Here is a 144,179-nt window from a genome sequence, read left to right on the forward strand (position 1 = left end):
CAGTTTTTGCAGTCACGCCATAGTGTTGGGGAATCACATCTGATGATGTTTCTTTATAGCCTGGGCACTTCAATCTAAAGGTGTAAGTCAGTTGCCTTCAAATGCTTAAAACTCCAAGGCTTCTTCTTGAAATAGAAGTCCAGAGCTAATATGTAGGCACTCCTATAATTCCGCCACTAGGAAAACTCATGCTAGCCTGTGTTCTGCAGTAAAAAAACATTGTACATAATTTTATGTAATAGAGTATAAATTCATTCAAGGTTCCAGAACTGTTATTTTTTAAAGAACCTCTTAGTTAACCATTTTCTCATCTCCCCAGCAAACTCAGTTATTATGTAAGTTAAAATCAGTATCAAAATGCATCCTTTATAAGTTAGTGGTCAAGCACACAAATCTAGTTTAAATCAGTGTACTGGCTAGTTTTGTGTCAACTTGACACAGCTGGAGTTATCACAGAAAAAGGAGCTTCAGTTGAGGAAATGCCTCCATGAGATCCAACTGTAAGGCATTTTCTCAATTAGTGATCAAGGGGGAAAGGCTCCTTGTGGGTGGGACCATCTCTGGACTGGTAGTCTTGGGTTCTATAAGAGAGCAGGCTGAGCAAGCCAGGAGAGGCAAGCCAGTAAAGAACATCCCTCCATGACCTCTGCATCAGCTCCTGCTCCCTGACCTGCTTGAGTTCCAGTCCTGACTTCTTTCAGTGATGAACAGCATTGTGAAAGTGTACGCTGAATAAACCCTTTCCTCCCCAGCTTGCTTCTTGGTCATGATGTTTGTGCAGGAATAGAAACCCTGACTAAGACAATCAGTAACATGAAAAAAAAATCCCATATTCAGTACAAGAATCATGGTGTGTTCACTGACGTCCTTTAAGGGAAGTAACTAATCCATGGTCGCTATATGAGTTAAACTGGACTATTGATTTTTAAGTAACAGAAACTCAACTAAAATTAGCCTAAGCCTTTTATGGTTGACACCAATGATTGAGAAGCCCCCAATAGATGGCTTTGATGTGCCTGTTATTTGTCTCCTTGTTCACTCGTTGTCTTTTCCTTAGTATATGTTCCCTTATGAACAGCAACATATGAAATGAAAGTTTTCAATCTGTGTGTCCATTAATAATTTTTTGAGATGGATATTTATTTGTTGTGGTTATGGATCTTTTGCCTTTGTACGTCTATGCATCAGTGGCATGCAGTGTCTGTGGAGAGCAGAAGAATGCACCAGATCCCCTGGGACCTGGAGTTACAGGTGGTCGTTAGCCACCATGTGGATCCTGGGAATCAAACCCTGGTCATGAGGCAGAGCAGTCAGTGCACGGAGCTGCCGAACCATTTAGTCTCTACCTCACCCTCAAATATTCCCTTTTGTTTTCCTTTCTACCTTCCTGAACAGCCAGACAGCTTATTTGTCACTGTCCACAATTCTGTATGTGCTTTCATATTGTGCTTCTTTCCCTCTGCACAAAGTTCAGCATAGGTGGTCTGCATAAGCTCTGCCTGCCTCCTGACATTTTTCTTCACTGTTGTCATGATGGCGCTTCAAGCATGGTGCTAAGGACCTACTGTCCGTTTTGAGCTCACAGTTACATATCTAGTTGAACTATGTTTAAGTATACTCAGATATTTTCCTCCTCCTTCTGGTGATTTATTGTACATGACCCACATAAAGCCATAGATGCAGACTGAGAAAAGTATACTGCTTCACTCATGGTAGATAACTTGATGTCTAATTTATCTGCTCATGTGGCTTACTCATACCCTCTGGGACTATTTAGGCTTGACTCTGGATGTATAATTTCCATCTTTTAATGTATTGTTCCTGAGTCCACCTAAGATTATAGTTTTGTGAATCTGACAGGAACCAACTCCTATTGGCAGTCCCTAGTGTCTTTGCAGCCTGTAATCAACCACTACATCCTAACCTACTAATAGTGCCTAGTAGCCTACTGCAGAATGACAGAGGCACATTATAATCCTTCCACTGAAAGTTAGCATAAACCCCATATATTTCTGACATCCCAACTCTAAGTCCTCTGGATCATTGGCTGCACTGTAGCTTGGATCTGTAGCAGAGTTCTCTATTTTTCTATACACATTTAACGTTGGCTGCACTTGTACCACCCAGTTATCTTCCCAGGTCAGTATTCCTAAATATGTAAAGTATTGCCTCCAAGAGAGATCAAGGGTAAGGTGGCTTCTATTCTTATGGGAGGTATATTAGATCACCAATTATATTTTAAATTGGAAAGGATATGCTGTCATGTCCCAAACTCTGGATATTTAACTGTTCTGCTGGCACTTAAGATTCCTATTGGCCATCCCCTTTCCTCTTTTCATCCTTTCAAAGCAGGTAGGGCCATAAAACAATAGAAACATGTTAGCTAAACTTTGGCTCTCATACATCTATACTGAAATAGGAGACCCCAGTAACATTCTGAATTTATGGAGTTCAATGATAGCTCAGGTGTTTATCTAATAGCCCTTCCATTGTCTTCATTTGTCTTTTCCCCAAATTAAACCATCACTTGATTACATCTGTCCCAGTTGATACTGTACTTACCATAGTATTTCAGGATGTATTCTCCAAGGGATGTGGAGGCCAGTCAATGGGTTCTAGTTTAAAAAACGTAGCTTGGATTTAGGAATGGGCATTGAGTAGGACTTTCTACTAGAGTAATACTGAGTTCTCTGTGTCTATACTTTTGCTTCCTTTTGATTAAGCATTATCCTGGTTGGATACCCATCAGTTTTGTCCCTAAAGAACTGTAGCTTTCAACCATCATCACAATTTGCTGCTGGTTAAGACTCCTTGGCAGCCACTCCAGTGATTTCTTGTCATAATGATAATTGCATGCCCCCATGGTTTCCGTTGATTAAGTACTACCACCTGTCCAGTTTTGAATCCACCATCCCTGTTGTTATGAACAAACCAAGCTTTATAGCAGCATCTGCATTACAACCCAGGCCAGCATGCAGCCAAAACACAGAACAAAATGCCTTAGTAATACTGATGGCCATCTCAATGTTGTTTTTCTGACAGCACTGGCGAATGTGTCTTCTGGGATTTTCCATGGGGCATAATCCACTAGTGACAGTGGTGACATTTGGACTTACATAATAAATGCACTGCTGTCTATACATTTGTCTCACACTCCTCATTTCTTGATGTATCATTTGTTATAAAAATGTATTTATTTGAGCTTAGTTAGGTTTGGGCTACCCCTTTAGGAATCACCAGGCAGTGAGTTTGCCCCATTCCCCTCAAGTCTTTGTCAAGGTGTCCCAGTACAGCAATGTGAAGTTAATAAGTTCTCCTGAGAACTTAGGAAGACATTGAGTTATTGTCCTCATTGATCAATAACAATGAAAATTTAGTCCACTGTTACCCCATGACTCTTGTAAGTTCAGGGTTAGTGGATCTTTCAGCTCACTTTGGATATGCCCCAACCTCATCAGACCCAGCACATCCCAATCTGAGTGGCATTGGCATATGCAAAACACATATCAGTTGTGCAGAGTACTACATTAACTCTTAATGGTCAGGAGTAGGCCACCTCTGAAGAGTCTTTGTTCAAAGAAGCTCAGAAAGCCAGTCTTCAGCATCACCTCTGTCCCGGTCTCATCTTTCAAAGCTTAAGATTTCCCCAGATCTCTGACCTTGGTAGAATACAGTGACTCAACTGAGCCTTTAACATCTTGGAAGGACAGTGAATATGACAACTGAATCATGAGTTTTTGTTCTCAAATTTATCTGCCCTCCCACTGAAGAAGATAAGTGCCTTTTTTTTTTTTTGTAAACTACCAAAGAGGCCTTCTGTCCTTCACATTTGGTTTTCAATTGTTCATGAACTACTCCTAGTTTTCATTATCTCTCTAGAGTGTCTTTGAAACATAATGTAACCAAGCAATTCCACTGCTTTTGTGCATTGTGATTATTCCACCAAAGCCTATCAAGTCCCTGCACCAGTCAGAACATCCCCCTCCAGCAGAACTTTCTCCTGAATCGCCACCAGTAGAAGCTTTATCCATGAGATTGGATCACTAGACCAGGAACCTTTCTGCAACCCAGGATAGGGTCCTCATTGCCAGTTAGGTGTTGATTAAAATAACCCCAGTTCTTCATCTTCCCCCCTGCTCCCTCAAACCACTTTCAGTATCGCTATATTATTTCAGATCTCCTGGGAAGCAAATGTCGAGACAGAATGCGTACTGCAAAAGAATTGAGTGGTTTACCACCTGTGAGAAAGGAGAGGGAGGAAGAATCAACAGAGAAGGCCTTCAAATAGTGCTGTGAACCTGATGGCTCAAGAAGCTTGGGGAGAAGTAGAATTTGTCAGAGAGCCCCTTCAGGCTCTGATGCATATCTCACAACTTCCGCTAAGCCCCTGGAGAAAGAATGTCTATTGATGAAGACTCACATCAGTCAGAAATTGGCCTGAAAGAAGAGCACTTCCTGGGGCCCTGATGCTATTACTGACGCTGAGAATGTAATTGTGGTGTAATTGCAGACAGGGGCCTAGCACGGCTGCTCTCTGAGAGGAGCAACAAGCAGCTGAAATAGACAGAGGCAGATACTAGCACCCAACCAAAATGGACAGAAGCCAGGGATCCCTGTGATTGAATTAGGGAAAGGCTGGAAGAAACTGAGGAGGAGGGCAACCTCATAGGAAGACCAGTGGTCTCAACTAACCCGGATCCTGAGATCTCTCAGACACTGAGTCCACCACTGAGGAGGCATACACCAGCTGATATGGGGCCCCTGACATATATACAGCAGAGGACTGCCTGGTCTGGCCTCAGTGAGAGAAGAAGCACTTAACCCTCAAGAGACTACGGCCCCAGAGTGGGAAGAGGTCTGGTGTGTGGGGGCCAGAGGGATAGGGACATCCATTTGGAGATGGTGGGGAGGGAGGAGGTATGGGATGGGGAGTGGTGGGGAGCATACTGAGAGGAGGGATGAAGTCTGAACTGTAAAAAAGGATTAAAGAATAAAGATTAATAAATTTAAAATAATAAGAAGAATGATATGCTGAGGCAGATCCTAAGGACACTGGAGTTGGGGGCTATTAAGCTAACTTGTATCTGTAGCTGATAAATAAGTTATTTCTGGAAGGAAAATTCGGGTAGCACTGTTGTCATGTTTCCCACAGCAGGCAAAAACAACAGCTGTCCATCTCATTTTCAATGGTAATATGAATAGGTTTTTATCATACATGTCATAGATTCTTTATTCTGACATGGTTCTTTTTTTTTTTTTAAAGAAAACTACCTTATCTATAATCTGCACTCAGAGAAAACAATATAAAAGTATAATCACTAGTATTCTATTAAGTACCTTCTTTTTTTAGATACTAAACAAAGGCCCAATGTAAATTATCTCTAGTCTTTCTGCTATTCGTTGCCCAGGGTAACCTCAGTCTTCAAGAATATGCCATCCCACAATATTGGCAAAGCTGAATAGCACAAAGGCTGTAGACCTTTTGTGTCTCAGATACGGAATTCAGGTCAGGATTCACTCTCATCTTCTTTTTGCCCCATTGCTTCATTTGAGGTCCAAATTCATGTAATCCTTCAGTTAAAACATGCTCCTGGATTTATTGCTGGGTTTCTTCTCCATTTGACTCTTGCTTAGATTTTTCTGCCTTTTATCACTTGGTTTTCCTTCTAGATTCCACATCCCCTAAGTACAATAACCAGGATGCAGTCCATTTTTTCAGCCACATCCCAACACTCTCAGGTCTCTAGGACTAGTCATGGGTGTTAGTTTTACTTAGCTCCATCTTCTACCAATTCAGGCATTATTTCTACTTTGTCTCCATTTGTTGAAGAGCTAATAATAATATTAATAATAACAATAGTCAATAAAAATAATCAGTCGAGGAATAACTTTTGACCCCTATTGACAAGTAAAGAAACAGAATGTGGAAAGCTAGTGTATAGCACAGTAAGGTGTCCTGTCTGTAGTTATTACACATTATTTAAAACATAGAAATGAGAGGTATGAGTTATATGTTTTCCAGTACTTCAATGGAATGATGGTAGGATCACCAAAGGATCATTTAATTATCTAAAGTAGTAGACAGTGTGCCACTGTATTGTAAACTATTAAGTACAGGCTCAAACTCTGCATAGTCATGTCATTTTTGTTTTTTGTCTAACAAAAAAATATAACTGAAAGTAATTTACAGTTTCACCACCTTTGGACATTAGCCAGTTTTGTTTCTTACATTGTAAGCTTATTTAAAACGCCTTTCTAGGAGTTTTATAAATGCACCACTGCTCAAAATTTAAGCCAGCTTTTCCTGATGATTGAAGTTTTTATTCTGTGGGACTTTCATACATGAGTATAAGGCACTCTGATCATATCCACCCTTCCTGACTACAACTCCCTCATGTCCCCCTTCTTCATACATGTATATATGCATACATAACCTATTAAATCCAGATGAAATTGCCCACATACACAAGGGTATAAAGCTTACCATTGAGGCATGGCTGACCAATCACTGAGCTAGTCCCAGTAGAAACTGAGTCTCTCTCAGCCAGCAGCTGCAGAGTGCCTGTAGCACTCCTCAGCTAGGGTTTGACGCCTTGTGAGCCCTTCCCCCATTCGTGCTGAAAGGTTGACTGATGTAATCTTGTAAAGAACTTATGCAGGCAATCATAATTGTTTTGAGCTCATGAGGGTACTACATCACTGTCATATCAGAAGACACTCTCAGAGTAGTCCTCCTGTCCTCATGTTTTTTACAGTCTTCCCGCTCCCTTTTCTTAGATGTTTCCTGAAATTTGGGTGTAGAAATGGTGTTATGGGTATCCCATTTGGGGATTGGTACACCACGAACACATAATCTTTGCACTTTGCCCATTTGTGGTTCTCTGCTGCTGAGAGAAAGAAGGTCTTTGATGAGGAGTAAGAGATGCATTAATCTGATACATGAAAGCCTCCTTCCTGATGACTAGGTCTTATTGTGTTAAAAAGTGCTATGCAGACTTCCAGGAGAGAAAAATAATCAACAACCCTATATAACTGTAAATCTTGCAAACTATAAAAATAACTACTGGCCTAACAACATATGCCCAATATTGCCCTAGTAATCTGCAGATAAACAACAGATGTCTGATTGAACTTAAGTCCTGACCAATAGGAAGGAACTCATGCCGGGTGCTGTAAACAGCCAAAAACCTGTGGCTGGAAACCATAGAGGAGCACCTATTACTACTGTTTTGCTACACTGACTTTTTCATATTGAACTATCTTCACATTATTTTCTCTTTCATGAATTGAATAATACATTTGATATGTGTCTATTCTATATGAGTATGAGAGTTGTATTTTTAAATTTAGAAAGTAATATTTTACCAATAGAGTCCCTGTTCTAAACTACCTTTCAAATTGGGAATGTCAATATATGGAACAGGAAAGTAATTATGCTACTGGACATTAATATTCATCTCCAGGGCTGATCTACTGGCCAAAAAAATCCCTGGGATTCAAGATGAAGAATAAAGTCAGTCAGAATAGTGGACATAGTCTCTTTATAGAAAGGTAGACACTAGGAAGGAGCTCCCTGTTCGTTTCCAAAAAATAAAGCTAGAATGCACAAAATTAGGTAACCACCAAGGACCATAGACAGAACTACCTACCTATAGTAATCTGGAACTCCTATGTCTTATCTTTGACTAGGGATTAAAAAAAAGTTGTTTTTAAGATGTTGAAATATGAGCATCTGTGAGGAAGAAATTTACTCAAAACTGATCTTAAATCTGAAATGTACAAGGCCATTTCAAAAGCAAATGTTAAACCATCTACTTTTAATATCTACTTAATCTGGGTTATACAGAAGAATCTTATAGAAGGTAATATTCACTAAAGATGAGCTCACAGAATGATAAATGAAGAAGCACATGAGGGCATTCTGTGCCTTGTGTGTTTGATACTATTAATGAAAGAATCCATTGCAAAGAATGATGGTGAGATTAAACAAGTATATAAGGAACCACCAGTACCCTTTCTCTTTGCCTTTTCCTTTCTCCTTCTTGAGCTTAACTAAAAAGATAAATATTTCCCCTTTATGTTTGATTTACTTTTTATTGTTTGAGAAATTCATGCATGTGTATGATGCATTATGATCAAACCCATCACCAATTTCCTCCCCTCCAATGCCTCTCCTATCTCCACCACCTTTTTCTCCCAATTTCATCTGCTCATCTGTCACATGCACAGAGTCCATTAAGTTATAAGTGCATGAGTGTAGGTTCATCTATATCGGTAGTCTCTCGGGGTCCATATTCCTGAAGGGAACTGCCTCTCCATCTGCCAGTAGCCATAAGTTGCCAATATCTCCTCAGCTGGGGATAGCATTTCACTATCCCCTCACCTACTCATGTTGGGAATTTTGTCTAGATTGATGGAGTTCAGGTGTCATGTGTGCAGTAACAATCACTGTGAGCTCATTCGAGCATTTCTCTTATGTCTAGATAACAGTTTCAGTGGACCTGTCCATTGCCTTTGGCTCTTACAATCATTTCACCACCTCATTGGCAATGATCCCTGAGCTTCATAGAGACATGGTGTGATATAAATGTCCCATTTGTAGTTAAGCATTTCATAGTGTCTTATTCTCTACATGTCCAGTTGTGGGTCTCTATATTAATCACCATTTACTACAAAAAGAAGTGTTTTTGATGAGGGTTGAGTGGTGACGTGCTTATTATCTGTGTGTATAAAGATAAGAATTTAGAGGGTAGTTAATTACTATATCCATTTAGTAGATTAATAGTATCAGGACCCCTCCTATGGCTTATGGCCTATCCACAGGTCTTTGTACCAGTAAACAGTACCATATATGAGGTCTGTCTTGTGGAGCAGGCCTTAAATTCAATCAGAAAGCAATTGGTTACTCCCATTACATTCATGCCATTTTTACATCCATGGGTGTATCTTGCCAAGCCAGTGGTTACTGTACAATGCAAAATCCACACTTGAGTAATACTGTTGATTACTTTTCTTCACCAATAACACGTCCATAAATGAAAAGTAGCTGGTGGTTATGAAGCTCCCAAGTCAATACCAGCTTAATTTCCTCAGGTTCTATAACTCAAGGATGTTCCTTCAGCAATAGAGTCTTGTCATCAAATTCTGAAGGGTAATCAAGAATAATGGAAATAGCCTATAAAACACCACTGGACAACTACTCAAAAAAGGGTAACCTATGTTTGAGTTTTTAAATGGATATAAAGTGGTGTCTGTGGGATATGGTCCCTTTGTTATGGAGTAACTTCTAAGTGATTTTTATGTAAATGCTTATATAAATGTTGCAAGATGTTTCTATGGCATGTTGAATGGTATTTAGTGTTAGTTACCCCTTCCTGTACTCCCTCCAACACCCACCTAATTTTAACTTTCTTGCTCAATTATTTCCCTAATCCCCTTTGTACTATAGTTTTCTATCTCCTTCCCTTTAACCTTTCCCTATGGCCCCTTACTAGTTTCCGTCCTTCTATAGGTACAAAAATGTAAACATATATATCTGAAGATTCAAATATAGTGTATACATATGAGAGAATATAAAGCATTTGTCTTTCTGGGTGAAGGACACCTTAATTATAATGATTACTTCCAGCTCCATCTATTTATCTACACATTTGATAATTTCACTTTTCTTTAATATGCATTGTGTATATGTACCACATTTTCATAATACATTGATCAGCTGATGGACAATATAAAAGTATCTTTTATTCACCAAATATAATTTTCATCTTGTAGGCTTACTGCTGTATAAGCTCACACTTTCTAGCTCTTTCTGAATTCTGACCAGTTGATTCAACTCACATATTCTGGCTCCATCTCCTCTCCAAGCTGACTGATTCAAACTGACTTCTCCCAGTTTTTGACCAAATTGCTCTGCTTGGCCTCAAACTAATATTAGCAATTTGTTTTTCCCTTCTGGCTCCTCGTTCTCTGGTTTCTTCTGTCTTCACCTGTGTCTTGCTTGCTGTCTCTGTAACCTGCCTCTGTAAAACTGTCCTGGTAAAAACTGCCTCTGAACCTCATGAACTGAACTCCAATAACTGAACTGCCACAAACTCAACTTTACTGCATTGTACTCACTGCACTGACTCCCAACTGAATGAGCAGAACTGACTCATTCTTTCTCCCTGAATTCCTCTTAAATAGCTTCTATTGCCTGTGCTGTTTTCTAATGAGTTGGGTGTATCCTACTTCTGACTCACTCTGTCAAATCTTTCTCTGACTTGTCACTTTGTCTGCCTCTCAAGTAGATGGCACTTCCAAACATGGCTGCTTCCTTCTACAAACTGATTTTTACCTTCATTTTTGGGGGGATTAAAGGTGTATACTATGGGTGTGTCTGTATTCCAACCAAAAGAATTAAGGTATGTGGTATATCTGTATTCCAAAAGATTATACAGACCTAGGTCTTTGGATGTGATCCCTTGCTAGAGCAGCCATGTTGAGGTATTAAAATTCCTCTGCAGACATTTAAGCTGTTTTCATTTCCTGGCTATTTTGAATAGATCAGCAATGGACATGGAGCAGGGAATATGGGAATATGCCCAAGAATCCTATGACTGGATGAAATAGATCTGTTTCTAGCTTTTTAGGGACATTTGCACTTCCACCAACAGTAAATAAATGTTCCTCTTGCCCCATATTCCCACTAGCATTTACTGTCATTTGATTTTGTGATCTTAGTCATTCTGACTAGGGTAAGATAAATCATTGGAAAGAGTTGTGCACTGGAAATAGAGAGATGTTTCAGGAGTTAAGAACACTTGTGGCTCATTCAGAAGACACAAGTTTATTTCCCAGCACCCATATTAGGTGGACCACAAACACATGCAACTCTAGCTCCAATGAATCTAATGCTCCATAGGTACCCAGACATACATGGCATGGCCGTTTGCACGCGCACGCGTGCACACACACACACACACACACACAAATAACTTAAAATCCCTTTAAAAAGTTATCCTTTGATTTAGGTGTTTAGAAAGCAGATTTGGACATAATGATGAAAGTATTAGTGTGACAGATATACAAAGCACTTGTATGAGGATGTGTGTTTGGTGGGTGTGATGCAAATTTAATTGTCATGAAATACGGCCATACAAACTCTCTGCATATCACTCTGACTACTTTTAAGTAAATCAGACAAGGTACATTATTTAGCTATCTATTACATGGATACTTGGAGCTTAACACCACAGGGCAGCTCTGGAGGAAAAGCATAAAACACATAACTCAGAATTATCCTACAAAAGATATAAGATCATACGGTTTTAGTAAATCCATATCATTTATAATAGGAAGTATAATTATAACCTCCTTTATAATTATATAAAGGTTGCTCTCAAATCTGATTCCTGGCACTTCTGATCTCTGCATCACACAGAATTATTAGTGGGACTGGGGAAGTGGCAAAACCTTAAAATTCATAGGTGAAGGTATAGGTCAGTGGAGAGAACACACTGAAATGATGAAGCTTAAAGGTCAAAGGATGTGGTACTGAGAGTCTACTATATAAACATTCTCAACTATGCCTTTTCCCTTTCATTCTCTTTGCTTATACAGGGGTAGCGAGAATGTGTTTGGGGAATAGAAATCCATCTCAGGAATATATTTCTATATTTTATTTTCCTTTCTGACCCTTTTCTTTGCTAGTCCCGGGGAGACTTTGCATAACTTCAGTCAGCACAGATTGATCTGGTTGTCTCCTAGATATTTCTCTGTGTAGGCTGAAACCTTCGGGGCCTTAATTTTTGATATCTAAATCACTGAGGCTCTTGAAGTCCCCCCCCCCACACACACACACAAAGAAAACATTTTCTTTCATAAACAACACCTCTGCAAAAGGCTTCAGAACCCTGTTTGTAGAACAAAATGATTATCATCTGTATTTCTGTTCATTTTAGTAAGAAAAGAGCCGCAGGGTAAAAAGGAGTCACTACTAATAAAATCACACTGATTTCTACTGCAAAATTTTGTCCCGCTGCTTCATATATTCAGGCATTATGTTCCACAAATCATTTTTAATTCGGTTTTGAGTCTCCATAGCCATTGAACAGATAATCTCAATCATTATTGCAATAAATCCCTTTTTAAAGTTATCAAAACAGGGGAAAAGGGCCCTATTGTAGTTAAGAATTTGACTTTTTCCTAAGGAGTACTCTGCTTTTGTCCTGACTCCTACAGGTAAACTAAATGCTTGGAATTTCAGGAGTGATGGGAGTTGTGTTTGTTACCCATGATGGGCCATATGGCTATAACTGATAACCTATGCTAAGGTGATAATTTCAGGATGTGGAATACCATATAGTCTTCCTATAGGGGCTGAACAAACAGAAATGGCCAACCTTTAATGGGGTGTATGTTCTAGGGATTTCATTCAATGTTACCAAGTCATGCTTGTACAATACAATCTCAATGGAAATTTTCATCACCAAAGTTCAAATAAGTCCTGAGTTGACAATTCACACATAATATTATTAGCATTACTCTGTGATTATTGTTTGACATCATTGTGTACTGACATCTATGGCAACTTCATGTTTGAAAGGATTTTATACATTTCCACATTGTCTTCTGTGTTTGGTTATACTTTGTCCATTTCTTATAACAAATGAGGCCAAGTATGATCTGTTTCAGTGAGTTCTGTGACTTTTTTGAAATTAGTGAATTAGAGAACCCAAGGGTGGCTTGGTAAAAAATCTTGAACTTTTAGTTGATACTAGAGCCTTGAGAAGATTTGGCAATCTGGAAGTGTGTGCCCTAAGCCTCACTATTTGAGTGACTGTTTGTAACCCTTAGCCTTCAATTATCTGTGGCTGATTGGTTTGTTATTAAAATATGCATTTTCTTTGATGTTCAACAATTCTTTGCTTTCATCCTTTGCCTGGGTCACAGAATTCAGAGGTGAAGCTATTCATAACTGGGGTTATTATTCCTATATATACTTTGTGCTGGCTCCCTTGAGTATTTCTGTGTCCTTTAGACTCTGCCAAATACCCACCCCTCTCTCCTTATCATCAAAAATTATTCATAGCATATGCATATTCAGTAGCATAGTTCACAATAGCCTCAAAGTGGAAACAATCCAAATGTCCATCAAAAATAGAATGGATAAATAAATTGTGGTATAGTTATACAATGGAGATATTATATAGCAACATGAATGAACAAACTAAATGACAGCAACAACACAGATGGATTTTTATTAAAATGATGGTAAATGAAAGAAACTAGAAATAAGAGTATGTTTCATACAAGCCATGCTAATCTGAAGTATTATAAGTAACCATTATACTAATGGTTACTCAAGAGGACAGAGTTTGAAAAACACATGCAAAGATATTTCTGAGAAACATTCGCTTTCTTGATCTGGATATGTTTTACCTGTATATGATCATTTTAACAAAATTAATAGAGCTGTAAATGTGATTTTTTTGTATGTGTGTCATACCCAAACAAATATACATAACCATAACACCCCTTTCTCATTTTGCCTTTAAGAATACTTGTTTTCAGTTATTTCATATTTTAGGAAAAAACTCAGGATAAGAAGTATCACACGTGACTTCTGTTTAAGGCGATCAGGCTTCCCAGGGGATTTTTTGATTTTTATCACCAAGAGTGCTGTGTGCTAGGAACTATTCCCCACAGTTAAAATACTAAGCAAAGTAGGACGTCTGGTGCTGTGGTTTGAATGTGCTCCTCAAATTCTTGGGCTAGCAATTTAATCAGCAGTTTTTTATATTAATGGCATTTGCAGGTGGGCCACTGGGAGGTAGTTGGGCTGAAAAGTCGTAGAGTTGGCTTCCTATTAAAAGATGAGTGGCCTTACAGAAAGAGGAAAAGAGACTTGAGCTTATCCAGTCCCTTTCGTCATGTGATACCATCTCCAATGCTACAAGACAGCAAGCAAAAAGACCCTCGCCAAATGCCAGATCTTGATACTGGATTGCTCAACCTCCAAAACTATGAAAAACAAGTTTCTTTTCAGTGTGAATTGTCCAGTCCACTGTATTTTATGATAACAGCAAAAAAAAAAAAAAAAGGTAAAGCATTTAGTCACCCTAGTTGTTTCCACAAATAAGCTCTAAGTTCTCTTCTGGGAAGGTATTCAAAACAACTGATTAACCTGAAATGAGGAAGGAAAAAATGGACTGGAAGAATATGTACTATGATCTCAGTATTAACAACTATTTGTAGTTTACTCATCACAGGCAGCAAAAGCTCACTCTGGGAAATTAGAGACTTGGTGTATCACTTTGAAGAGTCAGAATCCTCATTAATATAAAAGCTTGAGTCACATGTACACACACACCTACACGCATACAACCATCGTCTGAAGCTAGATCCAGAGGGAGATGCTGAGTTAGAAAGTTTACTTTTAAAAAGGTCAAGTTATTCTGCCTGAAGTTCTTACAGACAAGTGATTTTAGAGATAGAGTTCCCTTGAGCTCTAAAGGAAATGCTGTTATAATACAAATAAACCTTCATGCAACTCTGCTGTGACATTTGATACCAGAGAGAATATGACTGAAAATACATAGCACCATTCTGGCTTTTCTCAAATGAAAAGGGAACTGTCAATGACAACTATTATAACTTGCAAGGACAAAACCCAAATCATGTGAATTTCCACTTATAGTTAAAAGTAATTGAGGCTGCTTGGGGCGTGGTGGTAGCACTGAGCTGCAGAAGAGCTACCAGACAGAAATATTATGTTTAATGACCAAACATTTCCAAAATGGAAAGACAAAGACAAAAAGGAGAATGAGGACTCTGTTTAAATTAACTTTAGCTAATGTCTCTTAAAGTGCTCTTTCTTTAAAGTCTTCTATTACACAATGATTAAATGTGCTCCCACATAGCTCTGATTAAAAACACTTTGTGGGTCTCAGCTTTCCAATTCCAGTTCTATAGCACTTAATGTTCCCTCCAAAATTGCTTTGGGGAAAGCAATCTCATGTCAAGGAAATGAATTCAAAAGTGTTTCCCTATAAGGGCTGAGGGAAGTCTCACCTTCAGTCCACACCTTAGCAAATAGCAGGCTTCAGATTGCTTTGAAAAATTTGCAAAATAAATTCACAGATCTTGATATTGAATGAGGCAATCTATAGATATTTCACATAGACATGTGAGCTTTACTACTATTATTACTAATACCCCTTAGCAAAATACACTTGTAATCCAGGAAAACTCTCAGAATATAGTGCTTTATGTTTACTTTCTTTAAAAAAATAGTATTTCATTAATCCTTTGAGAATTTCGTACAACGCATTTCGATTATATTCACTGTCCTCCAAATCTTCCCAGATCCACCCCCAAATTTCTACTGACACAACTTTGGATTGTTTCTCTTTTCTTTTTTAAAAAGATGTATTTATTTTTATTTTATGTATGTGAGTACACTATTGCTCTCTTCAGACACACCAGAAGAGGGAACCCTATCCCATTACAGATGGTTCTGGGCCACCATATGGTTGCTGAGAATTTAACTCAGGACCTCTGGAAGAGCAGTCAGTGTTCTTAACTGCTGAGAGTGAGCCATCTAGACAGCCCCATTTCTCTTTTCTTAAGCCCACGGAGTTTGGTTTGTGTTGCCCAAATTCTCCTAGGTGTGGCTCCTTCCCTAAAAAGTGGTTGATCTGCCAGGGATCATACTCTTAAAGGAAACTGACTGTCCCTCTACTAACAGCTATCAAATGTCACTAGCTGTTTATCTCCCTCCATGGTAGGATTTTGTCTAGCTTGAGCTTGTATAGGTTTTCTGCATGCTGTCACAATCACTGTGAGTTCATATGTAAATCTGCTATCCTGTGTCTGCAGAACAGTTTCCTTGAAATCAGTTACCTCCTCTGACTCTTAAAATCTTTCTACCTCTCTTCCATTATGATCCCTGATCATCATTGGGTAAGGTGAGATATAAATGTCTGATTTAAGGTTGGGCACTACACAGTCTTACTCTCTGCATGTTGACCAGTTTGAAGCATTTGCTTTTATAAAAATAGCCCTTTCAAAGGTCGTACTTGAAAGTTCAGAACAGTTATGCATATTGTGCATCTAAATATTGAAATACATAACTTAGTTTTCAGCAACAGACTGAAAAAGATTTCTCTATAGTTTCCTGGATCTTTCCTAGCTTTTCTGCTCTCTTCTACCACTTTGCCCATTATGCATGCACAATACCATCCACTGGCCAATGTTTCTGGACTTATGGGCAATGATGTGTATTGGTGTAGCTTGCTTGGCTATGTGTCTGTTGAGTAATAGATGCCACATAACTTCTTTTACATGTGACTGTATTATTGTTTTCTCTAAATGAATTTTCTCACAAAACCCTTAGATCAACATAATTCCATGGAAAATTATTCATCTATATGACACAAGAGATGCTACTCGCTTGAATTTGTTTTGTGTCCAGGTCCTGTCTCACCTTCTATTCTGCTTGCTGAAAGAAAGAGCATCCACCTGTTCATATTTTCCTAAAACGATGGCATCTATGATTTCTTACATTTCCCCATCAATAAAAATATTTTGTTTTCATACCTTGAATTTATCTTTATTTATAAAATTCATTCATCTACATACACATATACCTCATACCCCTATGAGAAGGAAAAATAAAACCTAGTGGAATTGAAAGGTAAAATGTATAATTCCACTGTATGATTAGCAACTTAAATACCATTTTCTCAGTAACCAATAGACTAAGCATAAAACCATGTGTGTGTGTGTGTGTGTGTGTGTGTGTGTGTGTGTAAAATTTGAACACTACTAACATGATCATCAAGTATTGCTACTAAGAACAGAATACAGTAGAACATATAGTAACATATAGAACATTTATCAAGGTTGAACATATTCTGGGCCATAATCAAGTCTTAATATATTTAAAAGAGCAAAAATTACACACTATGTTGTATGACCAAAATGGAATTGAGTAAGAAAGCAATAAGAAAAAAAATCTCTGAAAAGTCAGCAAATAGCATAACTCCAACTAATGTATTATTAGATCAAAGAAGTCAAATGTTAAACTAGAAAGTATTTTGAACTCTAAAGTGAAAATATGTCAAATTAAATTTTATGTAATACTTCTAAAGTCATGCCTGGAAGAAAATAAGTTCCAATACAAAATCAGAAGAGATATCTCAAATCAGTGGCATGAGTTAGCTTCCATGGCAGGTTAGAAAGTTCTTGACAACATGCATGACATAGGGATTCTTCTTTGTGATCCCTTCTTGGAGATTCTTGCTCAGATTCTGACTACTTGCTTCTTTCTCTAAAAGGCTGGTAAGAGAAAATGAACCGTATTTCTTCATTCTTTACCCCCTCTCAACTAGAATATAAGCTCTGATGCCCAAGTAACTTCCCATTAGAGACTTGAGCAAAACCATGTTTAGACCTAGGAGGAAGGACACACAGAGAAAGTCACGCAGCTAGTCAAGCAAAACCAGTGTTCATTGTTTCGTATTGTGAGCTGTCTACTTTAAGGAGGCCAAAGAAGTTTAGAAGTACATCTTTATCAGTTTATGCTATCATAAAATTTTCATATATTGAGAGACTTAAACAACAGAAGTGTGTTTTTGTTTTTTTGCTGTTTGGGGGCTACAATGTCATAGATAAATGTGTCTACTGATTTGCTTCCTGGTCAGGACTTTCTCCATAGACTTTAGATATCCACCTTTTCACTATGTTCTCACACGGGCTTTTTATTCGGTGTGTGGGTAGAAAGTAATGATGTCCTCTTCACCTCATCTCCCCTCCCCTCTTCATTCTTCTCTTCATGCTCCCTCTTCATTCTCTTTTTCATTCTCTTCTTTCCTCTGATCTTCCTCCTCCTCCTTCTCTTAAATAATTTTTATTAAATGTGTTTATTCACTTTACAACCCAGTATCAGCTCTTCATCTCCTACTAGTACCCCCCTCATGTAAACCCTACCCCCATTTTCCTTAGAAGGGGAAGCCCCCTCTGAGAGTCAACCCCCATACTCATCTCACACTCACTCCCCATCCCCCCCCACCTACCCCCACTAGCTCTCCCCTCCCACCCTACAGATTAAGTTGCTGCTGAACTAGGCATATCCTCTCCCACTGAGGCCTGACAAGGATGTCCATTTAGGGGCATGGGATCTACAGGCAGGCAGGCAACAGGCTCAGGGATAGGTCCTGCTCTAGTTGTTTGGGAGACCAGCATGAAGACTTAGTTGCTTATTTGCTACATATATGTGTAGGGGGTCTAGGTCCAGGCCGTGCTCACAATTTGGTTGGTGATTCAGACCTTGAGAGCCCCAAGGGTCCAAGTTAGTTGACTGTGTTGTCTTCCTATAGATTCCCTGTCCTCTTTGAGTCCTTCAGTCTTTCTCCCAACTCTTCTGTATGACACCCCAAGCTCCTTCTACTCTGCGTGTGAGTCTCTGCATCTCTTTCCATTAGCTGCTGGGTGGAGCCTCTCAGAGGACAGTTATGCTAGGTTCCTATCTGCAAGTATAACAGAGTATCATTAATAGTTTCAGGGATTAGTTCTTGCCCATAAGATGGGTTTCAATTTGGGGCAGTCATTGGTTGGTCATTCCGTCAGACTCTGATCTATCATTTTTCCTGCATATCTTGTAGGCAGGACACATTTTGGGTCGAAGGCTTTGTGAGCGGGGTTATTTTTCTTTATTCTTCCACTAGAAAGAATAGGAAGTGGCCACTTACATGGTATTTATTATCTATCTATCTATCTATCTATCTATTCATTCATTCATTCACTTTACAACCCAGTGAATTTTAGGCATAAAGTACAGGATAACCATGTTATAGTCAACAGACCTAAAGAAGCCAAATAACAAGGAGAGCACAAGGGAGGATGCTTGAAGCTTTCTCAGAAGGGGAAACAAAATAGATATTGGAGGTCAATGAAAGGAGGGAACTGGGTGGAAAGGGGGATGGGAAGGGGAGCAGGGTAGAGGTTGGATCATATATTGAGAGAAGGGCAATCAGGTTGGAGGGGTGAGGACAATCTCTAGGAAGTTCCAGAGACCTGGATTGGGAGAGGCTCCAGAGGATGTAAGGGGGCAACTCTAGCTGAGACTCCTAGCAGTGGGGGAATATTCTCTTCCTCCTCTTAACACTGACACCATTATGCCCTCATTTTTATCCTCTCATCCAAAGCCCCATTACTAAATAGCATCACATTGGACACTGTGGCTTCAATGCATGCAATTACACTTACTAAATTACTCCCTTTGAAATCTGTAACATTATATACTGCTAGTGGACAATTCTGGGCTTTGTTAACAATAATAGTAAGGCAAATGCAACAAATCTGACTACAATTTTCTTTCTTTTTTTTTTTAATTCTTAGTGGTACTAATGAGCCAGTTCAGATATAGGAGGAGATAGAGGAGAAGTACAGAGGGACAGGAATTTAAAAGTAGGTGTGTAGCAGTGGATGGGGAACAGGGGCCGGTAGTGACTAGAAATCCCAGATGCCAGGGACCCAAGACCTTCCCAGCACCCAGCAGGGAAGACTTTAGCCGAAATACCCAAGGGAAGATAGAACCTGTATAGACCATATCCAGTGGATAGGCATGGCCCCCAATTGAAGGATAGGGCCACCCACCCATCTCAAAAATATTAATCCAGAATTCTTCCGGTCAAAAGGAAATGCAGTGACAAAGAGTGGAGCAGAAACTGAAGGAAAGACCATCCAGAGACTGTCCCACCTAGGGATCCATCTCATCTGCTGACACCAAACCCAGACACTATTGCTGATGCCAAGAATTGCTTACTGACAAGAGCCCAGTATAGCTGCCCCTTGGGCAGTTCTGCCAGAGCCGGACCAATACAGATGTGGATGTATACAGTCAAACATTGGACTGAGCATGGGGACCCCAAAGGGGAAGTTAGGGCAAGGACTGAAGGAGCTGAAGGGGTTTACAATCTCATAGGAAGAACAACAATATCAATCAACCAGACCCCCAAAACTCTCAGGGACTAAACCACCATCCAAAGAGTACACAGGGGGTATCCATGACCCCAACTGGATATGTAGTGAAGGAATGCCTTATCTGCATCACTGGGCAGGGAGCCCCTTGGTCCTGTGGAGGCTTGATGACCCAGGATAGGGGAATGCTAGGCCTCTGAGGCAGGAGTGGGTGGGCAGGTTGGGGAGCACCCTCACGGAGGCAGGGGAATGGAGAAGGGGATAGGGAGATTGTGGAGGGGAAACTGGAAAGGGAAATAACATTCGATATGTAAATAAATACAATAACCAATAAAAAAAACCCAAATCCTTGTGTACAGTAAGCACCAAGACCAAGAGCATGGCTTTCTAAAAACTAAATATGCCCTTATTGTTAAAATACGTTCAAATCTTGCTTTTACCAAGCAACAGCTACATGACTTTAGACAGGTTACACGTCTGAATCTCAATTTCTACACTGGCAAAACAGAAATTAACAACAGAATCCTGGTTAGTCTTTGTTGTCAACTTGAAACAGTTTAGAGTCATCCTAGAGAAGAGGCATCCTCAAGTAATCACAATTAAGCAGTTGCCTAAATCATTTTCATCTGTGGCCATATCTGCACAGAATTCTCTTGATTATTGATTCCTATAGGAGGATGCAACCAATGGTGGCCAGCACCATTCCGCCAACAGGTGGTCTTAAGCATTCTAAAAATAGCTAACTAAGCATGAGCGAGTTGGAAAGCGAGCCAGCAAGCAGCATTCCTCATGGGACCTGATTCAACTTTCTGCCTAAGTTCCTGCCTTGATGTCCCTCAGTGATGGATTGTGACCTGAAGCAGAAGCCAAATAAACACTTTCCTCCCCGAGTTACTTTTGGTCAGGTTATTTTATCACAGGGACAGAATGAAACTAGAACAAACAGAAACCACTTATCAACTTTGTGTGGAACTAAAAGACTCTGTATATGAAGAACACTTGAAAATGCTTATTTTGGTACTGTTTCTAGCCATTTGGATCCCTGTCTCCTTGATTATCTTCTATCAGAGACATCATATCACATAACTGTGTTCTCACAAGTTATGCCCTGGTATGAATATTTGGAGACATTAAATGTGGTTAAATGCCTTTTCATCAAGTATAGAGGCTTTCATGACACTAAAGTCCAAATTATATAATACGCTTATGCTTTCTTGTTAGCTTTGAAAAATATAATATTCTTTTAACTTCCTTTGCTAAATGTGTCCTAGAGCATTTAAGGATTATTAAAAAGAAAAACCAGGCATAAGGACTCATGGCCATAATCCTAGGCGGCAAGCATGTGCTTTGAGATCAGCTTGGAAATCACAGTGAGAATATGTCTTACAAAAGAAAGCCCACCAACCCACCAACCCACAGCAATAACAAAGCAAAACACAATCAAACAAACAAAAAGTGCTAGAGAAAATAAATTTTATTACCTCAATAAATATCTATTGAATCTCCACAACATGTGTTCTAGGTCCCAGGAATGTAACAGTGAGCAAAACAAACAACCCCTCCCTATGTTTCGTAATACTGCACATAACTATAATAACACATATTTCTTAAAAAGGCTGTTGCTTTTTCCCCATAACTTCTGCTTAGGTTGGTCACTGTTCTCCTTCTTAAATATAAATTGCTATTTAGTTCATATTTTGACAGTGTAGATTAATGAAAGTATCTTTAGCACTTAAATTAAATTAATATGGAGTACATTTATCAGAAGAAATGAACATCAAGGAAATTACATATAATAAAGCCGAGGAGCATGCTGAGAAGAGACGAGATAATATCTGTGACAATCATGAATTTTTTATGTTCTCTGAAGGATTTTCTTCTAATGTAATAGCAGAATAAACATCATGCAGTATTTGGAACATTATGATCTCCAAATATACATTAAATATATCTAATAGAAGATGAAATGTTTTTAGAAGTAACTTCAGTATCTGACAAGCACACTGACAAGTTATAATGGTGCATCGCTTTCATCATTTTTGTACATTTTAAAATAAGCATGTGTTTTGCTTGAATTTCAGAATCAAGTTCTTCATTTGGTTTTTGACAGGACCCATAAATTCAGTTCCATTGCTAGTTACAATATAATCTTTAGACATCCATATGAGTCATGAAAAACTAGCAAACACTTAGCTATCATTTTTTCATGTGGGGGAGGCTATCTGGATTTCCTTTTTACAGTGACTTCTTTCATACCATACAATATGGCAATCTGAGGATGCCGGTTTTCCATTTCACTGGCCCCGTGCCTTGTGCAAGTTGCTGACTCACTTGTTGGAGTAGAATAGAGAATCAGATGATTTGTCACAGGGACTGATAGTATTCCTTCAATACCCATTTTATCCTTGTCCCAGGGAATTAGAAATTTTCATTCTGCATAGCATCAAAAATGTCAACAATATCTTAAAAGAAAACTCACAAATTCTGGAAGCCACAACATTGGAGGAGAAAAATCGAGTACAAATGTGAGGGGAATATATACTTTATCATGCTAGCATTGGCAATATCCTATAGGGGGATGGACTCTGGTCGCAAATAGCCAGACAACCCCAAATAAAAGAGGATACAGCTCAGTTGGAGTACACCCTTTGCTTATGGCCTGCAATGTCAGAGTCCCCACGTAATTGAAAAAGCCAACTACTTTCTCTTAGTTACTAGGCCTCTACAGTGAACCAATTTATAAAGGCTTCACAAAAGGGAGGCCTTAGCAAGTGATAATGCTGGCTCCTCAAGCCACTTTCTTCCTTGACCAGTAAATGAGAGTAAGGGTTAGAAAAGGTCATAGTGGAGATTTTAACTTCTCAGCCAGACTCATTAAGGACGACCTTCAGGAAGCAGCAATTAAGTTGAAGAAGAGAAAATGAGTTAGCACAGAGATGGTGACAGAGGAAAAGATTTTGCCTGGAAGAGATCTTGGGCTGGGATTACTTCTATATGTAACTGACAAGTAGCAAACAGACCAGAATCCAATTATCTTAGAATGGATCCAAGAGGCAAAGAAACCAAAAGCTTCACTTACAATTTTTTGTGATGATTAGAGTGCCCCAAATAGTGTTGGCCCCCTACAAATGCTCAGCAGGAAATAACTTGTCAAAGCTGAGCAATTGCCAAGAAAAGCCCACTGCAGATGTGACCTTAGTAATCAATGGAAATGAACTATCTGGAGGGCAGAAAACAAAGCGAAGGACTGTCAGAAGGCATATTTAACTAAGGAACTTAATACAATGCTAGACAAGGGGCTTTTGTACTTCCTAGCCAATTAGGTCTTAATAATTATTATAAGTCAATGACTTCTGAGTCATTCTACTTCTTTCCTTTCAACATCAATTTGGTTCTTTTTTACTTTATTCTTACACCAACAGTACATTGTAGATGGGACACAGGCATGTATACGTCTACTTGCTTAAAAAAATAAATAAAACTCAGTATCACTAGGAAACACATGTGGCCATCATATAGGGAATCTTACCTTACTCAGAGGCCTTATATTGAGAAGTGTGTAGTAACAGCATTGTACTTTGGAGTTCTGTCCCTTGGTGACTCCATAGATTTTAGGTGTCGGAAGAAGGGTACACACAGCTGTTTGCATGACCATAATAGCAGAGGCCAATAATTCTTTCCACATGTATGTTTTAACTGTCTCCTGAAAGGCTTCATCCACCGGTGGATGGGGGCAGATGCAGAGACCCACAGCCAAACACCAGCCCAGAAAGTCTTGTGGAAGAGTGGGGGTAGAAATGAACAAGTCAGAGGGGTCAAGAAGACCCACATAGTCAACTAACCTGAGCCCATGTGGGCTCAAGAGCCTGACATCCAGATAGCATGCAGGAGCTGGACCTAGACCCCCTATACATTTGTAGCAAATGTGTACCTTGGTCTTCATATAGGTCTCCTAACAAGAGGAGCAGGGACTGTCTCAGTCTCTGTTGCCTGCCATTGGATCTCCTTCCTCTTTACTTGGACTGCCTGGTTGGGCCTCAGTGGGAGAGGATGTGCCTAGACTTGATGAGGCTAGATGTCTCAGGGTGGGATGGTACCCAAGGAGGCTTTCCCTTTTCTGAGGAGAAGGGGAGGGGTCAATAGGAAGAGGAATTTGTAAGGGTGGGCCTGGGAAGAGAGGAGGAAAGGGGGCCATGATCAGAATGTAAAGTGAATAAAAAAATAAATAAGAATTTAAAAAAGCAAAGTATATACTTGCTTCTTCCATACTCAGTGAATTTTGAGCTGCACATACATCTATCCAAACGAATACTTCTTTCCAAAGTCTGCTTTGCAACTATATTTGCTCATCAGACCAAATTCTAGTCAGGGGTATGTCACGAACTTACATATGTGCAACTTCACTTCTGTAATCCTAACTTTTGGCATAAAACCTCACAGTCACTTACTGAGTCACCTTATTTATTTTTTTGATTGAAGAAATGAGGAAAGATGGAAAGTAGTTATGGTACAATGGTATGACGATAGATAGTTTGATAAAAATTTTTAAATAATTATCAATCTAATTTTACTATAAATCAATGTTTTGGTTATAATTTTCTAACTTCTTATGCAGTTTTTATTTGTTTTGGAACAAGTTGTCCTTATGCAGCCCTGGTTGACCTAAAGCTTGCCTGTAGATCAGGCTAGCATGGAATTTGGGTCAGTGCTCTTGCCTTTGCCTCTGCTTCTGCCTCCCAGCATCATAGCTGCACATCAGAACTAAGTATGCTAAGGATTAGAAACAGTTTCATTGCACACCCCCCCTTACAGGATTGAAAGTTGCTTTAGCTTTTCAAGTTTCTTTAGCTGGAACTGTACCATGTAAAAGAAGAAAAAGAGAGATATGCTCTCTGACTCGGGTTGTTTGATTTTGTCTTGAAATTGTTTTTGCTCTATAGCTCAGGTTGGCCTAAACCTGGAGGTCTTCCTGCCTCAGTTTCCAAGCTATGGAATTACAAGTATGTGATATAATATCTGGCTTTGATACTGTTTCTAATAAACTGTATTGTGTTGCCTCTTCTCTTTTCATGTTTGTAATTCTGGCTTTGATACTGTTTCTAATAAACTGTATTGTGTTGCCTCTTCTCTTTTCATGTTTGTAATTCTAAATGAGGGTATAGAAAAGAAGTCACAGAAAAAAACTATTGATAAGCTTGTCACAATCTCAATCTATTTGTCTTGATTATTGTTTCCAATTAAAGTCCCAGTTTATTTAGGAAAGATAGTATATTTAAAATATTTGAGCCGGGCGTGGTGGCGCACGTCTTTAATCCCAGCACTTGGGAGGCAGAGGCAGGTGGATTTCTGAGTTCAAGGCCAGCCTGGTCTACAAAGTGAGTTCCAGGACAGCCAGGGCTATAGAGAAACCATGTCTCGAAAATAAAATAAAATAAAATATTTGAAAATTATCTACATTAAATTCAAATTGTTATGCACACTCCTCCAAATAAACTAAACATCCAAAGGATCACATGGCTATTGCTATAAAACTACAAGTATGTTAGCCCACAAGATAACCAGAAGTCATCTAAGGCAATTAAACCTATGAAGGTGTATGCCCATTAAATAGAAACTAGATCTCAGAGATTTGTCCAAGGTCACAGCGCTAGTCAAAGGATTGGAGAGAGGTTTAAGTTTCTGACTCCTCATGCAGAATGAAACCAGCACTTAACTCGTTCTTGTACAAAAGAACTATATGTGCAATTTCTTAGTTGTCCCCAAATTATACCCTGCCCAAGGAATATAGCTATTCTTCCACACAGGCTGGAATCACAACATAATGAACCCAATTTCAAGTGGAATATACTATGTCAAAGTATGTATAACAATATCAAATCGATTACAACACAGATCCTATAGAGCATCAGCTGCTTCCATCCTTCATGATATTGTGGCCGATGCAGAGCTTTATGGAGTTGCAGCTCAGCATTATTGGAAAATATAAGAACATATGTTTCTGGTATGGGGGGGGATCAAAATTCAAAAGTTAAAGTACACTTTATCCTGAATACATATTATATTCACAACATCAATACATTAAAAAAAATACCCTGTAAATTGAATGATCATTCATCATGAGTCAGGTAGTTTCTGTCCTCAAAAAGACCCATTGCTGTGCATGTGATGTACTTTCTCTTAGCTGTTCTTTCTCATCCCTGTGGCCTTGTAATCAATCCAAAGTCTGTGACGTTCAAAATAGTTCTTGTGCTGTCATCAGTTTCTGATCAGGAGGATAAGATCTAGGGATCAATAAAGGATCTTTTTATGTGATAAAGGGGAGTGCTATTTTGAATGCTTTATTTTGTCCTTGGTTAAACTGGAATATAATGATAAACCTTATGTTTAAGGAATAAACAGGTTAGTGCTGGTAATGGTTTAAGAAGGCAGAGTACTTATGCTAGGGAAGTCATAGTGGATTTATAGCAGGAGCAGAGCTGAGACCTCTTTCTCCTGTGCAGACCAAAAAGCAAAAAACAGGTCATTCTGGGAGTCAGCTCACTTTATCTTTGTTCAACCAGGATTTCCCCCCCCCCCATGGAGTGGTCTAAATTTATCTTTTTTTTTATTTGTATAAGTTATCTCATATATAGTGACTAGATTTGCTAGATTTACAATCCCTCTTTTTGCTTTAATCTTCTTTTGAGGCAAGGTCTTATGATGTGGCTCAACTGGCCTTAGACTCCCAATTCTCTTGGCTCCCCATCCATTTTTATCACAGGTTTCCATATAGCTTTCTTTGGGAAAAACTTCTCAGAGAACTCTACTCATAACTTGTTCCTAACCCTGCTCTCTCAAACACATGTAGACTCATAGCTTCTGCAACACCAAATGCTAGAACTCTGGCTTCATTTTCAACATCCTTTGTGCTTATTTGTTTATGTGACATTTTCTTCTAATAGACTGGAAATACCTTGAAGCCAGGGATTTTGTCCTATTTGTCTCTGTATCCTCAGAGCCTGGCTCTGTGAATGTTTGTTGAACAACGAATGAATCCCTAAGGCTGTGAGTAAATGATTCTCACTGTTTCACGTATTCCTGACAGAGAGCTCATTACATTGGGGAAAGAAAGAACCAAATTCCCTTCTATTCTGGACCAGTTACCTATTACCTTGGGCAATTCTCTTAACCTCAATTTTCATCTGTCAAACACCTCTTTGTACTATTACATGTTTACTATGAAAAGGAAACTGTGCTCCACAAAGACCTAAAGGCCATCTGGAAAAGAAAGCAGCAGCTAAAACCAGTTTTATACTTATTAAAGAGTTTAGCAGTAGTCTTGCCAAAACTAAAGAATCCAAGGCTGGGGAGATAGTTGAGTTGGTAGAGTGCTCACTTAGTATGTTTAGCTCCCTAGAACTAGTGTCCAAGCTGGGCCTGCGAATAGTGTGCACTCAAACTTGTGGGGATTTGTCAGAAACAATCAGATCCTAGGGCTCACTGGCCAGCCAGTCTAGTGAGACTTCAGTGAGAGGGCCTGTCTCAAATAAAGTGGAGTATAATAGGGTACAACACACACACACACACACACACACACACACACACACACACACACATGAGAGAGAGAGAGAGAGAGAGAGAGAGAGAGAGAGAGAGAGGGAGGGAGGGAACAGACACAGATACAGACAGACAAGACAGAGAGATACAGAGAGATAGAGACAGAAAGCTGTCAGCTACAATATTTGGAAAGCAATACTGATACTTAAACCATTGATCTAAGTTTTATTTGAGGGGATACGTTTCAATTTTACCTTTGTGCTAATTCCTTGTATCCTCTTAGGTTTGCCTAGATTGTTTCTTTTTGTAGAATTACAATGAATTTAAACAAGGCACCTACATCTTGAATGCTTGTTATATTAAATGCTGAGCCCTAAGCTCTAGGCACAAATTAGGTTCTTCTTAAATTTTTTTATGCAATGTTTCTCCAGACTCCTGGTTTCCAATGTTCAAATTATTCACTTCTATATTTATTATTCAGTCGTATATAAGTCTAGACTCCACTGTTTACAGTGGTAGAAGTGTATCCACATAAAAGGAGATTGTATTAGTTCATGAAACTGAATAGTGTTGGGGGGATAAAGGTGGTTTGAGGTGTTCCATCACTAGGAGTTCAAATGTTATCCTCCAAACCTAGTTGGTCTATCAGGCCTTTGATCCTCACCTTTTAGTTCACTTGCTTTGGGATGGAATTATTCTTTAGACAATGTCCCCATTGTGGTGCTGAAATGGTAGCAGTCAGTTACAACCTTTCAGGAAAACAAAAAACAAGTCCATATATATGTGTCTGTTTCTAAGTCCTGGGCTCACTCCTGAGCCACTTATGGTGGCCTGGAGGATTAGGAGGTTCTGACTAACCAGAACTACATTGGAGACTACTTTGTCAGAGATGCACATACACTTAAAGGTGGTGGCAGTCTTCTCCAACTCACTAATACAAATCTGGGGCAACTGTTAGAAGGGCTAGTATGTAATAGACACTAAAACATCTTAATCTCCAACACACCCTTCTTCTGGCTGTGTCTATCTCTGTACTACTAAAACAAAATATCTGGGAGTGGCTAATTTATAAAGAATAGAGATTGAAGGCCATTAGGGTGAGCTCTGAAGGGAAAAGAACTTGATATCGGTCCTGACAAGGTAACTTTGATCCCTGAGAACTATATAGTGAAAGAAAAGAACCAATTCCTGCAAGTTGGCCCCCAAATAAATAAATAAATGTAACATAAATATCTAAAACTAATAGAAATGTATTTATCATTCTAGATGTTAGGAATGCTAATAATAGGAAGAGCAAATATCCTGCGAGGAATTCTTGCTTTCTTATCTTGTAGAGGAAGGTGACAGCAGGTGAAAGGGGGAGAAACTAGGTCTCTGCCTTTTTGGAGACAGAGGCTATATATTCTGCCCAGGCTGTTAGTGCACTCAATATATAGAAAGACTGCCCTAAAATCGGGGTGATTCTCTTGCTTCTGCCTCCCAAGTACTAGGATTAAAGGCATGCTGCCACCATGCTCCATCTCCAGCTACCCCTTTCCAATGAACCATTCTCACACTAATGACATGAAGGTGGAGCACCAGGAGCTGTAGCTCTTAAGATCCAATCTCTTAATATTGTTAAAATGATAAAGCTCCACATGAGTTTGGTAGGGCATATTCAGATCATCACATTCTCTATAAGTATGCTTTAGATTAGATTCTCTGGGGCTTTATTTGAAATATATGAATGCACAGTGCTTGTTAAGACATTCTCTTGGGATATATAATTTTACAGTGGTAGGAAAGACAGGATTGGATAGAGGAAAAGACTAAATCATCATGTGGTTGCAACCAAGGACTATAGACTACTACATGGAACTTAAAGATGGGACTGGCATTTCAGAGCTATCCCACATTAAGGCAAAGGTTCTTGTGTTATTTTTATCTCCACATCAGCTGGGCATTGGCTATGGGCCACCCACTGTGACAGTGCATAACCATTGTGAGGCAGTTCCTTGAAGGTGAAAGCATTTCTTAGTGAGAGACAAAGATGTAAACTTTCAGGAACCAGTTGTTAACACAGTGACATTGCCCAGAGGCAGAGCTCTTAGAGGAGCAGCGCAGTACACACCATGCAGGTCATTTATTGTTAGATATAGATGTAGGAAGTTACTCCACAGGACCCCTTTGTAATTCACCTACCTATCATTAGGCGTTTCATGCCTCGCCAAACCAGTGTTTGTTCCAAAATCCTATTATCAACTCACCGTTTCTGTAGCAAATCTACCTTGCTCTCCCATTAGAGTAAAAATTGTCTTAACAAATTTGTGACTCTTCTTTTTTTTTTTTTTTTGCATCATTTTTCAATTTCTTTTTTTTTTTTTTTTTTTTTTTTTTTTTTTTGACTCTTCTTACAAGTTCAGGAAAGTGCGACACTGTTGGCCGATGAATGAAGATCAGGCTAGAACACTGTTGAGCATATGTAGCATTAAGGAAGGAAACAACACCTCAATGAATGAATTTAGAACAGATTGAGATGTGTTCTATCTGAAATGAATGTTTGGAAAAAAGAATTAGGAATTACTTTGTTCTGTTGAAGAGAACTGCTCCGAAAATGGTTTTGTTTCTAATACTAGTTAAACTTTGACTTCAAGCAAGAAAAAGAAGTTGAACTCTAATCAATTTTTTCCTGAGATATATTTCCCATCCTGATATGACCGCTTTGATTGGGACAAGCCAGGGAAGAATTGATCTTTACCCACTGAATGGATATGTAAACATCTAGTAGTAATAGGCTAGGATGGAAAGGAAAAGTTGGGACAGGTCCTATAGTTTCTAACTGGAATTGCCAAGATCCGTGTCTTTTATCAATTTACTTGAGGTAATCCCTGAAACCCAACCTCAAACTTTTGGCTTAGTCCAAAAAGAGCCATTGTACATATAAGTGGTTTCAGATATCAAGAACATCATAGGTGATTTCATATATTAAGAGGAACATCAATTTCCTGCCACCAGCTATATAAGTCCAAAGTCAGAGAACATCATGTGATATGTTTGTGGCCCACAAGTAAAACAGGGTGGAGTGATACAAAACTGCTGTTTCTTCCTTCTCTGTGACTTTTGCCTATTTACTAATAATATATTCTTTCTTTTAGTGTCTTGGGCAGCTCCACTTTCCTGATGACAGTCAGTTCAGTTGATAGAAAGTATTAGAGTAGGTGGTACTTAATTCTCTATCAAGCTGAAAAGAAATTGTGATTTTCTCTTTCTCTTCCCACTCTTTCATTAGTTTGTCTTTAGGGAGTTGTTTTTTATTTTATTGAAACCAAATTTATGTAACACAGGCTGGCCTTGATCTAATTATCCTCCTGCACCTGCCTGCCGAATTCTGTGGTTGTAGGTCTGTACCACCAGCTTTGGCTAGGAAGTTCTAAGTGAAGGTTGGGTGGGGAACAAGGTAGTTCATAGAATATGTGCAAAAGATTGTATTCTGGCGGACTCCTACTCCTTTGAACATTACTAAATTAAAGATTACAGTAAAGATTCATTAAAGCATCTGCATAATGTAAAATTAACATAATAAAACAGGATATGTTAACATAAAGAGATCTATCTGAATGAGAGCTTGAGAACTTAGGCTAGGTTGCAGGCAAAAAGATATAGACAGAAGATTTGGCCTTGCTCAGAAGGAAGAGTTACACACCCAAGTTCAACTTCCCATGGGGGATTTTTCCCTAACAGAGGATTACAGTGTCCCATGAACCTCAATGTTCAAGAGGAGAACAACTGGCCTCAGAAATTCAAATTGGCTAACACCAAACAGTCTGACAAGGACAGTTACCACTGACAAGATAACCATAAAATAAATGGTTAAGGAGCCAGTCATTCTGTGGGACCAGAAAGGGCTTACTCCCACCAAGGATCAACTAGGTGCTTAGCAGCATCTCAGACCAATACTGTGTCTACAACATAGCACCACTCTCAGGGAGAGAAGCCATCCAGTTTGTCAGAGTAATTACTTTGGATCCCTTCCACAGGGTGTGTATGTCTATCGGGCAGCAATTCGTTCTTTCTAGAACTGATTCATAATGTCAATAAGAGTTGTCCTTCCATATTCACAGTTCCCCCACCAACATATCAGTTCTAAGCCTCACAATATGGTCACATACTGACACGATATGCTGTATACTATTACCTGAAACTAATGAATTTATTAGACTGTTAAACTGAACATTAAAATGAGAACCACAACTCTTACCACATACCTCATCAGGAAGAAGCAGAAGGCTTAGTGAAATGGCCCATTTAAAAGCCACAGCTATATTTTTTAAGCTTTTATATTATATCCTATGGACTTGTTGGGAACACCAAATACTGTTAGTCTCATAAATAGCCTTTATTCATGTGACCATGTGAAATCCTGAGACCAGAAAGATTAAATGCTAAACTGAATGCACTTCAAGTTGCACCCACTGCGTAATCAGCAAATGAAATGAATGCTTTAAAAAGTATTATGTTTGAAGCAGTTTGTTGCATGAGAGAATAGGTTCTCCAGACAGCAGGTGTGGCCAACAATACCTAAAAATAAGATGTGTCCGATACAGGCAAAGGAAATACATCATAAATTCTTTCCTATTTTAAAGAGGGATTCTAGGCTCCTTTTCACAGGATCCAGGGAGAGGTAGCAAAACCGGTTGTGTGACTATCACTCATACATTTCCTGCAGCCTAAATAAGAGCTGGCTACAAGGGAAATATTTATTCACTATCACATTTGAAGGACTGTTACAGATTTTCTTGCTTTATAGGGAATGGAAGGCCACACAAGGTGGCCTCTGAGCTGAACTAGAGCTGTCTTCAAGATGTATCACCCACCAGCTGCTTCCTTACTGAACTATACATATCTGTAGGTCATACCTGATGAGCCTTAGGGAGACCTTGCCACATGTCTTTGGAATTCGGAGGCCTGAATCAATATAGACACAGCTGCTTGCGTCATGAGAATCATGAAGGTAGGAATCTTAATGGAACAACAGTTCGACCTGTTCGTTGTTTAGCATAACAACGATATATCAACTTCTCCCAGGATCAAATGAATGTTTCAGAAGGAAAAATAACCCCGAGGCTTTTGCTTGTGTCCTTCTTTAGTACCTATTAATGGCTAAGGGGTTCCTGGCAGTAAGAATTGTGAATATTCAACAAGGAATGGGAACAGAGACAAAATTAGAAGACTGTTGGTTTGTATCTAAGAACTGTGTGGTGAAAAGGGTCCTGAACAGCTATGCTTGCTGCATGAGCGTCAGCACTTGCCTTACAGTTACACACAATGCCCTGAAAATTAGGAGAGGATTTACAGCCTCAGTGAAGTCAAAGAGACCAGGAGCTGAGCAGAAAGTTCTGGCAGAGAAAAGGCACCCGGGGTGTCCTGGGTTGTGCTAATTACTGTTCCTGGTGAAAGACTACAAAGTTAAGATCAATTAAAGCAGAAAGAAAGAACCAGTTTTAAGCATCTGCCATTTCCAGAGGACAAAGCTATCTTAAGACAGTATTGGTTAGTGGTAACTTGGCCAACTCCATTCTCACCGTCTTTGCTCCTGAAGAAGCTGCTAGATTTAGCAAGATTGGAGGTGGGGTAGGAAATGATGGAGAAACACAGGGACAGAATGAAAAAGAAGGGTTTTCTTGTTTTGATTTCAAGATTCTCATTGGTGGCACTATCCAAATGGGAGAGCAGGTAAAATACAACTTTAAATATTTATTGTTTTTTTTTAATTGATGTATGTGCTTGCATGCGTGCATGCACACCCTTGTAGAAATATATATATTTCGTGTGTGTGTTCATGAAGGCTGGGAGAGGAGATGAGCTCTCCTGGAGTTAGAGTTATAGGTGGTCCTGTGATACCTCCTGGGATGCTGGGAATTGAAATTGAGTCCTCTGCAGGAGCAGCAGAAGCTCTCAACCCCTGACCCATTTCTCTAGTTCCAAGATACGACTTTAAGTCAAGTTCTAGGATTTGATTGAATATTTTAGATATTTGATGGCTATTTTCTCAAATGTTACCCCTTTCCAGGTCTCCCATCCGAAAACCCCCTTCCCCTGCCTCTATGAGGGTGCTCCCCCACCAATCCACCCACTCCCATCCTCCCACCCTGGCATTCGCCTACACGGGGGCATTGAACAGTCTCAGGCTCAAGGGCCTCTCCTCTCACTGATTTCCAAAAAGGCTATCCTCTGCTACATATGTGGCCAGTGCAATGGATCCCTCCATGTGTACTCTTAGGTTGGAGGTCCAGTCCGTAGGAGCTTCAGGGGGATGTCTGGCCTTTTGACACTGTTGCTCCCCCCATGGGACTGCAAACCGCCTCAGCTCTTCCAGTCCCTTCTCCAACTCTTCCATAAGGTAAGGGACCCCCAAGCTCAGTCCAGTGGTTGGCTGCAAGCTTCTGCCTCTGTATTTGTCAGGCTCTGGCAGATATTTGTTGGGCTCTCAGGAGACAGATACATCAGGCCCCTGTCAGCAAGCACTTCCCAGCATTTGCAATAGAGTCCAGGTTTGGCTACTGTTTATGGGATGGATCCCCAGGTGGGGTAGTTTCTGGATGGTCTTTCCTTTGGTCTCTGCTCCACACTTTGTCTCCATATTTCCTCCTGTGAGTATTTTGTTACCCCTCTTTTTTTTAAAGATTTATTTATTTATTTTATGTACACAAGTACACTGTAGCTGTACATATGGTTGTGAGCCTTCATGTGGTTGTTGGAAATTATATTTTAGGACCTCTGCTCACTCTGGTCAGCCCCGCTCGCTCAGTCTCTGACTGCTCCGGCCCAAAGATTTATTTATTATTATAAATAAGTACACTGTAGCTGTCTTCAGACATACCACAAGAGGGTGTCAGATCTCATTAAGGGTGGTTATAAGCTACCATGTGGTTGCTGGGATTTGAACTCTGGACCTTTGGAAGAGCAGTCAGTGCTCTTACCCGCTGAGCCATCTCACCAGCCCTGTTCCTTCTTCTAAGAAGTACTGAAGCATCCATACCTTGGTCTTCCTTTTTCTTGAGCTTCATATGAACTGTGAATTATATCTTGGGTATTCTGAACTTTTGAGCTAATATCCACTTATCAGTGAGTGCATACCATGTATGTTCTTTTGTGACTGGGCTACCTCACTTAGGATGATATTTTCAAGTTCCATCTATTTGCCTGTAAATTTCATGAAGTCATTGTTTTTAATTCCTGAGTAGCACCCCATTGTGTAAGTATACCACATTTTCTATATACATTCCTCTGTTGAGGGACATCTGGGTTCTTTCAGCTTCTGACTATTATAAATAAGGCTGCTATGAACATAGTGGAGCATGTATTCTTGTTACATGTTAGAGCATCTTCTGGATATATGCCCAGGAGTGGTATTGCTGGGTCCTCTGGTAGAACTATGGCTAATTTCCTGAGGAACCGCCAAATTGATTTTCAGAGTGCTTGTACCAGCTTGCAATTTCACCAGCAATGGAGGAGTGTTCCTCCTTCTCCACATCCTCACCAGCATTTGCTGTCACCTGGGTTTTTCATCTTAGCCATTCTGACTGATGTGAGGTGAAATCTCAGGGTTGTTTTGATTTGCATTTCCCTGATGACTAAGAATGTTGAACATTTCTTTAGGTGTTTCTTGTCAAAATGAGTTTCCTCAGTTGAGAATTCTTTGTTTAGCTCTGTACCCCATTTTTAATAGGGTTATTTGGCTCTCGGAGTCTAACTTCTTCAGTTCTTTTTATATATTGGATATTAGCCCTCTATCTGATGTACGATTGGTTAAGATCTTTTTGCAATTTGTCAGTTGCTGTTTTGTCCTCTTGACAGTATCCTTTGTCTTACAGAAGCTTTACAATTTTATGAGGTTTCATTTGTTGATTCTTGATCTTAGAGCATAAGCCATTGGTGTTCTGTTCAGTTATCTACAATATATATAGCACAGTAGCCTTCCCTATGTGCAGTATGAGAAAGTGACTTAGGACACCTGCCTCTTCTGAACACCTATACCTTCCAAAAAAAAAAAAAAAGTGGCTTTTGACGCCGGAAGTTAAGGATCAGATTCAGCTCTAGTCCATATCTCATTTTCATCAGACTGAGGGGAATTTAGGAAACTGGTACTTCCTTTCCCTAGCAGTCCTTGGATCTAGATTATAGTTTCCCAGGACATGCAAATCCCGTGTCAGATGTTTCCCCCAGGGACCCCATCTCCACTGAAAGCTCCCCTCTCCTCAGAAGTTTGAGATTTGCTTCCACAAACCGTCTTCTAAGCATCTAAACTGGACCCTCCCCATTCCCCCCCATCCCAGGCAGTCTATGTTCCCCTTTCTTCCCATTCACTTTACATGATGGAGGACTACTCAGTGACTAAAAGCAATGACTTCATGAAATTTACATATAGCCTTTAAAAATATAGATGCTGCATACAAGAGAAAGGACACATCGGAATGTCTTATTCCAATTAATATAATTATTTCCAGTTTCATCCATTTTCCTGAAAATACATAGTTTGTCTTCGTAATAGTATAAAATTCCACATTTTTACATGCCTCATTTTATCCACTCATCTGTCGGTGAGCATCTTGGCTGATTCTTTATCTTGGCTGTTGTGAGTCGTGCTATATAGTACATGTAAATGTACAAGTATGTCTGTGGTATGCTTGGAGTCCTCGGGTGTATATTCCAGAATGATATATCTAGGTCATGTGGAAGTTCTATTTCTAGTTCTTTTTCTTCTTTGAGCGATGGCATCTCTCTTTGAATCCTATCTCTGTTTATTTATACCATAAAACTTTTTTCCTGTCCTCCATCTCAGACCAATATTTGTGTGTGTGTGTGTGTGTGTGGTCAGAGCATTATGTTCCTCAATAGTAAGTGTATAGGAAATTGAACAATACTTATTTGACTCTATGAATCAAAAGAAAAAAATACTAGAAAAGGAGTTATTTGTGTGCAAAACCCGACAACAGTTGTTTTCTCCGAAGAGCATGGTAATGTGAACCAACAGAATGAAAGAGCATCGGAGACTTTCTGAACACCAGGGTCACAGCAGAGATCAGGAGGAGCAAAGGACTTGGAGGACTTCTGGGAGCGTCTAAGCCTGTTTTAATCTTCGGAGCCTATGTGGGATGCCAAGCCTTAAGAGATGCATCTCAGTTTGGCTCCTGACCATGCGGAGCGCTTTACTGGGTTTCGCTCTGTAACTCCGCCCCACACCTCAGGAGGAAACAGGTACAAACTCCGAGCAGGGTTCTCACTTTAGAGGCAGTTCTGGGAAGCGGCAGAACCCACGGTCTCGCGCAGGCGCACTAAACTCCCCCAGTGCGGGGGCGGGGCCCAGCTCGGACCTGGGCGAGCCCTCGCGGCGGGGAGGAGGGAGGGAGATTCATTTATCACCTTTCCTGTGGGGACCCCGCCCTCTGGTTCCCGTGGGGAAAGCCTCGCGAGATCGCTTACAGCAGGCCCGGGCGGTGCCATCTTTGTGTCTGGCGAGCGAAGGCGCCCGACGGAAGCCCTGAAGCCGGCAGCTCTTTGGCCCAACCTCTCCCAGAGACCGGATCCAGGAAATACGAGGCGGGCTTCAGTGGGAGGGACGCCGCGAGGGAGGAGGAGGAGGCAAGGGGGCGGCGGCAGCGGCGGCGGCGGCTCACACCGGATCTGCCCTCGGCACGGCGCGCAGTCAAGGGGGTTCGGCCGGGGAAGCCGTGCCCGCCCGGACCCCCCGTGGGAGCCTGCGGACGGACCGAGGGCCGGGCGGAGGAGCCCGGAGCGGCCGCGGGGGCTCGGTGAGTGGTGGCGGGGAGGCCCGGCACCTGCCCGAGGCTAGGACTTCGGAGGTGCCCTGGGGTCGTCCTAGTGACCCCGCGACCACGACGTTGGGCGTGGGCGAGACTGCGGGTGTCGGCGGGGCTCGTCCCGGCCTCTGGCTCTCAGCCGGCCCGGGTAAGTACCTGGCTGCGGGAGGTTTGCGCAGGGCCTGTCGTGGCGGCTGCGCCCGCCAGGACGCCCCGAACGCCCCGAGGCCGAGGGGAGAGGGAGTGGCTGCGGGTTGGGGGTGGAGGGGCTTGATCGCTATCAGCCCTCGCGGGAGAGGCGAGGATGCCTTTCCTCCTGGGCTCCTGGACATCCTGCAGAACGCACCTCTATGGACAGGTTTGAAGTCCGGGTTAAGGCGTTCGAGGGATTAGGACTCGCAGAACTAAGGCTGATTCTTTTAAAGGTGTTGGGACCTGTGCGCAAGGTTAGTAGTGGTAGAAATGATTGTCGTGGAAGTGGTTTGCAAATAATTGTTGGCAGGTGTTGAGGAAAGCTAAGATACTGTCGTCTTTTAAAGATGACACTGAACAGCCGCCCTCTGAGGTCCAACAACAGATTAGAGTTGGTCCTAGTTGGAGGTTTATAGTTTACTACCGCGTATCTGCTTATAAAGTGGATTAAGTAGGATAGGAGGAGGGAAGATGTAGGCAAGGTGAAGGAGAAAGTAAGCTGCACAGTAAAGAACCAAAAGTTCAGATTCAAGACACGTTGAAGTATAAAAAACTGCCTGTTCTGAAGCATAACATTTAGAATTTGGTTGTTGCTGGGGAAATTGCCTGTTAGTGGTGCAAGGCAGGGCTCTTTGGTTGTGGGCTTCAGTAACCTTTGTCAATTTTTATCATTTATAATGTATTTAGGAGTTTGTAAACGGAAAGGAAGGAGCAGTGTAAAAGAACAACTTGATGAACCCGGCTTGCTCTGTACTTTGTTAGTGGGTGGGGGTCGGGGGCTTACTTTTTGCTTTATGAGTGATTTATAGGACTATAAAAGAACACACTTAGAAAGGACGCATGGTTGAGAAGTTTTTGGATTTTTTTAAATGGAGATTTAACTATAATATTCAATTACAAAGTACACTATCTTCTATGGTAACTTTTCTCAATGAACACTGGAAGTCAGCAAGCACGTCTTCAATTCTACATATACGTAATTTGTAATCAGTGGGTTATGTAATTTTTACAAACGTACAGTCCCCCTCCCCTTTCTCCTAGAACTTGTTTAATCAAGACAAAGTTGGCTTTAGGGAAGGTAGATAATAAATATATGATTCCTGACGTTACATCTGACAAGGCATAATGAATGTCCAGTCGCCCTGACTTTTCTTCTGTTATGTGACATATTCTTTAATTGCAGGCAACCCTGTGCAGTTTGTGTTGGAGCAAAGTGAGCTGAGTATCTGCAGTCACTGGACTTGGTAGGCAGTATGCATTTTAATTGAATCCTAAGTGTTTCTCGATGTTAGAGACAATGTCTATTGCACAGATAACAGCATAAAACTTCAGTATTCTTCTGTAGCTTGCTTACATAGCTGAGGTTATATAGTGCGTAAACTGCAAAGCTAGAACTCAGATTCTTGTATATCTAAGTTTAGAGCATGTGTTCTTTCTAGATACGCTGTATGTGTTTATGTGCTGGCATCAATTTATTGAAAGTGGAAATTTTTTATTGTAAAGAAACCATTCAATTCTGTTGAAGGTTTTCGTGTGTCTTAAAAGATAATCTCAAGTATTTTTTTTTTATTTTGGATGTGTCCATTTTTTAGACGGAGGTATGGTTTGAGCTAATGTGTAAAGATTCTAAATAGTTAGCAGTGACCTATACCTGAAATTCATGGTTTTGGTAACTTCACCTTAGTGTACCCAAGATACTTCAAAGAATAAATGTTTTGTTTACTCTGATCTTGAATTATATTTATAATTGTACTACTAAAGTAAATAGCAAGTGTTCACAGGGGCCTTGGGTTGTGATAGTGTCCACAGGTCCTTCTTAGACCTCAGAACAGTACTTGTTAGGCAATTTTGCTGTTCTTCTTTACATTTAGTCCCAAAGTTTTAGAGTTAGATTGCATTTTGCAAAATATACGGCCAATATTAGGGCAAGCAGCAGCATCTCTTATGGGCCTAGGGGTGGACAGATTTTAGATCTTCCAGAGCAGCGAGTTTCCGAGCCTTTAGTGAAGTCACAGGGACACTTTGCAGAGGTGTTAGGTTGGGAAAGGCATGGCTTTTGGCTCCCACTGCTCTCTGCTGTTGGGTCTCTTGACGTGCTGTTGAGCTCGTCCTCGTCCTAGCTCTTATCTCTGTTGAAGAGACAGGCCCCACATCTGGGTAGAGTTCAGCTGGAAGAAAAGCTAGAGCAGTAGGGGGTGGGGTGGGGAGGAAGATGACACCTAAGTGGTGTTCATCCTCCAGCAGGTCATTCGGCCAGAGTTAATTATGTGGTTAATTATCTTTGGCTGGAAATTCTAGAAATGTTTTGCAGTTTGGGATCTTTTTTTTTTTTTTTTTCTAAAGATGTAAATTGTTTTAGAAGTCTTCCTGGAATGGCCCTGTCTCACAGACATGGAGAAAAGATTTCTGAGTTTCTCAGTCTGGGTATGTGTTCTATGGAGTATGGGGCTGGTTTAAATAACACCTTGTAATCTTGACGGACAATCTTTGGGTTGAAGGAGCAAGTTTTTAATTATAGTTGTACTCCCAAGAAAGAGTTAAATATACTTTACTTGGGAAGGTAATTACTCCTGGTATTTGGCCTATTAGAGTGGAAAATATTGACAAATGAGAAAACCTACCTAGAAGTAAACAGAAAGCCTTTCTGACATATTTTATATCATCACTATATAAAAAAGCACACCGGGAAAGTGTATGTATGTAGAAGCTTATTTTCATTCCTTTGGCATAACCCTATATTAATATTATAATCATGAATATTTGTCTAAAACTGAAATAGATGTAATGAAATACTTGGAACTATCCAACTGAATCCTAAATATTGAACAACATTTTTATAATTTAGTTAATTGAAAGCTCTATTTGCTTACTATCCTATCCAACAGTCCACAATCTCACTTTTCTTCTTGCTTAAAGTCTCTCAGCTTGTATTCCTTCCTTTCTTGATGCTATCCTGTCATCACCTGGATCTTTCCTTTAATTCTCAGTTAACCCTGGGGTCTTTTGCAAGTTGTATGAAAAGTGAAGAGGCCTACAAAGCCTTTAAGCCCATCCCCTGGTCTGAATTCTTTTGCCCTAGCAAGTCAAGAGGAATGCAGTTAAGACCCTATAACCCACCAGATTGTGTCTTTAAAAGGAGAATGAGAATAACAGATTGAGGGAGGCAGTGTCCAGACTCTTGCTATGGTTTCCTGTCTCCCTTCTCCTGAAGAGTCAAGAAGCTAAGTTTGTAGAAGCCAGTGTGCTGCAGAAGTGGGCGTTGTTCCCTCCTTCTCTTCACCACCCACCTTACTCTCAGACGGTCCACTCCTTCCTTTAAGCAGTCATCCTCAATTTCTGTCCTTCTCCTAACTAGGTTTAGCCTTCATCCTCTTTGATCTCTCCCCTACCCCCAGCTCTGACTTTTGTCCTTTTTCATGCCCTTTCTCCTGCTCTGCTTTGATCAGAATTTAAGTAAGCTCAGACTGTTTTCTTAGTGAGGGAAGATTTCCTTCTACTTGCAGAACTTAATAGGGCAGTGATAGTTGGTGTGCTACTGAGTTGCAATGCTAAATGTGTTTTCCCATAGAACCATTGCTCACAGAACTTGGTGTTTTGTATACTTCTGTTACCTTCTGGATGTTTAGGCTTTCATGGATTGGTTTAGAAATGCAGCACATTTATTATTGTTTCCTGGGAAGCCTATGCCAATATATGATTTTAAAAATACTGCAAGTGGAAATTTCTGGTTTCTTTGGAGACTCAGTTGTGTCATATGATGTTTTCATGGAAATTCTACCTTTCCTTTCCACTACCTCTGGTGGGTGGTAGGCTAGAAGGGAGGCTAAAACATTTAAGTACCATTATTAAAAATAGGTTTTGAAAAATATAAGCCTATACAGCTGTACATATGAATTCAAAGTGCTCTCAGCTGTATGCATAAGACTTGTACAAGTTCAAGACAGAACAAAGCCCAGTGTAAAGATGGGAGTTGGGCACAAAAAGTATTGGCAGTTGTTTTAGCTTTTTAGAGAGGCAGAGTTCGTTTTCTCTAACAATTAATGGACCCTGATAAGTTAACCACACTCCAGTGGAAGGCAGAATTTAATAGGGCAGTGATATCCAGGAGTATTTGGGAAGCACAAATGGGTTTTGATAGGATTTTCTTTTAAAGGACATGAAGTTGGGAAGGGTAGGGAATCTGGGAAGAGATGGTAGAGGGAAAGTGAATATGATCAAAACATATTATTTTAAAAATCTCAGAACACTAGTTAAATATTAAAAGTGCCTTGTGTTCCAGAAATTGTTGGAGGTTGCTTGCTTTTTGTGAGAATAGTAGATAGCCCGTCTGTGACTATCCAACGTCAGTGTAGTTATGCTGATGGGATGGCTCTTCTAGGAAATAAGCTGATAAAAGGTTTTTTTAAAGTGTCTAGTCTTTGAAAATGTTTATTTTATACATATGGGTGTTTTGCCAGCATGTATATCTGTGCACCACCTGCCCAAGTTGACCAGAAGACATTAGATCTCCTGGGACCGAAGTTACAGAAAGTTATCAGATGCCATGTGGAACTGGGAATTGGACTTTGGTCCCCTGAAAGAGTAGCCTATGCTCTTAACCACTGATTTGGTCTTTTAGGATGTCAGTGAAAGTTTTCTGAATTAGGGTACACATTTTGAAATAAAAAGCATCTTTGTTCCATCTCAAGTTAATGTTTGTCATTAAAGCATATCTTATGGTGGTGTTAAAACAACCAAGTTCCAGTTTGTCATGGAAATGCTATCTTGCTTGCACTATTTCTTGTTGATGTTTTGAAACTTTTCAAAGGCCCTGGCCATCTTGGTGTTATTTACTCATTTTTACTTACTGATAAATGAGGATGGTGTTTGTTACCTGAAAGTTTTAATATAAAGGTTTATTAGGCTGCTGTGATATATGCTGTAAATGGTTGTGGTAATGAGATGATTCAGTGAGAGATTTCAAAGTGAGAAAAGCAAAGCCAAACTTACTGTGCACTTGTTTGCCATAAGTGTATTGAACCTTAGCTTGCTGGAAGGAAATAATCCAGTAAAAGTCAAGATGAGGCTGCAAGGGTTGCTCCAGGCCGTTCTTGTGTGAAAACTGAATTTCACCTTACACCCTCTGTTCATTTTAAGTTTACCAAATTCTCTAAATTATATACAGAATGTGATGGCTGAAAAACATCTCTGTGGGCAAAATTCTCAAACAACTAGATCTTTTGACACACACTAGCTCTGTGTTTTGGGGCAAATTGCTTAATCTCTGACCTGTTTCCTCAGTTTTGAAATGAGGATAATGTGGTATTTACCTCACGAGGATTAAATGGGCCAGAGGATATATTATATTTAAAGCATGGCTAGCAATAGTCAATGCACAAAAGAATTGTTTTTGTTACTAACATTGTCATTGTTGTTAATACTTGATCTTCCTTTCTATTGTGATAGGAGTAGCTATAAAAGATGCCTTTACTTACTTGATAGTAACCCTTGAAGCTAAAGCTTATGAAGGGGGCCCAGGCTAGATGTATAACTGCTAGATCTACTCACAACTAGTCATAGTTCAGGAAACCCATAGAATATTAAGATTTTTTTCCTATAGCCCCAACTCTATTATGTCTAGTATAAAGACTGCCTATATGAGCAAAATAGGATTGAGTAACTGTAGTTTCTTTATTAAAAATTAATGATATTGGCATCTGTAAAGCTAGAGTCTGTAGAAAGGGAGCCTCAATTTCTATAAGGTCTATAAATACATTTTTTAAAAAACTTGAAGTGCACTCCACTTTCCCACAGGAAAAAAAAAAACTTACATGGTGTTCTGCTTCTCAGGCCAGTTCAGCATATCTGAAATTGAATATTGATAGTACTGTTAAAAACTAACTTTCTCTATGACAATGTATCAGCAAAAACATGCATGCAGAACATCAGGTACTAAAAGATTATGAATGTAACTTTGTAGAAAACACAGTGGGCTCCTCCCTCTGTGCATGAAGAGCCTTGAGGAAGAGCTTTCTTTTCTGGTGGAGGATGAGAATAGGGTAATGATGAGAGCCATTTTTTTTTCTGGCTTGTATTTCAAAAGACTATACTGCCTAATAAAGTGACTATGACTACCAACTGTGTATCCAGAGTGCCTGCCTTCACATCTCTGTTCCACTATTGAAATGGTACTCTCCTTACAAGGTTTGTGGAAGGATTACGTGTATTGGTAATGGATGAAATACATAAAACCGTATCTTGCTGGTTTGTAAGAAATGTTGTATATTCATCTTTGTTAAGCTTTACTATTTTAGAACGTCTAGAATACCCTGCTCTACTTAGTTGTCTACTGCCTTTCTCTGGTGTACCTTCAATAGGATTCTTCTTTCCCACGTAAGAGTAGTTTTCTTGTCTTCTTTCCACAGAGGAGTGGGTTTAGATTTCTCATTTTTATTTCCATTCAGATTGAGGTGAGTTTTTATTTGTTTGGGCCTTTTGGGTTTGATGGTATAATGTTAGAAAAGTAGCTAGCATTTAAAGACTCCTTCCTGGGGGCTTGCTGTTAGAGCTCCACCTTCCTGCCATCTCACTGCCCTGCCCGTGGCTGGTTTATAAAGGGCCAGATCACCTCAGATGTACCTCAGCACCCATCTACAGCACAGTAGCACTGCATATATCCGTTTCCTTCCTTATCTAGTAGCCAGAGATCTCACAGCAATATTTTTAACTGTTTTAGGATACACAGTTAAAGGGATGGATCTCCCTATTGCAAACAAACAAAAAATTCTCTTTGAGTCCCAGGCCAGCCTAGACTACAGGGAGCTTCTATTTAACAAACAAACAAAAATAACAGTATGGACCAGAGAGATGGCTCAGTAGGGAAAGCCTTTGCTGTGCCAGTGTGAGGGAGGACCTGACTTCCAATTTCAAACCCACATAAAGCTGGGTATCAAACTAGCAAGATAAACTCAGTGGGTAAAAGCTCTTGCTATGCAAGCCCGACCATCTGAGTTTGATACTCTGGACCCATGTAAAGGTGGAAGGAAAAACCAAACTATACAAAGTGGGTTTTGATACTTCCAAGCATGCTGTGGCATGCACATACACTCCCCATAGTAAACAAACCAATAAATAAATGCTTTACAATCTTTTAAAAGTCTGGTTTATAGTCTCCCCTCCCCTCCATTAGGTGATTGAGGAAACTTGCTTGTGCTCAGTTGAGGTATACATTTCTCAGGTTTTAGTAGCTTTTACAAAACCATTTATTTATTTATTTATTTATTCCTTCATTCATTTATTGCTTTGGAACAACTTTAGACTTAAATTTACAGAAATAAATTACCCACATACTCTTCTCCCAATCCTGTCATACTTGTAAAAACTAAGACTGTATTACCCAAGTTGCAAAGTTTAATTTTTATTATTTCCCCCCCACTACAACCCTTTTTCTGTTCCAAGATGGCATGTTGCATTTAGTCATGAAATAGGCTACTTTTTTTTAACATGTATTTGTGTGTGTGTGTGTGTGTGTGTGTGTGTATGACACATAATGGCATTTGTGTGGGGATCAGAGGACATGTGGAACTCCATACTCTCCTTCGATATATGAGTCTCCAGGTTTGAATACAGATCATTAGGTGTGGTAGAAGTGCTCTTTTTTTTTTTTGCTTTTTGTTTTTTTTTTTAACTTCACTGGACCATTTCACTGGGACCATTTTTAATTTTTTGCATTTATATCATTGGTATCTCCATTTTATTAGAAAAATATTGCCATAAAAGCATTCTGTGATTTATTCTTCAGTTTCATGCAGGTTCTGAAAGGCCAGGTGTTTCCTCTATGGTTGGCAAACCAGAGATTTATCTTAGCACTGAACTTTATGCTCTGAGATAAAAGGTAAGAGTCGTGTGAGAGTGAGGAGAGCCTTGTTGGATTTGTAGTTGCGACTAAGCACTTTTATAATTTAAAACTATCTCCACAAGATTACATGGGCAATTTGTATTGTTGGTATTTGATCATTTTAGCTTCAGAGTGACACAACATTCTTTTAAAATTTTAAGTATGCTTATTTGTTGACATAGATATAAATTGGGATGAACTGGAAATTTAACTTTTAAGGGAATTATGATTTAGTAAGAAACTAGTATAATCATTTAAGGTCAGCAAGGTAACACATTTGATTGATTGTTTATATAAGCTTTTAGAAAACCCTAGGTTTCAATCAATGATTGATTTAGTTTTAAATTAAACATTTCTTTAGGGATTCCATATGTGGAGATTCCACTATTCTGAATTTTCATAAATGCTTTAAATTTGCCGTCAAAAGTCATCATGGTGTAAACAGAGTTATCTAGTAGGCTGCACATCACAGACTTTACAAAGTCTTATCTTTCCTGCCACAGAAATAACTTTCAGCTGTAAGTTATGGATGGCAAAGAAAATAGTTTTGGGTTGGTTGGGTGGAAATGTTTCAAATAAATATGGTGCATATTGAGAGACACTCCCAGTAAACCCTCTTTTATGTAGAAATGAACTTAGAAAATTGGGAAGGATGGCTATAAGTCAGTAAGTAATTCCAGGTGTTTTATACTTACTCATATCTTTTCATGACCTTGGACAAATCATCTACCTTCATAGGAGCTTTGTTTCTTTATTTGTAACATTAAGGGATGGTTGTTTCTCTTAGTGCTGAGATTATAGGAGGAATGAGAGGTGTTTCCTTGAAATATGAGCATTTAATCACTTTCTTACTTCGGAGACAGGCTCTTACTTACTCCGTTCGTACCTCTGGCTGTCTTGAACTTAGGTCGGTCCACTTCCCCCTGCTTCCCAGTGCTGGCATTGTAGATGAGTAACAGCATGCCCGGCTCAACACAGTCCTAACACATCTTTACAACTTGATTATGCAAATCTCAGGGAGAGGCTCAATAAATATAGCTAAATGTTATAATTCGAGGTTTGTGCTTTCATAACTTTCGTGTACAATTCCTTCAAAAAGTGTCATATACACCTTGTCCCTTGTCACTTGCTCATATGTAGTTATTATGTGCTGGAAATAAGCTCTTGCTGGTTACAAGTACATTCTGCCACTGTGTGATATGTTCTTCCATTTTTCACGAGTCTCTTCAGAAATAAAAGTTTCTCATTTTTAATATAGTTATTTTTTCTCACAGATTTCAATTTAAACCATTTTCCTACCCCATGATTTTAAAGATTATCCGCTCACATCTGGAAGCTTTGTGGCTTTGGTGATCACACGAATATCCAGTGATTACCTAAAATTGATTGTTTTCTGTCCTTTTCTCCATATGGATAGGCAGCTGTCCCTGCACATAAGTTTCCATACTAGTGAGAAGAATTAAATATGTATATGCACCAAGGTTTTGTTTCTGTGTTCTCTGTTCCCTTTGTATCACCTTGTTCTGACAGCACACTGTGTTGTTTGTTAGAGCTTCATTCTACGTCTCCGTATTCAGTAGAACAAGTTCTTCCACCTTGTCCTCAAAACATCTTGGCTGTTCTCAGCCCTTCACACATTCATATGAATTTTAGTATCATGTTACATAGACAGACATGCATATGCATACAGTCTGTCAATGCTTTGATTATGATTGAGGATTCTAAACATTTGGTGGAGAAGTGACATCTTTGTTTTTAACTTCGTTAACATTGAACATTACTCTATTTTTTTCTCTGTGGTATTTATAATCTCTAGAAACTTTTATTCTTATGTATTTGGTATTTTCATGTTACTGTATGTAAGTGCTTATAGACTTTATTTTGTTTACATTTTTATGCTGACCTTATATATGATCATTGAGTTAAACTTTTATTACCCTTAGTACTTATCTTTGGAATTATTTACTAGGTAGTTAGTCATCTTATCAGCCAATAAAGAAAATTTTATTTCTTCCTTTCAAAATGTTATATATAGTTTTTGTGTTACTGCATGGACTAATTCTCTAATACTGACTAGAAGTAGTATTCGTGGGAACCGGTTTTGTTCCATTTGTCAAAGAAAAGTATTTACCATTTCTGTACTAATTAAGATATTTGTGTTTAATTTTTTCCTAGCTTTTTTTTTGAGAATAATGAAGCTTTGGTTTATTCTTAGGATCTCACCAGGTGTTCTTCCTGGCAAAATAACCATATCATTATGTTCTTCAAATCAAATGTATTGATTACTAGTCAGTAAATCCCAACCCAGCCCGGTCAACAAAACAGTTTTCTTTTACATTACGTGGGAATTTCAGAACTTTGTTCATGAGTAAGATTGTCTTGAATTACACGTTTTGGTTTTTTTTTTTTTTTTGTATTCTTGTCAAATTTTAAGAGTTTTATATGCTGGGCCGTGGTGGTGCACACCTTTAATCCCAGCACTTGGGAGGCAGAGGCAGGCGGATTTCTGAGTGTTCAAGGCCAGCCTGGTCTACAGAGTGAGTTCCAGGACAGCCAGGGCTACACAGAGAAACCCTGTCTCGAAAAACCAAAAAAAAAAAAAAGTTTTATAATAGGGTTTTTGGTGTATGTACATGCTAACATTCAGTAGAGAAGCTATTTAGATACAGGGTTTTCTTTGTGGGAAACTTCAGTCACAAAACCTGGGAACCTGACTTGGTAGAATGTTTTGAGTAATAAACATTAAGCCCTCCATTCAATCACTAGCCGAATATAAACGTGAATGGTACTTCATGCCTGGAATCCCTCACATAGGAAGTGGAGTCAGGAACTGTCTAGAGGTCAGGGTCATTCTGACTATATAATGAGTGCCAAGTCACTGAGGGCTACATGTCACAATCCTGTTTGAAACAAAAGAAAGAGTGAATGAATGAAAATTAGAAAATATATTGTTTTAGTATGTATTCTTCAGGCTCGTTTCTTTCCACTGTTTTGGCAGATTATTTTGATAAGCTTTTCAACTTCATTTAAAAATCATTTAAAATATTATTATATGAGGTAAACACTCATACATCTCTTAAAAAGCAAGCATTTTTACAAATTAAATACAATGCCAGTCTGTTTTAAATACCATGTGCATGCCTGGTACCCATGCAGGCCAGAAGAGGATGTTGAGTCCCCTGGAACTGGAGTTACAGATATGCCAAGTGAATGTTGGATATCGAAACAGTGACCCCTGCAAGAACAACAAGTGCTCTTTAAACACTGAGCCAGCTCTCCAGCCCTTTGCATTATATTTAGAACCTCATTGGGCACTCCTACAATCCTTTCTCCTCCTCTGCCATAGGTTTCCCTAAGTTCTGCCTAATGTTCCTATCAGTTGCTGGATGAAGCCTTCCTGGTGACAGTTATGCTCCTGTCTACCAGTATAGCAGAATATCATTAGGTATCATTTCATTGACTTTTTTTTTCTGGTTGTCTTTGGTTCTATCCTAGGTGTCTGGGTCCTGGCCCTCCAGACCAGGGGTGGGCTCCCTCTAGTGGCTTGGGTCTCAAGTTGGACTAGTTATCAGTTGGCCACTCACAGGTTTTGTTCCATTCTTACCTCAGTACATCTTGTAGGCAGGACAGATTGTAGGTCAAAGGTTTTATGTCTGGGTCAGTGTCCTAGTCCCTCCACTGGAAACTTTGTCTGGTTACAGATAATGGCCAGTTCAGGCTCTATATCCCCCATTACTAAGAGTATTCGATAGGGACCTAGGGTCACCCTTGTAGATTCTAGGGAGTTTCCGTTGCCCTAGGTATCTACCTCATCCCAGAAATGTGTTCCAGTTCCAGCTATTTCTCCCAGTGCTCTCCCCCTCCACTCCCCGCAACCTAATCCCTCCTGTTCCCATCTCTACCCACCTGCAGTCTACCCACAAAATCTGTTCCATTTCCCTTTCCCCCTTCCCAGGGAGATACATGTGTCCACCCTTGAGCCCTTCTTGGCACTTCACTTCTTTGGGTCTGTAGTTTGTAGCATGATTATACTATATTTTACAGCTAATATCCACTTATAAGTGAGTACATACCATGTTTAACTTTCTGAGTCTGGCTTATCTCACTTAGGATGAGTTTTTTTTTTTTTTTTCTACTTCCATATATTTGACTGAGATTTTCATTTTTGGCTTTGTATATAACATTTTCCCCCTTTATGACCTTTCTGGCCCAGGGCTTATTTTGGTGGGGGGAGGGAAATTTTAATGACTGCATAGATTTCCTTAGTGGTTATAGGACTATTCAGATAGTTTACCTGATCTTGATTTAGCTTTGGTAATGGGTATCTGTCTAGAAAAATCATCCATTTCATTTCGATTTTCCTTTTTTATTTGATTTTTTATTTTTGTTTTTGTTTTTGGAGACAGGGTTTCTCTGTATAGCCCTGGCTGTCCTGGAACTCAGCCTGCAGACCAGGCTGGCCTCGAACTCAGAAATCCGCCTGCCTCCCCCCCCCCCCCCCCCCGGCTGGGATTAAAGGCGTGCGCCACCATTTTGTGGAGTACAGGCTTTTGAAGTAAGACCTAATGAGTCTTTGAATTTCCTCAGTACCCATTGTAATACTGGGTTTTAGTTGGGTCTCTTGACAATACCATATATGTGTGGCTTTTTTTTTTGAATCTAGCCTGACAAACACCATCTGTGTTTGAAATATTCCATTTAAATTTAACGTAATTGCTGGAATATAAGGGATTAAGAAAATTGTTGCTAGCTTTTCCTATAGCTCTATTTTTTCTCTTCCTTTGCTTCTTATTAGTTTTCTTTTTATTCTAATATCACGTACTCATTTCTATTCCTCCTGAAATTACTATAGCATTTCCAATGTATGTCTAATGATACTTTTACCTTGCTAATATTTGGAACAAATACACTTTACACTTCAGTTCTGTTTATTATCTATCTCCTGGAATGTATGCAGTTGGTGTCCTGTAATTCTTTATACATTTGTAACTGTGGGTACTAATTGTTTTGTGACATCAGTGTTCTTTAAATTTTTTTTCACATGCTTATGTACACTTCATAGCTCCTTCTTGGCTCAGTTTTGTTTAGCCTTATGACTTAGTTTGGATTGCCTGGCTGTGTTTTCTATTTTTATTTATGAATGTTTTTTATTTTCATTCTTAAAGAGTATTATATGAATATATGGGGTATGAGTGTGTGCATATGTGTGCGTGCATGCAATCTTGACAACTTTTAGTTCTTTCCTTTTACTGTGGACCTCAGGAATCAAACTAAACTCAGGTTGTCAGTCTTGTGCTGCAAACACTTTTACCCAGTTGAGCCATTTCACTTGGGCCCTAAAATTTCATGTTTTTAAAAATTTTATTCTTGGGTACTATATATACAACCACTGAAATTCATTATTTGTATTTTTAATTTGATACATGGGTACCGTGTTTCCAGTCCCTAAGATTTCATTCTTGAGCGACATTTTTCCGAGTGGGATTGTAATCTGCTGCTTATTGTCTGTTTTTATGGTTTCCCACCCCCTTTTTTTCAAGAGTGAAGCCTTCAGCCTACCATTTGTTTCTTTGAAAGCAGCCTCTTCCTCGTAAGGATGCTCTTAAAATTTCTTTCCATTGTGGGTTTTCAACCAGTAATTTATTGAAATTTTTAAGTATGAGGTTTGACATCTTTCATCATTTTTGGAATCTTTTCAATCATACACATAATGCTGCTTCATTTTTTTCCTTATTCCTTGGATTTCAATGACCTGTGGACTATTAGAACATCCAACGCTATGCTAGTCATATTGCCTACCCCTTCTCTTTGTTCTGAAACCCTTCCCCAAGTCTTTGAGTTTACATTTGTGATAATATCCATCACCCATTAAATGGTCTTTCATTAATTAATTTAAATTCTTGCAGTTTTAGTAACAGTTGCTTTTCATTTAAAAATCTATAATCATTTGGTGCATGTCATTATTTGTGACAACCAAGCTCCATCCACAGTCGATGCAGTCGATACCCCCAAGATTATATTCCATAACAACGCCATAGACTTGTTACCTTGCACATTATGATGTCTGCACAGTGATTTATTTCTTAAAATCTCTCCTTGTTAGGTGTAACATAATGGCTATACTTTGCTACTTTTTATGGTTCTCAGGTTTGGTGCTGAGATATTAAACATAGCAAGCATAATTCAAAACTTGTAACCTGATAAAGCTCTAATAACTGTAGCCCCTATGAATCTATTTTGGATGATTTTGTTATTGCCGTGGTGATGCTGATGATAGTGGTTGTGGTTGTTATGGTTTGCTCATATCCTCTGGTAGTTTTCTTTCATTTTATTCTGGACATTGTATTTGAAAAGCAATTTTAGAAATCATTTGAGGGCTGGAGAGATGGCTCAGTGGTTAAGAACACTGACTGCTCTTCCAAAGGTCCTGAGTTCAAATCCCAACAACCACATGGTGGCTCACAACCATTCATAATGAGATTTGACACCCTCTTCTGGTGTGTCTGAAGACAGCTGCAGTGTACTTACATAAAATAGTGAATGAATCTTTGGGGCTGAGCAAGCGGGACTGGAGTGAGCAGAGGTCCTGAGTTCAATTCCCAGCAACCACATGGTGCCTCACAACCATCTGTACAGCTATAGTGTGCTCATATACATAAAAATAAATAAATAAACCTTTTTTAAAAAAGAATTTAAAAAAAGAAATCATTTGAAACCAAAGGTGATTCATTTCAGAAATATGTGTGTGTGTGTGTGTATACGTGTGTGTATACGTACACACACACACACACACACACACACACACACACACACATATACAGACATGCATACTGGTGAGGTTGCAGGGAGAATTTGCTTTTGCCAGTCCAGGTATTGCTTAATAAAATTTCAGGTAGGGCTTTTGTTGCTTCTTTTGGTGGTAGTGGTAGTATTAGGAATTGAACCTAAGGACTATACATGCTAGGCAAGCATTTTAATGCTCAGTCAGTTAGATGACTCAAGACCACATTATATTCAGTGATTGATTACTGAGTTACATTTATTTCTAAAATGCTGGTTCTAAGCTGAAGGTGGGAAAAGAGTACTCACAACCCTTGTGGATGTGGCCTGTCAGGTAAACTTTAAATTTCCTACTTTCCTAGATCTCAAAGTACTTTCCTGATAGATCTTTGACCCTTTAAGAAAAAGACTTTTTAAAATGTCCTGTCAAACTCTGTTACTTGTCTGTGGTGGGAGGGTTGATTTAAATTACTCAGCATCCTATAGATAAAAAGGCTTTTGATATATATGAGTCTTCATTGACAGAATTTCCTTATGAATGTCAGTTGACTCTTTTCTTGGAGACTTAGGCTATTTTATAGTTGTATATAAGCTTTGTTTTAGATAGTTGTACATACATGTGTAATTATGTAATTTTTACTCAAAGTTTACCATATTCTGTGTATATATAAATGTGAGTAAGTTCTTTCCTGACCATTCAGCAAGAGTTTTGAGTCCTTTTAACTCTAGCAATTCCTAGTCCTTGGCAATAGATAAGTTTATTGTATTAATGTTGTAGCTAAATGCAGTGTCTGAAATGATTATCTTTGGAATGTGAAATTCTTCTGGATTGCTGTTGAAATTGGAGTGCGTAATAGCAACTAATTTTTATTACTTTTATGGAGACTAGTATCCTAGTTTCCCATTGCCCATGACTTGTTAGTGTACCTATATGTAGGAATTATAGACATCTGTTGGTAAAAACAAAACACAGGAGTCTTAGATTTGCTACTATTTCAGCACTTAAGAGAGTGAATAAGTATGACACATCCAGTGAATAAATATATCATAACTCTTTTTCTTTTATGTATATTAATTCCTGCAGTAGCCTTTGAAGTGAGTATCTAGTTACATGTGATTTTAATCAAATAACTTGTCTGTGGCCCAATGCCTGGAAAATGAATATTTTTTATCAGTACACATTTTATTTCAAGTCTTATGGTCTAGAGATGCACACCGACTTTTCAGTTTTATCTCTTTATGCTTTTCCCCATGTAAACCCTCATACTAAGACCCCATGACTCATGTCCTAAGGTTAGAGATAGTTAAGAGATGAGCCTTTGCTATCCTATTGTTACTGACCTTCCACTACCCTATTTCTAGAGCATTATTTTCCTGGCTCTGAGATTTACTGAGCTGTGTGCCCTGTTAGAAAGCTTGCTGGGTTATTCTTCCCTCCCGTCCCTGTCCCAGCACACATTACTCCTTTCCCTTGTCTAGTTCTAAAGAAGTTGTTTCTCTGCTTCCCATTATATTTTTCACCTTTACAGTTAAACTCAGACTTCCCTCCTTTCTGTCTTCAAGAATGTCTTCTGTAAACCTTCCTTGTTTGCTTCTTTAGCCAATCTTGATGGAATCATAGCCAAAATCCTGTTTGTTCTATCCTTCTGAATGTTAACAGCCAAAAGCTGAGCTGTTTCAGGCCTGTCCTAGCCATAATCAGCACTTGTGTATGTGTGGACTTGCACTGGGAAGTATCCCTCACATCTCATTTTCACTCTGTGTGCTGTGGTCCCCTTGGAAAACTAGCAGATTACCCCTGCAAACATTGGTGCTTTTATTCAGTTGTAATATATCCAACTGCATGACAGTCAGTTCTAAGTCCTGCACTTCTAAGATATGAATATGCTGTCTCCTCTAATTTTGTATTAATGTGTTTTTTCATGAATTTTTTTTTCATTTATAACTGTTTAAGGATTCTTTTGGGGAGAATGCAAATTAAGTAGTGGTCTCCCATGTTTTACTCACAAAAATTACTTACACTTTTAAAAGTGTTGAAGGAACTCTTGACTTGTACCAAATCCCTTTGAATATACTATACTGGTTTGTTCCCCTTTTTTTCTTTTAATTATCCATACTTTTTGTGGTCTGCTTTGGGGTTATTTTCCTTCAATAAACTTACTTTTCTGAATCCATTTCTCCCTTGTATAACCTTCATTCTGAGCATACAAAGTGTGCATACTTCACTAGCTCAAGACAATAAGGGTATGGAGTTTATGCTGTGTGCTTCATCACTTACTGCAACTCTGTTTGAGAATTCCATGCAGAAATACACTTAGTTTCATCATTCCCACCCCTCCCTCTGCCCTTTCAACTCCTCCATCAATTTCTTGACCTCTTTTACAATTATTGCTGTGCTTTGGGGCTGACCACCTAGGATTGGGGGCTCATTCTTAAATCTCATTCTGCTTCCTTCAGCAGCCATTGACTGCCTGGAGCAGCAGTTCATCTTGGGGTGCGTTTGCAGATTTTACACAGGCAACCATATTGTTGGAAGTTTGTAGGTACCACTCCATCCCTGCCCTGTCCAAAAGACACTTATCTTGTAGCAGAGTCATCCTGGGTCCCCAAGCTCTTAGAGTTTCTTTCTCTCTCTCTTCTTCAGTATTCCCTGAGCTGTAGGTGTAGATGTGCTAAAGGTATTTCACTTGGGGCTGGGTACCAATTTTTGCCAGATTTTGGATCACTAACATAGCCTCTGCCTACTAAATTCAAAAAAGCTTTAATGAGAGCTGTTCTTATCTAGGAAAGAGGATAAGTGTTTAGAAGGCAGTTGAAAACTAGAGAACCTAAGTAGTAGTAGGTTCTCCTCTAGGGCCTGGGAACTCTGTGCTTGACAGTCCCATACTTGAGTTTCTTCCCATTGAGTAGGTTTGGGATACAGTTAGACAGTTGTTGATTACTCCGAAGAGACAAAGGACTCCCTTCATTTCTAATAAATATATAAAGGTACTAGCTTGTTTTTTTTTTCTGCTTTTAGCTTTTTTCTATATTCTGAACGAGAAAATAATCCTTTTTCTTCCAACATTACTCTTTTCTTTACTGATTGAGTCAAGGTCTTTCTATGTGGCCCAGGCTGGTCTCGAACGTGATTTTATCCCTTCTATAACCTCCCACGTACTTGAATTGTAAGTGTGAACCACAACACGCAATTAAAATCATTATCTTTCAGGTATTACTTGAAATATGTTACTTTTTTCTTGACTATAGTGATTCTTAGTTGATTTCATTTAACTTTATGAACATTTCCAAATGTATATAAATAAAAAGTTCAGCACACTTCTAATTGCTGTAGCTGACAACATACTGCCGAATTTGTTTTCTCCATTTTTTTTCTTTTTTCTACAAAAACTGAAAGCATAAATAAGATGTCATTGCACTCCAAAGTGAATGTGCCTCATACTACATTTTCTTATCTAAATGCGATGGCATTATCATACAACCTACTAATACCCTAGCAGCAAAGGCAACATTTGGTTCATCTGAAAGTTTCCGCGGTTAAGCCTCTTCACGATTTGCTTGAGATCTCTATCAGCTCTCTTATCCCATCCTGGTGAAAGGTTCGTCTGTTATTTATCCTTCGTATTTCAAATGGACTAGAAATTATCTATCTGCTTAATTTGGTTCAGCTTATATCTTTGGATGTGTGGCAAGAACACTTGCTGTCATTTCGTGTTGCGTCATACCTGAGAGCACATAATAAATCATTTGGTCACTTCTGTCATTATTAGGTATTTTTTTCCTCTGGGGGACATCCTTATTCTGCTTCACAGGTGCTAGTTGCTTAACCCAAAATCTCTTGTCAGCTGTGTATTGTTAAGAAACAATCCTAGTTTAGAGATCGAAAGAGTCTGCTTTCCTGTTTAACACTTTGTATTGTTTCACTGAAGTTTATGATAAAGTAATCTTCTTCCTTCTGAAAGAAGTTAAAAGTCATCCCCAGAATGGTAGATTAGTGACTTTGTGGGTTACACAGGAGTATCTAGTCTCCTAGCTCTGGGTGAGTTAGCCTATTTGTTGAGATTGAATGGCAGAAAAACCAAACCAGAAAGAAGACTTTATACCTACTTCCTGCTGCTGCCTTGTAGTTAGGGTATGGTGCTCACTGGAGCTGTGGGAATGCACAAAGTCTTGTAGGTTACTGGAAACTAAATCAGGCTCACTATGGAGTCATTTAAATTTTAAAGACCCAGGGCCTTAAAAGAGCCCCAGCACAGTTTTGTAATCAAATGCATTAAATTTTAATGACTACTTTATCTTGGGAAGCTGCAGGGACCCCCTGATGGTTTACTCTTCTTGCTAGGTTTTTCTGAAGCCAAAAGCTCAGCAAAGCATTGTGCCTTTGCAATTTGGACCTGTGCCTTAGGCCCTAGAGGTGACTGATGGGAACAGCCTATCTCAGGCAGCCAAGGGAGCGGTTTTCTTCTGTGTTGATTAAATGTAAACTTAATTCAATGAAATGTAGTCAAATGACCATTTACATTTTCATGACCTTTCATTTCATTGTACATGGTTATCATTTATTCATGATCCCTTTTAAGCCTTTCACTGTTTTTAATCTTACCTCTTTGGTCATTCTTTTTTCTATAGGACAGTGGTGCCAGCATTTTCTTCAAGTTATTCACCCTGAATTATAGTGTGTCTAACTTTGCAATGTGTCTTAGCTGAAGTATTAGCAATTGAGACGTTGACGGTAAGACATTTCTATAACTTTGTTGAGAGTGCACTGGTCTTTATAGCTCTTACCATGTTTCTTTTTTACACTGATCCCCATAAGTAATCCTTCCCCGTTATGCATTTAAAGGATAAATAAGCTAGGTGATGTGTGCCTATAGTTCCAGCTACTTGAGATACTCAGTATCCTTTGAATGTACAAGATGAGACAGCACATCAAAACTAAGCCAAACCAAGCAACCTGCAGAGCAAGGATAACAAAAGAAAAAGAAGACCATGTGATTTATTTTATTTAAATTCGGCCCTTATACCCTAAGCAGCTGTTACTGCCTGTTTAACAGAAATTTAAGTTCTTTGGATAATTCATTTAGTGTTAGATACTAATCTGGCCCATGGCTCAGATCTCTATTGGTTGGAGCTATTAGAATATTGAAGTCCTACCCCAAACATTAACTTTATCTAATTTATCTCTCCATATATACATATATATGTGTGTGTGTGTGTATGTGTCTGTATATATATATGTATATATATATATATATATATACACACAAATATACATACATACATTCATACACACACACACATATATATTCTGGATTCTCACATTCTTGTTCTATAACAAAATTGAACAAACAGTAATGCCAATATCCTTAACAAACAAGGGTATCAATTTTTAGCTGGATGGTAGCCTTAATTCTGGCTTCGAACCTGGTAGATCTGAATCAATTGATTATATAATGCTATCAGCTTTGATTATTGCATATCTTATCTTTTTACCTTTAAGAATTTCCCTGCCCTTTTAAATGCATTTCTCATTATAACTGTATGTGTGTGTGTTTGTGTGTGTGTGTGTGTATGAATGTATTATCTCTTGCAAATTAAACACTGAAGCCTATTTAATACATACTGTCTTTTTTAGCCAGTTTTTTTTTTCTTTTTTTTTCCATTTATTATTAGGTATTTAGCTCATTTACATTTCCAATGCTATACCAAAAGTCCCCCATATCCACCCACCCCCACTCCCCTGCCCACCCACTCCCCCTTTTTGGCCCTGGTGTTCCCCTGTACTGGGGCATATAAAGTTTGCAAGTCCAATGGGCCTCTCTTTCCAGTGATGGCCGACTAGGCCATCTTTTGATATATATGCAGCTAGAGTCAAGAGCTCCGGGGTACTGGTTAGTTCATAATGTTGTTCCACCTATAGGGTTGCAGATCCCTTTAGCTCCTTGGCTACTTTCTCTAGCTCCTCCATTGGGAGCCCTGTGATCCATCCATTAGCTGACTGTGAGCATCCACTTCTGTGTTTGCTAGGCCCCGGCATAGTCTCACAAGAGACAGCTACATCTGGGTCCTTTCAATAAAATCTTGCTAGTGTATGCAATGGTGTCAGCGTTTGGATGCTGATTATGGGGTGGATCCCTGGATATGGCAGTCTCTACATGGTCCATCCTTTCATCTCAGCTCCAAACTTTGTCTCTGTAACTCCTTCCATGAGTGTTTTGTTCCCTCTTCTAAGGAGGGGCATAGTGTCCACACTTCAGTCTTCATTCTTCTTGAGTTTCATGTGTTTAGCAAATTATATCTTATATCTTGGGTATCCTAGGTTTGGGGCTAATATCCACTTATCAGTGAGTACATATTGTGTGAGTTTCTTTGTGAATGTGTTACCTCACTCAGGATGATGCCCTCCAGGTCCATCCATTTGTTTAGCCAGTTTTAAACCCTTCTTCCCTTCAGTTATTTTTAGTAAACCAGGAGATAGGATTGGGCTTGGGCTCAGGAACTCTCTCTCAGCTTCAGTATTATGATATTGAGGTAGATGGTCCCTTGACATCAGGGGTTGTCCTGTATACTGTGGGATGTTCAGGAGCACGCCTGGCCTCTGCCTGACAGATTCCAGTACACTCCTCGTTATGACAACTAAAGGTAGCTCTAGATATCAAATGTCTCTATAATGAAAGTCTTTTAGATACATGTGTGCACATGTAAATGTCTGAATGCCATGGAGTACATACAGAGGCCAGAAAACAAGTTTCAGGAATCAGTTGTCTCCTGTGGGTACCAGGCTTGTGTGAGAAGAGCTTCTTTTAACTACTGAGACATCTCAGCAGCCTTCCAAATGGCTTTTGCAGGGAGACCAGCTGGTATATATGATGTGGTAGAGCCTTTTAGCTTTATGATTATGTTCTTTTTATTTAAAAGAGAGCAGGGCCTACTCTTTGTAGGTGCAGCTTCAATGCCATTTCTTCCATGAAGTTTTCTGCGGCTCTCCTTTTCTTTGTCTTACCACAAGCAACATTTTCTCATTTATATCTTCCGGTGTGTTGTTTTTAATTTGAGGGTATGGGCTTTCTTTATTTTCAATTTCAGTTTTTCTTGAATGAACAACTATTTGGGAATATCAGATTAGAAACTGTTAAATGAATGGTTTTAAATACTCTTTTTGTTGACTTTTCAAATCCATCTACTAGAAGAACCCCTCAGAACTTGAATTTCTGGATTAAGAAGACCAATATAGGTCATCTAAATCATTTGTCGATGTAGTCTAAGATAGAAACCTCTTTATGTATATGTGAAATAGCTATATAGGAATACTTGGAGGCTATATTTGAAAGACACAGAAATTAATAGCTTAAGCTGTTTGAGTTTTCATATAGACATTTTATCACGTTTATATTGTGTGCATGTGTGCCAAAGCATGCATGTGGAAGGTGAGAGTACAACTTGCAGAAGTTTGTTTTCTTATTTTGCCATGTGGGTCCTAGGGATTGAACATGGGTTGCCAGGCTTGATGCCAAGCACTTTTGATTGCTGAGCCAATCTCACAGGTCCAAAGACTTTTTTCTTAAATCAAATAGAAAGCTTCTAGGTTATTAAAAAAAGTAAACAGGGATAGCAGTAAATATTTTATTTAAGTAACCTAGAATATTTACCACACTTTAAGCCAGGTATCAACTCCTCCAACAATAAGAAACACATTTTAATTATATCTTATATATATACACACATACTAGAAACCAGTTTTTCACTTAGTATTTTTCTGTATACATTGAACTTCGTTATTTTTCAGTTATCTTTGTTTTATCTTAAAGAATAGCCATTGCCTAGTACATTTGTCTAATACAGGAATTGGTCACGACCCTAGGATTTGAAAAGCACTAGTAATAAATATCGAGATTATCTGCCTCTAGAGTATGTCACTAATAGGTTGTGTTGTCATTCTTTTGAAATAATGTCATTTAGGAATTGAGCCAACAAAGACATTAGGATACCTTAACCAGAGCATTTTAAATTTCCAACTACTTTGAATTCCTATATCTTGACATTTCTACTAAGTATTTATAAATTCTACTAAGTATGTATAAATTATTGTACCCAAAAGAGCTTTTCTTTATTTGTATTCAAGAATTATATTAATAAAACTTAGGAGAGAATAAAAACTTAACAGATATATTATGTGAGGTTCAGAAAGTGGTATCAAACACTCCATGCTTTTATAGGCATGTAAAGGGGGAGAAAACTGTATTTATAGAAGTTCCTGGTAGATGAGGACTGGATTTTGTGTTATATCAGAGGTTATTGCACGTGGTAGAAATAGCAATAAGTTGGATGATGAATACTTGTACCTGATACTTAAAGATCATTTTTATTCAAGATAAAGTGAGAGGTTTTAAAATTAGATATTAAAGTTCTGGCAGTGTAAATGAGATACAGTACTTTAGTTCTGTGTTTATGAACTGCAGTGTATTCAGGAGATTAATCAGAAACTTGTGTGTATGATAGCTATGATAGACCCTGACACTCTAACATGAGGATGTTAACCTTGGGTTACTAGGTTTACTGAGAGTGCAGATAATGTCTAAACTACAGAAAGTAGTCACCATCAAAATACGTGAATACAGTTATGCTCAATATAAACCCTTCTTTGTAGAACAAAAACATGCAATAGCATTTTCAAAATAAATATTTTACTTACACAATTAAAAACTATTTGTATATCATAGGCCCAGGTGTAATCCTTTCTTGTCTAAATAGAATGAGAGCTCAGGATGTTAAGTTACAGCCAGGCGCCACAAAGCCTCAAAGTAAGCATAGACTATGGCTTTGTCTTTTTAAACTGCAGCTTCTTCTATGGAACAACGTAGAATTTAATTACTGTAGAAAAAAAATTATCTAAAAAGATAAGTCAGCTTGTGATGATACTTGGCAAAGAGCCACATGCCCTAGTCAAGTATTATGTCTGCCAGTCTTCTAAGTCACCAGAAGTCTCATAGATGTCATACATTTTCAGTTGAGAAAAGAGCAAAAGGGTATCTTTAAATTTTCTCGGATTCCTAGACAACTGAAAAGAAGGTCATTTCAGAGCTGGAGATGTGAGTAAAAATCTCCTGTTCCCAGGACACATAGACCATATTGAGATACATTTTTTCCTCCAATTTTAAATAGACTTGAATTTTTTAAATTTTTCATTGGATATTTTATTTATTTACACTTCAAATGTTACCCCTTTTCCTGGATTCCCCTCTGCAACCCCCTAGCCCATCCCCCCTTACCCTGCTTCTATGAAGGTGCTTGCCCACTGCCCGCCCACTCCCACTCACCGCATTCCCTACACTGGGGCATTGAGCCTTCACAGGAGGATCTTCTTCCTCCCGTTGATGACAGACAAGGCTATCCTCTGTAGACTTTCATACTTAAGAACAGATTTAGTTCGCAGAAGAATTGAGAATATAGTACAGAGTTTCCAATACCTTGTACTCAGCTTCTGCTCTTATTAATAGCATATATTAGCATGGTGTTTTTGTTATAACATGTACCTGTAGTTTGCACTTTATTCACTTTTCCTTGGGTTTTAACCAGGTCTGGTTTTTTTCCTTGTGTTTTAAGCTTCCATACAGGAAAATATGTAACTTTTGGTTGTTATGTCTCCTTTTTCAGAGTCTTCTTTTTCCTTTTGAGGCCATGACAATTTTGAGGTGAACATGGCGATCGGGTTCTTTGTAGAGCATTCCTCAGATGTGTTGCTCGTAGCTGGGCTGGGGTTATGGATGGTTTTAGAGGAAGGCTATAAACAAAGTACCGTTTGATGCTCTTTTCAAATATCCAGAGTGCTGTCAATATGGCTTATCATTGCTCATATTGACCTTGATTCACCTGGGAGAGGAAGTGTTTGCCATGTTTCTCTTCTATAAGGCCAACCTTTTGTCTTCATCTTGTTCTGTATTTTTGGGAGATGTATCTCCCCCTCCCCAATTATTTTAGCATTTCCTTTTACCAGTGTGGGCTTATTTAGTTTATACTCTGGTTCATAATCTAACACTACTTTATTTTGATGTCCTGGTTCTTTCAGTTTTCTCCTGTGTTACTTTGATATGACCCTATCATTATGGGTCGTCTTTTTTTTGAATACTTCTTTACTTTCTGGCACTACAAGATGCTTCAAGCTGAGCAGGTGAGTTGACTCAGTGGTTAAGAGCATGGACCTCTCTTCCAGAGGTCCTGAGTTCAATTCCCAGCAACCACATGGTGGCTTACAACCATCTGTAATGGGATCTGATGCCCTTTTCTGCTATGTCTGAAGATAGCTACAGTGTACTAATATACATAAAACAAATAAATAAATCTTTTTTTTTTTTAAAAAGATGCCTCAAGCCCATCATGTATAATCCTTGACCTAGTTCTAGAATCATCCATTCCTCTATAGGGCTGTGATTCATTCTGTTAGAGAATACTACTAGAAACTTAGCTTGTTTCTAGATGTTCTAGATGTGGTCATTCCATCTAGATACATGACTTTCCACCTTCGTAGTACTGAGACCCTTTAAAGCAGTTCTTTGGGTTTTATTGACCCCCTCCAACCATAAAATTATTTTGTTACTGCTTCATAACTGTAACTTTGCTATTGTTATGAATCATAACGTATATATCTGTGTTTTCTAATAGATTTGAAAGGGCTGTTGGACACCCAAAGGAGTGCAAGCAACCCTCTGGTTGAGAACTCCTGTTCTAGATTCTCCTGGCTAGGATTTTGTGGATATATTTTACCATACACACACACTGAAGCTTATGTTCCAATATTTCAGCATATAGGTTATAGATAACAAATACATAATCTCTTTGAAATGTTTTAGAATTAAATTTAACATGGATATGCTTTTATTTGTTTCTAGGGTTATATTTAACTTGAAATGTTTTTCTTGATCATTTAAATGGAAATGCTATTTGGGTTTTATTTCTTTTGAGAATATAATAAAATATGGGCTATATGCCAGAAATCTGTGACTATTTGAAATTAGTTTTTACTATAATGAAAATCCTATAGGATGCTTATTTCAGAAATTATCAGAGGATCCTTTTAGGAGAAACAAGTGATCATTTTCTTTATCTGTTTTTACATATGTGTGCAAAAAGTCCTGAAATTGGAAATATGTCTTTGAAAGATCTGCTTTTTAAAAATTCCTCCAATAGTGTACACTTCCTGTTTCCATTTAGTATGAAAAGTTCAGTCTAGTGCAAGTATTCCTGTTTAAACAAAATTTATTTTAAATTTCCCTTTAAGAGTTAAGGCATCATCAGAATCTTGCCAGCTAGCAGAACAGGAAACCACTGGCTAAGAGCATAGACTTCTATTTACATCCTTTGTGACTTGTTAACACTATGCATTTGCCTTTGTGCCTCAATTTTCAAAAGACCTTAAAAGTCCTCTCACAACAAAGCATATTTTCCTTTAAACCTAGGAAATGCTTGCCTCACCAGTCAATATCGTCAGCCAGGGTATTCTCCAGTGGTCTTTTACTGCTACTGAGATTTGTTCATGGGATAGGCCACTGTGCTGAATAGCTCTCCTATCCCAAGACAGTCTTGATATAATGAATTACTGATCCTCAGATTATAATATACCATTAGACATGCTAAACTGATTCTGTCTTTATAACACATTTCAGTTACCACAACTCCAGAAGGTATGCAAATAAATGAACCAAAGACAGAACTCTTTTATTTGTGGCTTCTAGTGGGTAGAATTGGAGTGGATTAAAGTGGCTTCAGGCAGTTATTTCCTATAGTTGCCAGATAGTCTAACTTTGAAAAGTTTAATGTTGACCTTCTTGTATGAGTTATCCTATTTTAAAATGTAATTTACCCTTAAAAATCATTGTCAAGACCAAATCAAGGATATCTATAAGCTAGATTTGGCCTCTCAGACCATTGGTTTGCAACCTCTAGTGTAATTATTTTAGGTAGTGAACTAACGTTTTAGCAGAGGTAGAACACTGAGCCATAATGGTATAATCTTGTATCTTTGCTGAGCTTACAAAAGCCTGTAGAAACCAAACACTTAGGTATCAATGCCATTTTCTAGACTGTAGGGAATTGTGGTTCGACAGAGCCTTCGGGGCGCTTTTTCAGAACAGAAGTCACTGTAGGTGTGGGCAAGGCCAGTCCTCCTGATTAGGGAGATGGCTATGCAACCAGAGAACCTTTCTATGATGCCACTGCTAGGCATAGTTTCTGTCCTCCTAATCTTCCATCAAAAATTAGGAGTCCCAGTCACATGTAGCATATATCAATAATTCCAGCACTTGGGATGTTTCGACAGAGAGACCATTGTTAGTCATAGTCCAGTTTATTAGTCATAGTCTAGTTTAGGCTAAAATGAGAACCCCTGTCTTTAAAATAAACAGGGCTAGAGAAATGGCTCAGTGGATGAAGCACTTGCCTCAGCATGTGGTGACTGATGTTTGGATATCTAGAACCAACGACATAAAAGCTGCTTGTAATCTCAGCACTGAGGAGACTAGACAGAATTTCCGAGGCAAGCTAGATAGCTAGACTACCTGGAATGGGTAAGTTATGGGTTCGGCAAGAAATCATGTTAATCAAAAAGGAAGCACAATCAAGGAAGACGTGTGACATCAGCTCCAAGCCTCCATACATGTGTACATACACATAGCACACTCATTTAGGAGTTTACAAAACCCAACAAGAAATAAAGGCTCAACAACCTTAGAAAGTCTTCTGGTCCATGTGATCCTATCTGTTGGATTAACTTTTTAGTGAACAAAATGGAAATTATTTTAAACATTATATAGTATTCAAGAAAGTATTATATTTGAGTGTTTTATGCCACTATGAAACACTAAACAGTACCATTTTGGTACTTATGTAAGGGAATGCCTAAGGCAGAATAGCAAGCATTATTAAGAGTACATGAGCTTGCTGACCAGAGTCATATCTGTGAGTATAGCAGAACCTTGTTAGTTGTTTAATTGCTGTGTTTCTTTAGCAGAACAGTAGTACTTGGTTTTCCCTAATCCCATGTTCTGTCTAGTGTCAGGTCCTTGGTTGTATTGTACTGTCAGGCATGCGTTCCATCTCATGGCCTTGAATTTAATCACGTAGTGGTTGGTGACTCCCTTGTCTTTTGTGCTGTTACTGTGCCAGCATATTATGCAGACAGCTAACCATTGTAGAGCAAAGGGTTCATAGCTGTTTTGATGTTTACCTGTCTGCTTGGGTAACATGCAGAGTACCTTCTAGTACCATGAACACTAGTCAGTAGGAGTGAAGGCTCTAGATAGGTACCAGCTCAACTTCTCTGTCGTATTCAGTGAGTTATATAACTGTTGTCGTCAGCAATAGGGCTTTACTGTTGGTTTGTGGAGAGCAACCAATAATAGCCTTGGCAATTGCCTGCGTTATTTTGGGGTTGGGGCGTCTGTGAGGCCCTGGAGGCAGAAAGAGTGTAAAAGTCAGTGGGGATGGAAAACACCAAGGAAACAAGCCTTCTAGATACAGGAAGACTGGTGCACATAGGAACTCACAGAGACTGTGGCAGCATACAAAGTTTCAAGCTAATGGGGTCCACAGCCCTGAAAGAGGAAGTGGATGCAGTCTCCCCCCATCCTTAGCCAGAAGTTATCTTTACCTGACAACCACTCACAAAAGAAAAGTAAGTTTTCTCCAGCAGAGTCTCACCAATTATAGAAACCACATTTAAATACAGACAGGATCTGTCCAGCAGTAGATGGCCAACACAACTGAGTGATGTGCTTGGCATGCTTTTGGTTTTGTTGGTTGTTATTGCTGTTGTTTTGGGTGGTGGCACACACCTTTAAGCTTAGCAGAGGCAAAGATAGGTAAATCTCTGTGGGTTAAAGGCCAGCCTGGTCTACAGAGCACATTTTTTTTTCTAATAATGCTTTTTCTGGGTATATTTCCTTTAACCTTGCAGGCCTCTTACTTCCATATTACGGTTTCTGGTTTTGTGTTCTTATTGCTATATGTGCAAGTGTGTGTACATCTGTATGTTTCTCGTCCCTTTTCTTTGGCTCTTTTTTTCTTGCTTTTTTTTTTCAAGTTACCTATTCGTGTTCTAATGAGAATATTAAAGGATTATAGATTTTGCTGGATGGGGAGGGGGAAAGGAATTGGGGGATGGGAAACTTTGATCAGAATAGAGTGTATGAAAAATCTGTTTTTAATAGAATAGTGAATAAAATATAAGCACTGGAAAAAAAAAAAGACATGAAGAATCCCAGTACAAAAGGGCATCTTCTCTAGCGCTGCAGTTCATATAACCTGTAAAATCAACTAATTACTTTGTTCAAGAATTCTTTCTTTGCTTCCAGCGTTCTACCTCCCCACATGCCCAGAACTCCCTGTTTGGATGAGTAACCAATGAAAGTTCACTCTCATTTTTGTCCCAGCCATAGAGAGACAGAAAGTCATCTCTGAGTATGTACACTGGAATTGTAAAAGATATCTACCAGGGACAGTGTGTAAAACAGACTTTGTAGAATGCAGATTTTAGATTTGAGTTAGGATTTTACCCTAAGTATATTCTCTGAATTCATTTTGTTATTTGCAAAGTGGAGGTAATTATAGTTACCCTTGAGGGCATAGTTGTTTAGTAAATGAGATCTAATAATAGTGATAAATTGAATGGAAAGTTTGTGCTGACAGAGCACTCTAACTCTGAACATGCATGGAGCCTGTGCTGTGGCACTTGAAACCAATTCTCGTCTTCTTTCTCATAATAAGAAAACTGTGCGGACTTTGCATTGTGAGAACGTCTAAGTAGGGTCAGGAAATTATTTAAAAGTGGTCTTTTTGAGCTATTATGAAATCTTAAACAATTGGATGCTTAAGAAGTTCTTCATTAAAATTTCAGTTAAATATTCATGACTTGTTTTGGATATGGCAGTCCCTCAATGGTTAGAAAGTTGTTCCTATTTCTGTAAATACAAATTTGATTAAACTCATTAAATTTGTTCCATTCCTCTTAATTTCACTTATAATCTCCTAAACACCTAGTCTCTGCTAGGCTTTGTACCTAGTCAATAGTAAACATTGAAAAGTTTTACAGGTTGAATCTCTTTAACCCCAAATGCTTAGGACCAGAAAATTTTCTGGATTCTAGTTTTTCTTCATTTTTGTATTGTTTGCACAGAATTTATGTTCTGCTTTAATAATCTCAATTGGAAAATCTGAAACTTGAAAAGTTTTAATGCCTGAAACTGATGATTTTGTTGCTGCTAAAAAAGTTTCAGTATATTCACACAATCACAACACACAGTATGTATATATATTTTCTGAGAGTAGGTTGCATGTCCTTTACTGCCAAGAAGTTTTACGGTACAATTTATAAACCTAAGTATTTTTTTGTGCAACCACAGTAGAGTTATTGGTGTAAAATGTTTCTCTTTTCAACCAATAAGCTTAAGGAGATACTTGGAAGATGATATAGATATAGATATAGATCCCACTTTTCTCTCAAATTTTCCCTGAAATTAGCATTCATTAGTGATACATCAATCAATCCTATGATGGACGAAAGTGTTCCCAGCTCTAACATTAGCCTGTATGTTTACCATTTGGATTCTCCTGTGAGTATATGTGTGTGTATTTAGCTTTTCATCATCTGTGTGAATTTCAGGTGCTTCATTTCTATAGGCCTATAATTCATTTGTGTCCCTCCTCCCATCTTTCCCTTCTAATCAGAGAGACTAGAGCCCCATTCCCTGGCATCCCCCCACTCTGGCACATCAAGTCTCTGCAAGTCTAGGCAGTTCTTCTCCAACTGAAGCCAAACAAGACAGCCAGAGTTAGTGGAATGGATTCACAGACAGGCAACGGCTTTTGAGATAGCTCCCCATTCTAGTTGTTCAGGACCTACATGAAGACCAAGCTACACATCTGCTACATACATGCATGGGAGGCCTAGGTCCAGCCCGTGTATGCTCTTTGGTTGGTGTTTCAGTCTCAGCCCCAAGGGTCCAGGCTAGTTGACTCTTGGCTTTCCTAGGGAGATCCTTTCCCCTTCAGAGCCCTCAGTCTATCCCCTAACTCTTCCATAAGAGTACCCAAGCTCCATCCACTGTTTGGTTGTGAGTCTTTGTATAAGCCTGAGTGAGCTCCTCTGTGGAGCCTCTCACAGGACAGCCATGCTAGATTTATGTCTGCAAGCATAACAGAGTATTGTTAATAGTGTCAGGGATTGGTGCTTGACCATGAGATGGGTCTCTAGTTGGACCATTCCCTCAGTCTCTGCTCCATCTCCCCTCTTTCCATTTCTTGTAGGCTGAATAAATTTTGGATCGAAAGTTGTGGGTAGGTTGGTGTCTCTGTAGCTCCACTGGGGTTCCTGCATGGCTACAAGAGGTGGCCTCTTTAGGTTCCATATCTCCACTTGGTCTCAGCTAATGTCACCCTCATTGATTCTTAGGAGCCTTCCATATCCCAGGATTCTTTGCATGTCCTTGAGACGCTTCCCACCCCCCACCCCCTCCAGGCTGTAGATTTCCATTCATTCTCATGGCCATCTGGCCATCTCCCCTGTCTCTCCCCACATCTGATCCTGAAACCTCCCCATCCCCTCTCCCACCCACTTTTCTCCCTCCATCTGCCTCCTATGACTATTTTGTTCCCCCTTCTCAGTGAGATTCAAACTATTTTGTCCTAATGGCAATGTCCTTTGCCTGGTCCTCGGTGTTCTGTTCAGGAATTTGTCTCCTGTATTAAAGAATTCAAAGCTATTCTCACTTTCTGTTCTATTAGATTTAGTGTATCGGATTTTATTTTGAGGTCTTTAGTCCACTTGGACTTGAGTTTTGCGCAGGGTGATAGATACAGATCTATTTGCATTCTTCTGCATGCAAACATCCAGTTAGACCAGCACCATTTGAAGATGCTTTCTTTGTTTACATTGTATGGTTTTGCCTTTGTCAAAAATCAAGTGTTCATGAATATGTGAGTTCATGTCAGGGTCTTTGATTAAATTACATTGATCCACCCCTCTGTTTCTGTACCAATACTATGCAGTGTTTATTACTATTGCTCTGTAGTATAGCTTGAGTTGAGGGATGGTGATTCCTCCCAAAGATCTGGATTGTTTTAGCTATCCTGGGTTTTTGTTTTTCCATATGAAGTTGAGAATTGCTTTGTCAAGGTCTATAAAACATTTTGTTGGATTTTTCTTTTTAATGGAAATTGTATTGAATGTGTAGATTGCTTTTGGTAAAAGGGCCATTTTTACTATGTTAATCCTGCCAATCCATGAACATGGGAGATCTTTCCATCTTCTGAGATCTTCCTCAGTTTCTTTCTTCAGCAGCTTGAAGTTCTTGTCATATAGGTCTTTCACTTGTTTGGTTAGAGTTACACCAAGACATTTTATATAGTATTTGTGGCTATTGGGAATGGTATTGTTTCCATAATTTCTTTCTCAAAGAACCAGCTCTTGGGTTTGTTAATTCTATGTATTGTTTTCTTTGTTTCTAATTGATTGTTTTTAGGCCTGATTTTGATTATTTCCTGCCTTTTACCCCTCTTCAGTTTGCTTACTTTTTTTGTAAATTGCTGGTATGAGTACTTTCTAATTTCTTTATGGGGCATTTAGTGCTTTGACCTTTCCTCTTAGTACTACTTTCATTGTGTCATATAATTTGGGGTATGTTGTGCCTTTTATTTTCATTGAATTATAGACAGTTTCTTTCTTTCTTCCCTGACACACAGATCATTCATTGAGTAGAGAATTGTTCAGTTTCCTTGAGTGTGTAGGCTTTCTGGTGTTTCTGTTCTTGTTGAAGTCTGGCTTTAATCTCTGGTAGTCTGATAAGATACAAGGCCAAGGTGTTATTTAAATTTTCTTGTATTTGTTGAAGCTTGCTTTGTGACAGACTATCTTGTCAGTATTGGAGAAGGCTCCCTGAGGTGCAGAGGAAGGGATATTCTTTTGTGTTTTGGTGGGAATATTCTTCTTTGGTTTTTTGAGACAGGGTTTCTCTGTATAGCCCTGGCTGTCCTGGAACTCACTTTGTAGATCAGTCTGGCCTCGAACTCAGAAATCCGCCTGCCTCTGCCTCCTGAGTGCTGGGATTAAAGGCATGCGCCACCATACCCTGTTTGGTGGGAATATTATGTAGATATCTGTTAGGTCCATCAATTCAGAATATCTCTTAATTTCATTATTTCTCCATTCAGTTTTTGTCTGGATGACCTATCAGTTGGTAAGAGTGGGATGTTGAAGACACCTAGTATTAATGTGTGGGATTTGATGTATGCTTTAAGCTTTAGCAATGTTTTTCTTTCCCTTATAAATATGGGTGCATTTGTGTTTGGGGCATAGATTGTCATAATTGAGATATTATCTTAATAGTTTTTTTGATGAGTATGAACTGTCTTTCCCTTTCTCTTTTGATTGATGTTGGTTGAAAGTCTATTTTCTTACATATTAAAATGAGTATTGCAGCTTGCTTTTTGGGCCCATTTGCTTGGGAAACTTTTTTCCAGCCCTTTACTCTGAGGTAGTGTCTGTCTTTCTTGCTTATGTGTGTTTCTTCTATGTAGTGGAATGCTGGATCCTGTTTGCTTATCCAGCCTGTTACCCTGTATCTTTGTATTGGGGAATTGAGGCCATTGATGTTGAGAGGTATTAAAGACCAGTGATTTTAACTTCCTGCCATTTTTATGTTGTTGTTGTTTGTATGTATGTGCGTGCATGTGTGTGTGTGTGTGTGTGTGTGTGTGTGTGTGTGTGTGTATGTGTGTGTGTGCTTGTTTCCTTGTTTTCGCTGGTATGGATTTACTTATGTATTTTCTTGAATGTAGTTATCTTCCTTAGGTTGATGTTTTCCTTCTAGTACTTTCTCTTGGGCTGAATTTAAGAATAGATATTGTTTAACTTTGATGTTGTCTTGAAATACCTAATTTTCTCCACCTATGGTGACTGAGAGTTCTTCTGGGTATCGTAGTCTAGGTTGGCATATGTGCTTATCTAGAGGTTGCAAGGTACACCCTTCTAGATAGGAGATCCTTTGTTGAGAAGTCAGGTGAAATTCTGATTAGGTAGGCCTTTATATGTTAACTGGCCTTTTTCCCTTATTTTCTTTAATATTGTTTATTAGTTCTATAGATTTTGTGTTTTGATTATTATGTGGTGAGAGGATTTACTTTTTCTGGTTCAATCTAACTGGTGTTCTATAAGCTTGTTAAATGTGTATAAGTGTTTCCTTAGTTTTGAGAAGTTTTCTTTTATTTTGTTGAAAATATTTTTTGGGCCTTGGAGGTGGGAGTCTTCACCTTCTTTTATTCCTGTTATTCTTAGGGTACGTCTTTTCATAATGTCCCAGATTTCCAATATGTTTTGTATCAGGAACTTTTTAGATTTAACATTTTCTTTGACTGATGTCTTTAATCATATCTTCTACACTTGAGATTCTTGCTTCCATCTCCTGTATTCTGTTGGCAGTGCTTGCATCTGTTGTCCCTGTCCTCTTCCCTAGGTTTTCTATCTCCAGGGTTACCTCAGTTTGTGTGGTTTGTTTTGTTTTTTTTTTTTATTGCTTCTATTTTCATTTTCAGGTCTTTGAACAGTTTTATTATTTCCTTCGCCTGCTTAATTATATTTTCCTGTATTATTTTGATCAGTTTATTTGTTTTCTCTTTAATTAAAGGCTTTTACTTGTTTGATTGTATTTTCCTGTATTTCTTAAAGGGATTTATTCATTTCTTCTTAAAGGACTCTATCATCTTTATAAGATTGGTTTTAAGGTCATTTTCTTGTAGCTTTGGTTGTGTTGAGATATCCAGGGTTTGCTGTAGTAGGGTAGCTGTACTCTGAAGGTATCATATTGCCTTTTGTTGATTGTAGGCTCAACTGGATGGCTTTGGTCCCTGGATGTTCTGTTGTAGTAGGTATTGGAAGGGGCCTAAGCTCGATGATCCTGGTGTGGCAGACCTCTGATGTGTATGCTTGGGCTGTGAGGTTCCTGATCAGCAGTTCTGATGATGGTGGCCTGACACGTGTCAGGAGAATGGGGATTCAGTGGAGATGGCAAGCTGCTCAGGGGAGCTAGGGTGTCCCAGAGGACTCAGTAGGCCGGGAAAGTGGATGTGGATGGAATCCAACGTGTATTTTTGCAGATCATCAGGTCTGATGAAGATGGGTGGAGAGGTGGTGGGATGCTGTGTTATTATCTTTTTAAAAATACTAATATTGTTGGCTATTTTACATCAAAAGAAATAAACTGAATGTATCTGTTTTCTAACATTGGTTCCAGGTATAATTATTTCATTTTCTTGATTTTAATAATTGATGGTGTCTTAAGTAAAATATGGAATTAGACTTAACTAAACTTTTATTTATTTTAGAAGAAAATGACAGAGTGTTTGGAAGATTATTACTTTTGGAAGTCCTGCTAATATCCATTTCCTAAGAGATAGTTGACCAACATTGACTCTGGCATGGCGCAAAACAGTCCACAGCTTGATATTCAGGTTCTCCATGATCTTCGACAACGTTTTCCTGAAATTCCAGAGGGTGTGGTATCCCAGTGCATGTTACAGGTACGTTTCCTGAAAGTGATGTTAGAGTTGGCATGTTAGAGTACTTGTTAGAGTACTACATGTGCTAGTGCATGTTTTATAGGATTTCTCAGACTTAGTGGTGGTGTTGATATTGTGGGGCAGGTAACTCTGACTGTAAGCTCTTTCTCATCTTTCCTGAGCCCTACCCACTGTATAACAGTAGGGTTTTTACAGTTTTGACGATGGAAAATGTCTTTCTGAATTGCTAAATATTCCACAAAAGGTACAATCTCACCCACTTAAAATCCTCCTAAATTGGGAAGAATAATCACATGTAGAAAGAAAAATTCCCCAGCAAGAAGAAGTAGTGGGGAAAGGTGTTTGCTGCCAAGTCTGATGGTATGAGTTTGAGCTCTGAAAACCACATGATAAAAAAAGAACCTATCCCCACAAATTCCTCTGACCTCCACATGCACACTCCACTCTCCAAGGAGGAAATCATTTTTAAACAGGTTGCCAATAATCCTTGAATCCTTAGAGTTCAACTTTTCTTTGATTTGCTCCTAGGTTGTATGTATTCTGAGGAAGCTCTCTACCTCAGAACTATGCCCCTATTCCCCAGAGATGCATTTTAAATCCCAAATGTAACCTTAAATTCTGTAGAAAAACTCCTTACTCCCTCTTTTCAGTTTTTAGTTCATAAGTCCTTACTAGGTATAAATTTGAGACAACTTTCTTTTGTTCAGAAACATTCCCTTTGTCTTGTTCTCAACACTGAAATCTTTTATTTCTTAGTTTTGGACTGTATTTTTACTCAGGAGACAACAGATAAAACAACCATTACTGATGAGTCAGTTACCTTGGCATGGTATCTCTGCTTTAGATTGTGACATATCCCTGTTTGGTTGACATGGGGAGCAAGCAGTACATGATACACAGTCTGTATTCATGTTCACAGTCCCTTACTACAGTGTGAGAAGCTGAAGATGCAGCAGAACTCTGTAGACAGGGATGGTTAATTACAAGTAGAGACCAGACAACCCAAGCAAGGATTTCCATTGTTTACAAATTCTTTACTAAATGTAGGCCTTTGGGCCCAAGGTTATTGTGCTATATGTGGTTGCTAACATCTGCGCACTCCTAATCTCAGCTCTTTAGGTCCACTTATGTTTATGGGTTAAGAAAAAGCTACTTCCTAGGACAGGAAAACGAAGCCAGAGTTGAATCTTCTAGTTGGAACCGTTTTCTAGAATTGACTTTCTTTACTTGTCTTAGGACCCCTTTTAGCTCCAACATGGTTGTAACTTAAATTTGGCCTTTCCTTATTTGTGCTATCGTGGCCTTTAACTAAGGGAATAAAATGTAAAATTCAGCTCAGTGAACACTGTCCTAAATCTTTTCCTCCTCCTCCTTTTTTTTCTCTTTTTTTTTTTACTTCAATCTTTTACATTAACAGAATCTTAGTGTGGACATTGATACCTACTGGCTCCAGGAAGTACCTACATTAACCTTCTATGTGATGGTACATGCCTGTGATCAGGAGGCTCATGCAGGAGGAGTGCTGCAAATTGTGGTTAGCTTGGGCTATATATCAAGACTTTGTTTTAACTCCTACCATCCAAAAAGCATTTGTATATACAGTGATGTACATGAGCCTAGTAGTTTGCATCTGAAACACAGGCCTTAAATCCTCTGGACTATCTTCCCTTAATTTACATCATTTAGAGAGGTATGAAACATTGTTCCTTTAGTTTTTTTTAAGAAGTGTTTATGTCTTTAAAAAGATTATGTGTGCATATGCAGAGGCCACAAAAGGACATTATTTGCCCGAGTCTATCACTTTTCACTTTATTCCTTTAAGTCAGGGTCTCTCTTTAAATCTGGAACTGAGCTGATAGTCAGCATGCCTCAGCAATTCTCCTGTCTGCTTCTTCTGGCCCAGGCGTTACAAGCACAGCATAGCCACACACAGCTTGCTATGCGGGTACTAGGATCTCAACTCGGGTTCTCATACTCTCACTGAGCCATATAGTTCCCTTCTTAAATATTTTTACCTGTTACTAAGCCAGTCGCCCAGGGATGTAATCCCCACTTTTTGGGAGAATGAAACAAAAGAGTTGCAAGTTAGAGGACAGCCAGGGGAACTTAATGAGACTGGTTCAAAAATGAAGAAGATGGTGGGGGCTATAACTTAGTGGTAGAATATGTATAAAGGTCTAGGTTCAGTGTCTAGTTCTGCATAGAAAATTATGACCCTTGTATCCAACTAAACAACTTGGAACTCTGATTACTCTTTGACATTTTTATTCTTTTTTTATCAAGACATTTAGCAAGTCAAGTATGACATTTGAGTCTCCTCTGTAGTGTTGTTTCTATAATAGTTCTATAACAATACTATTTCCATAGTTTGTATTTGTGGTTTAAATTTGTCTGTATAGAATTTACTCATATATTTTTACTTTAGGCATGCCTGTGAATATGTTGACAGACTAACTTTCTATTGTTTGTATTAGGGTCCTTTTTGTAAGATTACTATTAGGCTTACAGATTTGTTATGTAAAGAATAAGGTTTCAGGGTTATTCACAAAAATACCAAATACTAAAGTATGTTCTCCCCTAATTTTATACATTTATTGAAGTTTTGAAATAGTTTATTTTTATATATATTTTTCTTTCCAGTATCTGTTACTGCCCCATTCTAGTTATCAGTCTACCTGAATTCTTTGGCTGCAGATTTGCTTCATTTTTATTTTTTAAATTACTTTTATTTTATGTTTATGAGTATTTTTGTACATGTGTGTCTTATACCATGTACATACCTGGTGCCTACGGAGGCCAGAGGAGAGCCTTCAGTCCTTGGGACTGGACTTGGATAGCTGTGAGCTACCATGTAAGTGCTTGGAATTGAACCTGGGTCCTCTGGAAGAGCAGCCAGTGTTTTTTCCTGCTGAGCCATCTTCCCAGGCATTCCAGACTTGGTTTTAATAGGTAGCTTCTCGCCCTTGCTCAGCATGATTCAAGAAGAGAAAATAAATTTTGCATTATTAATTTATCCTAAACTTCAATTAGTACTTTTTTCTATAGTACTTGGCACGTACTTTATTTAAGGCAAATAAAGTTACCTATGTTTTTCATGAAGCAAATTCTTTAAATTACTAGATTTAATTTTGCAAATGTTTGCTTGACTATGGGGTTTTTTTTTTTATTAGCTTCCTAAATTTCCAGTTTAGTAATGTCTTTGATAACACATCCTTTCCTTTGAAGTTACTGTGTAGAAGGACACTGGAACTTGAGAGTAGGAACTAGAATTGGTTACATGGTTAGCTTGTTCAGTGCCTCTTATGAAGTATGCCACTTAGCACTCTTCTTTCTCAGCATCTGGAAATGGGAATGGGATTGTAGATGAACTCTGAATTTGTCTCAACACTAAACATCACTTCATTGCGTGTCCTGTGGTAGGCTTAATATCTTACTTGGGTCACTGCAGAAGTAAAGTATTTCCCTTCATTTTTAGTAAAATGAACTTATGTATAATAACATATGTTTCAGTTACAGAGAAATTCATGTTTGTTAAGAATTCGTTAATCATTTCAAAAGTGGTGATAATATGTGTTTTACTCTAATAGATGAGAGTTCTGTATTTTAGTGGAACCTTACAATGTTTGAAAATTTTTTAAAACTAAGAATTTGATTATTGTCCATTGAAACTTCAGTTGCAGTTACTATCTGCATAACTAAAAAGCTATTTCAAATATATTAAATCACTGTTCAGCTGGTACAAACTTGGCATAGTGAATTTCATTAAGGCAGTCTGAATATGGTTGCTTGTAAATTCTCATTAACTCTGGCAAAATCATGAAGGCATGAGTCAAACTATAGAATTTTGCTTGTTGCTCATTTTTCTTTGTTTAAATCTTTGCTAATGATATACACTAATGTTATATGATGATAAATTTGGATGAAAGAAAGGAAAAGAGTAACATTGTTTAAAATCTTCAGGAATATTACTTTTTTCATTTTGTGATTTTGGTACTTTTTGAAACTAAAGGATGGTTATTTTCATTTTCATAGGGTTAAACAGTAATGATGGATGTTACCGCAAGTGTGAATCCAAGAGTAGCACAACATTTTAAGGTGTTGAGCTGCAGCAAGTGTAGAATGAGTCCTGGATTTGGAATGAGAAAACTTGGGGTTGAGTCACAATGTTCATTACATTTCTGTAGCAGTAGTGGTAGAGCTAGTAATGCGAGCTAAATGTTTATACTTTGGATTGTTTAACATCCCTTTTGTAGGACAGATGCCAATGGTGGGCTTTATGGTTAAAATACCACTCTTGACTTATTCTGTGACAGTATTTATGTAACTGACTTCCATTCTTAAGCTTTGTTAATTTTCCCAATGTTGTTTGTACCATTTCTCCCATAGAATAACAACAATCTAGAAGCCTGTTGTCGAGCCCTTTCCCAGGAGAGCAGCAAATACTTGTATATGGAATACCATAGTCCAGAAGACAATAGAATGAATAGAAATCGCCTTTTGCATATTAATTTGGGTATTCATTCTCCTAGTAGCTACCACCCAGGAGATGGAGCTCACCTTAATGGTGGTCGGACACTGGTACATAGCTCAAGTGATGGACATATTGATCCTCAGCATACAGCAGGCAAACAGCTGATATGTTTAGTTCAGGAACCACACTCAGCTCCAGCTGTTGTGGCTGCTACTCCCAACTATAATCCGTTTTTTATGAATGAGCAGAACAGAAGTGCAGCTACCCCGCCTTCACAGCCACCTCAGCAGCCATCTTCCATGCAAACAGGAATGAATCCATCTGCTATGCAAGGTCCTTCACCACCACCACCACCTCCGTCCTACATGCACATACCTCGGTATAGTACAAATCCAATTACTGTTACAGTGTCCCAAAACCTTCCTTCTGGACAGACTGTGCCAAGAGCTTTACAGATTCTTCCACAAATTCCAAGCAATCTCTATGGATCTCCTGGGTCTATTTTTATTAGACAGACATCTCAGAGTTCATCAGGAAGACAGACTCCTCAGAATGCTCCATGGCAGTCCTCACCACAAGGCCCAGTGCCTCATTACAGCCAGCGTCCTTTACCTGTTTATCCACATCAACAGAACTATCAACCTTCTCAGTATTCTCCCAAACAACAGCAGATTCCTCAGTCAGTTTACCATTCACCACCTCCTTCTCAGTGTCCTTCCCCCTTTAGCTCTCCACAGCATCAAGTACAACCACCCCAGCTGGGTCACCCAAGCTCTCATGTGTTTATGCCACCCAGTCCTTCAACTACTCCACCCCACCTATATCAACAAGGACCTCCTAGTTATCAGAAACCAGGAAGTCATTCGGTAGCCTATCTCCCTTACACAGCATCTAGCTTACCCAAAGGTTCCATGAAGAAGATAGAAATTACAGTTGAACCTTCTCAAAGACCTGGGACAGCAATAACTAGAAGTCCGTCACCTATCAGTAATCAACCATCTCCAAGGAACCAGCATTCACTGTACACAGCCACCACACCACCTTCAAGTTCCCCTTCAAGAGGGATCTCTAGTCAACCAAAACCTCCATTTAGTGTTAATCCTGTGTATATTACGTATACACAGCCAACTGGACCTTCATGTGCTCCATCACCATCTCCTCGGGTGATACCAAATCCAACTACAGTTTTTAAAATTACTGTAGGCCGAGCAACAACTGAAAACCTTTTAAATTTAGTGGACCAAGAAGAACGCTCTGCAGCACCAGAACCTATTCAGCCCATTTCAGTGATACCAGGCTCTGGGGGAGAAAAGGGAAACCACAAGTATCAAAGGAGCTCTAGTTCTGGATCAGATGACTATGCCTATACCCAAGGTAAACTTTACACTGATGGAATTTTATATTTATAGTCGTGTGATAAATGATTGAAAATAGAATTGAACATATTTACTTTCAATTAAATGCTTTATATAGTAAGTGATGACTGGTAATGTTACCAAGAGTAAAATTATTGTTTCAGAGTCATCTGTTCACTCTTTTAAAATATAAAGCTGCAAATATGATCATTGAAATCTTGTAACCTAATAAGACTTTATTCACAGATATCATTCATTGGCAAAAAATATAGACAAGTATAATAAGTATTGTGAAAAGGATACATGTACTTTGGACTGGTTTGTCAAAGAATTTGAGTCTTTATAATGTTATATATAAGTGATATTATAGGAAGTAGAATTAATGAAATAATTTGTATTGTCTAGGTAAATCAAAGTTTACAAAGTCTATTCAAATTTTTTCAAATTGTACCAGAATATATGAGAGTTTAGGATACTTTCAATATTTGAGAAGGGAACTGACTATAATTGTGATTCAGAATGCTTAATGTTAAGCCTTCATTTCTTAATTTTGTGTGTGTGGGTGTGTTTATGAATATGAATGCAAATGTAAGCCTGCTGTGACACATGTGGAGTCAGAGGTACCATTCTCAGGAGCCAGTTCTCTCCTATCAAATTGTGGAATTTGGAGCTGCAACTCGGGCCTGCATGCTGCTGAGCCATCTCTGATCCTTAAGCATTTAACAAGTACAGATAAGCAGGCTCTCAGGAAAACTAAGTGGTGCACAACAAGAGCTATGAACAGATGATGCCATTTTGGCTAAATTAAAGCAGAAATGGTTGTGGCCCAGCATTACTAAGACCTTAAGGTAAATGCTGATGCCCAGGTCAGATGAGTCTTATGTTCATTAACAGTGCATGTAGAATTCTCCTATAATTTGTTTGGTGGTGTTTTCTGCAATGACTTTATCTGTCATGCTGTAGCCTTGCTGTTACATCAGCGAGCAAGAATGGAGAGGTTAGCAAAGCAATTGAAACTTGAAAAAGAGGAGCTAGAGCGGTTGAAAGCTGAAGTTAACAGTATGGAGCATGACCTGATGCAGAGACGGCTTAGAAGAGTCAGCTGCACCACTGCAATTCCCACGGTAAGTCAGCTGTTGCAATATATACTGATAGGAAGATATGGACATTCTCTGTTAAAGCCATTTGATTTTCTTTCAAGTTCTAGTCCTGGATGAATTTTTAAAACAGTAGTGAATGCAAGAGATTTGCCCCCAACAGTTCTTGTCAGAGTAACTAAATTTTTTTTATTTACATTTGCACTTGCACGGGATTATAGCTATTTTCAAAGACTGACAGTTAGAATATAGTGTTTATTGCAAGAATATATGATAACAAAAGGTTTCATAAATTATTCTTCTAAGCATAGACTGTACTTTTTTCTAATTGTTTAAAGTGAGTTTAAATAAGTTAATTACTAATTTTGAGAAAGTATTGGTAGAATTTCTGAAGGCATGGTAGTTTCATTGTGTGTAATTGTAGAAATTAAGATGTTCAGCGTGGACCCTTAATGATCTTAAAAGAAATTACTGTGGTAAAGAGTTTTTATATTTTTAGCCTATTGGTTAATGTAGTTGATTCTAATAATGTCAAATAACTTTGAAAATCATTAAGTCTATCTCCTTTGAGATGTCACCTTTTCTGTGATATAATCAATCTTTTCACTATTCAGTGTTCATGTATTCAGTGTTTATGAATATGATACTGTGTTAGGTGCTTAGTACTTATCTGCCAGTGAAAAGATGTAGACTTCAATGGCAGTTGCTTTATTTGCTCACATGTAATGAAGGAAATTTTCCAGTAACTGCTTTATGAATGTAGTCAGTACATATGTCCTCTTTTTTACATCATCCTGGAATGACTGCCAAAGCTTCAAGTGTGTAGATCCTGTCTGTTTTCAAGGGTCTTCATTGTCTTTCCCTCTCTAAAGCTGGGGTGACCTGGCTCTTGAACATATATGCAAAGCTTCTTGTCCTCACGGTTACTGCAGCTACTTTCTTGGAGACTTCATCCTACATTATAGAAAGAAAGGAAAAAGGAAGGATTTTTTGAAGGGAAAAGAATATAAGGTAATTAAGGCTTGAATTCCAGGCAGTCTTTTAAGACACAGTAAGTAAAGCTTTCGTACTTAGGCCTGAAATTTCTAATGAGTTTATAGAGGTTAATGAGCATAGAGTGCCGTGTAGACCTTGAACACTGTGTCAAGGTGCGTGAGTTTTATCCTGCTCTTACAGGGAACAAATAGAACCATTTGAGAAGAAGACTGTTGAGGAAGAGGCATATTCAAGAAATTAACGACTTTTTCTGCTATTGCCTATGTTCCTCAGTTTAGGCATTGTTACAAAGGAGACTTTAATTACATAAAGCACTGAGAACATTACAAAGTAAAATCAAACAGTTATGTTAATGGAATTAAGTATCCTTTCTGATTTTCTCTATTTAAAATCTTGACTGATTCCTCTCAGTTAGGAAGTTAGCAAAGGGTAGTTAGGCAACTTGTAATCATTTAGGTGTCAGTAAGGTGTTTGTTTGTTTGTTTGTTTGGTAAGGCTTTGTTTTGAAACACCTGGTCCATTATAGGTCCTGCTAAATAAACCTTAGTTTTAATTAGAAGTAAAAAACTCTCTGGTGTGGCATTAATTAGTGCTTCAAATACAAGCACCCACAGTTTATATAAGAGTTTTTATTACGGAGTCATTGTTTTCTTTTAAAAAGAAAGGTAAACCTTCCTGGGACTGTAGTTTATGATTTATAATTTAAAAATTAAAAATGAAATAGAAAAAATAGTTTACTAAACCAAGTGTGATCATCCCTCACCTAGAGAAATTAGAGTTTCTTTCAATGCCTATCTTTAGACTGCAATCAAGGACAGTAGGGCATGGCTGAGGGGGTGGCTACTGTGGCCATGAAGGTTAAGTCAGCAAGTGGCTTTGCAAGCCCAAATTTGGTTATTGCTTTCACTGCTTGTGTCAGTCGCATAGCCTCGGATATGTAACATCTGGACTTATTTTCTCATCTCTAAAATATATATGCTAGAATATCCATGGTAAGGGATTTTCTTTAGAATTACATAAGGCTTGTTAAGCAATTTATACAATATCCAACAAATAGCAAGAATCTTTATAAACTAGCTTGGTAACAAAAATGCTGAAAGTTTTTGCTTGAAATAGATAACACAAATCTGAAGCATTTTATAAAACCAATTTTGTTTTAAGCAATAAGGTAACATATTTACAGCTAATTTGGTAAAAACAAAACCAAAATAACAAAATAAAACCAATTAATCTAGTCAGAATTTTCAGGTTGTTAATTGAGTCTCATTTGAAGGAATACCCATATGGGATTTGGAATTGGATTACCTTTGCTATTTACTAGCTGTATTGACTGCTTAGTTAACAGAGGTGCTAGAGCTGTGGTATAATATTGGCCACATAAGGAAGCAATGTTTGTAGTGTGCCTTGGGTGTCATTAAGTACCCAGCAAATATACAAGAATACCAAAGAGCTGACACTTTTCCTAACATGCATGCATTGCTACTTTCAGATTTCCAAGAAACTTCTTACCAAGTTTTACATCAAAATAGGAGAGAAATGCTTGCTTAATGAGACTAGAGTGTGCATTGTATACTTGCAGAAATTTTGAGGAGCCATGAAATGATATTTTTCAAATGATAGCAAAAGTATTTTGATAGTGTCATTTTTCTTTAGCTTGCTCTTTATCACATTTTATGAAATATTTCCTAATATGTCATCTCTCAAAAAGGTATAAATATGAGAAAGAAATGTTAATCTTTTGTTAATAATATTCATAGAGGAGGCAGAGTTTTAAAGTTTACCTTGAAAGATAAAAAAGATTTTAGTATGGAGAGAGCCACCCTCCCCCAAGTTAGTTAGTTATCCGGATCCATCCTGTTCTAATTGAATTTGGGGGCTACTGCACTGCTTTATGTCCTACATGTATAATTGGGGCCAAAGCACCAAGAACCAACAGTGCTCTTCAATATTGGTGTTTATAACACTAGTTTTTAAGGTTCCAAGTTGACTTAAGGGATTTCTACTACCTTTTCAAAATAGCATAGAAACTATTATTTGAAAATGTCAGCTATAAGTATTCTATTGGCCTACATATAAGTCTAGATTATAAATCATCATGAATACCAATCTTCTGTGTAAACATGGTGTACTTTTGATAAATCACCGACTCAAAAACAGCTACTCACCTCCCCCTTGCTTGAATATAACATGTGTCATTAGTATATTCGTGCTTGGTTACAAAGTATCACTATTTGGGCCCACTGTGGCTACAACTTTCAATTGCAAAATATATAGGAAGGATAAGTCCTTAGGTACTGAACTCACAAAGTAGGGGTCACTTCTGTGTTTCTAGGAGGATGAAATCATCCATGTTGATGCTCAAGCATGTGTTTTATACCATTTTAATATCACTTGGCAAGCATTTTACATATTAACATCACATACTTTGTCCATAGGAATGAAGAGAGAAGAGCAGTTCGTACTAAATGTTTCCAGATGGTTCTTGTTGATCCACTAGCATTCTGAGGGCCTAGAGCTTTTTATTTTCTAAGTTAAAATTCAGTTTGATATTTTTCTTCAAAATATTTGAGACTGAATAATGATAGTTATCTATAAAGTCCTGAGATAAATGGGCACAAAACGCATGTAAAATTAGCAGTCTTCAAATGCTCTTAAATAAGTAGGACGTGTACCAATAATATCCAGAAATTGCTTTTTACGTGTTGAACTTTTGGTCCCTTCTTGTTTGTGGACATTGCCATTTATTCTGTTAGAATCTCCCAACAGCATAAGACATCCTATCTGCTTTTTTAGTGCCCGGTTAACCTGGTTAGTCTTCGACAGAATACATGTTTTTTAACAGAAGCAATCTTTCTCAATCTCTTTGTCTCTATCTGCCTGTGTGTATCTATTTGTCTCTGTCTCTCTCTGTATCTCTGTCTTTGTCTCTATCCCCCCCTCTCCTTCCCTCCCTCCCTCTCCCTTATTCCACCCCTCTTTCTGTTAGTAGGTAATTTAACATTCTACTTTGTGTAGTTAAAATTACCCTAGTAATTAAGCTTATACCTGGGCTATGTGGGAAACACTTCAGTATCCATACCATTAGAGTGTAGGCACAGAAATTCTAAAGAAATTAAGAATGGTATGGGAGAATTGGAGAGATGGCTCAGTGGTTAAGAGCACTGACTGCTCTTCCAGAGGTCCTGAGTTCAAATCCCAGCAACCACATGGTGCCTCACAACCATCTATAATGGGATCTGATGCCCTCTTCTGGTGTGTCTGAAGACAGCTACAGTGTACTCATATACATAAAACAAATAATAATACTTAAAAAAATAATGGTATGGGGATTACAGGCTCATCAGAAAAAGATCTTTTCAGTTACTGAAAAGACCCTAAGGATTGGAATGGCCTGGACAGACTAACGTAGAAGAAACAAAGGAGTGTATTGATGCCTGATATTTCTCTGTGTTAAAGTGTTTCTTTTGATCTAGAAAAATAAGTCTATAAATTGATATAAATTTGTATAAGTTCTGCTTCTACCACCTAGGAGCTTTATACCCGTAGGAAATTTAACCTCTCTGATGTTTTCTCATCAGGAAATTTGTGCAATACTCCCTACCTTAAAGCTCCTTTTAGCAGAAGGAGTGAGAGAATTCTGGTAAACCTGGTACCCAAAGCTAAGTAAGCACTAACTTGTACCAGGTTAGACAAGATTAAAATCATGAACAATGCTAATTTCAAAGGTTGGTTGTTGCACTTTACCACAAAAACATAAGTAAGGTATTTTCTGTGCCCTGTTATTGCAGTGAACATAGATAGATTTATGATAGAACAGAGTTCACTCTGTACCCGGCTACCACACGTGGTTTTGTTATTATGTGGCCACATCGATGTCTTCAGTGTACTTTTGACTTCAAAAGCATACACAGACATGTTATATAATCCATCTTATAGACAAGGCTGGATTAGTTATCCCCCATCAGATCAATTAACATGAAAGACAGTACTTAAATGTTGGGCTTGATAATGACTTTCCCACAATTGCTATTTTGGGTGCTTTCTTACTAGCCTGAGGAAATGACAAGATTGAGAAGCACGAACAGACAACTCCAGATAAATGTTGACTGTACACTGAAAGAAGTTGACCTCCTTCAATCTAGAGGTATAGACTTGATTATTTGGTAAACCATAAGTCATGGTGTGGTGTTTTAACCTGCTTAGATGGCAATACTTTTGGGTTCATAGATTTAAGGACAGGTTTTTGTATAACTGTTGTAAGAATGGCTTTAAAGAGATTCCCACACTTCATGGATCAAAGTGTCAAACAATGATGTTACTTCAGCAGTTTCATCATTTTTCCTCATTGTTTTATATTGTTACATTGCATTTTTGTCATTGAATGTATTTCATAAATTGATGAGTATTATTTCTAAGACACAGTTTATATTATATGATAGTCTTCGAAAATACTGTGACAGAAAGGGAGTCCGGAGTAGGATATCTGAGTTCTTGGTTTTAAAAGAAGTTCTCTATGTTACAGTAAAAGCTCTCTTTCAGGTAGCCAGCTCATCAAATGACAGAAGGACTTGCTTTCCCGTATCCTGCGGCTCCCATTGATTACATGTGCTGCATATGCTAGTTAGCTATGCTTCTGCAGTTAAAATTAGTAGTTCACAACTAAAAAGAATTCAGGAGGATGCTTCTCTTTTAAAAACTGTCTTTGGCTTTTATAGAGAGTCAAGCATAAAATGATAGAACCCGTAATTAGATTTGAATGAACACAAGTAGAAAGGGGAAAGCTTTGTAAGAAAGTGTCCTTAGTATATCACATGCTGCATTCAGAAGACACCAAAACGCAAAATTATAAATCAAGGTTCAGCAAACTAGGGCCCTACTGCCTGTTTTTAGAAAAAAAAAGTTTTAGCGGAAACAGACATGCACATTTATTTACCTAGTGTCTGTGGCTTCTTTGTGTTTCAAGGACAGAGTTGAATACTTGTAACAGATTGCATTGCAAGTCTACAAAACCTCAGTATCTGCTCTTTGACAGAGAGTTTACTGACACTTGGCTTTAGCTTATCATGAACATAGTTTGTATACGGCAATATGAAGTATCCTTGTTCAGCATCAAAATACAACTATTGAAGATGCAGTGTAGTGATAGAATGTTTGCATAGCATATATAATCCCTGGGCATTTCAGTCTTCAACACTTTCATAAGAAAAATAGAAAAACGCTGCTATATTTATGTTACATAAAGGTGATGTGTAATTTTACTTAACAATCCTTTCTTTGAGTCCACCTACTCCCAAACTGTAGTAGTCTTAATTACGGCAGTTAAGAGAGCTTCTACAGTACTTTAAGAGTAGTATATAATAACAGTGTCAAACAATTGAACTAAAGATAATAACGATACAGAACCATCTGAACATGAAAGTTGAGCTATCAAGCCAGGTTCTCATTTTCAAAAGCCGCATTACTCTTTTTTTTTTTTTTTTTGTCATCGAGACAGGGTTTCTCTGTGTAGCCCCGGCTGTCCTGGAACTCACTCTGTAGACCAGGCTGGCCTCGAACTCAGAAATCCGCCTGCCTCTGCCTCTTAAGTGCTGGGATTAAAGGCGTGAGCCACCACCGCCCAGCACCACATTACTCTTATACTAGCTTTATGCTAGTAGTAAAAGAATCACTATGTATAATATGCAGGGTATGTCAACCACTGTTACTATATGATTATATCAATTTTTAAAAAAACTGATATAGTTTCTGGAGCAAAGTAAAAATCAATAACATTTGATTAGAATAATTAGAACATGAACTGTAACATTAGTGCCTGACAAAGAATATGTGCAGCACTTCATATGTCAAGTAGCATTGTACCTTTCAGGAGCTATAAGAATTTTTTAAAAATTCTCTTTAAAATAGCCTATTCAAGTGGATGAAACTTTGAATAATAGGATCAATTAAGGTTTTTTTTAAGGAAGGAGCTGTGTTTTTTGGTATGAATTGAACAAATGAGGTATTGTTGTACTTAAGATTTAGAAATGCTTAAGGTGCCCAAATATTGCATTCTTTTCCTAAACTGTTTTTGGCAGTAGGGGAGGCACTTTCAAGTAGATGCAAATAAACCATTGCATGACTTGATGAAAAGCAGCTTAATATTTGATTTGCAGGAAGGAAATTTTTCATTAGGGGAAACATCAATACTTAAAAAGAGGAAACTTGGTAGAGTACAGAATCCTCAGTATCCAAGCTCAGGTGGATTTGGGTACAGCGGGCAGAGTCGGCAGTGAAGATGAGAATCAGAACTGGCACCTAATGCAATCTGACCTTGAAGGAGTCACAGGGTATATCACTGATATAAACATATCTGCCAGAGAGTGAGCAGATCCAAGGAAAGTTTAGTATCAGCAATTCTCCGGGCTTGTTTACTCTAAAATTTACATAATACCATCATGGATAAGCCCATAGGGTTATGTAACATATACATTTGGCTTCTTCCTTAGATGGCTTTATGATAAATTATGAAAAGAAGTGTCACAATCTTCTTTCATGTTGTTTTTTCATTAGACCAAACAGGTCAACCATTCCTTGTTTCTCATACACTGAATCTTGCTTACGGATGCTAGCCCTGCAATTAGAAATATTCCTTTAGGTAATATATTATAGACAAACAGTGTTCTCCTGGTCTGCTTGGATCTTTTCTCACAACCATAAAGAAAAGAGGATAGTTTAATGACATTTGAAACCATAGAAAACATGTTCTTTTCCTACATTTCATCAATGTATTTTCTTCTTAAAAGATCAAATAACAAAAGAACAATTCCTAAATACCTGTCGTTTCCTCTTTCCTTTGTAGGAAACTTTGATCCAAAAGCCATCAATAATTTTTATGACCACATAGAACCTGGCCCAGTTGTACCACCGAAGCCATCTAAAAAAGGTGAGTGGAGGTCATAGCACGAATACTGTAGAAGTTGAATAGATTTCTGAAGAAGTTTCTATTTGAACTATTCACTAGAGTATGTTCCTCATAAAGTTATCTATATTAATATGACAGTAGTAAAATAGTCCCCAAACTTTAATTTTTTTTACTAAACATTGAAAGTGATGTTAGGATTATTGTAAGACATAATAGTGATTTTTTTTATCATAATAAAAACTATACTCCTGAAAGAAAATTGTTCTAGAACAATGAGGATCTTGAAAAATCCTCAGTAGACTTTGTACATAAGAATTCTTTTGCTGCTTGATAAACAGGGTGTAAGCTGGAGTGATGGGGACATGAGTGTTTTGTCATCAAGAACAAAGCAAGTCCTAAGTTGTTTTCAGTATCTTACAGTAAGTGTAGATTGGAAGGTGTGGATTGATCACTCATTTTCACCCATATACTTACAGGCCTTATTGTTTTATGTTCTCAATATACAGCTAATGTTTAAAGTTCATATTTTAATCCTTTTTCATTAAGCAGTTCAAGACAGTTTGGTTATGAAGACATATTGAATAGTAGAGAGTGCATAAATTGTAGTTCATTTATAGATGGCAGCTTAGGAGTTGGTCTTTTTATTGTTTTATACTACTGTGGATGTTTCATCTGACCTACATTTGAAATAGTATAGTGATTTCTAAAAATGACTCAAAATGAGTTTTAGTGGATAACTGCCAAGTACTAAATTTGGCACTGTGGCAATGTTACATGTAGTTTCAAGCTGAAAGCCTCTAGATTATATATCATTGATCACTTTTAGCCTTTTAGGTTCATAAAATACACATCTTTAAACTTGATTTTGCCTTAGTACCTTCTAAGGTGATTTTTCTTACAGATAGCCTAGCAGATGAGCTACAGTTAAATGACTCAAGAGCTGGCATAGAATAACTGACTAAATTCATAAGAAATGACCAAAAATCCGAGCAGTCGACCACATGTAAATCTTGAAATTTCTTGAATAGTGGCATCTCCAAGGAGCTAGATACAAAGCCATAAGTTCCCCTGTTCAAGGACAATGAACTATCTATCATCTTGGTACTAGGAATGAGGCTAGGGCTTTACATATACTAAGAAGACCCTTAGCTGAGTCGTTCTGGCCCCTAATTGTTAGGTACTTGGAAGGAAATTTGATGTTTGTTTTTGGTAGTGGAATTCTATATCAAAGTAGAGAAAAATGAAACAAAATTAGTAAACTTCAAGGTAGACTGATGTACAGAGACGAAAAAAATGCAGGATACCATGAATAGAAATAAAAGATGGGTTATCCATTATAAATGGTAATAAAGGCATGTGACTAATAGCTTAGTCAGGTCAGTAAACTGTGTAACCTAGATAAACACATTTCTTGAAAAATAAAAGTATAAAAGGCCAGATTTTTTAAATAGGTGAAAGGAAATGTTAATAGCTGTTCATATTATATTAAAACTGAGTACATTGTTAAAAAAAAGTTCCATGAACATAGTTTCAGAACAACATTCTGCTAGTCGGCGAGTTCTTCTAAATATTTTAAAAAGATAGGAAACAATTTTGAACATAATTTAAAAAAAATAAGAAAAGGGAAGAGTGTTTCACATTTGTTTCCCTAACCTTGCAAATGAATCCTAACTCTCCAGCCCCTGTTCACTACATTCTCCAGCCAAGCAGTGTGTTTGCTAATGTTGATGGACTTATCACCCTCTGTATCCAAAGCCTGATTCATCTTAGGACTCTTTGTTGCATTTTATCTGAAGCTAGCAGAGCCTGATTCCAAAACCTTACCCATAAAGATCCTATTAACCCATTCCTACAGAAGGAAAAGTGACAAATGCATGTAAAGGGCTCTGCTCCTCGGCCAGCTCACTGCAAATGAAACTCACTAATGCTGATGGGGGGAATCTTTGAAGTCATAATGAGTCCAGTTTTCAGCAATTTCTTAAATAGTCACCAAATGCATAATTGTACATAAATGTATGATCCTATTATTACTCCTGCCCCAAGGAATTTATACCCAACATGCAAAGTCTTACCTATCCTTATGAATAAGTTTCTACTTTAAAAATTTAATTGAGCCAGGGAGTGACGGTGTGTGCCTTTAATCCCATCACTTAGGAGGCAGAGGCAGGCAGATTTCTGAGTTTCAGGCCAGCCGGGGCTACACAGAGAAACCCTGTCTCAAAAAAAAATTTCATTGAGATGAGCTTAAAGTATAACTTGCATATTATTGGTGAGAGTGTAAAATGGTACTATTATTTGCCAAGTTATTTTAAGCCTTTAATCACAGATTAGTAAAAAGCTTTTGAGTTTGAAATCAGATATATTTTCTGTTAAGCACTTTATTCCATTTTGAAGATGGTCTCATAAACTATGCTACCTACTAGGTTTACAGATATGCAACCCCACACCTAGCATCATTTTTCTAAAAACACTTCTAAAATTAGTGCAAATTGGCTTGCAATACTGTTTGCTTAAAAACAAAACAGTAAACTGCTTGTATGCTGCAAATCTAAGTAGACTCTATAATACTATCTGAGTGATGAGTGGGCTAGAGAATTAGAGGACAAAGGAAGAGAGGCAACAGAAACCTTTGGGATTGGCATGTGCAGTTAATAAGCAACATAAGTCTTGAGGTAACTCAGCAAATCTTCCTGTATCCTCATTGCAAGAACAGTGAATGACCTGGGTGTCATGTGACCTGAACAGTGGCCTAGCTCACTGTCTTCAGATCTAATCTGTGTACCACAGAGAGGTGATCTATTCAAATCCTGACCTGTGTACTTTCCAAGATGTTCGTGTGAGTCAGTGAAATGAAGGCATGTACCTTTCAAGTCTAAGACAGAGCTCCAGCATTTTCTTTGCAGCCTAAGGAAACAGTTACTCTGGTCTTTCTTATTGTGCTATTAGAATTCCAGTTAAGCTTAACCACCATCCTTAGAACCCTGGGGCAGCGCTTTCCAAAGGTGGACTTTACTGAGAGATCAGATACAGTCAGGACTGATTAGAAAATGCAAGGTCATTCTTTTGCTCTTTAAGGTAAACAATATGTAGTGTGCTAGTCATTATTATCTAATACAAGGGTTGCTCACTAATAAACTGTAAATTCATAACAAATACGAACAGTATTGTAACATGAAGTTGAAATTCCTGAAATGTGTGGGGAGCCCACGTTTGTAACTACATAGTATTCTTTTGAGTTGCTTCCATTTTTCAAGAACTAATGTTTTCTATGAATTCTAGTGTGTTCTCTGCCTCCTAAATGCTGGGATTACAACAGTGTACTACTGTCGTCATTACCGTTATCTCTGTTGTCTTCTTCCTTCCTCTTTATTCTTCCTTCTTATTTCTTCATCTTCTTTCTTTCTTCATCTTCTTTTTATTTTTAATTGTTGGTCCTTTGAGACAGGTTCCCACATAACCCAGACATTCAACTTGTGTGTGTGTGTATGTATGTATATATTTAGTTGCTGTCACTGACTTTTTACTCCAAGTATATTTTTCCGCCACGACTCACTATTTGAGATGAGTGTTTGGTGTAGCTTGTAAAGAAGCATTCATTATGTTTATATTAACCTCAGAGACAAAGGAAAGCTCCTGTGAAGGCAGGAAGGGTAAATTCTCTCAGCTGAGTGAGTAGCAGGAACGGTCCTTGGGAGCGCAGTCTTCCTGACAGATGATGCTGTCCCCTCTCAGTACTTTTGCCTTTTCTTCTGCAGACTCCTCAGACTCCTGTGCAATTGAGAGAAAAGCCCGAAGAATTAGTGTGACTTCCAAAGCGCCAGTAGATATCCATGACGCCCAGGCAGCAGCTGCAGATGGTTTGTACCTGTGTCCCTGGGGTGTGTTAACCCATCCAAGTTAGCATAACTAGAGCCTGCCTTCAGGTTTCCCTTTGAAGATTACAGTTCATGTGCATATGCTAAGTGTTTAGTAGATCCTCAGTGCTTGCTAAAGATTGTTTTAAAAGATATTTTTCTTAATTTCTTCATGCTTTATATGCACACCTTGATTTGCATATAGCCACATATAGCTCATGTTCAGCAGCTATATCTGAACACCTTATTGGAAAGGCCAGCTCTCTAGAAGTAGAATGTAGAAAGCAAGACAAAGTACTTTTCAAATGAGTTGCAATTTCTGGATTTGATAAAGCTTTTCACACAAGTGTCTAAGACTTCTTTAGCTTGGTCTGCTGCCATCCAATTGAAAGCAGGTCTCTAAAATAGTATATGTTATACTGGATTACTATTATAGTATACATAATAATAGCTAAACCACCCTTATTTTGCAAATGAAAAGGCACCATGATAAGAAGAAACAAGATACATGGAAGTACCTTGTACATTTTTTCTTTTATCATTAGAATATGTTTGTAAAAGTAACTTTTTCATTTACCATTGAAACCCTTTCTATTCAGTATTTTTAATTGTGTGCCTTTTGAGCACTTTTTGTCTTTTATATTATATTATACAAGCAATATTGATTAAGGTATTTTTGAAGCTTTTCATTTTTATGAAAATATAAACTATTATATAACTGGAAACCTAATTTAGCCCTTTATACAGTTTTTAGTGTATGGGCTACAAAATAGTGTTTCCTGCACACCCTTTGATCTGGATAGAAATACTCCTTTTTGAATAAATATTTTCTACAAGGTGGTCTGCAAACTGCTTTTAAGTGTGCTATAAAAAAGATTGTTCATGCAAATCAAAGTAAATATTCTAAAATAGTACTTTGAAATGAATTGAATAGATTTTTATACTCACAAAGTTGTTTGGTCATTTACCTCATAGTGATTCATGACTTCAAATTAAGTCAGCATGATATTTAACAGGGAATAGAGTCATCAATAAGAGTCATCAGATAGACTGAATTGACCTAAGAATGTAAGAACAGTTTTGATTTGTTAACCTTAAAAGTCAACTGTCCTAAGGGTAAAATTGTGCATTGTGGAGCCAGTCTATAAAAACAACTCTAAAGCAGTAATTTATATCTAGTAAGATGGCTAAAGGTGGCAAATGAAACAAGTCTAGCTCTCCTGTTTGTGGTTACAGGAACCCCCCTAGAGAACACTTGAAACCCTTTTCCCCAGTGAGCTTTCTTCTGAATAGGGAATCTTCCAACAAAGCAGAGTTGCCAGATGAATTCTAGGAGTACAGCCCTTTTAAGCCTAAGACCAGAGAGAATTAAGACCTAACAGGAATACAAGTTTTGAGTTTTTATTTCCATGTGAAAGGCTTGCTTTCTTAAACTGCTAGTTTGATGTACCTGGTAACACAGACTTGAGTCTATATTTTATATTTCACTCCTTTGTAAAATTGGATTTTGATATTGCCAGGTATAGGCAGTTTTCAAAAAGTAATATATGCACAACTTTTTTGGCAAGGGGGAATAACTTTGAGAACAAAAGAAACATGTATATAGAATGATTCTTAGCTTTATAACTAGCTGTAGAGTCGTCTTTTTTCACTCTTCTGGGAACACCTTTGTTTTGAATTTTACCTGCCATTGATGGAGCATTAATATAAAACACACATGTCTTCCTGGAAGCAGATGTCCTATAGAAGAGATATCTATTTACTAGTCTATGGCAGAGAGGAAAGTCAGAGAGAGTTCTCTGAATATGCTGTCACATACATCTCAATGTTTTACCCCTATTTGGCTGGAATATAGCTTAATTATCTATTCTTTATGGGTAATAAACTAGAAAGGTCATCTAATTCTGGACCTCTCTTCTTAGAGCACAAAAATCAATGTGTTTAGAACAAAGTGGAGCATGTATCTAGCTTCTGTGCAGCTATGGTTTTCCAGTGGTATGGTTACTAATTAGCTTATTCAATGGGTAAGATAGGGAGTCCTTCCTTTGTTTTGTGGTAGTTTGTCATTTCAGTTTTGGTCAGTTTGTGTGTTGCTTGGAGAAACAGTTGATCTAGCTTCCTTTCTTTTAAATCCCCTCTTTCCTCAGAACATTTAAGTATCTGCAAACAGAGTGCTCGGACACAACCCCGAGATGAGGATTATGAAGGGGCTCCGTGGAATTGTGACAGCTGTACCTTTCTCAACCACCCTGCACTGAATCGCTGTGAGCAGTGTGAGATGCCACGGTACACTTGAATTCAGAAGAGTTGACACCAGGTTGAGAGTGAAACTTTGAGCACTCACCAAAAGAAAAGGAAACTTTGGGATTGTGTTCATCTGCCCAGCCTTTTCATTTCTTGATTGCACAGGGGGAGGTGGGGGAATGGTGCCCTGGCTCAGGAAAGGAAAAGTGGGGAGGTCTTTCTTTTTTCCTTTCTTAACTCATTACAGAGTGAGAGGTAGAAGGGGATACTTGAATTCACTCCTGTAAGAATGTACACAGAGATGTTAAGGGCTCTTCTATGGAATCCAAATTGTTACAGTTACTGCTGAGTGGCTCTTCATTTCTAAAGGTGAACTTTGGATTATGGTAGGACATGTTACAGTTTATGCAGACAAACTGTGAATTCCAGAGCAGACTTACTTGGTCACAGCTCTCTGGAAACCAAGGCTCCCTGTGCCTCTTCCTGCTGCTTCCTGTGAAGAGATGGACAGGAAAAAGCACCCAGGATATGCTTTATTTTCTTTTGTGCAAAATAATGAGTTTATTTGTAATTGCTGCTTTTTTCAGGGGTAATTTCAAACACACATTCATACGCAGACAGGATACTTTTAAAATGTGATTTGTAGTAGTCAGGAATTAGGCATATTGTGCCCTTTGTGAGGAAGTACAATCAGAGGTAGTATTATCTCTTTTGCTTGAACAATGGTTCATCAAGCTGCATTGACACTGGTAACTAAGACCTACTTATACCACATAAATTATTGTATATTTTCTTAGGTTATTGATTTTGAAAGTAATGAAGTATGGTTTTATAAAATGCCATTCTCATAAAACTGTGCTTTGCCAGTAGCACACTGAATGTATGCCAAATGCAAGTCCATTCCAAAACCATTGGAAATTCTAAGCTCAGTTGTGGTTCTTAAGAAATGCTTGCAGTATACAGGGCCCCCTACTTCTGGTTTGTAATGAATACATGATGTTTACAGCACAGAAAATACTTTGTGCCGTAGTCCTAATTTAGCTGAAAAAAAATCAATATGAGCTATTTATTTGCACATTTGTTAACTAGCCAATGAGAGGGAAAGCGAAGTTGGCCAACATCATAAAGTTGCATTAATGAAGGAGTGAGACGAGACTACTCAAGAAATACCATTGGGCTGGGGATATATAGCTCAGTGGAAGCACGGTAGCCTGGCATTAACAAGGTGCTATAGGTGGAAAAGAAAAAAACTACTGTCAAAAGAATGATGTATACAGGGAGTTTGAATTTTTTTTTTTAGTTGAATAGACAGATCATACTGAATTTCAACAGTTCAGGGAATACTAAAGCACTACTTATGAAACAATGCAGGTGTGGATACACTGAAAAAGATAACAAATCAGGCCACTTGCTGTGATGTATAATGAGAAAATTAATGATAGTATATTTAAGTAGGTTCTTTGCCTTAAATTTCCTTCTTGGTTCAGAATTGAATTTTGGAATTTTTCCCCATTCCAGTGAACATAGACAGCAATAAAATTGCTAGGTTTCTCCATCCTGAAGAATTTCACCTGAGGTTATAACCTTAGGAATACTAGGTCTGTCCCCAACTCCTGTATACACAACCACTTTGTACTGTCACTGTATTCTCATTAAGCAGAAATCGCTGCCAGACCTGGAAAAAGAAGCTGCACTCAATAGCATATTGAAACCAAAGGCATAGCTCATTGTAGTTTTCTATCAGTCATAATCTTCTACATCGCATCTAGCCTTCATATGTGGATACACTGAAAAAGATAACAATAATCATGTCTCAAGAAGAGCATGATTATGTAACTATCTCTCACACAACTGCGACAAAACTGTGAAAATCGTAATGGTGGGAAAACAGGCGCAAACCCATGGACTTGGAAAGGGTGAAAGGCTTGTAAGGTGGGTTTCCTGTCGATCCCCAGAAGCAGTCTAGCAGTCCTACTGTTCTTAAAGGTGCCCTTGCCTTTGTGTAGTTTTTGTCTCCCTTAGAGATGGACAACTCCACTTGCTATTATGAGACAAGTTAGGAGGAACATATACACTACTTGACATATCTGACTAAAGGTGTCCCAGTGTTCGTAATAAGATGCTGAAATACCGACAGCATGACACTTGTCAGTTGACCATGAAAGAAGCATGTGTGAAAAGTCTGATGCTTTATTAAAACTATTGCATGAAAACTCACCAAGGTCAATAAGCTGTTAACATACAGTAGATGCATGGTTCAGGCCTTCGATGATGTATCTAGTCACTCATGGCTTTCATCTGCCAGGAAAAAGGAGGCCCCAGTTCATTTGCTTGCTATGGAAGTTAGGTATGAGACATCAGGGGCCATTAAGAAAGCTTTGGACGTGGTAAGGTTTGAATGCCCACATACATTTTATTCAGTTCCTAAAAACAATCAAAACAACTTGACACTGATGAACTTGATACATTTGACTGTATCATATATAGACCCATATATAGACTGCTCCTTATCTATGACCACTTTGAATAAGAATTCATTGAGCCGTCCAGGTGGTTTTGTTTCTTTTTTCCAGAATGTTCTCCTGCTCAGATTGGCATCCATAAGCAGGTGGCATATGGTGGATACTACTATGGAAGTTGCTGGATACTGATGTGGAGGTGTCCATGCCCTTTGGGTCAGTTAGTGTACGCTTATGTTCGTGTGAGAGGCTTGCTTTCTTAAACTGCTAGTTTGATGTACTGATAAGGCAGACCTGACTCTACATTTTACATTTCTTTTTGTAAACTGGGTCTTTAGAAAGCATGTTAGCCATTGTGTTAAAAGAACATTGTTCCCGTAAAATTTAGAGGTCTTAAAGTTTAAAATGGAAAGAAAGGAGCCACAAACTTCTAAGGATTGTAAAATGTTTGGATTGATTCTGATCTAGTTTGGGAAACAGTGGAGGCAGGGGATATTAAAGAAACAAAAGAAATGCATTGTACAAATATGTAGTTTTAGTGCAGGTTAATGATGGTGGAGGAAAGTGTTGCTAATTTGTTTATTTCCCAGGATGGAATGGGAAGTGTGATATGCAGTTTAATTTTTAAGGAGCTGGTCTCAATTTTAGTACTCTCTAATTATAAAAGAAATCAATGTTTCGTTAAATTTTGTCATTGGTTTGTCACAATTATCTAGGGGTTCATATCCAACTCTCTGTGGCAACTCAATTTTATATAATCTTTTAATTGTTTATGTATTTCTGACAGTATGAAGAGAAAGCATATGAGGCATAGAACTGTCTTTTAGAAATATGGATGATGTATCCTGGAATGTGAAGGTGTCCCTCTAAGATGAAAAATGGAATTATTTTACTGTTGTACCATTGTTAGACCTTGAATGAATCCATGTTGCAGTGTGTGTCTGTATATTTGTAGAGAAAGGGAAATGACAATTGAAAGGTTACTTTAAAATTTTCAAATTGGGCACTGCCTGTGTTGCAGCACTACTGTATCTTTGTTGAGCGACCTAACAGTATTTCCCTGTTGTGAAAGTTAATTCTGATGATGTTTCACATTCACCAGCTTTTTTTCTGTACTATTTGCATCCCCAAATACTTAGTACAAGTAGAATTGTGCATGGCTTGGGCATTCAAAGATAAGCGAGCGATGAGTCAGTCTGAGTTTCTAAAGCCATGAAAACTTGCTTTGAGACTGAATAGTTCTGAGTTATTTACAACAGCACCAATTGTCCAAGTTTCTTTCCCTACTGTAAAAGAATTGATCAGTTTCTTCATTAAAGCAGCAAGAAATTAATTAAATTTGTACATACCATGTCTCTTAGATTTCTGTGTATGTTGTGAAGGACATTATTTTGAGAAGAAATGTACAAAGGCATATTACAAGGCTATGCATGCACCGTCCAAGCAGTACATATTCAGAAAGTCAAAGATTCCTGCAAAATAAATTAATAAACTAAAAACAAGCTCTACATTCTGCATCTTTTCTGTGAACTAACTCTGATTCTAAACACTCAGGTTTCTACATTGCAAGAGCTACTTGGTATCCCTTTATTTTAGAGCATTCAGTAGCTTTAGGTGTGAAGTGAGTATCTTATTAGGTATCCATTAACCCTGACTTGAAAGTTTGGTAAAAGTATGCATACACAAGTTTTATAGGAAGCTTGAAAAATGATAGAGACTCAAATGCTTCATTCTGTTCAGGATTATTTATCAAAGAATGATTCATTTGTTTTTTTCCCCTCACCCAATACCAGATCAGGTATCCCCCACTGCCCCCCCATCCTATTCACTTTCCCTCCCCTTCCTCCCTCCCTCCCGAATTGTGATTGCTTTCTTCTCTCTCCCAAGTGGGACTGAGGCATCGTCCCTTGGGCCTTTAGCTTGTTGAGATTTTTTAGTTCTGTGGACATTATCTTGGGTATTCTGTACTTTGTTTGTTTGTTTGCTTGCTTTTTGGCTCATGTCCACTTATCAGTGAGTACATACCATGCATGTCCTTTTGGGTCTGAGTTACCTCATTCAGGATAATATTCGCAAGTTCCATCCGTTTGACTGCAAAAGTCAGGATGTCCTTGTTCTTAACAGCTGAGTAGTAGCCCATTGTGTAAATGAACATTTTCTGTATCCATTCTTCTGTTGTGGGATATCTAGGTTTTTTCCAGCTTCGGGCTATCACAAATAAGGCCACTATGAACATAGTGGAACACACACCCCTGTGGGTGCATTTTCTGGGTATATTCTCAAGAGTGGTATTGCTGGATCTTTGGGTAGATCTATTTTCAATTTTCTTAGAAACCACCAACTGATTTCCAGAGTGGTTGGTTGTACCAGTTTGCAATCCCACCAGCAATGGAGGAGTGTTCCTCTGTTCCTTTTTCTCCACATTCTCTCCAACATGTGTTGTCACTCAGCTATTAAAAACAGTGAATTTATGAAATTCTTAGGCAAATGGATGGATCTGGAGAATATCATCCTGAGGTTTTAATTTTACCCATTCTGATTGGTGTAAGGTGGAATCTCAGGGTTATTTTGATCGTTTCTCTGATCGCTAAGGACTTTGAACATTTCTTTTTTTATTAGATATTTTCTTCATTTACATTTCAAATGCTATCCCTAAAGCCCTCTATACCCTCCCCCACCCTGCTTCCTGGCCCTGGCATCCCCCTGTACTGGGGGATATGATCTTCACAAGACCAAGGGCCTCTCCCATTGATGGCTGACTAGGCCATCTTCTGCTACATATGCAACTAGAGTCAAGAGCTCTGGGGGTACAGGTTAGTTCATATTGTTGTTCCACCTATAGGGTTACAGACCCCTTCAGCTCCTTGGGTACTTTCTCTAGCTCCTTCATTAGGGGCCCTGTGTTCCATCCAATAAATGACTGGTTCTTTAGGTGCTTCTCGGCCATTCGATATTCCTCAGTTGTGAATTCTTGGTTTAGTTCTATACTCGAATTTTTTTTAAATTGGGTTGTTTGGGTTTTTTTGGTGATTAAAGTAGCATTTATAACTAGTTTTCAAAGGTAAAAGAGAGGCCCTAAAACATTTGCCTGAAGTCTGCTGAGCTTTCCCATCTTCTGCAGAGAAATCACAGATTATAACCTATGCTTTAAATAAATAAGGGTTGCTCTATGTCTGATTTTTAAAAAACAAAAAAAATATTAAAATTACAAACATAAAGAACAGTTCTGTAAGGATACCCCATTTGTTCATCAGTCTCCTGCCAAAATTCTCAAGTCTAGCAGTTCATTTGTAAATATACTAAGCTAAGCACATTGTGCTCATGGTATTTTAAATATTGAATACCCAATGTTGAATTCCCTCAATAGGTATTAGACTTTTTAAGCTTTCCTAAATTACAATATAAATAGAACACTTGAAATACATAGCTCTTAAGTCTTTTTGCATACACACAAAAATGAATTTCCATATTCTTCCTCTCCTTCACTGTTATAAACCATTTATTAGCCAGAATGTTTTCATAAGGACAGGAGCTATTTAGTTAAGCTATAGCACATCTTACAGATAATGCATAGGGAGAACATGGCATCCCATCCCTTAAAGAGGCTAAGACAAGAAAGAGAAAAAGCCTGGACTAGAATACTGGGACACTCCCCAAGAGTCTATGTAAATATTTTTATTCCTCCATTTTCCATATCCCAGGTTATCATTTAAATGTCTTATTCTGAAATAGTTAATTCAAATCCTTGCTTACCACACTGTTGGTTTTCTGTGGTACTCATTTTTTTGTAGTAACATTCCTGAGGACTATATTACCCAATTGTCTTCTACTACTAGCCAGGGTCTAGGGGTCTATCTCACTAGTAGAACAAAAATACCATGTGTAAGCTCATAGGTTTGATGCTCACCGTCACAAGAAAATCAGATTCTGACCAGTTTAGTTTCCATATGTAAGGTTAGGGGATAAATTGTGTGTGTGTCGGGGGGGGGGGGGGTGTATTGGGAGATGCCCAGTGTTTGTTTCCCAACTGCACTGCCCTCAGAAACTGTAAGCTGGATGTGGAGGATCAAAGGAAACAGTGTTTGTTTCTTTTGTTTTCAATAATTTGTATATTCACTTTCTACATTCCAAGTAGCAGCCCCCTCCCTCCTCTCCTCCCAGTGCCACCCTCACGAGTCCCTCCCCCACTATCCCTTCCCCTTCTCCTCTGAGAAGGGCAAAGCCCCTTCTTGGGCACCCACCTGCACTGGAACATCAAGTGTTAGCAGGGCTAAGTGAATGTTCTCCCACTGAGGCCTGACCAGGAAGTCCAGCTAGGAGAAGGGGATCCAGTGTCAGGCAGCAGAGTCAGAGACAGCCCCTACTCCAGTTGTTAGGGGACCCACATGAAGCCCAAGCAGTGTGTTCTTTATGACTTTCTGGTCACATGGCAGTGTTCTGATAATTCTATTCCTTGATGAGAACTGGTAGCTGGAACGTGAAAAAAACTTCTGAACATGGCAGGACTGCTACACTAATGAGCTCACAGCGACTGTGGTTGCCTGCACAAGATCAAAGCCAGTCAGCATTCCACTGTGGAGGGAGAAGGGGCTTATGAGTTACTGACGGCTGCTTGGAGAAATAAAAGTCAAATTTCTTTTAAGCGTATGGCCTCCGGTAATTTGGCCATACCCCGGTAGATGGCCATGTGCCCATTTGTATGTAGACAGTGCAAATGGGACTTGGTGGGAATATGTGTATGTGCATAGAAAGGGATGGGGGATGATGGAAAAGGGACAAGTAGATGGATTTGGGAGGAGGGAGGAGTTGGGACTAAGTAAGAAATGAATGTGATCAAAATACTGAAAAGCAGCTTCAGTATCCTTACCCTGCCTCAACCCTACCACATGAGTTTGTATATCTGTATAAAATCTAAAAACTACTATGTGCCTTGTTCCCCTCTCCCTCCTGACTCCTTCCTCTCCCACTTCTCCATCTCCTCCATCTCTTCTCTCTTCCCTCCCTCTCTTTCCTCCCCACACACCATTCAGGTCTGAAGCCTACAGCATTTCATGGAAAGATTATCATTTAATTTTTAAAAAAATGACACAAAACTTACAAATTAAGTTTTGAGTACAGGGCTTTGAAAGGCATCAGGTAGGTTAAGGGCCTGAGCTTAGTTCATAAGCTTCATGGCAAATCTTCCTTCTACACTGGATATGGATCTTACCACCTAGGTGAAATAATTCCCTTACAGTTTAAAAATGATATACAATTCATACATGATATTACATATTTTCTACATGTTAGCATTTATTTGCAAGCTATCCTCCATATGTTTTTGCAAACCATTTTTGTTATCAACATTTTAATCAGAAAATGTATCCTTTGGATATACTTATATACCCTAGTTTTTCAAATTGGCATATAGAAATTAAGTATGTGACTTGGAATCTATCCATTCACATGTTGCAGTTTTCCACTTTAAAAAAACAACAAAACTGGTTTTGTAAAAAAGCCAAAAAGAATATCAAAACACACTGAGATTCTCAAATAGTTAATGAAAATATTTTAAGAACAGAACTGATGGGTGGCCATGGTGCCTCAGACTTGGCTGTTTTCTCAGCACTTAGGAGAGGATCTTAAGTTTGTAACCAGCCTGGTATACGGTGAGGCACACTGTGTGAAAGAAAAACTACAAGTGCAAATGGCTGGGCATATGGATATGCAAGCATGGTGTGATAATACACATTGCTAAAGATATTAACATATATAATAAACCGGGCATGGAGTATCAAGCCTATAACGCCATCACTCAGGAGGCTGAGGCAGGATCAAGGTTAGGCCAGCCTGTGCATACCAAGAACTTGTCTCTGGAAAACAAAACCTTCCCAACATTTACAGCCACTTTTAAATCCCATTTCTCAGTTCTGTTTTGTTTTAAGGCAACAGTAATGGTACATTGGTCTGGTGCATGATTCAGGAAATATCTCAAAGTATTGGAGAAGAGCAGGAAACAGCACTCTGCCCTATAGACACTATCTGACAATGAATTAAATGGCTTCACATGGCAAAGACTGATTTCAAAGTCATGATTTCATCTTTTCTTCTCAAGTTCCACTATCAGAACTAATACAAACATTTTTCAAGATTGAAAATAGGGAATAGTGCCCTCCAGGGATCAGAAATGGCAGGAGGCAGATGGGGATCTATTGAGACAATTATCTGCCAGGGCCAGCCAAGCTCTTGCTCTACCCATCAATGAAGTCCATGCAAAGCAGGTCCACAACAGGGCTCATGCTGAGCCCAACCCTGAGCAGCAAGCCAAAGAAATGTGAGAACTGGACAAGAAGTGGATTGAAGCATTTGCTTTTTTATTCATATTTTTATTGAATATTTATTTACATTTCATGTTATCCCCCTTACTGGTTTCCTCTCCAGAAACCCCCTATCCAATCCCCCTCCCCCTGCTTCTATGAGGGTGCTCCCCCACCCACCCAACTCCTGCCTCCCCGCCCTGGCATTCCCCTACACTGGAGCATAGAGCCTTCACAAGACCAAGGGCCTCTCCAAGACCAAGGGCCTCTCCTCCCATTGATTCACAACAAGGCCATCTTCTGCTACATATGCAGCTGGAGCCATGGGTTGCTCCATGAGCAAGAAAGCAAATGCACGTGGAGCATTTGCTTTCTTGCTCTTTTGGCACCAGCACTCACTAAAAAGAGAGGCACATAGGAAAACTCGTTTCCCAACTTGTTGAGTGGCATAAGGCACCAGGTCACTGTAAGCTTCCACCATGAACAGAGGGAAAACCTGCATGGCCGGCTGAGTATTCCAGCATTCCCCACTTTTGCTGCTTATCAAGAGGTAAAAAGAAACATAGCACTCAGCAAAACAATGAGCTTGCCAGTCTTTCTAATAACCAAATAATTTCCAACCAAGAAAAGTAAAACTATAGAAGGGTAAAACTATTTTCATCCAAAAAAAAAAAAAAAAAAAAAAAGAGAGAGAGAGAGAAAGAAAGAAAGAGCTGGGCATGGTGGCGCATGCCTTTAATCCCAGCACTTGGGAGGCAGAGGCAGGCGGATTTCTGAGTTCAAGGCCAGCCTGGTCTACACAGTGAGTTCCAGGACAGCCAGGGCTATACAGAGAAACCCTGTCTCAAAACAAAACAAAACAAAACAAAAACCTATTTTCATTTTAGTTAGACATTACAGGATATGACCAGTGTGACCCAGGCGTCATTTATAATTTTCTCTTGTGAGACAGTGTCTCATATAGAGCACAGTGCCCTACAACTTACTATATACCCGAAGATGACCTTGGACACTTCATTCACTTGCTTTTGATGGCCCTGGGCTGAAATTTCAGGTGTTCTTCCTGCGCCATGTGTGCAATCCTAAACACGGAATCCAGGTCTTACTTCATGCTTGGCAAGCCCTCTACCACTGAACTGCATTCCTGGCACGTCTAAAAACTGTCAGTCAGCAAATGTGGGGGCTGGGGGTAAGGGAACAAGGAATAAACTTTCTAAAAATAGAGTCTTTATTCCAAACAACTTGAGTCAATATTGTATTCCTCAAAAAGGAAAAGACAGATAAGATAGCATTCAAATAAAAATAAAAGTGATTTTCTTTACTTGCTTGTAGAGTGCAAATACAAAAGAAGTGAAGCAGCGTAAACAACAGACTAGATGGATAAAGAGGAGCTGACATATGAGAAACAAAATTGTAGGACTCAGGAGATTGCTCAGTGGCTAAACTGGGGACTTAGTTTGGATGCCCAGCAACTATATAGAAAGCCTGGTATGATAGCATGCAACTGTAACCCTATTACTAGGGGACAGAAACAGGCAAATGGCAGGGAACTTACTAGACAGACAGTCTAACTGAAATGGTTACCAGGTACTGTGGAAGACTCTTTGTCTCAAAAATTAAGCTGTAGAGCAACTGAGGGAAACATCCTCAGTCAGGGTCTCTGTCCTTCATCTCTCTCTCTCTCTCTCTCTCTCTCTCTCTCTCTCTCTCTCTCTCTCTCTCTCTCTCTCTGTCTGTCTCTGTGTGTGTGTGTGTGTGCCTCTGTCTCTCTGTCTCTGTGTGTGCCTCTGTCTCTCTCTGTCTCTGTGTGTGTGTGTGTGTGTGCCTCTGTCTCTCTCTGTCTGTGTGTGTGTGTGTGTGCCTCTGTCTCTCTCTGTCTCTCTGTGTGTGTGTCTTTCTCTGTCTCTGTGTGTGTCTGTGTCTGTCTCTGTCTCTGTGTGTGTCTGTCTCTCTCTCTCTCTCTCTGTCTCTCTCTCTCTGTCTCTCTCTCTCTGTGTGTGCCTCTGTCTCTCTCTGTCTCTCTGTGTGTGTCTGTCTCTGTCTCTGTCTCTGTCTCTCTCTCTCTCTCTCTCTCTCTGTGTGTGTGTGTGTGCCTCTGTCTCTCTCTATCTCTCTGTGTGTGTCTGTCTCTGTCTTTCTCTGTCTCTCTGTCTCTCTCTCTGTGTGTGTGTGTGTGTGCCTCTGTCTCTCTCTGTCTCTCTGTGTGTGTCTCTCTCACACACACACACAGACACACACACACATACACACAAACTCTGTTCAGGAAATTAAATAAGGAACACCAGGAGGAACAGAGCAATATGCAATTCCAAAACACAAATACCCAGCTAGCCCTCAAATAACAAGGTCTCAGTCAGTGAAAGTATGCATATATGACAGTGCTCTGATAAAATAATGAAGCAGCTGAAAATTGCTATTATGACATGATAGGCACACTACATTTTCTACAAGTCTGTGGTGATAATGTAAATGTCTGTGGGGCTACTCCTATAAAATAGAGCAATGCAGTTATTTACAGTTAACATTTGACAATGATAATAAAGTGCTGTTACTGACCCATTATTTACTAAGCTATATTTTGAATCCTTATTTTACAAGGACTCCCACCTATAAAAATGTTTCTAAAGTAGCATTCTGTATTAGGCTTTCAGTGCCTTCATTCATAATATCTAATACATTTCTTGAGTACATTAGAGTTTGTATTTGCATTCTCTATCCCATTAACAATAATGAAATTTCCTAACACATTTCTTCAAATATATCCCTGCCTATAAGTGATACATATAAGAAAATTTAGGGCATGAAGTCTGAATAAACATTTCCCACAAAACTAGACAATAAGAGTGACACGAGAGACTTCCAAACTTGTGAAATACTCAAATACACCCCTCAGATTTTGAGATGTAAAGATAGACTAAATTGTGAATGCTATGGACATTCTTAGTTAATCCTCATGTAATCAAACCTTATACATCATAGCAACTATTTTAAAGAAATTTATTTTTCAGATTATAGTTCCATGAGTTCCATTTCCATTTCCTCAAAACTCTCCCATATAACTCTTATTGTTCTCCAGATTCATGGCCTCTTTTTTTCATTAACTGTTGTTATGTACATATACACGTACATCTGTGTGTGTGTGTGTGTGTGTGTGTGTGTGTGTGTCCTACTCAGTCTGTATAATGTTGCTTTTATTTATGTTTTCAGGGAATGTGGTGTTTTGAACATGGTTGGCATAGGGAGTGGCACTATTAGGAGGTGTGGCCTTGTTAGAGGAAGTGTATCACTGTGGGGGTGGGCTTTGTGACCCTCCTACTAGCTACATGGGAGCCTGTCCTCTGTTTGTCTTTGGAACAAGATGTAGAACTCTCAGTTCCTCCTGCATCATGCATGCCCAGATGCTGCCATATTCCTGCCATGATAACAGACTGAACCTCTGAACCTGTAAGCCCGCCCCAATTAAATGGTGTTCTTTTAAGAGTTGCCTTGGTCATGGTGTCTCTACACATCAATGGAAGCCCTAACTAAGACAAGGAGCAACTATTTTTAAATGTCTATTGTTTGCCAAAAGCAATTTCTGAAATGGAATTATATAAGCTACATTTTTTTCTGATTGTAAGGCATTAAATGTAAAATTACTAAAATAAACAAATAGGTAAATAAGTAAAAGAATAAATGAATAAAGCCACCCCAAAACTCACAGAGCTCTTAAGAATGCTTAATTCAAACATGAAGTAAAATGAAAAAGTCCTTTTGTTCAAGCAAATCCACAAAGACTTTAATAAAGACAGCATCTCAAATTACAAAGAAAATTTTCTACTGTCAGAAAACAAGACATATCAAGAACACCAAGCCATGGAGTTAGTTAAGAGAAGGCAAATGCTGTGTCTCCCGAGAGGCTGTCTCCTGAGAGGCTATGCCAGTGCCTGGAAAATACAGAAGTAGATGCTTACAGTCATCCATTGGACAGAGCATAGGGTCCCAATGGAGGAGCTAGAGGAAGGACCCAAGGTGCTGAAGGGGTTTGCAGCCCCATAGGAAGAACAACAATATGAACTAAGCAGTACGCTCAGAGCTCTCTAGGATTAAACCACCAATCAAAGAAAACACATGGTGGGACTCATGGCTCTAGCTGCATATGCAGCAGGAGGATGGCCTAGGCAGTCATCAATGGGAGGAGAGCCCCTTAGTCCTGTGAAGGTTCTATGTCCCAGTATAGGGGAATGCCAGGGCCAGGAAATGGGAATGGGTGAGTTGGGGAGCAGGGGGAGGGGGAAGGGGATAGGGGATTTTAGGAGGGGAAACTAGGAAAGGGGATAGTATTTGAAATGTAAAGAAAGAAAATAATAAAAAAAGAAAAAAAAGACGGCAAATGTTGCATTCTTTCTAGGTTTCTCCACATCTGTAGCAGACTAAGTTGCACAAATAATTCAGAGCTGAAAATGATGTCTCTTGTGAGAGGTACATTCCCAGTTTTATGTCTCTTATGCCTTCTGTAAGGTAAAGAACACTGCCAATAAGACAAAAAGGCAACCAACAGATTGGGGAAAGACCTTTGCCAATCCTTCCTCCGATAGAGGGCTAATATCCAATATAAGGAACTCAAGAAGTTAGATTCCAGAGAAACAGATAACTCTATTAAAAAATGGGCAACAGAGCTAAAGTGAGAATTCTCAACTGAGGAAATTCAAAGGGCTGAGAAACACCTAAAGAAATGTTCAACATCCTTAGTCATCAGGGAAATGCAAATCAAAACAACCCTGAGATTCCACCTCACACCAGTCAGAATGGCTAAGATCAACAACTCAGGTGACAGCAGATGCTGGTGAGGATGTGGAGAAAGAGGAACACTCCTCCATTGTTGGTGGGATTGCAAGCTGGTACAACCACTCTGGAAATCAGTTTGGCGGTTCCTCAGAAAATTGGGCATAGTACTACCTGAGGACCTGGATATATCACTCCTGGGCATATACTCAGAAGATACATCAACATGGAATAAGGACACATGCTCTACTATGTTCATAGCAGCCATGTTTATAATAGCCAAAAGCTGGAAAAAACCCAGACGTCCCTCAGCAGAGGGATGGATAAAAAAAATGTGGTACATTTACACAATGGAGTACTACTCAGCTATTAAAAACAATGACTTCATGAAAATCGCAGGCAAATGGATGGAACTTGAGAATATCATCCTGAGTGAGGTGACTCAGTCACAAAGGAGCAAACACAGTATGTACTCACTGATAAGTGGGTATTAGTCCAAAAGTTGAGAATACCCAAGATTCAATTCACAGACCATATGAAGACTAAGAAGGAAGAAGAGCAAAATGTGAATGCTTCAGTGCTTCTTAGAAGGGGAACAACATATTCATAGGAGGAAATACGGAGACAAAGTGTGGAGCAGAGACTGAAGGAAAGGCCGTCCAGAGACTGCCCCACCTGAGGATCCATCCCATATACAGTCACCAAACCCAGATGTTATTGTGGGTGCTGGGAAGTGCTTGCTGATGGAAGCCTGAAAAATGGCTTCCTGAGAGGCTCTGTCAGAGCCTGACAAATACAGAAGCAGTCAACCTTTGGACTGAGCTCGGGTGTCCCTGGATGGAGGAAGTAGAGAAGAGACTGAAGGAGCTGAGGGGGGTTGCAGCCCCATGGAGGAACAATATTGTCAACAGGCCAGGTCCCTCGGAACTCCCGGGGACTAGAGCGACCCATGGCACTGGCCACATATGTGGCAGAGGATAGCCTTTTCAGACATCAGTGGGAGGAGAGGCCCGTGGGCCTGAGGGTGTTCAATGCCCCAGTGTAAGGGAATGCCAGGTTGGGAAGATGGGAGTGGGTGGGTGGGAAGCACCCTCATAGAGGCAGGGGGAGGGGGTATGGGATAGGGGGTTTCCGAAGGGGAGACCGGGAAAGGGGAAAACATTTGAAATGTAAATAAAGAAAATGTCCAATAAAAAATATGCCTCTTTGCAAATAATGAGATGGTAATGGAGAAAAGGACAGCTCAACTGTGTGCTGAGCAAACGCTGTATAATGTGGCCAGAGTCGCGAATCTTCATAGGCCGGGGAGTTAATTCTTCATGAGTGAAACAAGTCCCTGAGCTGGTTTGTCACACACAGGTAAACAGACTGGCTTCAAACTCACAGTCCTCCCATCTAACTCTCACAACTGACAGTATTTGCTTTGAATCAATACCTAGTAGTGAGATGGTATGCTGATATGATAGTTACATTTTTAATTCCTTATGGAGCTGCCATATTGTTTTCCGCTCCGACTCTACTTACATTCCTCCCGACAGTGCGCAGGGCTTTCTTTTTCCCACATTGCCTAAAGTCAGAATGAAAGATGGCTGCCTTCACCACTGCCATCCAGCATGGCACAGGCAATGCCAGCTGAAACGATTGAGAAATAAAAAGTACTCATATTGGAAAAGAAGTAAAACTACTTTGGATCAGGTCCAAGAAGGCAGAGTAAGATGCTCCAGCAACTGACTTTCAGCAGGAAAAAGAAAACAAAACAAACCGTGAACAGCCGAGTGTACCAAGCTGTCATCCAAAGAACTAAGAAAATGTGTAGTGTTTGCTTTTCTATACTATAGTAAGAAAAGCTGCAGTGCAGAAGGCAAACTACAAAGGCTTTCTTCAGCTATACCTTCCTCAACTCCAAGCTGTGCCTTCTATCGAGAGATGCCTTTCTTTTGGAGAAAGTGCAGGGACTAAGTCCATACCTTAGACAGGAAAACCAATACCAGGCCATCTGTGGTGGAACTCCACACCAGACCATCCACTGGGGTCATGGGCCTGATCCTCTGAATTCTCCTTAGATGGTCAAGAGTCTGCTACGATCACTCTTCTCCTCAAGCTCTAGCAGTAGAATAGGGACTAAGAATCTGCTGTCAAATGAGGCAGAAGAGTGAACTCAGAAGTTTGCCTTAGAGCTCAATGGTGAGTCTTCTGCAGTGAGGGCCAGCAACAGGCTAGGCCCAAACACAAACTCATGTGACCTCTATTTGCACCAGGCAGACATATGTACTATAATAGAATGGTCCCTCGTTTTAGCATGTGTCACTGCCTGCCATTGGAGCTACACAGATGAGGGTGGTTCCAACTCACTATGTAGACCCTTGGAAATGTTACCAGCAAGACGAGGCCTGAGCATAGGCCAATGACTGTGGATGAGGCATCTGGGCCTGTATTGGATTGAAGTGTAGGCCTACAGAGATGAACTATTCACTTTAGGTACACTAGATCGTGCTGAATGACAGATCATCTGCAGATTCGGAGCTAATGTAGACTTGGTGCTTGAAAGAGCAACATAGACACAGCTGCTATGAGGTGAATTTGGTCTTAGAGCGCCATCTAGTGCTTACAAAGAAATGTCTATCTATTCAGAGAAAATGAGCTGAAGGCTTGGAATTTCTAGGATAGCTACAAACAAAGCCTCATTACAAAAACTGGAATAAATGTTGACTTGATCATGGTGCAGATGATGACGTTGCAAGCCGATAAGCATCCCGCTCTCAATAACTCAGTGGAAATGATGTACAAAATAAGGCACAAGAAGCTGATTGTATAATGACCAATATCTGAAAGATCAAGATAGCTTTTAGCTTTTTAAAGAAAACTCAATGTGAGAGAGATAGAGACAGAGAGCGAGAGCTGACTATCATGGTGGTTCAGTTTTTATTAAAATATAATTCCATCATTTTCTTTGTTCCCTCCAAACCCTCCCACATCTCTTCCCTCAACCCTTTAAATAGAATGACTAGGCTTCTGTTAAATGGACGTTGTATTGAATTGACTTCTAACAACTTATAGTTAGACCATCAGCTAATGCATCTCTTAAGCCTCCTCAGAATAACCTATTTGCAGGAGATGGTACGTCATACGGAGAGCCACAAGTGATCAAGGTTCAGAGAAAAAGAGGACCGAGTGCTTAGCCCTAACTGGTATCTGTTCCACATCCCACATCCCTTCCTTCCAAGTCTCAGAGATCATTGTGGAAAAGGGATTTGTCAGAAAACTGGAAGAGCCAGAGGCTGTGGATGGCAGTGTTTGAACTCACAGTGATTATGACGGCTTGCACAAGACCCAAGCTCAAGCAAGACAAAAGTTTAGCACGGAGAGGGGAGGTTATTGTCAGTAGCAAAGATATGTAATACACTGTCCATTGATGGAAAATAGAGATATTGTGATACACATAAATACACAGAAATAATGTTATTCAGCTATAATAAGAAGGAAATCCTACCTTGTGTGACAACAGTGCATGATAACTCTTATAGCGTTATTATAGAGAATCCTAAAGAGTCAAGTGTGTAGCTTGGATGTGGAGTGCTTATAGCATGCACAAGGTCATGGGGTTGGATTTACAGCACCAAAGGGAAAAAGTCAAACATAGTCACTAACTAGTGTGGCGATTAGTATTGGCTAAGGGAATGAGGAAATGAAGAACTGAGGGTTTGAAAAGTGCCAAGTAGCATGAGATGTGTGTGAGTTTAATATTCAGCATGTAATTTATAGCTCACAATTCTCTTATACACATAAAACTTAAGAGATGAGAAACCTGTGGATAAGATGAGGTATATGGATGGCCTTGATGGTAATGATGATTTTCAAGTGCATATTCATCCCCAAACTCTCATCAAGATTAAATATGCATAGGTGTTTAGGTACCAATCACATGTCATCAAAGTGCTTTCCAAAGTAAGATACTAGAAAACTTACTTCTGGAGGACACTCTAACCAGGGAAACAGGCAGCCTAACTGCATATCTTCATGCCTCCCTCAACTCCTTCAAATCTAATCCCCCAGTCTCATCCACATCCACAGCTCTGTAGTAGACCTTGTGCCTCTATTCCTAGGGGACTAAGCAGATCCAGGTAGAACACCCTCACGTGGATTTCCTCAGCTTGCCAAGCTCATTTCCATCCTATACCCAGACACTTATTTTACCTGGAGCCCCCAGTGTCAGTACCTATCAGAATCCCAAAACAATTTCCTATCAGGAAATACATAGCTACCACACTCTCCTAAGAACCAGAGAGGACATCATAAACCAACGAACAAAACACTCACCCGACAGAGACAAGATCATAACTAGAATTATAATCTCCCCAATGCCAGATGCCTAGATGTCAGTATAAAAGCACAATAACAGCCAGAAATATATGTCTCCACTACAGATCAGCAACTCTACAACAGTAGACCCTGGGAATTTCAACATAGCAGAAGCACAAGATAAAGATCTTAAATAGCCTTCATGAATATAATAGAGGCCTGTCTTAGTTAGGGTTTCACTGCTGTGAACAGACATCATGACCCAGGCAAGTCTTATAAAGGACAACATTTAATTGGGGCTGGCTTATAGGTTCAGAGGTTCAGTCCATTATCATCAAGGGAGGAACATGGCTGCATCCAGGCAGGCATGGTGCAAGAGGAGCTGAGAGTTCTACATCTTCATCTGAAGGCTGCTAGCAGAATCCTGACTTCCAGGCAGCTAGGGTGAGGGTTTTAAAGCCCATACCCACAGTGACACACCTATTCCAACAGGGCCACCCTTTCTAATAGTGCTACTCCCTGGTCCGAGCATATGCAAGCCATCACAAAGTCTTTAAAGAGGAAATGAATAAATCCCTTAAAGAAATATATGAAAACACAAACATGGGAGGGAATGAATAAAGTGGAAATAGAATCAATAAAGTAACGCCAAACTGAAGGAAATTTGGAAAGGAAAGATTTAGGAATTTAAACAGAAATCATAGAAGGAAGCCTCACCAACAGAATACAAGATATGGAAGAGAGAATCTCAGGCATTGAAGAAACATTAGAAAAAATGGATATCTTTTCTTTAATATATTTTTATTATTAAAAAATATATAATATATAATATAATAATATAAACCTATTAGAATTATAATTTATGTTTTAATGAAGACTAAAACTGCAAACGAGCCTGGACAGATTGCTGCAGACTCTAATAGACCATAAATGTCAGCCCAGACTATAATAACCAGTAAATCTTTCAATCAAAATAGATGAAGAAAATGAGATGTTCCATGATAAAAACCAAATTTAACTAAAATCTATCTACAACTCCAGCTTTACTGGAGAAACACTTAAAGAAATGTTCAACAGCCTTAGCCATTAGGGAAAAGCAAATCAAAACTATTTGAGATTTCATCCTTAAGCTGTCACAGTGTCTAAAACAAGAAGTAAGAGAAAAGAAAGGAAAAGAAAAGAGAAAAGAAAGAAAAAGAAATGAAAAGAGAAAAGAAAGGAAAAGAAATGAAAAGAGAAAAGAAAAGGAAAGGAAAGGAAAGGAAAGGAAAGAAAAGAAAAGAAAAGAAAAGAAAAGAAAAGAAAAGAAAAGAAAAGAAAAGAAAAGAAGCGAGAAGAAAATTAAAAAAAAAAGAAGACTGGCAGCACATGCTGGTGAGTATGTGGAGGAATAAAGGGACTCTCATCCATTGCTGGTGGAAGTGCAAACTTGTACAGCCACTATGGAAAGCAGCAGGGCATTTCCTTCGAAAGATAGGAATCTATTTACCTGAAGACCCAGCGATACCATTTGTCTTAGTTAGGGTTACTATTGCTGTGGTAAAATACCATTACCAAAAAGCAACTTGGGGAGTAAAGGGTTTATTCAGACCCTACTTCCATATTGCTGTTGGAGGAAGTCAGAACAGGAGTTCAAGCAGGGCAGGAACCTAGAGGCAGAAGCTGATACAGAGGCAATGGTGGGATGCTGCTTAATGGCTTGCTCCCTATGGCTTATTTAGCCTGCTTTCTTATAGAACAAAGGACCACCAACTCAGGGATAGCAGCACCACCTATACTCTGCTAAGCCCTCCCCCATTGATCACTAATTAAGAAAATACAGGTTTGCCTACACACACACACACACACACACACACACACACATTCTTAAAGGGGAACAGAGCCCCAATTGGCCATTTCTTGTCACCAAATAAAGTTTCTAGTACTGGGAATGGGTTACATCTAAGTAAATTGTTGGCCAAAGGGGTCCCATGGAAACCTGGAACCAACCCAGGCTATTGCCAAAACTATAGGTTGCTCTCCACAAAGTGAAGACGAGGTCTAATTGCTGAACACATCTACATAACCCACAGAACATGGAGAAGTCAAGTTGGTGCCTAACTAGAGCCTTTTCATACCTACTGACTAGTGTTCATGGTACAGGAAGACACACTGTATGCTACCAAAGAAGAAATATGAATCCCAACCCAGCCACAAACCCTTTGATCTACAATGGTGTCCTGCCTGCAAGATATGCTAAGGCAACGATGACATGAGATTTGTGGAAGTAACCAACCAATTTCTGAGTTGACATTGGACTTACTCCACAAGATGGAGCCCATGCCCAACATGGGGCTGGGGGGCCTTTTTGTTTTTATTTTATTTATTTTATGTTATTATTATATTTAAAAACCTGTTTGTTGTGTAATAAGAGTTAGAAATGGAGTTAGATCTGGATGGGAGGGGAAGAAGGGAGGGGTTGGGAGGAGTAGAGGGAGGGAAAACTACAATCGGGATCTATTATGGGAGGAAAACCAGCTATTTTCAGTAAAAGAAACAACAAAAGCTAAGACATTTCTACACCTGTGTTTCTGCAGTATTACTAACCATAGCCAAAAAAGTAGACCGAACCACCACAGATGGATAGAGAAACAAACTGTGGTGCATATATATAAAGAGAACCACTCAGCCTTAAAGGAAGTTTCTCACACATATTGGAATGTAGACATCACTGAGGAGGGTGTGCTAAGTACCATAAGATAGTCACAAAAAAGGGAAAAAAAATCACATGAAGTGCCCAGTCAAATATTCAAGGGAGGAAGCAGAAGAAAGAGTATCTGTTTTGCAAGATGAAAAGGTGTTGGATATTAGTTGCAAAATAATGGGAGTATATTTAATATTTATGTTGCATTTTAACACAAAAATGTGGGGTTGCTTTTCTAAGACTTAAAAACAAAAATACTTCTTAAAACTATGACATACTAATGAAGGGCAACCAGATACTAAGATACCAATTAGACATGTAGCACCCATTACCTTTATGGTGGCTCACAACCACCTATATAACTCCAGTTCCAGGCGAACTGACATCTTCTGGCCTCTTTAGAAACAGTGCACATGTGGTACACTAAAATACATGCCAACTAGACATAAAAGAAAATTAACTAACTCTACCACAGTCGTGTGCACTTGCAATCCTAGCACTGGGGAAGCTTTGCTAGGAGCATCCCTGGAACATTCTGGCCAGATAGCCTAGCCTAGCCAATCAGTGAGCTCCAGGGTCATTGAGAGACCCTGTCTCAAAAGTAAGGTAGAGAGTGATTGAAGTGATTGAACAAGACACTAAATACTGACCTTGGGTTTTATATGCACATTTACACACACACACACACACACACACACACACACACACACACACACACGCATGCATATATTCAAGATGTATGTGAAAATAATATCGAGGTGCAAAGAAGTATTAAATTATGTAGAAAAAACAATATAGAAAGCAAAAGTTTCTCTAACAATTGAATGTTTCCTGGTTTGTTATTTGATGCCACAAAAAAAAAATGGTGCCAAGGTTGAATAAGTAGCTAGAACATCATCTCATAGAACTATATATCCATTTGCCAATTGAGTAGATTAAACTATGGAATATTTTAGAACCTTCAAACAGTTGTTTTATGACATGTGGATGTTATTTCTCTATACAAATAACTTATTTCTCTATACAAATAACTTATTTATCATAAATTAGTTTTGCTTGTTTTGTATTTCAAACAAAGGAATTATACGCTGTGAGTATATCAAACTTGTATAATACTTGGCTATCATCATGAGGCTAGTGTGCGTAGGGTAGAGAATAGCAAAGAAAAGAAAGTTAGCCAGGCCTGTAATATCAACACTCCACAGACTGAAGGAGAGATATCATGAGTTAAAGGTCATCCTGGACTACATAATGATATCGCCTTTCTCCACAACCCTGCCACCATGTGCTGTCGCTTGAGATTTTGATCTTAGCCATTCTGACTGGTGTGAGGTGGAATCTCAGGGTTGTTTTGATTTGCATTTCCCTGATGACTAAGGATTATGAGCATTTCTTTGTCATGGTTGTTTGCTATGTGTTTTTTAAATTATTTTATTTATTTACATTACAGCCATTGCCCCCCGCCCGTCCCCCCCAGCTGCTCATCCCACTTCCCCTTGCCTCTGAAAGGGTGCCCCCCCAGCAGGCCTCCCCCTTCACTGGGGCCTCAAGTCTCTCAAGGATTAGATACACACATCCTCTCCCACTGAGGCCAGACCAGCATTCCTTTGCTATATATGTGCCTGGGGGCTTGGACCAGCTTGTGTATGCTGCCTGGTTATGGCTCAGTCTTTGGGAGCTACCAGGGGTCCAGGTTAGTTAAGACTTCTGGTCTTCTTATGAGGTCGCCCCCCCTTCATCTTCTTCAATCCTTTCTCTCTAATTCAACAATATCGGTCCCTGACTTTAGTCCAGTGGTTGGGCATGAATATCTGTGTTTGTCTCAGCCAGCTGCTGGTAGATCCTCTAAGAGGACAGCCATGCTAGGCTCCTGTCTTCAGTCTCTTCTCTATTTTTTGTCCCTGCCAGTTCTTTTAGACAGGAACAATTCTGGGTCAGAAATTTTGTCTGTGGGCTGGTAATCCTGTCCCTCCACTTGAGGACTTGTCTATTTACTGGAGGTGGACTCTTTGAGTTCCCTCTCCCCATTGTTGGGCATTTTGGCTAAGGTCACCCCCATTGAGTCCTGAGAGTCTCTTACCTCCCAGGTCTCTGGAACTTTCTAGAGGGTCCCCCCCACATACACTACCACCCTCAACCCTACATAGTTCCAATCATCCTTATGGTCCTCTGGGCTTCTCTCCTGTACCCCTCCCCATACCTGATCCTGTCCCGCTTCCCTTCTCCCTTCTCCCACCCAGACCTCTTCTTCCCTCTGCCTCCCATGATTATTTTCTTCCCCCTTTCTAAGTGGGATTGAAGCAGCCTCTCCTGGGCCTTTCTGCCTTTTACATTTTACTTAATGCTTATGCTCTGTGGGCTGTATCCTAGGTGTCTGTACTGTTTGGCTAGTACCCACATATCAGTGAGTACATACATACCATGCATGGCCTTTTGTGTCTGGTTTACCTAACTAGTGATATTTTCTGCATTTGCCTGCAAAATTCATGATGTCATTTTTAATAGTTAATAGTATTCCATTGTGTAAATGGTTTATCTTTCCTCTAACAGGGCCCTGGATATTCAATATTTTTTAGTTGCAGAACATCACACCTGAATGCTGTTCAGTGTCTATAATGCAGTAGCTTTCAAGTGCTACACAACTCATCTTCCAAACTTCTCATGAAGACACCGCCTGTCACCCAACTAGTTGTCACACACGCCTGGTTCCAAAATCACTGATATTTTTCACCTTTTCTAAGGGCAATGTTAGCTACATAGTGAGCTCTATGTCAGTCTAGGGCATATGAAATCCTGTTTTGAAAACAAAACAGAACAATAGAGTAAAACAGTCAGACCATAAAAACTGCCTGGCAAAGAGCAGTCATGAGATAGTTACATTATTTATCCTTCCGTGTACTTTTCCAATGATTAGTTCCCCATTAGTTCCTTAGCTTTGATCCTCTACCTCTAGTCAGTCATTGTTGACAACTCCGCTTTGGCAACAGGCTTTGATTCAGAACCATGCTTTCCATCAATGTAGCCACATCTGGCTTCTTTCCTAAATGGCTAAAATCATCTGTCATCTCTTCTTTCTTTCACTACTGGCTTACTTTTTGAGACATCTTCTTCACTATTTTTATCCTCTCTTTCCTCCCCTGTTTCCTTCCATTTGTCCTCCTTTCTCCCTTCCAATTTTATTTCAACTTTCCTTCTATATATGTATGAATGATTTTATCTAACTATATAAAACATAGGAACTACAAATGAGAGAAAATGCATAATGTGTCTTGTTCTGGGACTGGCTTAATTAACTTAATGTGATTATCTCCAGTTGTGTTCATTTGTCTACAAATGAAATCGCATCATTCTTCCTTTCTGAAGAAATTGATAGTGCAGCTTTTCTCCTTTTACAAAGTATATGTAAGTGAATATAAATCACACATGCATATGGTATAGTCATTTACACTTAGTTATTATGGTTAGGAATATCCCATTTATCAGTTTGAAAAATAATAGGAATTATAGCCTTTCTGTGGTGTCAACCAAGAGATATGAAGGTTTCAGAGGAAGCAAAAACAAATTCACATATGCTCATGGCATAGCTTTTTTAAAACAATAGATGGCTGAGTAATTTAATGGCTTAGAACAGTAGACACACACTGGTTCTCTTGAGTATATAATTTATTGTAGGCAGTTCTGTTCTAGGCTAGCTCATCTAATTTCTGAAATCATTGCACACTCTATTTAAACAAAATTATCTGGTATAGCCTCACTCATGTGTCTACTGATTTTTACGCTAGTATGTCTCAAAGTACTTCAGTTGTGAAGGCTCATTTCTGTCTCATATGATGTCCAGTCTTTTTCAAAGTGCATAAAGTTGTTTAACACTTTACAAGTCTTTGCTTCTGTTATATTTCTAATTTCCTATTAAACAGAGCATGCCACTTAGTAGTCTCTCTCTGTCTCTGTCTGTCTGTCTGTCTGTCTGTCTGTCTCTGTGTGTCTCTCTGTGTGTCTCTCTCTGTATCTCCCTCTCTCTCCCTCTCCCCCCTTTCTCTATCTATCTATACACACACACACACACACACACACACGCACACACACACACACACACACACACACACACACACACACACACACACAAAGTGCATGTTTTCTGAAACTATATAGCCCAGCCACCTTCTGGTTATGTTGTATGGAAAACGCAGATGCTATTAACATTATGTCCCAATAAAGAGGGAAAAACGTACTTTAAATTCTTTGTCCATACCTTAAACATGTTTTAATGTTTCTTTCCTAGGAACTGTTGGGGAGATAACTGTAAACAAAACATGTTTGTACATTATCTGCTGTGTATAGACGTTCAAATGATTGCCCTGAGAAACGGACTGGGTTTTATATGACTTTTCCAATAGATGTTTTGCATTTAATATCTTTCTCTCAATGCAATTTTGAAATATGTCCATGGTAGAGAAATATATTGCAATCAGGAAAATACTGGGAGCTTGTACCCTCATGCCGAGCAGTAAGCACATTAAGCGTCTCTGTAGATTCCTTCGCCAGCACGTTTCCCCAGTAGATTCCAATCTTGTTAACAGCTTCGAAGCAAGGTTAACCTTTCTGAAAAGAGCACACTGACTTAACTATGGCCCGCATTGAGGACTTATTTAAAACATTGTGTGTTGAAATAAGAACTGACTGAAATACCATTTAAATTTTGTTTGGAATATCAGGAGTGGTTAGAGAGGAATTTCCTGGATAGAAAAAAAAGTTCACATGCTTGCTTGGTGGCAAAATAAAAGAAAAACCTAAATAACAACAAAATCACAGTCACTGATAAGTTATAAAAGAATATGTGCCATTTCTATTTTTATTTTTAAAAAGTTCTCCACATAATAAAAATTAATTTGCCTTACTGTCTATTTGATAAAGCGACCAGAAAAGAAGAATGCAAAAAGAAACATACTTATTACCGTGCACAAAACTCAACTCAAAGTGTATCAAAAACCTCAACATAAAGTCATACAAATTGAACCTAGTACCAGAGAAAGTGGGGAATAGACTTGAATGCATTGGCACAGGGAAAGACTTTCTGAACACACATAGGCACTAAGATCAACAATTAATGAATATGCTAGAAAAGGGTGAGTTTATTCAGCAGTAAGTCTCAGAGACTGAAAACATCCTAGGCCTAGATAAGATTGTACAGAGGCTAAAAGAATCCAGGACTAGGTCTAGGCTAGCAGATGGAGGCAGTAAACCTCCAAGATGACAATTACTGCAGGCAAATGGCAAATAAAAGTTACTTTTAGGCTGGAGAGATGGCTCAGCAGTTAAGAGCACTGACTACTCTTCCAGCGGTCCCGACTTCAATTCCCAGCAACCACATGGTGATTCACAACCATCTGTAATGGGGATCCGATGCCCTCTTCTGGTGTGTCTGGAGAAAGAGACAGTGTACTCATATATATGAAATAAATAAATAAATATTAAAATAAACAAAAAAAGGAAAAAAAGTTACTTTATATGACCAAGAGTGGTATAGCTGGGTTTTATGATAGATCAATTCCCAGTTTTCTGAGGAAATACCATAGTGATTTCCAGAGTGGTTGTACATGTTTGTACTCCCTCCATCAATGGAGGAGTGTTCCTCTTGCTCTGCATCCTCACTAGCATCTGCTGTCACTTGTGGTTTTGATTTTAGCCATTCTGACAGGTGTAAGGTGGAATCTCAAAGTGGTTTTGATTTCTATTTCCCTAATATCTAAGCATGTTAAACACTTCTTTAAGCATTTCTTTCTCATCCATTTGAGATTCTTCTGTTGAGAATTCTCTGTTTAGATCTGTACACAGTCACCCCATTTTTAAATTGTATTATTTGTTTTTTTGATGCTTCTTTGTCTAATTGACAGTATCCTTTGCCTTACAGAAGCTTTTTGGCTTCATGAAGTCCCATTTGTTAATCGATGATCTTAGAGTATAGACTATTTGTGTTCTGTTCAGAAAGCTGTTTCTTGTGCCAATGCATTTAAGGCTTTTCCACCAATTTCTCTTCTAAGGAATTTAGTGTGTCTTGTTTTATGTTGAGGTGTTTGATTCACTTGGATTTCAGTTTTGAGCAGGGTGATAAATATGAATATGTTTGCATTATTCTACATGCAGATATTTAGTTGGACCAGTACCATTTGCTAAAGATGCTTTCTCTCAATGTGTATTTCTAGGTTCTTTATCAAAAATCAGGTTGCTTTAGGTATATGAATTTTGTCTGGGTCTTCAATTCAGTTCCATTGATCAATGTGTCTGTTTTTATGCCAGTATCATGCAGTTTTTTTATTACTATGCCTCTGTAGTACAACTTGAAATCAGGGATGCTGATACCTTCAGCAGTTCTTTTATTAGTCAAATTTTTTTTAGCTATTTCAAGTATTTTTTTTTCATATGAAGTTGAGAATTGTTCTCTTAAGGTCTCTAAAGAATTGTGTTGGAATTTTGATGGGGATTGCACTGAATCTGTAGATTGTTTTGGTAAGATGGCCATTTTTACTATGTTAATCCTATGGATCCATGAGCATGGGAGATCTTTCCATCTTCTGATACCTTCTTCAATTTCTTTCTTCAAAGACTTGTCGTTTTTATCATAGAAGTCTTTCACTTACCTGAGTAGAATTACCCCAAGATATTTTATATTATTTGTAGCTAGTGTGAATGGAGTTGTTTCTGTGATTTCTTTCTCAGCCCATTTGCCATTTGCATAAAGGATGACTACTAATTTTTTGAGTTAATTTTGTATCCAGTCACTTTGCTGAAGGTGTTTATCAACTGTAGAAGTTCCCTGGTGGAATTTTTAAGGTCACTTCTGTACATTATCATATCTTCAAAGAAGGATACTTTGACTTCTTCCTTCCTAATTTATATCCCTTTATCTCTATTAATTGTTTTATTGTTCTAGCTAAAACTTTAAGTACTATATTGAATAGATAATAGTGAGAGTGGACAACCTTGTCTTGTTCCTGATTTTGGTGGAATTGCTTTGAGATTCTCTCCATTTAATTTAATGTTGGCTATATGCTTGCTATAAATTTCCTTTATTATGTTTAGGTATGTTACTTGTATCTCTAATATGTCTAGAACTTTTTTCATGAAGGTGTGTTGGATGCTTTCAACATTCTTGTCTTCCAAGAACCCACAGAATAACCCATGGAGCTTTGAACACTCAATGGCTTTCTAGCCCAAAATTTCAAAGTTCTTCCACTGCCCTTCAAAACACAACAGGGTTAGGTCTGTCACAGCAGTACCCTACTATCTTGGTACTACTTGTCTTAGAGTTTCTATTACTGTAATAAAACACCATGACGGAAAGTAACATTAGGAAGCAAGGGTTTATTTGGTTTGCATTTCCACATCACTGCTCACCATTAAAGGAAGTCAGAACATAAACCTGGAGTCAGGTGCTGATGTAGGGGACATGGAGGATTTCTGCTTACTGGCTTGTTCTCCATAGCTTCCACACACTGTTTTTTTTTTTATAGAACCAAAGACCAACAGCCCAGGTATGTCACCACCCACAATGGTCTGGGACCTCACTAATTAAGTCAATCACTAATTAAGAAAATGCTCTATAGGCTTGCCTATAGCCCCATTTGTATGGAAGCATTTTTAAATTGGTGCTTCCTCTTCTTAGAAGACTTTATCTTGTGTCAAATTGACACAAAACTGTCCAATATCCATGGTAGAAGGAGGAAACATACTCAAAAATCTGTCTTTTGAGTTCCACATTTGTGCCCTCTCCCCAGCCTTGAGCAGGCTGGTCCAGACCTTGTTTAACATGGTTGCTAACTCACCTAGGGTGGAGTCTTCTGACCTAGGTAAAGTCTTTTGTCTGTCACATCTGCAGCTTCCTGCAAGAAGCTACCTGCTGAGCAGCTGAGCTTGTTTTCCTGACAGATCCCAACAAAGCCACCAGGAGATCCTGGCATGGTGGGTTCCCCCCTTTATAAGCTCAAACTCATAAGTAAACATTGGGCCTTGATCAGAGAACTTTGTCTTGGCTCATTATTTCTCTCACTGCCTTTCCAATCCAACCCCAACTTTCCTTTCAGGAACCCAGTAACCCATGGTTGCTGGTAGCTACACACATTCACACCGTGGTACATGCACACTTCCCCACACACATCACACACACAGAGTAACAAATAAATACATAAGAAAACAAATCTGGAAACAGTGGCCATGTCCTATAATTCCAACACTTGGGGCCTGAGGCAGGAGGATCCACACAGTCAGGGCTGAGGACAACTTGGATTACAGAGTTATACCCTTTCTCAAACAAAACAACCATAAACCCTGTAGGTAGATGATCTAGGTGCTTGTAACTTTTTTGTATGTGTGTACATTCAAGAGCTAATGAGGTTTATAAGCGTGATTAATAAGAAGGGCAAATGGAGATGGGTTACTGTATTTTCTATTTCAATTTCTACTTATATTTAAGAAACTTTGAGTATGTTTATACTCATTTCTATACTTAGATGAATTTATTGATGAATTAACCTAGAAAATTTCATCTTATATACATTATATAAATATTAGCTAGTTATGATCACAAGATATTATGAATTCATGACTTTCAAACTCCCCATGCTTGGAGAACGTTTTTTTTTTTCTTTTCTTTTTTTTTCTTTTTTATTGTGATGCTAAGGATAATTTCTAAAAAGTTCTGCATGCTATTGCTGTAGGTACCTGGCTCTTGCAGCTCTGCATATCAATCCCATCCACTTTGTCACCAGAAAATATGTACTTTGAGTTATGTGATAGGCTTTATGCTTTACTTTATGTCTCCATATATGATCAAGTTTTGTCATTCTTTATTGTTGTTTAGTTTATAAAACATTAATCCATATATCACACCAATGTTGTTCAGTTTCTGAACAGACAGCATGACCATGTCAATTCTTACAAGGGAAAACCTTTAGCTTGGGCTGGTTTACATTTCAGAGGTTTAATGCAGTATTGTCATTGCTAGAGGCATGGGAGTCATTCGGCAGACATGGTGCTGGAGAGGTAGCTGAGAGTTCTACATCTGGATGGGCAGGCAACAGGAAGAGACAGTGAGCCACTCAGCCTAGCTTGAGCATCTTAAATCTCAAAGCTCACCTCTATAGTGACACACTTCCTCCAAGGCCACACCTCCCTATGAGTTTACAGAAGCCCTTTTAATTCTGACCACCACTAAGTCAGTAGAAGATGAGGCATAAAGATAAAAGCAATGGTATAAAAAGAGCTCCTATGGCAGGTAGAGTATCCCTAAGGAGAACATAAGAGAGCTGAAGGCAAGAGTTGAGGTCAGCACATGCAGTGAATGATTGTAGATCATGGTACATGAGTAAGTTTCTATGTTAAGACAAATGAGTGACTGGAAGAATTTAAAGAAGGGTATTATCTAACTTTCTCTAAGTATGATTGCTCTAAATTTTATCTGGAAGTGTTTGGAGTAGGACTCTGGGAAAGTAGAGAGATAAGGGATTTCCATTTAGTAGTCCAATTATTAGCTGAACTAGTATGGTATTATTGGAAGTGAGAAGAGGAAATGGGTTTCATATCTATATGAAAAAATACAACAGAGTGTGGTGATAGTAATATGCAGGTAAGGGACAATGAAGTATCAATATTACCAATACTGGGATAATTTTCCAAACATGGTTTCCTTTCAATAGTAACTTTAAATCTTAAGGACATTGTAATCCTAGTACCTTATTCACATTTTGTAGAGCCAAAATGTTTTCACAATCGCTATTTGGCTCAATGTTCTTGACTTAGTATCTAACCAGGAAGAGGCAATGTACAGTCCTAGTGTTGAAAACCAATGTATAGAATTGACTGATGTTCCCCCATCCCATAGTTTGATGTATTGATTTCTTACCAAGATCTCCAGCCATGGTGGATTTGGTGTGTCTAACGTGAAGAATCTCTGAATTATCTTTCACTCTGTTGATATCTTGTATCTGATTCAAATTACCTCACAAATCTATATCTATATCTATATCTATATCTATATCTATATCTATATCTATATCTATATCTATATCTATATCTATATCTATATCTATATCTTTATAAAGGGTTTCTATTTTTAAAATGTTCATACTAAATCTAAGGTGGAACTAATGATTATATCAATAATATAATGTTGACATGTTTACAAGTACAAAATTTCTATAGCATAGAGAAGTAAACATTAATTAATTAATTATACCCAGATGTCTGTGGATTAGTTAAAGAGTCTGATGATCAATGCTGATAATTAGTTCCATATATTTCTCACTGTCCTTGGTTCAGACCATTGGCCAAAACAGGTCAGTCTTATAATGATGGAAAAAGTACAAGAAGATATACTTAAAAAGTTTTAATACACAGACAATTATTTCTTTAGTTTTTTGTTTCAGATGTCTACCATAAATTACAGAGAAGTTTGTTGAATGCATATACCTGTACCTTTATACTCTTTATTTATGAAAATTATAAATACATTTCAGTGTACCTGTTCTTTATGTAGAAATTATAAACATTGTACTTTTAAACTTTTTTTTACATTAGTTCTTTGAAAATTGATACAATGTGTTTTGATCTTATTCAACTCTTTGTCCAATTTCTCCCTTTCCAATCCCACTACACTTTTTTTTCCATTTTTTATTAGGTATTTAGCTCATTTACATTTCCAATGCTATACCAAAAGTCCCCCATACCCACCCACCCCCACTCCACTACCCACCCACTTCCCCTTTTTGGCCCTGGCGTTCCCCTGTACTGGGGCATATAAAGTTTGCGTGTCCAATGGGCCTCTCTTTCCAGTGATGGCCGACTAGGCCATCTTTTGATACATATGCAGCTAGAGTCAAGAGCTCCAGGGTACTGGTTAGTTCATAATGTTGTTCCACCTATAGGGTTGCAGATCCCTTTAGCTCCTTGGGTACTTTCTCTAGCTCCTCCATTGGGAGCGCTGTGAGCCATCCATTAGCTGACTGTGAGCATCCACTTCTGTGTTTGCTAGGCCCCGGCATAGTCTCACAAGAGACAGCTACATCTGGGTCCTTTCGATAAAATCTTGCTAGTGTATGCAATGGTGTCAGCGTTTGAATGCTGATTATGGGGTGGATCCCTGGATATGGCAGTCTCTACATGGTCCATCCTTTCATCTCAGCTCCAAACTTTGTCTCTGTAACTCCTTCCATGGGTGTTTTGTTCTCACTTCTAAGGAGGGGCATAGTGTCCACATTTCAGTCTTCATTTTTCTTGAGTTTCATGTGTTTAGGAAATTGTATCTTATATCTTGGGTATCCTAGGTTTTGGGCTAATATCCACTTATCAGTGAGTACATACTGTGTGAGTTCCTTTGTGAAAGTGTTACCTCACTCAGGATGATGCCCTCCAGGTCCATCCATTTGGCTAGGAATTTCATAAATTCATTCTTTTTAATAGCTGAGTAGTACTCCATTGTGTAGATGTACCACATTTTCTGTATCCATTCCTCTGTTGAGGGGCATCTAGGTTCTTTCCAGCTTCTGGCTATTATAAATAAGGCTGCTATGAACATGGAGTGGAGTTGTGTCCTTCTTACCAGTTGGGGGATCTTCTGGATATATGCCCAGGAGAGGTATTGCTGGATCCTCCTGTAGTACTATGTCCAATTTTCTGAGAAACCGCCAGACTGATTTCCAGAGTGGTTGTACAAGCCTGCAATCCCACCAACAATGGAGGAGTGTTCCTCTTTCTCCACATCCACGCCAGTATCTGCTGTCACCTGAATTTTTGATCTTAGCCATTCTGACTGGTGTGAGGTGGAATCTCAGGGTTGTTTTGATTTGCATTTCCCTGATGATTAAGGATGTTGAACATTTTTTCAGGTGCTTCTCTGCCATTCGGTATTCCTCAGGTGAGAATTCTTTGTTCAGTTCTGAGCCCCATTTTTTAATGCGGTTATTTGATTTTCTGAAGTCCACCTTCTTGAGTTCTTTATATATGTTGGATATTAGTCCCCTATCTGATTTAGGATAGGTAAAGATCCTTTCCCAATCTGTTGGTGGTCTTTTTGTCTTATTGACGGTGTCTTTTGCCTTGCAGAAACTTTGGAGTTTCATTAGGTCCCATTTGTCAATTCTCGATCTTACAGCACAAGCCATTGCTGTTCTGTTCAGGAATTTTTCCCCTGTGCCCATATCTTCAAGGCTTTTCCCCACTTTCTCCTCTATAAGTTTCAGTGTCTCTGGTTTTATGTGAAGCTCCTTGATCCACTTAGATTTGATCTTAGTACAAGGAGATAAGTATGGATCGATTCGCATTCTTCTACATGATAACAACCAGTTGTGCCAGCACCAATTGTTGAAAATGCTGTCTTTCTTCCACTGGATGGTTTTAGCTCCCTTGTCGAAGATCAAGTGACCATAGGTGTGTGGGTTCATGTCTGGGTCTTCAATTCTGTTCCATTGGTCTACTTGTCTGTCACGCCGAGATATTTTATATTATTTGTGACTATTGAGAAGGGTGTTGTTTCCCTAATTTCTTTCTCAGCCTGTTTATTCTTTGTGTAGAGAAAGGCCATTGACTTGTTTCAGTTAATTTTATATCCAGCTACTTCACCGAAGCTGTTTATCAGGTTTAGGAGTTCTCTGGTGGAATTTTTAGGGTCACATATATACTATCATATCATCTGCAAAAAGTGATATTTTGACTTCCTCTTTTCCAATTTGTATCCCCTTGATCTCCTTTTGTTGTCGAATTGCTCTGGCTAATACTTCAAGTACTATGTTGAAAAGGTAGGGAGAAAGTGGGCAGCCTTGTCTAGTCCCTGATTTTAGTGGGATTGCTTCCAGCTTCTCTCCATTTACTTTGATGTTGGCTACTGGTTTGCTCTAGATTGCTTTTATCATGTTTAGGTATGGGCTTTGAATTCCTGATCTTTCCAAGACTTTGATCATGAATGGGTGTTGGATTTTGTCAAATGCTTTCTCAGCATCTAACGAGATGATCATGTGGTTTTTGTCTTTGAGTTTGTTTATATAATGGATTACATTGATGGATTTTCGTATATTAAACCATCCCTGCATCCCTGGAATAAAACCTACTTGGTCAGGATGGATGATTGCTTTAATGTGTTCTTGGATTCGGTTAGCGAGAATTTTATTGAGGATTTTTGCATCGATATTCATAAGAGAAATTGGTCTGAAGTTCTCTATCTTTGTTGGGTCTTTCTGTGGTTTAGGTATCAGAGTAATAGTGGCTTCATAAAATGAGTTGGGTAGAGTACCTTCTACTTCTATTTTGTGAAATAGTTTGTGCAGAACTGGAATTAGATCTTCTTTGAAGGTCTGATAGAACTCTGCACTAAAGCCGTCTGGTCCTGGGCTTTTTTTGGCTGGGAGACTATTAATAACTGCTTCTATTTCTTTAGGGGATATGGGACTGTTTAGATGGTCAACTTGATCCTGATTCAACTTTGGTACCTGGTATCTGTCCAGAAATTTGTCCATTTCGTCCAGGTTTTCCAGTTTTGTTGAGTATAGCCTTTTGTAGAAGGATCTGATGGTGTTTTGGATTTCTTGAGGATCTGTTGTTATATCTCCCTTTTCATTTCTGATTTTGTTAATTAGGATTTCGTCCCTGTGCCCTCTAGTAAGTCTAGCTAAGGGTTTATCTATCTTGTTGATTTTCTCAAAGAACCAACTCCTCGTTTGGTTAATTCTATGAATAGTTCTACTTGTTTCCACTTGGTTGATTTCACCCCTGAGTTTGATTATTTCCTGCCATCTACTCCTCTTGGGTGAATTTGCTTCCTTTTTTTTCTAGAGCTTTTAGATGTGTTGTCAAGCTGCTAGTATGTGCTCTCTCCCGTTTCTTTTTGGAGGCACTCAGAGCTATGAGTTTTCCTCTTAGGAATGCTTTCATTGTGTCCCATAGATTTGGGTATATTGTGGCTTCATTTTCATTAAACTCTAAAAAGTCTTTAATTTCTTTCTTTATTCCTTCCTTGACCAAGGTATCATTGAGAAGAGTGTTGTTCAGTTTCCACGTGAATGTTGGCTTTCCATTATTTATGTTGTTATTGAAGATCAGTCTTAGGCCATGGTGGTCTGATAGGATACATGGGACAATTTCAATATTTTTGTATCTGTTGAGGCCTGTTTTGTGACCAATTATATGGTCAATTTTGGAGAAGGTCCTGTGAGGTGCTGAGAAGAAGGTATATCCTTTTGTTTTAGGATAAAATGTTCTGTAGATATCTGTCAGGTCCATTTGTTTCATAACTTCTGTTAGTTTCACTGTGTCCCTGTTTAGTTTCTGTTTCCACGATCTGTCCATTGATGAAAGTGGTGTGTTGAAGTCTCCCACTATTATTGTGTGAGGTGCAATGTGTGCTTTGAGCTTTACTAAAGTGTCTTTAATGAATGTGGCTGCCCTTGCATTTGGAGCGTAGATATTCAGAATTGAGAGTTCCTCTTGGAGGATTTTACCTTTGATGAGTATGAAGTGTCCCTCCTTGTCTTTTTTGATAACTTTGGGTTGGAAGTCGATTTTATCTGATATTAGAATGGCTATTCCAGCTTGTTTCTTCAGACCATTTGCTTGGAAAATTGTTTCCCAGCCTTTCACTCTGAGGTAGTGTCTGTCTTTTTCCCTGAGATGGGTTTCCTATAAGTAGCAGAATGTTGGGTCCTGTTTGTGTAGCCAGTCTGTTAGTCTATGTCTTTTTATTGGGGAATTGAGTCCATTAATATTAAGAGATATTAAGGAAAAGTAATTGTTGCTTCTTTTTATTTTTGTTGTTAGGGTTGGCATTCTGTTCTTGTGGCTATCTTCTTTTTGGTTTGTTGAGGGATTACTTTCTTGCTTGTTCTAGGGCATGATTTCCGTCCTCGTGTTGCTTCTTTTCTGTTATTATCCTTTGAAGGGCTGGATTCGTGGAAAGATATTGTGTGAATTTGGTTTTGTCGTGGAATACTTTGGTTTCTCTATCTATGGTAATTGAGAGTTTGGCCGGGTATAGTAGCCTGGGCTGGCATTTGTGTTCTCTTAGTGTCTGTATAACATCTGTCCAGGCTCTTCTGGCTTTCATAGTCTCTGGTGAAAAGTCTGGTGTAATTCTGATAGGCCTTCCTTTATATGTTACTTGACCTTTCTCCCTTACTGCTTTTAATATTCTATCTTTAATTACTGCATTTGTTGTTCTGATTATTATGTGTCAGGAGGAATTTCTTTTCTGGTCCAGTCTATTTGGAGTTCTGTAGGCTTCTTGTATGATCATGGGCATTTCTTTCTTTATGTTTGGGAAGTTTTCTTCTATTATTTTGTTGAAGATATTAGCTGGCCCTTTAATTTGAAAATCTTCATTCTCGTCAATTCCTATTATCTGTAGGTTTGGTCTTCTCATTGTGTCCTGGATTTCCTGGATGTTTTGAGTTAGGATCCTTTTGCATTTTGTATTTTCTTTGACTGTTGTGTCGATGTTCTCTATGGAATCTTCTGCACCTGAGATTCTCTCTTCCATTTCTTGTATTCTGTTGCTGATGCTCGCATCTATGGTTCCAGATCTCTTTCCTAGGGTTTCTATCTCCAGCGTTGCCTCGCTTTCGGTTTTCTTTATTGTGTCTACTTCCCCTTTTAGTTCTAGTATGGTTTTGTTCATTTCCATCACCTGTTTGGATGTGTTTTCCTGTTTTTCTTTAAGGACTTCTACCTGTTTGGCTGTGTTTTCCTGCTTTTCTTTAAGGGCCTGTAACTCTTTAGCAGTGCTCTCCTGTAATTCTTTAAGTGACTTATGAAAGTCCTTCTTGATGTCCTCTATCATCATCATGAGAAATGTTTTTAAATCTGGGTCTAGATTTTCAGTTGTGTTGGGGTGCCCAGGACTAGGTGGGGTGGGAGTGCTGCGTTCTGATGATGGTGAGTGGTCTTGATTTCTGTTAGTAGGATTCTTACGTTTGCCTTTCGCCATCTGGTAATCTCTGAAGCTAGCTGTTATAGTTGTCACTGTTAAGAGCTTGCTTTTCAGGTGACTCTGTTAGCCTCTATAAGCAGACCTGGGAGGGTAGCTCTCTCCTTAGTTTCAGTGGGCAGAGTATTCTCTGCAGGCAAGCTCTCTTCTTGCAGGGAGGGTACCCAGATATCTGGTGTTCGAACCAGACTCCTGGCAGAAGTTGTCTTCCACTCACTATTGGTCTTAGGATCCGGTGTGGAATCCTGTGTGGGCCCTTGCGGGTGTCGGGCGAGTCCATTGGCAAGGTACCCTGGGGCTCGAGTGGAGCGGAAGGGGCTTGTGCCCCATGTCAGGCCCGGGTAGCCTGCTTCCCTATTTCCCATGGTCTCAGGTTCCGCGCGATTTGATTGGGGCAGGCGCTGTGTTCCACTCACCAGAGGTCTTAGGATCCCGTGGGGAATCCTGTGTGGGCCCTTGCGGGTGTTGGGCGAGTCTGCTGGCAAGGTAGCCCGGGGCTCGAGTGGAGCGGAAGGGGCTTGTGCCCCAGATCAGGCCCGGGTAGCCTGCTTCCCTATGTACCGCAGTCTCAGGTTCCGAGCGATTGGATTGGGGCAGGCGCTGTGTTCCACTCACCAGAGGTCTTAGGATCCCATGGGGAATCCTGTGTGGGCCCTTGCGGGTGTCGGGCGAGTCTGCTGGCAGGTACCCTGGGGCTCGAGTGGAGCGGAAGGGCCCCACTACACTTTGTGTCCTCTTTTTTATACACCTTCCAGTTTGTGATGCCCAAATATTTGTGGATGTGTGAGCTTCTATTACAGAGTGGCTGATCTACCAACGACTACATTTTTAAAGAAAACTTACTCTGCCTCTCCCAGAAACTGTCAATTGCCAACTTCTCCTCAGCTAGGGGTTTCATTTCTTGTCCATCTGCTCTCTCCATTCTGGTGTTTGGTCTGTCTTGGGCTTACATGGTGCTTGTGTATGCTGTCAAAATGACTGTAAGTTCATATGTGCACCTGCTCTCCTGTGTCTGGAAGACACTGTTTCCTTGGAGTCATTTACCACTTCTTTCTGTTACAGTTTTTTTTTTGCCCCCTTACTGCAATAATCCCTGAGCATTGGTAGGAGGGATGTCATACAGATGTCCCATTTAAGTCTGAGCATTCCAAAGTGTCTTACTCTATGCACCTTGAGCAACTGTGGGTTTCTGTGGTTAACTGTCCTCTACTGAAAATGGAAGTTTAGAAGCTTCTGTGATGAGGGTTGAGAGGTGTGTTATCTATGGTTATAATGATAACTCATTACGGGTCAGTTTAATACCATATCCATTTAGCAAAATAATAGAAAAAGGTTCTACCCTAGGGCCTATGGCCTGTCTAGTCACCATCTCCTGGAGTGGTATTTTAATCCACTTAGAAAGTGGTTAGTTCCTTTGAATTGATCCATTCCTATCTCCTTGTAATAAGGTCAAAGCTAAGTGGATCAAGGAACTCCACATAAAACCAGAGACAGTGAAACTTGTAGAGGAGGAAGTGGGGAAAAGCCTCGATGATATGAGCACAGGGGAAAAATTCCTGAATAGAACAGCAATGGCTTGTGCTGTAAGATCGAGAATTGACAAATGGGACTTCATAAAATTGCAAAGCTTCTGTAAGGCAAAGGACACCGTCAATAAGACAAAAAGGCCACCAACAGACTGGGAAAGGATCTTTACCTATCCTAAATCAGATAGGGGACTAATATCCAATATATATAAAGAACTCAAGAAGGTGGACTCCAGAAAATCAAATAACCCCATTAAAAATGGGGCTCAGAGCTAAACAAAGAATTCTCACCTGAGGAATACCGAATGGCTGAGAAGCACCTGAAAAAATGTTCAGCATCCTTAATCATCAGAGAAATGCAAATCAAAACAGCCCTGAGATTCCATCTCACACCAGTCAGAATGGCTAAGATCAAAAATTCATGTGACAGCAGATACTGGAGAGGATGTGGAGAAAGAGGAACACTCCTCCATTGTTGGTGGGATTGCAGGCTTGTACAACCACTCTGGAAATCAGTCTGGCGGTTCCTCAGAAAATTGGACATAGTACTACTGGAGGATCCAGCAATACCTCTCCTGGGCATATATATATCCAGAAGATGTTCCAACTGGTAAGAAAGACACATGCTCCACTATGTTCATAGCAGCCTTATTTATAATAGCCAGAAGCTGGAAATAACCCAGATGTCCCTCAACAGAGGAATGGATACAAAAAATGTGGTACATTTATACAATGGAGTACTACTCAGCTATTAAAAAGAATGAATTTATGAAATTCCTAGGCAAATGGATGGACCTGGAGGGCATCGTTCTGAGAGAGGTAACACAATCACAAAAGAACTCACATGATATGTACTCAACGCTAAGTGGATATTAGCCCAGAAACTTAGAATACCCAAGATACAAGATACAAAGCACATGAAACTCAAGAAGAACGAAGGCCAAAGTGTGGACACTTTGCCCCTTCTCAGAATTGGGAACAAAACACCCATGGAAGGAGTTACAGACACAAAGTTTGGAGCTGAGACAAAAGGATGGACCATCTAGAGACTACCATATCCGGGGATCCATCCCATAATCAGTCACCAAAGCAGACACCATTGCATACACTAGCAAGATTTTGCTGAAAGGACCCTGATATAGCTGTCTCTTGTGAGACTATGCCGGGGCCTAGCAAACACAGAAGTGGATGCTCACAGTCAGCTATTGGATGGATCACAGGGCCCCCAATGGAGGAGCTATAGAAAGTACCCAAGGAGCTGAAGGGATCTGCAACCCTATAGGTGGAACAACAATATGAACTTACCAGTACCCCCTGGAGCTGGTGTCTCTAGCTGCATATGTATCAGAAGATGGCCTAGCTGGCCATCAGTGGAAAGAGAGGCCCATTGGTCGTGCAAACTTTATATGCAGGGGAACGCCAGAGCCAAGAAGTGGGAGTTGGTGGGTAGGGGAGTGGGGGCGAGGGTATAGGGGACTTTTGGTATAGCATTGGAAATATAAATGAGGAAAATACCTAATAAAATTTTTTTTAAAAAAAGAAAGTGGTTAGTTACTCTGATAGTGCTTGTGCCACTATTGTACCAGTGGGCGTGCCTTTCTAGACCAGTCATTGTTGTAGCTCACAGGCTTCACAGCTTGCTATGATAAAAGATTACTTCTCTCTGCTGGTAGTGTATATAGCAACTTCCAATACTATAAAAGCTGTCCAGTAGGGATGAAGTATCCAGGCCAGTGCTAACTTGATAACTCATTGACCTATTGCTCAAATGTGCAACATTTTCAGCAGTAGACTTATCATCAAGTTCTGGAGAGTAAACAAAAGCAATAGTAACAGCCTGTAATGTTTGGAGGTCTATGGGAACTGACCTACAACTCTAAAAACTCATTCCTGTTATTAAGTTTTTTATATGTTAGCCTATGGTATCTTATAGTGGTATTGTTGATCGATTATAAGATTATACACACACACACACACACACACACACACATATATATATATGTATATATATATATATATATATATATATATATATGGAAGCTTCTACAGTAGTATGTCTCCATACAAATTTTTTGAAAGACCTTTAGTATTATTTATCACTTTCTGTATTCCTTCCTTTACCTTCTCATCCTCTACCTCAGTTTAATAATTCCTGTTACATTACTTCCCCTTAAGACTTTATTGTGTTCACCTCTCTCAGTCTTTGGTTTTGCCAAGTGTTCTGGCTAATTTTGTGTCAACTTGACACAGCTGGAGTTATCACAGAGAAAGGAGCTTTAGTTGGGAAATGCCTCCATGAGATCCAGCTGTAGGATATTTTCTCAATTAGTGATCAAGGGGGGAGGGCCCCTTGTGGGTGGGACCATCTCTGGGCTGGTAGTCTTGGATTCTATAAGAGAGCAGGCTGAGCAAGCCAGGGGAGGCAAGCCAGTAAAGAACATCCCTCCATGGCCTCTGCATCAGCTCCTGCTTCCTGACCTGCTTGAGTTCCAGTCCTGACTTCCTTTAGTGATGAACAGCAATGTGGAAGTGTAAGCTGAATAAACCCTTTCCTCCCCAACTTGCTTCTTGGTCATGATGTTTGTGCAGGAATAGAAACCCTGACTTAAGACACCAAGTATCCCAGCTAGAATGGAACTCACTATGAAGTTCAAGCTGCTTTCAAAACCTTGAAGCTTCTACTATATCCTAGCAAATGCTGGGAGTCAAGGTGCACACCACCGCACTTGGCTTTATGCAGAATCTCTTATTAAATCTGTCAATTGCCAAATCAGGTTGATTTAAAATGAGTTCAATTAACTATGATATCAACTGGATCACCCACCATGCCCTTTTTTATCATCCTGAGCACACCAAAATAGTATTTTCTTTTCTGGGGTATATATTTTAATCATTAACAGGGAAAGTATCACGTTTGCTCTTATCTTTAAAAAATTCTTTAAAGCTCTAGACATTTGTCAACGATCCAGCACTTTCAAAGACAGCTTTGGCTATTTTGAAAGTTAGGTGAGAAGCAATGGCCATGAAAAGCAGCTCTGAAATTGCCCCTAGAGAATTAGCAATAAAACATGAATTACATTTCGAAGGAGTAAATCTTCTTCGGTTGATAGGATAGGAATTTTCTAATTTAAGGTTACCTCCTTAAGTACAATTATGTAAGCTTCGTGGATTAATAATAAATAATAATGACAGAAGTGATTGAAGTAGAAAATAAAAGCTTTGAAATAAATAGAGCTTCAAATATTAATAATGACCACCTCATTGAATTAAAAAGGTAAATGACCACACTTCTATAAAGAACATCTGTGATAGACTAGCATGCGGAACCAAACCTGGATCCTCTACAAGTGAGGTAAGCTCTTTTAACCACTCAGCCATCTTGGCAGTTCCTGAACATCAGTTTCTGAACCAGCGGGTGAGTACTTTACATTTAAACTCTTAGGCAGTTTGCTTTAAAGTAACACACCTAAATCAATTTATCTTTTGGTGGGAATCTACACTGGTTCCCTATCTTGGCCATTGTGAACTCCAACAGTATGCATGGATATGCAAATATCTCTTTGGAATAATGATTTAGAGTCCTTTAAATACACAACCAGGAGTGATATAGCTAAATCATAGGATTTGGTTCTTGGGGGAGGCGTGAAGCTGAGGCTGCTCCATACTCACAGACTGACTGCTCCGGTGGCTGCAGCAGATTTGAGCATCTCAGTAGCATTTACCTCCAGAGAAATTACAAAATTAATATGTATTCTCTTTTTACTTCTCCCATGGCTACTTTGTGTGCTATTGCAATTTAGATGTTTGGTGTTAAAGGCTTGATCTCCAGCATAACATAGTTGATAGTTGGTGAACGTTAGTGTGAAGTCTTCCAGTCAGTGAGTGTGCCCACAAAAGCTGAAAGACTAAAGGCAATTAGACCAACTAACTATGGACTGAAGCATTTAGAACTGAGCCAGAATAGACTTTTTCTCTTTATAAACTTACCTACATATTTGTCATAGTGATTGAAAGCTGATATATGTATAGTACTCTGCTAACTATGATCTTGTACCAGAGGCTACATTTCCTAATTCTCCTTCAAATTAAGTATCTGGTCTTTTTTTTAAATCTTTTTATTTTATTTTATTTTATTTTATTTTTACTTATTCACTTTACATCCCACTCACTGGCCTCTTTGGACTGCAGCTCCTTCTAGTGTCGTTGGTAGGGCTGCATTTGTAAATATATTTTATATTTGGTTTTGTGGTGGAATATCTTGTTTTCTCCATCTACAGTGATTGAGAGTTTTCTGGGAATGTAGTTTGAGCTGATATCTACAGTCCCTTAGATGCAAGACATCTACCTAGGACTTTGTGGCTTTCATAGTCTCTGTTGAGAAGGTGAGTGTAATTCTCATAGGTCTGCCTTTATATGTTACTTGGACATTATCTGTTGTGGCTTCTAATATTTTCCTTTGTTCTGTACATTTAATGTTTTGATTATTATATGGCAGGGGGTTTTCTATTTGGTTCAATTTAATTGGTGTTCTGTAAGCTTCTCGTACATATATTCTCGTACATCTCTTTCTTTAGGTTAGGGAAATTTTCTTCTATGATTTTGTTGAAAATATTTTCTGGGCCGTGTAGCTGGGAATCTTCTTCTATTTCTGTTATTCTCAGGATTAGTCTTTTCATAGTGTCACAGATTTCTCAGATGTTTTGTGTCATGAACATTTCCTTTGACCCATGTGCCGATTTCTTTAATCATATTTTCTACGCCTGACACTCTCCCTTCCATCTCTTGTACTCTGTTGGTGATGTTGCATCTTTGGTTCCTGCTCTCTTCCCTAGGTTTCCGTCTCCAGGATTTCCTCAGTCTGTATTTTCTTTATCCCTTCCATTTTCATTTTCAGTTCTTACCAAGTTTTATTCATTTCCTTCATCAGTTGGGTTGTATTATCTTGTATTTCAGGGATTTATTCATTTTTATCTTTAAAGGCCTCTATCATCTTTATAAGATTGTATTTTTAGGTCATCTGTGTCAGCTGGGTTAGGATATCCAGGGCTTGCTGTAGCAGGAGAGCTGTGCTCTGGTGTTGTCATATTGCCCTGGCTCTCGTTGATTTTGTTCTTATGCAGTCTTTTTGCCATCTGTTTGTTGGGGAGGAGTCTAAACTGGATGCTCCTGGGGCCCCAGAAGGCCTCCCCAGGGAAAGTAGATGCAGGAAGTGGATCCACACTGCAACTCTGTAGCACAGGCACCTTTTCAGCGAAGCTCTAGTGACCCCTGGCAGTGTCTCTTGACCCAATCTCCAGGCTAAAGGTGGTGGGCTTTGGAGGTGGACCTGTTTCATGGAAAGCACAAAGTTTAAGCCAGACACGTTTGTGTACCCATTGGACACCCTCTAAATCATGTAATAACTTCTGCCAGTAGGTGAATCAAACATAACTTCAAAAGGGGTGAGTCCCATTTGGTATGGGGGGCTCTGTACTCTACAAAGGATGAAGGAGAGAAGAGTCGCCCAGTCACCATCAATCTCTACAGTCAATTTGGTTAAGGTCTCCTTTAGGGTTCTATTTTTCTTCTCTACCTATCCTGAACTCTGTGGTCTGGAAGCACAATGAAATTTCCAATCAATTCCCAGAATATTAACTAACCTGTAAATTACCTGGGACACAAATTGATTCCATTGTCTGACCCTATAAGCTCAGAAACACCACACTTTGAAGAATTTCTTTTAGTAATTTCTTTGTTAAATTTCTTTTAGTAATTTCTTTGTTACCGTCTGTACAGTTTCATGCTTAGTTTGGAAACTCTCAGTGCATCCTGAACAGGTATCTATAAATACCAGAAAATATTTGTATCTGAATTCTCTGGGTTTTATCTCCGTGAAGTCCATTTCCTGATAGACTCCTGGCTTAGTGCTCAGGTATTCAGTACCACGGTTCTTCTCATTGGCAACCCCATTAGTCAATTGACAGGCCTTACAATTTTTAACAATGTCAGCTATTTTCAAATTGGCATCTCTAATTCTGATGTGGGACTGGCAGACTACGTCATGCATTTTCCAAGCTCCCATGTGTGAGGAACAATGGATCTTTTTCAGTATATATAGACCCATTTTCTCTGGTATAATTAGCTTGTAGTCAGCTGTTCTCCATCATCTCTTATGACACCGAGAAATGGGCAAGTTTCTGGCCTGGTTAGTATCTTCTATAGGCTGGTCAGGGAGTGTAGGGTCTCCGGGGCCTAGGGCAAACAAGAGCATAAGGGGCCTGATTTCTAGGGCCACCCACCAGCCTGTCTTATCTGACTTCTTGTCCTCGGAGACTGGATCCTTTCCTTTCTGGTGTCCTACCTAAGCAGTGAATAATGACCAGCATTTTAGGACCCCATAGGCCCTCAGTAGGGAGAGGATTTCCTCTTTGTGGTAGTCCCATGGACATTAGTGGTAGCAAAGACACTGGCTATCTGTGTCTCTTGTCTTTTTTCAATTCTCAAGCCTTGGTCAGAGTTACCAGTTCAGGTTTCTGGGTTCACAGTCCTGCCACGAGAGGCTCTGCCCATGTGATCTCAGTGTTTAAAACCACCACTGCCCCAGTTCACCTCTGTCCATTCTGAATGAGGTTGTTGCCATTGGTGAACCATGTTACCTCTGCATCCATCAAGGGGGTAGTTTGCTCCTGTGGATGTGGGCCCAAATGTCCAAGCAGCCATGCAGAGGCCCATTGAACAAGGTCAGGGTCAGACACCAGGGCAGCTGAAAAGTTATACAGGGGGCGTTCAAGAAGAGAGGCTGGTAATGAGTCATTCTGGCATCATCTTTAACCAGGAGGTCATTGCTGCACTGATGTGTAGACAGGGGGCCAGGGACAGCTTCTGGCAATTGGTGACAGACTGGCAATTGGCTAATGCCACAGCCCAGACTAGGAGTATGCATTCCCCAGGTCCAGGGAGGTCACCTGTATTTGACAGAACAAGGCTGTCTTATTGGAGGCTCAATAGTCCAATTTCTTCAGGGCCTCTAAGAAGACAGGGGTCTCTTTTAGACATTTTTCTTTGGTTTCTGTTGTCACCAGGAGGTCATTTATAAACTGTTGAAGAGGCTTTATCTTCAGGTTTCAGCAAGACAGAATGTTGAGCTCTATTAATTATCAACAAGAAAACTGGTGCGTTTCCCTTTTACTTCTAGGTTTACCCTGGACTTGGGGAGGGGACCCAAAGCTCGCTTCCCCTAATCTTCAGCTTCTAAGGGCAATGTTTGGATACCCTTCTGTCTCTTAGGGCGTTACCTGGCCCAGTGGGTCCTCCTCCTTACAATAAGCACATTTGTTCTTTTTCAAATTGAGGTACTCATGATCCTTAGGGGCCCCTTTACCTACTTTTTCTGAAGCTATCTGTTTTAGGCATCGCCTACAGTCAACTGATTTACCCTGGCTGCCAAGAGGATCTTTGCCAGGTCTCGAGTCTGTTGCTCTTGTCCTCTCATCTGCTTCTCTGCAGTGTCTCTTCCATTAGATATTCTCTCTGCCACTATCACTAAGTCCCTCAGACTCCTTTCTCCTAACCTCTCAACCCTCTGGAGTTTTCTTTTAATATCTGGGGCTGCCCCATTAATAAAAGCAAGAGCAACTAACTGCCTTTGCTTCTGGTAATTCGGGATCCATGGGGGTGTATTGTCAAAATGCCTCCATGACCCTCTCTAAAAAAGCTGTAAGGCTTTCATTTTCTCCCTGCTTAATGTCATACACTCTGGCCAAATTTGTCAAGCAGCTTGCAGCTGCCTTGAGACCTGCCAGCAGAGCCTGACAGTAGATAAAGAGCCTCCTCTTAACTTCAATGGTGTTAAAATCCCAATCTGGGCGAGTTAAGGGGAAACAAGCACCAATTGCTGCTTGGTTACTGGTGGGCTCCCCTGTGGTGCCAGGAACCAGCTTCCTGGTCTCTTCTGTGGCGAAGGGAACCTGTAGAATGTGATAGATGTAGCCTGTCTCATGTTAATAAATCCATCAAAATCAAAGCCACTTCATCAACGTCATCTCAACAAAGTCACCTCACCAAGGTTAACTCATCAAAGTCATCTAATGGAGAGAAACTCAATCACAACACACAAAAACCACAACTATGACCTTCCCTCTCTATCAGGCAGAACCGTGAAACAACCAGAAAGTCACACACACACACACACACACACACACAAATCCTCTCTATGACACCAAAAACACAAGTCCAACCTTTTCTCTCTATCAGGCAGAAAAGAGAAACAACCAGAAAGTGATGCACACTCACAAGAGATGAACCAGATTGGTGGGCGACTATTGGCTCCCACGAGCCCACATCTGCCCCAGACCGAGACTCAGGACTTCTTCTAGCCCCACCATAGCCACAGATCTCAGACACGTCTGTCCCTAACTGAACCGGAGACAGATACAAATTCAAGATCATGTTCCCATAAAAATGTGGCACCACTCAGAATATGTGAACAGAGAAAGGCATAAACAGAAACAAAATCCAAGAACAAAGATACAACCCGCAGTAACAAGAACAAACCACAAGGTGGCGCTCACATACAAGACAACCCGTAGTACTGCACAGATGTTTATTCAGACTTGATATGCACTTACTGATGAGTGGATATTAGCCCAGGAACCTAGAATACCCAAGATACAATTTGCAAAACACAAGAAAATCAAGAAGAAGGAAGACCAACGTGTGGATACTTTATTCCTCCTTAGAATAGGGAACAAAATACCCATGGAAGGAGTTACAGAGACAAAATTTGGAGCTAAGACTCAAGGATGGACCATCTAGAGACTGCCCCTCATCCCATAATCAGCCACCAAACCCAGACACCATTGCATATGCCAGCAAGATTTTGCAGAAAAGACCCTCATATAGCTGTCTCGTGTGAGACTATGCCAGTGCCTGGCAAATACAGAAGTGGATGCTCACAGTCAGCTATTGGATGGAACACAGGGTCCCCAATGGAGGAGCTAGAGAAAGTACCCAAGAAGCTGAAGGGGTCTGTAACCCTATAGGTGGAACAACAATATGAACTAACCAGTACCCCCCAGAGCTTGTATCTCTAGCTGCATATGTAGCAGATGATGGCCTAGTCGGCCATCATTGGGAAGAGAGGCCCCTTGGTATTGCAAACTTTATATGCCCCAGTACAGGGGAATGCCGGGGCCAAGAAGCGGGAGTGGGTGGGTAGGCGAGCAGGGAGAGGGGAAGGTATAGGGAACTTTTTGGGATAGCATTTGAAATGTAAATAAAGAAAATATCTAATTAAAAAAAAAAAGGTCTTGATGATTTACCATAGCAACACAAGCCACTGTTGCAAATACATTGATTCACCTTCACAAAAGCTTCTGCCACTCAGACAGATTCAGTGCTTAGACTGATAGGAAGCAGGAAGTTTAAAGAAGTGTTACAAACCTAAAATACACATATAGACGAACCCAGATTAGTTTCACTGACATGAAGATCCTCCAAATCTCTTGTCCTATGTGTCATGGGTAACTTGCTGGCCAATGCAAAAAAATGTAGTGCCTGGGAAGTTTTAGTGATTCCCCCCACCCCCCGAAAAGAGACAAGAACCTCTCTGATGCAATCACAGTAGGGCTTTTTAATTCAAGCTAGCTTGGGATCCTCAGTGCACCCGTCATGCAGGACTGTTTTGGTGGTGGGGATCCCCAAATGTTTATGGGGCAAGACTTTATTGTAAGCAGCAAGCTGGGGGCAAGTGTGCAAGCATCTACATGGAAAGCTACTGTGGCTTTTAACCTAATTGGCTGGTGCTGCATGTCATATCATAAATTTAATTTCTATTTCCCTCCATATTTGGTGGTGATTAGGCAGGGAATGGGCTTATAATCTGGGGGTGCATATCTATTGGGGTAATAACCTGGAGATGCTGGTCTTGTTGGGGGCAAGCCTAGAGACTGGAGCTAGGTTCGGGTTTTCTTAGGGGTGACTTGGAAACTAATGCTAGGTACTGGCCTATTCATTTTCCTGAGTTCAAACTTAGGCCAGCTTCTCTAAAATGCTTGTTTATCATTAGGAACTAACCAGTACCCCGGAGCTCTTGACTCTAGCTGCATACGTATCAAAAAATGGCCTAGTTGGCCATCACTGGAAAGAGAGGCCCATTGGACTTGCAAACTTTTTATGTCCCAGTACAGGGGAAACGCCAGGGCCAAAAAGTGGGAGTGGGTGGGTAAGGGGGTGGGGGGAAGGGTATGGGGGACTTTTGGGATAGCAATGGAAATGGAAATGAGGAAAATACCTAATTAAAAAAATGTTTGTTTATGATTTAAGGGCTTCTCAGTGAGATTCTTAGTGCACATCCCAGGCTGACCTGGATGTGAGCTTTCTGCATCAACTTTCTGTTTTCTGGATTTATTTACTTAATTTTACATATACGGGTGTATTGTCTACATGCATGTATGGGCACCATGCACCTGTCTTGGGCCTGAGGTGGTGAGAAGATGATGGATGCCCTGGAACTAGAGTGGCAGATGATGATAACCACCATGCGGGTAGGTGCAAGCATCACCTCTTGCCATTAAAGAGATCCTTGCACCCAGCGGGGCTCTTAACCAATGAACCATCTGTTCAACTTTCTTCCTGCTGTTATTTTCCTCCAATAATTTATTTTTATTCACTTTACATCCCAATCCAGCCCTCTCCCTCCTCTCCTCCCAGTCCCACTCTTACAAATCCCTTCTCACATCTTTCTCCCTTCTCCTAAGAAAAGGGGAGGGCCCACTTGGGAGCCACTCCATCTGGGTACCACCCCACCCTGGCCATATACTCCCAGCATGACTAGGCACATCCTCTCCCATTGAGGTCCATCCAGGCAGTCCAGGTAGGGAAAAGGGGATCCAATGGCAGGAAGCAGAGACAGAGACAGCCCTGGCTCAACTTGTTAGTAAGACCCACATGAAGACCAAGATGCACATTTGCTACAAATATGTAGGGAGGCTAGGTCCAACTCCCTGCATGCTCTCTGGTTGGTGCCCCAGGTCCTGGGAGCCACCATGGGCCCAGGTTAGTTGACTCTGTAGATCTTCTAGTCATGTCCTCAAGTGCTTGACTCCCCCAACCCCTCAGTACTATCCCCTACTCTTTCACAAGACTCTCCAAGCTCTGCCTGATGTTTGGCTGTGGGTCTCTGCATCTGCCTCTATCCTCTGGTGGATGAAGCCTCTCAGGGGATAGGTAAGCTAGAATAGAAAGTGATTTAGATACAGAACTCTGAACTTACCAAGATAGGGTAGATGATAGAATACTTTATCTAAGTCACCAAACATAAATAGACTGGACATTGTGAATGTAACTCCTACCTAATAATTTTCAAAATTGTTTCATTTCTGTTCCTATTGTATGTTGTTTATTATTATGAGAGAAAGAGCCTTTATAGTTAGACAAAAAAGGAGAATTGTTTAGGTTTGGTGTGTTGCTATGTATTGGAATACTAAATTCTGTATACCAAGGTCCAGTTCCCTCAAAACTAGACCTCAAGTAAATTCTCATGTATACCAGCTTTTGCTATGCAAAACATGCTCGTTAATTTAATACTATTGGTTGAATAAAGATGCCTACAGCCTGTAGTGGGGCAGAAGAGGGGTAGGTGGGGCTTTGGTTCCCAGGCTTGGGGTCTGAGGCAGGGACCATGGAGAGAGGAGAAAGAAGAAGTCACCATGAAGTAGGTGGCTTATGAGCGCATGGCCATGAGGGCCAGCCTATTGGAGTATGAGCAGCTTAGGTGCAACACGGAAAGTGATATCTCAGGGTTATTGACAGCAAAGTAGATAAAATAGCATAGAGGATTGGTATCAGCCCAGCTCTAGTGCTTTATGGATTATTATAAATATACATGTTTTGTATCTTTTATTTGGGAGTTAAATAATCAAAGGTGGGGTAGAAATCCCCCAAATAATATTTACTGCAACATTTTGGTGCTCAAGACAAATCTCAAATGGTCGAGACACAAAGAAATGTTCAACATTCTTGGTCATCAGAAAAATGCAAATTAAAGGGACTGAGACTCCCTTCTTACAGCCACTAGAATAGCTAAGATCAAAAACTCAAGTGACAGCACATGCTGGCGAGGGTGTGGAGAAAGAGGAACACCCCTCCATTGCTGGTATTTCTTAAGGTTCTTTTTCATGATAGCAACCTTGTCAATTACTATTATCATTGACTTTTAAGTTAGCCAACAAAGTCCTAAGATGAAGAATATCACCTTGACTTGATTCAATTGGGTATCTGAGAAATCTGTCTAGTGTGGAAGATTAGCATTGATACCTACTACATGGCTGTGTATATAAAAATTTGTCTTATCTGCTTTGGGTACACAATGTAGTAGACATCTTGGTGTGGGATGTACCATACCAATCTGAGACTTCAAGAGTTTTTACAATGTCTACCTTCTTCCCTTGGAACCTAGCTTAACGTGCGATGTCTGAGCTATCCTGGTGGACAGGTTATATGTAAACAATCAGAGCACTCTGGCTCACAAGTTATCTGCTAAATGTATGCGAGCCACTGGGATCAATTAGCCTTCAGTCAG

General features: G+C 39.2%; 1 protein-coding gene and 1 long non-coding RNA gene across 10 annotated transcripts; one reads left to right on the forward strand and one right to left on the reverse strand.

Annotated features, from left to right (window-relative positions):
* Window positions 1–36,980: 36,980 nt before the first annotated feature.
* Window positions 36,981–97,596, forward strand: Tab3 (TGF-beta activated kinase 1/MAP3K7 binding protein 3). Of its 9 annotated transcripts, none has more exons than XM_030251476.1 (10): window positions 36,983–37,292; window positions 38,677–38,737; window positions 56,779–56,881; window positions 72,517–72,711; window positions 77,098–78,556; window positions 79,501–79,661; window positions 84,681–84,774; window positions 87,469–87,552; window positions 91,287–91,388; window positions 93,533–97,596. In XM_030251476.1, the coding sequence occupies exons 4-10, from the start codon at window positions 72,610–72,612 to the stop codon at window positions 93,679–93,681; spliced, it is 2,151 nt and encodes a 716-aa protein (XP_030107336.1). In that variant the 5' UTR covers window positions 36,983–37,292; window positions 38,677–38,737; window positions 56,779–56,881; window positions 72,517–72,609; the 3' UTR covers window positions 93,682–97,596. The 9 variants fall into 9 exon arrangements, 8 of the variants coding, with proteins under 8 accessions (XP_030107336.1, XP_030107338.1, XP_030107339.1 ...); NM_001358447.1 differs by having other exon boundaries at window positions 37,149–37,449; XM_030251477.1 differs by lacking the exon at window positions 36,983–37,292 and adding an exon at window positions 37,457–37,747.
* Window positions 72,481–77,355, reverse strand: Gm39523. The gene is made up of 3 exons (XR_878134.1): window positions 77,269–77,355; window positions 75,492–75,673; window positions 72,481–72,720 (listed from the first exon to the last, which is right to left on the reverse strand). It is a non-coding gene; the product is annotated as a predicted gene, 39523 (long non-coding RNA).
* Window positions 97,597–144,179: the final 46,583 nt, after the last annotated feature.

The sequence above is a fragment of the Mus musculus genome, chromosome X (assembly GCF_000001635.26).
Source record: "Mus musculus strain C57BL/6J chromosome X, GRCm38.p6 C57BL/6J".
Lineage (NCBI taxonomy): Eukaryota > Metazoa > Chordata > Mammalia > Rodentia > Muridae > Mus > Mus musculus.

Bases quoted from the DNA above. Each gene is read 5' to 3' on its own strand.
- Tab3 (XM_030251478.1), top strand. From the start codon at position 72,610: ATGGCGCAAAACAGTCCACAGCTTGATATTCAGGTTCTCCATGATCTT. The intron at 72,712-77,097 runs GTACGTTTCCTG...TTTCTCCCATAG, and splicing joins TATCCCAGTGCATGTTACAG to AATAACAACAATCTAGAAGC. The intron at 91,389-93,532 runs GTTTGTACCTGT...CTCTTTCCTCAG, and splicing joins CCAGGCAGCAGCTGCAGATG to AACATTTAAGTATCTGCAAA.